At 42.7% G+C, this 144,179-nt stretch overlaps 1 protein-coding gene across 1 annotated transcript; it reads right to left on the reverse strand.

Moving 5' to 3' along the window:
• Window positions 1–17,227: 17,227 nt before the first annotated feature.
• Window positions 17,228–95,863, reverse strand: FBLN2 (fibulin 2). The gene is made up of 17 exons (XM_059823038.1): window positions 94,525–95,863; window positions 52,912–53,023; window positions 48,495–48,624; window positions 44,185–44,371; window positions 42,505–42,711; window positions 39,881–39,997; window positions 39,327–39,428; window positions 37,773–37,913; window positions 32,066–32,200; window positions 29,784–29,921; window positions 29,317–29,460; window positions 25,582–25,710; window positions 24,934–25,059; window positions 24,166–24,282; window positions 23,504–23,632; window positions 19,264–19,387; window positions 17,228–18,238 (listed from the first exon to the last, which is right to left on the reverse strand). Exons 1-17 carry the CDS (start codon window positions 95,861–95,863, stop codon window positions 17,881–17,883), a joined length of 3,735 nt encoding a protein of 1,244 aa, XP_059679021.1. The 3' UTR covers window positions 17,228–17,880.
• Window positions 95,864–144,179: the final 48,316 nt, after the last annotated feature.

Consider the following 144,179-nt stretch of genomic DNA (forward strand, 5'->3'; position numbering starts at 1 on the left):
TGCAGAGTCTGATTTAGCACCAATTTATGCAACGCAGTGAGATAATTAAGCAAGGTCATTGTGGGTATAACTCTGTAAAGACAGTGGATTACATCAGGAATGACTTGGGCCCAGTGTAAGTGGTGTTGGCACTCTCCAAGCCTGGCTGACTAAGTGACTGGGGCTGCAGCCAAAAAAGGTGAAGAGATGCAGGTGTGCGATGCAGTTCCTGTGAAAGTGCTGCAGTAAGAGAACTGCTAATTAATTCAATACCAAAATACTTGCTTAGGTAGAAGGCCACTTCTGTAATCCATGCAGATTGAAATGGCCAAATTGCAGCTTTGACATCGCTCTGAGGTTTGCAGTACTTTGCTGAAAGACTCCAAGATTTTAATCTTCGCAAAGGAGTGAGATAACTGCAAATCAGCTCTCCTCTCAGCCATATGTGGTGGTACCCCCATTTGGCCCACGCAGCAGAGCTCCTGCTCCTGTCCTCATAGCTTACGTATCTTTAGAAACTGTCCTGCTACCCATCTCCCCGCTCTGCCTCATTCATGAGCGCTCCTCCTGATTCCCACTCTGAAGGGAGCAGAAAACATTAGTTTCCCTTCACGTATCATTGACACTGGTTGATGCTAAGCCCCTAAGAAAGTAAAATGATTTGAGGAGCACTGGCATACATCGGCATGCTCAAAGTCTTGGAGAATTTGCATTTATTTTATATAACGGGTCTTAGTTGTCTCTGACATCTCAAGGGCAGAGTCCTCTTTTCCCCGAAGGTTTGTTTCCTTAGGCAGGTCAGTCCCCTCTCCTGCTACGCTGGTCCGTCCTTCCTTCCCACCCAGCCTGCTGTCTCTCCTCTGCTGGCAGAGCAGTCCCATCTCCCTCCCAGCTATGACTATCATTTCTTTCCTTCCAGTTACCATAATCCAGTTTTGTCCTGGAAAACACTGGGTAGCCATAGCTGCACCCATCACCCCTTCAAGAGCTTAAACAAAACAAAAAAAAGGGATTTCTTCCCAAGTCAACCTTCTTTCCCCATATTCCTGCAGAAGTACAGGCAATGTTTTAAAAGGGTTCAACTCGGGCATAATTATTATTCCTTCCATTTCAAATAGAAAGAGAGGAAAACCCAATGCAGCAATGGTGCACCGGGGTCCCTGCGCTCCAGGAAAGTGGAGTTGCAGCCTGGGGCTAGTCAGGAGCTCCTGACTGAAGCTCACCACCGGTGCTTTACAGTGCCAGAGAGCTGGGCTCAGAGTTACTACAGAATAAACTGAAAGTGCTGAAACCCAGAAAACTCAGAAGACTTTTGTCAGTTTCCCCCTTTACTACCTATTAATGCTTCACACAAAGATGGACTTTTGAGAAGTTAATGCAAAACATCTAGCTAGCACCAAATTGTCCCTATGAGTTTTTGAAACAGATCTGACATAGAGAATCCCTAAGGCTGCTATTTCAATGAGTTTGGGTATACGTTTTTATTCCTCATTACCATTAATTCCACTGCTGTTCTATAGAAGATGGATAACGTAAGTTTCCACTCTATTATGATTATATAATTCTCTAGCTTAACATACAGCCTGAATGTATTTTCACAGCACTTGTACGAGACAGAAGAACATTATTCTATTTCACTGTATGCCTGAAATAGCGAGGCTGATGGACCTGACACATGATGAACACTTTTCAGTCTGAATATTTTATCTAATTTGAGGGTGGGGGGAGGAGAGAAAGAAAGAATCTATCTTGAAAATATTCTACAACCATAAGCTAGTTATCTAAGGTTACATAGGATGTCTTCTGCAAGAAGGAATTAAACCCAGGTCTCCCAAACCTTGTGAGCATTTTGTAACCTATCTAGCCTGATAATCCTCTACATAAAGAGCAAATAAACACAGTTACTGCCTTAACAGTAACCATACAGCTAAGGGACAACATGTAAATGAGAGAAAGGAAAAGAAAAAAATAAAAGAGGCAACTGTGTTCTTTCCTTACATATTCCTTGAAAGAAAAAAGCAGCATCTCTTTCACTGTCTTTTTGCCCATATGTTTTGAAATCCCCCATGAAAGTTGCTGATTGTCCTTGGTAGCATGTGAGTTTATTTTTGGTTTCAGCTTACACTACTCCATAGCTTACACAGCGAGATCAGGGACTGCTCTAACTTTGTTAGTCTGGATGTCGCACCTAACCGGGAGAGGCAAACTTCACAGCAATGGCAGTGGTCTGCGTAAACATATAAAGACAGAAGTGTTTACTCTTTGTTTTTGTGATTTTACTTTATAAAAATTTCTATCTAGAGATTCGGTATGTTTGTCACAGGGAAGACAAGTTATGCCAAAACTGGAGGCAGCCAACATTGTCTCCAAGAAAATACGTACACTTTCTGCATTCCTCAGTGCTAGTGCCTGGGGAGGCCATCGGGATAAAGCCCAGGATTCAGGAGAAACTGGAGCGAGGTGAGGGGCAACGATCCTAGAGCACCAGAAAAGGTTAGCCTGACCCATTCCTCTGCTAATGAGACTCATGTCTTCCCTCAAGAAACCGATGAAGCAAAAACCTGAGCATTCTTGTTCTTCAAATACATTACGTTACTCTGCATGATGATAAAGATGTGACAATAATGCCAGTTTGTCCATTTGCAACTTGACATTACCCAGTGCAGCCCTAACCCTGTTCTACCGACAGCTTTGGTAGGATGTAAAGTCAAAAACAAAGCAGTAGGAGAAAGGTTGAACAGAGAGCTCCTGCAAGGGTCCCAGTTGCTGCAGCAAGCCTAACCGTACTGTTAATACTCCATTTTTGCACAATATTATTTAGTAACATCCCAACATACAGCTTACATTAAATGTATCTATTTAAATTACAACTTGAATATTTTTCAGCTCTTCTGCAAATAAATCATTAGATCAGTATCCATCATTTACCATCCTACCTCTGCCTGTCCTAATAAGCAACACATTGCATTTATCACCACCTTCTGTCATCGTTTATCATGGTGTAGTCCATTATCATCCTTGGACAAACGTCTCCTCAGCACTGAGGAGCTGCAGGATTTGGCCAACTTTAATAATAGAAACAAATTCTTTCCGAAGTCTTTCCGATGGTTTTCTTTTTTAAAATTTGGTTTCATTGTCTTTTATTTAAGGCTTAGGTAATTAAATAGATTTATTTTTATATTGTCTTACTTATTTACTCATGCTTCTTACTTAAAACCTAATAACAAACAATGACATTATTACTCAAGTACTTAGGATATCCATAATCTAAATTAAGATCCAGTACAAATAACTGCTTATTCCAACGTGATGGATAAATAAACATTCAGCAGTAAAACCAATGAGGACAGCAAAATAAACCCTTACTCTCCCATCCTCTGCCATATGTCCAGGACATGCAGCATGCCTTAAAGGTAGGTAAATGCAGACATCGATATCAAGTATGGGAAAGCAAGTCAAATCCTACTAGTATAATTTTGGACATGAAGGTCTTTGGGTACAAGCAAGACAAGGTTTGAGGGAGGATGTAACATCTTTATTGCACATAAGGATAAACTGGTAAAAAGAAATAAGCATTCAGGCTCCAAATGCTTTTTTCAGCTTGCGTGCTCTAAAGCTTGTCTGTTTTTTCCAAGTATATCATTATATCTCAGAAACGATGTTACCTCTCCCTGCAGACTTTATAGTGCTTAAAATGTCAACTGTTCTTGAAGATGTCTGCTTTGCACCTTCCATCTGTTCCCAGAGATGAAGCTGCTGCCCATCGCTGCTTCTCACCCCTCCCACAGCAACGTGAGAAAAGGTACGCTTTTGTAGATAAGAGCTTCCAAATAAGTTATGGCTTTTAGATGAACATTAACCTCATTTCCATACCTAAAACTAGTGGCAGAGACCACAGAGCATGGCTATTATTTACTTGCCATATGAAATTCTATTTATAGAACCCAGCTCTCAGAGTAGGCACAAGAAAAAGTTACTAGTTGTTTCAGTGCAATGTGTACAGTAAAATCAGGCTAAAATCCTTAAGAAAAATCTTTTACTAGAAAAAAAAAAAGAAGAGTTAAGAGGTAAGAGTTGATGGAAGTAGCAAAAGTACTTTCAGTTCTTCCCAGAAGAAACAAGAAAAACTAAAGTACACAGGAAATACCCTAAACTCATATTTTAGATGCTTAGGTAGCATTTATTTTTATTGGAACTGAAAAAAAAAAAAATCACCCTTTTGTGTACGTGCAATGTGGGTTAAGGGATGGTATATTTCCCGTTTTGCAGAGGAAAGCAAGGTAGAGGGAGTTTAGCTGATTTGCCCAGTCACATCAAGCCTATAGCAGCACAGGGAATTAAACCTTGGTCTCTTCCCAAGGAGATACCCATACCTTTGGACAGAGCATCCCCATGAAGGGCCAAAGCCAAAACAGCTCTATTGGGTAAAGTCCCACCATGTTTTCACAGAGGTCAGAAAGGCCTTTTGGCCAACAAGGCATCTTTTACACTCAGATCATTTTGCATCATTCCGCCAGGGTAAGGTGGCCTTACGATGAAGATAGGTACAATTTATATCCACTGAAATTCGTTTATGCACTGCTAAGGTGGTGCATGGTGGCCTCAGCATCAATGAAAATGGGGCCCAAGAACTCAGTTGCCATGTTCCGGGCTGGCCTCCATCTCAGCAGCATACAGGCAGTGCCGCCATCCAAACATAAGGGGACGAGGTCACAGACAAATGCAGCGACGCCCGCATTCCCATGAAAGATCATAATCTTTCTGCCAGGCACAGATGGAAAAGACACAGTCTCCTGGCCACGGCTGCTACCTGGGGCAGCCCAGTCTTTAGCAGCCCACTCACACTGTGCACTCATACTACAAATGCCAGCCACAGTTGCGTACTCAGGAGCGCCAGCAAGAAATCCACCCACTCTTCTGGCTCCTTTCTTCAACATTATGTCAGTCTGTTATAAACCAGTGAAGCCAGTTAGCTCCTCCATCAAAGCCCTGCACTCATATAGTCAAAAATATTCCTCCCTTCTGTTCCTGCCAGCTTTCAGCAAGGGGGAGTTTTGCTTTGCTCCATTTTTTAATCCAGCCACATGCCATACTGCGATGACTTCATGCAAGTCTATAGACTAATCTTGCCAAGAACCCAGAACTAAACTGCATCCAGTGAACCATGGTAAACCTCAGCACTTATGGTTTGAGGGATGTAATTCCTGGCAGTGATGTCCTAAAATGGTGCTTTCCAACTCTTCACAGTGGAAAGCCTCCAGAAGCACGTCTGTTCCAACATTCAGTCTCCAATGTGTATGTACACCACCGCGCAAGAGGCTGGTGCTCACTGCGCGGTGAACAGCTCATCCCTTCTGTCCGTGGCTTTATCGATGTGCATTTCTCCTCTCCGTCTCTGAGAAAACGTGGGCACAGCAGAATGAATGGAAATGCCTGGAGGTGTGCTACTTCCCCGACTGGTACTAATTAAAAGTAGGTTATGAACCATCCAGTTTATTGTTTTAGGGTCCTTAAAATTTTACACTGTTAGGCCTAGTTTTAAACATTTATTATGCCTGCTAGCTGATCATCAGCTGACAGCATGGCTGGGGTAACTGCAACTAGTTCAGTCATTGCTTTTACCAATTGCACTTAAAAGAAAGTCTTAATTTTGTGGAACTGGCATTTTTTCCATGGGTGACACCCCCTATTTGTTTTCCTTTTTATGTGGGTCTTCCATTTACTCCTTTATGACGGTCCTCCCTGGCAAACTGATAATGTTCAGATCAACCATCCCAGGGAGCAACTTTTCTTCCTCTGCCATTCTTCCATGCTCCAAGGAAAATCAGGATCAAGAGCACTCAGAGAACCCACGTATTCCCAGGTGTTTCTGCTTTTCCTTTTTTTAAAGTAGAAATACTGCATTGATGCTATCCCTGTCATGAGTTTGCTGACTTCAGCAGTATTCTGTCAGAAATTAGTCTGGCCCTGTGCTTTCCCAGGATACCCACAGAGGAATATTCTTGTTCATATATGCAAATGCAGATCACAGGCATGTACGCAGGGATGACTGTCAGCCTCTGAACCGCCGCTGCTGCTTGCAGGGGAAGGTACAACTGCTGTTCAGGCCACAGCAAAACTGTACCGCAACACCCCAAAGAACACAGGAGCCAACCATAAGCGTGGGACAGGGCAGATATAGAGAGTTATAGTAATCCCAACTGAAACTCAGCCAGGTCATCAAAACTAACTTCCCCCATACTCAAAGAAAAACATTGTGCCATCTTGAACCATTAAGACTATTTTAATGCCTTCCTCTCTTCCAATAAGTATATATTAATACTTTCAGATGCTTTTCCTCTTTTCTTCCAAGTCAAGTAGTTGCTCATTGTTTCTAAGATGGCCTTTCAGTACAAGAATGAAGGACAGTAGTAATTTCCCCAGGAAGCTCATAAAAATCCTCTTTTAGTCTATTCCAGAACAGTATTCCAAGAAATAAAGAGCAAATCAGAGCATCTCCCACATTTCTGGGAGTCTTTACATGTATTACGGATCTTGAGATGATTAAATGCCACTCAAGTAAACAGGGAGGCTTCTACCAAAAAAGCCAAGCTGCATTTGAGATAAAAAGTTCTCTTTCATCTCAGCATCAAATTAAAATGTGAGGATTATCAAAGATGCCAGCATTTCTGTGAAAATGGTGTTTATGGAATGACAAGGAAAAAGGCTGCCCTGCACAGACGCTATCCAACACCTTCAGTCAGGGGCTGTACTGCTGTACTAATCACCCCAGCCCAAACTTTCTCTGGGAACTTCAGCCCTCCAAGTGATTACGGTGAGCTCCTGGCCCTTTGCCACTCAGCGGAGGATATTCTTGGCAACAGTGATAAGGGCACTTGTTCCAAATAAGGAGAAATCTAGAAACTGGTTTGTCTCGGCACTCTTTGGAGCCAAGCAAATCCGCCAAAACTCATGGAGCCGGACACAGGAGGGGTGAAAAACCCCACAAAAAAACCCAAATGAAGCAACAGAGTGACCTTATGACTGTCTGTCTAGCCCGTACCAGCAAAATCTCATTATAGAGCATCGATGATGAAATACAGTGACAGTAAGTGTAACAGATCTGATGAAAGACCTTGAAATGTTTATGCTAATACAAAGTTTCAGTTTCACGTTCCATACAAGCTTTTCAAACAAGAACAGTGCCAAAAAACACGGAATAATGATCTTAAGTTTTACTGTTTAAAAAAAAAAAAAACAAAAAACACAACAAAACCACACGCACCAAAAACCCCACTCCCCAATTTTTCATTACAGCCTGTGTAGTTTGCAGGACAGGTAAAAAAAAGGCTTTCATAGCTGGAAAAAAAAATGCTTCAGCTTGCTTGTGAGACAAACCTGCGTTAGAGCTAGGCGCCCCTTCAGATCGCAGCGTGGCCAAAACCTCAATTTAGATTTTGGAGAAACAACGTGGTCCCAAGGGAGCAGCTGGCAGACGGCAGCACAGCTGCACAGGCCTTGTTTTACACCATGGAGAAACTACCCTACTACCTTCACAGTTACTACACATGTATTCACCAGCAAGACGCCCGTACGAAGAGAATGAATAATTTAGCACTTTGAAAACAAAACAAAAACCCCAAGAAAGCTCTAGTTCTGGCTCTACTCTAAACATTTATTATTTAGTCTGACTGCCCCCATTCTATTTCCTCCACTTTGATCAACTAATGGCCAAGAAAAGCAATTACCAGCATAAGAAAAATATATCCTTGGTATCTTTGAACTGCCGTGGCAAGTGTAAATGCATTGCTTTCTATGAGAACAGAGGAAATATTTCTTCAGTGGCTAAGATGAAAAATGAGTGGAAAAAAGGTAGGAGGAGGTAGGGGAGAAGCAATTATTTTATTAACTAATTACATCAGTGTTAAAACAAAATGAGCCTGCCTGCAAATCTCTACATTATTGATTCTGAAGAGGAAGCTGTAGTATACAATGGAGATAATGAAGCACCTCGATTTGCATTTGAAAATGGCTAGTCCTGCCTGGACAGGGGAATATAGGGATCGGCAAAATAATCTAGTTATTGTAGTGACGGAGGAAAAACAAAATAAAAAAACCCACTGTCAACTGGCAGGTTTGGGAAAATAGTGACTGCAGGTAACAACTGGTCTCGGACTCTGTTCTTCCAAGTCTTCCAGTGCCAGCACATGAAAGAAAAAAAAGAAATCCCCCCGCCATTCCTTTAGTTTTTGTGACCAACTATTACTATACTACTGCTTCCCATGAATGTCCCCACTTCCATTTCTAGACAATCAGCTATACCACCACTAAAAATCCAGAATAAAGCCAAGCAGGTCTGCAGTCACAACAGGCCCAAAACCAACTCGACTGCTTGAACACCAACTGTGGGTTGGGCCGGACGCTGCCACAGCGGTGCCCACTGCTCTGCCCCAAGCTGTTTCTTACGTTGGCCCATAGCGGAGATGATGCTTAAGGACATAAACTGAACACTCCAATACCCTCTCAAAAAAATTTACATGAAGAACATGTAGGAACAAATATTTACCATTAAACTCTACATTTGGTTTCTTCTACAAAAGCACTCCAAGAAAGGCCAAAACATAATGCCTTAAAAAAAAAAAAAAACAAAAAAAACCACCAGTGGAATTTGCGAAAATATAAATCATCTTTTATTAGTGATTTCCCAGGGCGCCCATTAAACAACACACTCTGAAGCCCCAGAAGTGCGCAAAACAGCTGCCTTCCAAATCTGCAACACTGCGCAGTTTAAAGCCATAGTGTAATTTAGAATAATATTATTCTTCAGATTCTGGACTGGCAGCGCAGTGGTACTGCCAGCGGATTAGTGAGCTGCTAACACTGGTGCAATCTCTAAGGCATTGATGGAAAAGGGTTGATGGAGTTTTGGATGTTTCTCTTTTTGACTTGTGTCCTTTTAAAAGGGAGACAAGTGATGAAACAAAAACCTCCTGGCAACGGGGTAAAAGCAAAACAACCTACAGGAGGCAACTACAGAAGAGGAGAGGCTACAAGTGGAATTCATAAAAAGAAGAGATGAAGATTGTTGCTGGGTTAAAGGTACCAAAGTTACCAAATACCTTCTGACGTCCAGGGATTTCTAGGGACGGGGAAGTTGTGAAGCGGGGCTGATGGGGGCTTTTGCAGTCCTGATCAGGTAAATACCACATGTAAAAAGCAACTCTGCACCACATGCCAAAGGACTTAGACTCTACCCAAGTGACGCGCAGATTACCTGCACAACGTACCCACGGCAGAGATGTGAACATCCACTACCTCCTCCTCTGGATGCTCACCAATCCAAATCACTAAACACGCAAACAAACCCCCCAAAGTCCAACTGCCATCAGCCAAACGCCCCACGCACCGCCTTCATACAGGCTGCAAGACTGACGGAAGGACGTGGGGGGTCGCACAGTGCACAGTCTGGCAGCTGTAATACTGTCTGTTAGCTTTGGAGTGTCCTTCCAAACCGGAGGCCTGGCCTTCACCCTCTTCTGATCACTTGATTTACAAGCTGAAAGATATGTTTTTGAACAATAGTATAGGTACCTATATGGAGTAATCATATTCTTAAATGGCCTTCATCATTATATATGTCAGAGTCTTCCAGATGTGATTCAGACAACATTAGAAGCATCTGTCATACCTGTCTTTGATGCTCTCCCCAGAGGAAAATTAAGTTATGGTTAAAGCTGTGTCTTCACTTCACCTAGCCCATTCACTTCAATGGAGCTCTGCATCAACAGCTGTTGGGAACTGTAGAAAACTCTTTCTTAAGAAAATTAAGTATTTTTCGTAGGAAATCATTATTTTCAAGGTTATTGAGGTTGGGTTTTTTTGTTGGTTGATTGTTTTGAGGGTTTTTTTGGTGCTCCCTGAGATAGCAGAAGATGCCTAGCGGTACATGGCACAGCCCACACCAGCTGCATGTTTGTAACACCCGAGAACACACTCGGCCTCAGCCTCACACCCTCCAGCCACCAGCACCATCTCTGGCGTTTGGTATGGGAGATCCTCGGGTGACAGGGAACAAACAGTCAGTAGGATTTATTCCAGCCTCTAACGTGGTAACAAGAGATATATGACCACAAATACTCTTACAGGGTGAAGTAGAGGGTTTATTTTAGAACTCTCATACTGGATGCAAAGACACATAGAGGTTGTAACTATGTGCATCACAATCGCTTTGCGACCAGTTATCCGTTTGGACAGAGCCCAGAACAGGCTCCAGCTCTTCCAAATCCCAGTCGAGTACTGAAGCCTTTCCGGTTAATGGGAATGCTTGCATCAATAGCTGCTACTTTTGTATAAATGGAGAGTGCAGACTCTTGCCTACGTGAATCGTAGTTCAGAGCAGCATTGTCCAATATAAGGGAAAATACAGGAGAGACTGTCTGCTCTGGAAAAGTTCACGAATATCTGCCTCTCCTGTTACTGACTCCCCCAGCCTGCAAACATAACAAGCGTTACGCTGACTTTGGGAATCCCTAAACTCCACACTTGTGCCCTGCCAGCTCCAGTGATAATCAAGCATGAGTCATTACAGGACCACCTTTTGCTCTCGTCAAGACCACAGCACCTTCATGTCCATTGGCATTGGGTTAAGCATTACAATACATCGATATAGTATTACATACTTGCCCTAAATCTAAATTAGACACATACCCACAATGTAGAGTTCAGTTATTATGACATGTAGCTGGTGACTACACTAATGGCTAAACACAGTCCTTCTACTACTACTCATAGTAGCAATTCTACACTATATTGTATCATTACTCCAGAATTACACTTTTACATTAGTCAACCTGAAACTCTTCTCTGAAGTATTCCGGGTCAATGTGAAAGCTATTTCTCCAAGGTGCAACTAAAAAAATAACAGGATTAACTGTAACAGACCTCTGCAACAGCTAAGATTAACTGGGATTACTCTTATATGAAGAACATCCACAAGAGAAGAAAATGATAATTCTACATTTCAATGGCTGCAGTACCAGCATGGTACAAGCTGCTCCATCTTAGCTACAGGACACTCTCAAAATTTGCAGTGCCAGCAGAGGAAGGCATATTCTCATCTGTCCTGAAATGAGCTTGGGAGCTGGGCTTTACCATCCCAACACTAAAAGCTCAGTGGGCACCTACTCCCTTTTCAAGGGTGCGTGAGCTGTGTCCATTCGATATTCCAGCCACAGTTAGATATGGGAAATGGCCTGTTCAGCCTCCCAGCCACAACAAGGTCTTCTCACTACTACAATCCTTATCCATTGGTCAGAGCATTTGTTTTGTCATCACCAACAAACCCCAAGCTTTTCATCATGGTGTGTTACCCTCAAAAGATCACTTTGTGTTTCAGTCCTGTATCGCTAATTTACATAGTTTATTCAAATGCCAAAAATGGCAATGCTCTGTTTCAGATGTCCTTCATTGAAGATTATCAGTCTTTTTCCTGTACTGAAAGTATTCCACATACATTTTTCTCCTGGCTGTCAATGCTGGGGAGGATCTGTCCTCTTCTATAGTGCATCTGGCTGCAACTAGTAATTCTGTAATCACAGTGAGCCAAAAACCCTCTCTGGGGTGTAGCCCAGGGGAGTCTGTGTTGCCATAAGGCACCCTCATCGACGCAGGGAAAGGCATCTCCACCCTCCTGTTCTCTCAAGGCATTTATGCCTCTATTTTGGATGTATTTTCCTTAAATTGGATCAACTGGTGTTACTAACGTGTTTCATAATTACTTTCTAGAAATGGTGGCACAGAGGAGAGTTTAGTATTCTGCATGTTTGGCTATTATTCCAAAATAAAATTGGATTTGATATCTTTTTTTTTCCCCTCCCCCATTTTTCCCCCCTAAAGAGAGCATTCATCACTTGTTCTGTTGGCAACAATTTGTTAAACTCCGACTCCTTCAGATGACCCTTTCCATAATCAGCGTTTCTCTTCAGGAACTTGGTATCTGAGATCTCTCTGAGATTTGATTTAATGCTTCAGTTATAGACTATTGCCAGTGAAACAGCTCTCCATCAACCCTGGACAGAACTAATTTCCATCTGCCTTCTCATAGGTTTTATGTTGACTAACCTAGCCCTGAATGACTTGTAAGTGCAAGGTATCTCACCTGAGACCAATTCTTCACCTGGAGTGAACCCAGGGTTGCTTTCCCATCGGGCTGGTCTCTGTGCATTAGATCAGACTGCCCTTTTTGCCACAGCAGCTCCCCCAAGCCCTGCATCACCAGTTCAGTTCTTCCAGCCCACCATTACTCCACCCCAAGCTCCAAGCAATTAAAACATCCTGCTGTGAATTTATGCAGTTAGCACAATTCTTGGCTGCCATGCAGAAGACTCACTAATGTACAAAGGATCTCCTCCTATCCCTCCCTTCACAGTGTGTAGTGCACCACAATGGCATCCTCTTCCTCTCCAATCCCAGCTAAAAAAAGAAAATCTACAGCAGATGTTGTAGTTTTTAACCCCACCGTAACAGGAGCCTCAGCTCACGGGAAGCCAATGTCACCATCTTCCCTGAAACCCCCCGGGCTGAGCAAGCCTCTGCATTGGGGTGCAGCTGGAAGAAGCCGTGCTTTGGGAGTTGGACTCGATGACCCTTACGGGTCCCTTCCAACTCAAAATATTCTATGATTCCCACACTGCCAGCAGCAATGAGAAGAGCCCACAGGGCAGCCTCAGGACAAGGAGCAACACCAAGCTGGCCTGCTGCTGCCAGCCAGCTCCTCCAGCAGCACATACCAGGGGACACCGGGCAGGAGCCCTTAAAGGGTGACGCGTATCTAAAGGCCTCCAAAGCTCTGGAATAGTCCTACACATTGACTGCTATTTACAGAGAACATGCAAGAGAAAGAATTGTGTTTTAGAAGACAAAAAGCTCAAGTTTGTGACTTCAGTTTCACATCACTGAAACAAGATATAATTAAATCCTGGTTTTCAATAGCCACTTCAGAATGAATGTCTCTGTGATGCAAAGAACACTGGAAGTGGGAAGATACTTTTTATTTAACCTCAAAAATCTATTTTTACTCCAGAATCCTAGTTCTCCCTGGCTGAAACTTTCTCTTCCCCCTGGCATGGGTGGGAGCAATAGAAAGGTGAAGGGGGAAAAAAAAAAAAGAAAAATGAATGGGGAAGAACAGCCAGGGCCTCTCACAGGAGCTATAGAGAATAGAGAGGGAGTCAAAGAATATGCAACAGATTCCCTGTATCCTGCAAACCAGATGAAAGCAAGTCCTCACCCTGCAAAGGTCTGAGGGGAAGTACTAAACTTACGCACCACAAAGGACACCAATTTTAATCACATACTGAAGACTTTACCCCAGGACCACACAAAAACCCCAATTCAGCACCATAACAGCCTATCACAGTACCAGAGAACTGCAAAATCTTACTTTGTTTATGTTGGTTTATTTTATCATTCTTGTCCTTTGCTTTCCATCTTGTGCACGCAGTCTTCAGCACACTTGCTTCTGGTTGGACTGTGAAGAGCAGTATTTTTCAGAGTGCTACAGCCCCCAAGGCCAGGGGAATAAGCAAAGGTGCAAGAACACAAGTGCTGAAACAGAAAGTGCAGAGGGGAAATGGCCTCTCACCAGGGGCCCAGCTCCACCCAAAAGCTGAGTGCTACCAGGTGTGGAGCATCTGCAAAGCCCTACCAGCTGGGAGACGTGGAGGCAGCCTGTTAGCTTCATAATGCCCCTCTGCCCCCCAGGGCAGCGCACTGTGTGCTCCTGTCCCAGGGAGGCAGGTGGACTTCTGGCTGGCTTTCTCTGGTGAAGCCTGTCTGCAAGGGAGCAGCCTCCTCGAGCAAACCCTCTTAAGGGAAGAGGGGGCTCAGCTTTTCCCCTACTCTCTGAAATACCAATACCTGTACTGATAGAGGTATTTTGAATGCGACTTTTGCAGAAGAGGCTATCTTATGCTCTGATGTTCAAGCTGTTATTGAAATATGTCCCTTTAGTGAGCACGGTGGTGTTGGGTCGATGGTTGGACTTGATGATCTTACAGGTCTTTTCCAACCTTAGTGATTCTGTGTGGATGATCCAAACCATAAAATCCATAAGTTTGAAATCTGCTTCTGTCCTAAGTCACTAGACTGAGGAATAACTGACATATTGGGTAAGAAAAATAAAAGTGAATGAAGCTCTGTTTGTGGGATCTTGGAGCTAATGTCAGAATTCTGGCCCATTACAGTTAACAGCTTACTCTTCTGTGATGGGTGAGCTGTGATGCAGTCCTCCAGTGTGAGGAGATGGAGCAAGGCCCAAGCTGAGCACGCTGATGCCTTTTCTCTACATCAGGCTCGCAGCGGAATGCTAGCACAGAATAGTCAGCACCTGCAGTAACCCACATACATGTATATTTTTTATGTACAAAGAGATTGTAAAATATTTCCTCCCTGTTGCAGAAAGGAAACAATTAAAAATATTGGGTAAAAACATCTTTCTCACCCATCTAACTGCTACTTCAACTATATGTTATGTAAATTCCACTCAAAAGAAAACCTGATGTTTCATTCTGTAATAAACCCATTCAAATTTTCAGCAAACACGCAGATTTTTATTTCTTCTTCCCTCCAATGACACATTTGATCTTCCTCAGTCTCTGGGATGACTGGATCTCCCAAGGAATACAACAGCCAACTACAGAGAGGTCAGATTTCATAGAGGCAGGAGTGAGTAACCTGCAAAGCTAAGCAGAATGTGCATTGTTCAGACAGGTCACATAAAGGCCATTTACCAACTTTGGGAACATACAAATAATCTTTAGTTTTTACACATATGTACTCATATGCCCCAAGTCTGCTGTAATTCTTTATTAGGTTTGCAGCTGTTGTCTTCCTCATGAATTTATCAGCTCGCACAGTTCTTGAGTAGCTGTTCTTAATTCACCTCAACCAGGCAAGTGACTGGGGGGGGGGGGGGGGGGGGGGGGCCCACGAAGAAGTTAAGGGAATAAATAAAAGCTACCTAAGTCACTTGTTAGAATTGGAGAAAGAAAAAATAACAGAAAGAAAAATACGGCTGCTTAAGAAGAGAATGCTGTTTTAAGAAAGTATAAGAGGCCATAAAGGTACAGTCTAGGCCTGAAGTCCTTTCACTGAGACCTCTTTTGTGTATGTGGATACCCACTCTCATTCTCTGTCTTGGCTACCCCGCCAAACAGAGCGGAAGGAGCATTACCAAAGATGGCAACTGGGCCTTCTAGGAGCTAGAGCAGTTGAAAGAGACTAAAATTCCAGTCCAAAGGCATTACAGCCCAGCAAAAGCTCATCCTCGCCAGTCAGTGGGTCTTTGGTGGACGTGTCTGTTCAAGTTCAGTCATGAGCACTGTCCTAAGAAAAAGCAAAGGATGCAGTGCTAACTGTCCGTGTGTTGCAGCTCCTACTAAAACCACCAGGGCAGACACTTTGGGTTGGTAAGAGGTAAAAGATTCCTCTGGTTATTTTGGGAAGAGAAGAATGTGAAATTATCTACTGTAAGCCTTTCCTTTGCTTTGACCTGTTGCACCGAGCAACTATTTCTAACCTTTTTGAAGGCCTACTGGACACAGCGCTGATGAAAACCTTTTTTTATAACATAGCATTTTTCTTATAATAGTATGCAAAGCCTTTCCTAAAACTTTCTTCATCAATTACCTGTCTAGAAAATGAAAAGTCGGTGTTGCAAACTGCCAGATCCTTAATATGATTGACTATGGCTGGTTTTAGTCAGCAAAAGGTCTCCAGGTAACAAATGGCTTGTCCATTTGTTCTCTGACAAGAAAGACTGTCGAGGGTTGAATATCATTTACGCTCAATCAAATACTAATGCTGATGGAAAACTCTGGGTTTCGGTGACTCTTGATGTGCCCCACTGGGGCATGGAGAAATGTATCGCCACTTAACATGCATCCTGCATAATGGATCTGAAAGGCTCGCCTACTCGTTGCTGCGGCTGCCTCTTCATCTTGCCAGGCCTGTAGCTGTAAGATATGCATTAATTGAAATGACAAATTGCATAAACATGTGTTTCACAGTTGGCATTTCCCTGCTAAATGCTTATGAAACTGTTAACTATGCAAAACAAAAGATGGATGGAAGAGCACTTTTACAAAATGATTTTTTATACAAAAAACAAAGAAAAGCTTGATGTGTGCAAACTCACATATATCCCATATTTTACAGCTGGGGAATAGCAATAATTTTTCCCTGGTAATGGGTCTTTATGATTTCAGATACAGAAAGATCTGCACTTTATTATCGATAAGAGAGTTCAAATTAAAGAATTGAACCTGAAGTGGTAGAAATTGGCCTTGGGATATAGCGAATACAGAACATCTCCCCTCTCACCATAGAGATGGTATTTACAAGATTTTAAGATGCAGTTCAAACAATACAATATAATAAAATTGTTGATTATGGCATAAAAAGCCATAAGATTTGATTTCTCCTTTTTTCTTTTGGTGTGCACACACTGGTCAAAATAAGATCAACTGTAGAAAAGAACAGATCATTATTTTGCTAAGAACGTTTGGACTAGATGATCCTTGAGGTCCCTTCAACCTGATATTCTGTGATTCTGTGATTATTGAACTGCAGTGTAGTAAACATCACTATATTATAGCTATGTTTTTCCTTTAAAACATTTTGCAGAATAATTATAGCTGGAACAAAGGAAGCTCAGAAAGTTTCAACACTGGAGCTTTTTTGGGAGGAAAAAAAAAAGAACCCAGCCATAGAGAAGTTCTGATACTCATTTCTAAATTCTAACAAATACTTCGATTATACTATGCTTTGCCACATCTGGCCTTCAACTTTGGACCTCATCCAGTTTCCTGTAGAACTAGAGGAAATCTAGCTCAAAACTTTGGTTGTGCTATTTTCTAAATGGCATAATACAAACCACCAATTTAACTAGCATTTTCCGCTGTGTCATTTAGTAGCACAACTGAAGTAATTTTCCTGAAGAAGAGAAGCAACTCCTCTTTTGCTTTATTTAAAATTGAAAATGATTCCTCAGTGGCACACCCAAGCTTTACAATAAGAAGCAGTCATTGATTATTTCATTATTTCCATGTTTCCTCTTGGACATTCCTTTAAGAAGTATAAAGCATCTAACCTGCACGTATAGTTACCTAAATAGAATGAGTCTGTATAGAGAGGAATCCCAGCACCTATGAAGACAATTACTAAAAATGGCAATGTGAGCTTTTGCCCTAAAGCATGACATTCTCTTAAGGCCTTGGTCTTGCAAATATTTCACATACGAGTCGTCCTACTAAAGCAAGACTCATTCATAGGCTTTTTCACTGGTGGAGTTTTCTTTTATTAATATATATTTTTAGGCAACATATTATGAAAGTTGGAAGGAGGAAAATAAACCGGTAATATGAGGTGAGCTAACCATCAGTGTACACGTACGGCCTTTGACACAGCATCTCAACACAAAGAAACCTCAGTGAAGTCAGTGGCTAAGCCAAACCATAAGTTTGTGTAATAAAGAGAAATTGCTCAAGGTTTTTTCCCTTAGTGGCAAAAACCAATGCTCCCAAGTGAACATCTTTCCTCTCTAGTGCAATACCCTGCAGATGTGACTAAACCTAAAAATAATTTCTAAGAAAAGGTTCCAGCATCTAACACAATGTATGTACTGCCTTTTTTACCCTTCCTTCGTTCATTGTCAAACGATGATGTAAAGAATTGCATAAGAAAACAACAAAAAAAAAAAGATAAAAATTAACTTAATTTACACAACCAATAAAAAAAAGTTTAAAGCAATGATAGAAAAATAATATCAAGGCTAGATACATTAAATGCCAGTTCAACAGTATTAAGCTTTGGTAGAACAGTTAAAGAGCATAGCACCAATAAAATCCAATGTCAATACATGCTTCAGTACGCATGAGCTGTGATGAAAATGTAAATTTTGGCAAGAAAAGTAGTGTATGTTCCCTGACGCCACAGTTTCATTTCAACATCTAACAAAAAGTCTTTAGGCTCTTTCACTTGTCGCTGAAGATAGACAATGCCTGTGTATGAGTTCAGCCTTCGAGTGCTGAAGTAGTTTTCTTCATTTCCCTTGTTGATAGTAAGGATTATGTTGTCTCCAGCATAGGCAGGCGATGGTCCAATACGGAAAATATGAGCTGGGACCACGATATTGGTTTGGAAGTTCAGCTGGTAATAGGTAATACGCACTGGGGTATTTTGGCAGTCCAGGTAATTAAAACAACTGATCCGTTCACACCTCCTAAGAAATGAGAAATAAAGCACGTTCAGTGTCCATGTAATAGCAGGTAAAAATATATATATTTCAGAGTATTGCAGAAGTATTAGACAAACTTCAGCTGTGTAATTACCAGCTGATGTTCTGCTTTTACAGTGCCCATAAAGCATTTGTAAATGATATAATTGTCAGTGTACAACAGTGTAAGAAAAAGATCATGGACATGGGGAGCTGTGTTGGGAAGCTCCACAATGAGGAAAGAGCCAGAGTCATGTTGCAAGCAGCACAGAGCTTGGAAGAGGAGCCTGTGATTCGCCACTGATGGCACAAGCCTGGGACAGTGCTCCAAGAAAACAAGAACAAAACCACTTAAAAAGGTAGCTAAAACAGGGGAATGGGAAACAAGCTCCCCAACTTGCAAAGCTGCTCAATTCTGTAAGGCAGGAAAAGTATTTTTTAAGTCATAAGCAACTAAAGATGGCTTCCCAAAGCACTGGCAGCCACTGAGGCAGGGTAGGGAGATTTTGGGGGTCCCGAGCCTCAGCTGCTGAGGAGCTGGGAGCTGTGGGGGTATGCCATTCCCAGAACCCTGCAGCCTGGCAAGCTTATTATCCTGCTCCCCTTCAATGTTTCAACACTCTCGGAGGAACTGCAACCTGAATATTAAACAGGGAGCCCCAAAACCACTGTAAAAGTGGTGCACTGACCAGCCCGGCAGCTACTGCAATGATATAAGCAGCACAGAAGACCTTACTCTTTTAAAACTTAGTTATAAACAGAGCCCTTTTAGAGCTGCAGCAAGTAGAGCTACAAGCTCTGATGACTGCTGTTACAGCAGCAGCTGGAGGGCAAATGGGGGGTTTAGGGCTTGGAAGCAGGAAGAGGCAAAAAAGGACAGAAACTCTATATGGGGAAAATCTATGTGCTCCAGGTACCGAAGCATCTTCTTAGAGCTCTGAGCGCTTACACCCACCCACAAACTAGAGCACTACGTAACGCCTGCAGCCACTGGACTGGGCTGCTCACTTTGTTGCAGTGGCGGTACTTACATGTCAGATACTTTTCTGTAGTTGGAAGGGCACTCGAAGGACAGGCAGCGGAAGCCGCCCTGGATGTTATAGCAAGTCTCTGCAGCTGAACAGTTATGGGTTCCTATTGAACATTCATCAATATCTAACGAGAAGAAACACAAGGAAAAAGACATGCTAAGTTCAAAAATAACAAGTAACCACGATTTATGGGCTATAATATGCTTATGAGACTGTGTGCATGAGAAACAAGAGGAGTCTGTGGGTTTGGCTCTGCAAGCTGAGGGCTCTTGTCTTCACCGCTCAGTTGCCATGTGTTACCTCTTCAGTACCCGTGCCTGCAGACCAGGACTGCAAGAACACCGGAGGAAACACCTGGGGTGTGAAATGCACATTCAGGTGAGGTGGGTCAGGTTCATCTCTGTGCACACACACTTGCTGGCATTTGGAGTGACAGGGTAAATCATGTTGATTCCAATTCTGCTAAAATTCATTACTTCGGTGGAAAAAAATTTCTTTCCTTGACATTATCACTTAGTAAGAGATGACAGTACCACTCAGCAGTGTGTGCAATAAACAAGGGAGCCCACTCTTCCCTACAAGCAGCTTATGATCCTTTTCACGCTGTTTGATAGTCCCTCCCCTCCTTGGCAGAGACTGTGGCCAGTCGCAGCCACCCAGTGCCCGGCCAGGGCTGGCCTTCTACCGCAGGGGAAGTTTGTTTCTTTCTTTCTGTACTTTGCAAACATTTGCACACTCCTGTGAACCTAGCTATTCTCTTTCCAAACACATCTGATGCAACCCAGGGTTTCACTTCCAGTGGAGAATAAACACGAGAAGGAAAAAAAGTTGCCAAAACTCAAGATCCTCCTGCCTTGCCACTTTCCACTGCAATGAAACCAAACATTTGAGGTTCAAAACAAACATGAACATCTAGATAGAATCGCCTGTGTTGTCATATTCTCCCTCGCTCCTGTGTCAGAGGTGTGTTGTAAGTAATATTATAAACTAGGCTGAAAGGAAACAGTATAAAGTAACCAGATAGAGGTAGTTTAAGGCAGTGGAACCCTAAACTTCTCAAGACCAGCCAACCTGTCCATCCCCAGACCCGTTGTGTAAGCTTTCCACAGCTGTTCTGACTGAAGATAGTTTTTAAAATAGTTTCCTGAAAGTGATGGGCCAATTTTGACAGCTTTCCAGATCACTGATACTCCCTGAACCACAGTTTCGTGCCTAGAGCTAGCCTGTGTCACGTGCAGTGGGGAAGCATCTAACTGGTTTCAAAGAGCAGAGCATGTGCACGGACTTGTGTGTGGTGTAGACTCTGCATGCAAGCATTGGAGGTACAAGGGACAGTCCTTGATGAAAGGTGGCTGCTGCTATAAATCCCTCATACACTGCACAAGACGCGTGTGATCGCAACGGCTCCTTCTTCATGGACAAGGCTGTAAAATGTCCGCATATCCCAAGCAAACGAACATTCCCCCATTACCTAGCCTGCAGAGAGGCCTTCCCCTCCCCAGAGCGAACACACATAATGCAGGGAGGGACACCCTATGTCTGCCTACACATTAGCCATTCACAGTGACAAAAGCTGTCCCTCGGGAATAAACAAATCCCATCAGAATATAACCAACCTGTGTTAAAAGCCAACAAGACCTTCTCACTGATTTTTTGAGAAATAAGAAAGCTGAGCTATTCCAGGAGAAGAATTTATCTATGAATGAAAGTTTGTCTGGATTAAAGCAGGGGGCAAATACAAAGCAAAGTATCCACTGCTGTACAGCTGCGTGATCCAGGAGATGTAAGCTTCACCAGACTGACTATTATGAAATATGGGACCTGAAGAACGACACTTTAGAACAAGACACGCATTTTTGAAAATAGAAGTTAAATAAAAGTATCTCCCTGTAATGAGAAGTAACGTTGCAGAAGACAAAAAAAGAACATTTAAAGCTCAGAGACACTTTATGGCCTAGAGCATAAACATGGTTACCTAAATAATACATATGCACAAGCCCAAGCCATGGACCTTAAAATGCTGAAAACCAGATGCAATAACAAGGATCCAGCTTGAGCAGAAAATATTGGCAAAGATCTCACAGTCACATTGTGTACTCCCAAATGTCTAGACAACGCACGGAGGCTTTAAAATGAAATAAATGCTAACAGACAAACCACGTGGACTGTGTAGGGCTCTGCAGTTCTGCCAATTGTCACAGAGGAGAGACTCTTAGAGGAAAACTATAACCTCCCACTCCCTCCATTCCCCTGGGATGAGAACTGATCTCATACACTGAACTGACTGGTTTAAAAGTCTTGCAAAGAAAAGTATACAATAGGAAGTAGGAGAGAATCAAAGTAAATTAAATCCCTTGCTGATTCTCAGAAGTGCCCCTAGGTGAAAAGAAAATTTCTTCCATATTGCAATCATTGTCGGGAAAGCACTCACTTCACCAGTTTGGCTGTGCTGCAAAATACCACAGGCAGTTTCTCCAAAAAGATCCATATGTTGAGATGCTATTACCTGAGATACAACTCATCTGTTTGAAGTAAAGGGTACACAGAACTTACCACCAGTAACTCTTAAGAACCTGTCAGATGATAAGCAACTGGGGCCTGATATTCAGGTGGCGGAAACCAATATAATCTTGAGTTTAGTCCAGCTGACATCAATTCAGACTGTTTCTCCAACCATGTTTTCAGAGAGACCTCAATATATAAGCCTGCCCAAACTTGTAACTACACACTTGCAGAGCTCAAAAAAACCAGGCATGTACTCAGGGGTTACTTCCAGCGCCTGACTAAATGCCAGCTTACCCAGCCGCGCACAGAGCTGCCGCACATGCAGGAGGTTTTGCAAGTAGACCAATTTCACCCTCTAAGGAGGGTGCATGTACCAGGTGGCATAGGTACTTCGAAAAGTTTTTCCAGGTGTTACTGTATAGCTCACTTAGCAGGGCTAGGCTATATAATAGGAACCCTCTCCACACAGAGTGAGCGTGTGGGGAGGATTTCACACCACATAAACAATGCAAGTGTGATCTCTAGGTCCGTGTGGCAAACCTTTTTCCTCCACCTCCAGCGCCTGGAGCACGCTGGGTGCCTCCGGCTCAGGCGAGCTGTGCTGGCCAATTAACGCAGTGACTCACACTATTAACTCTGGAAGACGTCCTCAGCTCAAATCTCACTGCTGGCAGCAGTGGCAACTAGCACGCCAGCACTCGAAGTTAGCAGGAAAAATAACACAAACAAAGCCTGAGGAGAGTTATAGCTGTAGTTTTCCAAAGGTGACTTCTATGTAAGAATTTAAATGCACATGGATATAACTGCATTCATACTTAAAAACACATTAAAACAAAAAAAGTCTTTAAAAAAATTTTAATTGTCGTTTAGTCTGTTTCTCTGCTCCAAAGTCAGGATCGAGTATGCCCATGCCGTTCATGATTTACATAGTGTAAATTCACTGCCTTACCACTGAGAAGAGAATTTAAGCATAGGAGAAAGATAACCAAAAGTTATGTGAAAGGTTCCTGAAAAACCAAGAGCAGGAAATGCCTGGTAGTTAGTGTAAGTGACTGCAGGAATGCATGAAGAGTACGTAAAGGTAATCAGATCTTCAATCATCATTACACAGTCAGTGCATCCTTTGGAAAAGGGGGATTTTTACTTCAAAAACAGACAGCTGCGTACCAGATGAAAAACACCAGGCACCTAGAAGACATTTCTATGATTCTGGAGAAAAGGGGTGTGTGTGGGGACGATACATGCCATTTACACTAACATTTACTAACACCAACATACTTAAGCTTAGGTGGCAGACTTCTGGGTGTCTGAGTCCCCATTACAGCTCCTACATTCACTCTCCCAGTTTTCTGGGGCAGGAAACTGCAACTCATAATGAAGCCATGAATTTCTACATCTGGCACCTCTAAAAAACCAGATCACTTACTGCTGTGCCAAGGTGCACATACAGTTCATACAAGTAATCAAGTGCCCCAATTTGAAGGATGAAGTGGGCTCCCTTAGGAATTAATTTGAACAGCTCACATTGACAGCTGAGTTGCCACAGTACTTTTTTCTAACCAGGAGAAAGCTGACGTTGCAGATACCAATATTTGGCAACTTTGCCAAATACTTCCTTTTTAACACTGACTAATACAAAACATGGAGACTTGATTGAATAGCCATATCAGCTTTGATCATTCCAAGGATTAAAGCTTCATGATATAACCCTTTCAGTTCCTAAACTCCTCATTACCTCGACAAGTTCTTCCATTTGCTGCCATGGTATATCCCTGCTCAGGACAAGCACACTGATAACTACCAGGAACATTCACGCAGCGGAAAGTACAAAGAATGCCTGCACTCTGTGTGCACTCATCGATATCTGGGGAAAAAAACACAATTACAAACATATGAAAAAAAGAAAAACAGAAATTTGAAAGGGGAGGCTGTAGAACACAAGGAAATTCTTATCTGACACATTTATAACATATCCTTAAACATGAATGCAACCATGAAAGTTTGACATTGCTCTAGGACTTTTGAAGTTGAGCAGAAGTAAGAGCAAGCCTTCACTCGACTGTGGCTGAGTGGAGGCTTTAACTGATGCAATATAGGTAAACATATCTTCCCTTCTCATTTTTTCAATCAGAAGCTCTAGCCCCATGAAACAATAACCTCACCGGTTCTACGGTCACACAAGTGTATTCCAGCTCCGGGTAGGAGGCATGAAAATGAACTGCATTTTCTAATAGCTGGAGTTACCTTTTGCAGCTTCTGCAGCAGGGTGTAACTCACCTGCAGCATTTGGTGCTGCTGAGAGTTAGACAGCACTTACTGTTAAAGAGTTAGACAGCCCTGACTGTTAAAGAGTATACACATACTTAACTTGACCTGACAAAGCAGCAGCAGCCTTACCTTTACAAGAATGCCCGTCTTCTGCTAGCTGGAAACCTTGCCTGCAGTAACACTGATAGGACCCATAAACATTGGCACACTCCTGGCTGCAGGGACTAGTATCGCATTCGTTCACATCTGTATCCAAAAACAAACCCACAGACATTGCCACAATGGTTCAGAACAGGATCTTCCACCATTTTTTGCCTCTGAGAACAGCTGCCAGATCCTTCTGGTCAGAGTGAATAAGGACGGACTAATTTGTCCCAAGAAGATGATTCTGCTCCCTAGGCAGAATGCCAAGAAGCATGAGGATGTCTGTTGCACCTGAATTTCATTTCTGTGTATGCCAATGAAAACACATACACATGCAAACACGTGTTTCAGACCTTACATGTTACGGTTGATTAAAAATATGTAATCATTGCCTTAAAAAAAAATCATGGAGACCTTAAAAAATTTCCATTCAATTCAAAATCCATTTTTTCAAGTTTTGTCACTACCAAGTTTCATCTTTATTAAAAATTGAATGAAAAGTCTCCTGTTCTAACTTTATTATGTCCTCCTTTTCTCTCATCTGGAAGGAAAGGAAAAAGTATGTGAGGAAAAGGAAGAAAGAGGAGAAACTTGTCAGCTTTCATCTGACAGTTTGAGTGTTCAACTGAATATCTGCAAATCTGAGTGCACATAAATCATTGGTTTACTGTATTTATATTTCACCTCAACTCCTTCTCTAAAGTCCCTTAATTCACACTGCAATTTCTTCTTCATGGAAAAAACGTCTGGTACCTTCACAATGCTTCCCATCATAAGACAAGCGGAAACCAGAAGAACAAGTGCAATGGTAGGACCCAGGGGTGTTCTCACACGTGTGCTGACACAGGCGTCCAGGGTAATTCCAGCACTCATTTATATCTGCCAGCATAACAAGCAAATATACAATCAGCTTAGAAACAAAAGCATCAAATAAGATGCAGGAGGATATTTGAAAAAGTGTCAGAGATTAATTTGCAGAGCATGAAATGCTGCAACTTCAGGTTTTATGCTGTCTGATTTTGTGCTCTAGTTGGTGTACAGTAGTGATAAAATACAAAATGCCGTATCATAGTCTCTTATGAGGAAAGTTGTGAAGTCTTCAGAAAGATAAATTTCTACAGCAGCAAAAGCGTAACCTGTAGGAAAGTACTTTGCAGATGACTTTAATTGATAACCTGCAGCTAAACCAAACCAAGGGCACCTGGTCCAAAATCACAGCACGGAGTGGCAGAGCTCTAAATGGCCAGTCACACTGAATGCCGTCTGCTTTGGAGGTGATTCCATTATCTTTTGAGGTACTGCATTGCAGAACTATTAACTGCACACAATGGTGCTAAATACTGCCTTGAGGTCCAAGGCTCAATCAATCAGTCGTTTCATCTCATCTTGCGTCTTACATACCAATGCAGCTTCTGCTGAATGCATCATACTGATATCCCATCTTGCAGTCACAGCGATAAGTCCCAGGAAGATTATGGCAAACCTGCCCTTCGCCACAACGGTGTACACCAGTTTGACATTCATCCACATCTGCAGAACCAGAGAAAGCAATTAGTTTAAATATAGTTTGCTCAGAGTCAATGTTTACGAAGAGAAAAAAAGAAATTCATTGAAAAACAGAAATAGAAACTGTTAGGGTTGTCCCCTGGACAGCACAAAGACTATCAGCTCTTCCCCAGCTCTTCTCAGAGTCAGCTTTATATAGCTCTAAGTCAAACTTCTGATAAGCAATACATTATCTTAGAAGTGAAAATGGTAACTGCAACTGCAGTGGAGCTTTCCCAGCATCTTCTGCATCTCAATGTAAACACATTTTGATTCTGATCAAACCATGACATTTAAACACCCTATTCTGATGTTCTGCCATTACGTGAGTCACAGCAAGCCATTTAAAGCAAAACAAGAACTAGCCAGAAATTCTGCTTATCCCTTCAATTAAAGCAATTGCTATTTTCATCTCCAGTTGCCCTTTCAAACTTGCTTCTGCTGTCTCCCTTTTGCTCTTTCCCAATCTTGATCTTTTTGCTTTTCTCAATCAACTCACATTTTGATATTTCTCGTGGCCTATCATCTAAAATCCAATACCAACAAATTAGTTGTTTCTCCACTCACATGCTTCACTTCCAATCTCATTTTAAAAATCCTGAGATGAAGATGAGAGTTTTCAATACACGCTGATTTACAAGACTTGCAACATGACTAAATAGCTCATCAGTGTCTAACAAGTCCCTGTTATCATCTGTGACAAGAAGCATCAAAAAGTCTGATTAACCCTCAGAAACTTGTATTTCTTCGAGTATTCTAGGTTCTGCCATTTCCTAAGCCATCAGATCCTGCTTCCTTCCTATTACTCACATCTTCAGCTACTTTTACAACCCAAATCCCTGTTCATGTAATATTTATTAGGATGGTACTTCTAAGGCTGGAGGCTCTCCATACTGGCCTATTTGAGGTCATAAATTTGAGCACTATAGTATTTCAAAGGGTTCCCGGGCAGTTCTCTATCAAACAACAGCCTCTGGAAAGCAGTCGCTTGCTGAGAAAATGATAGGGAAGTGAGAGCAAGTTACTTATCACAGAAACTTGGATTTGGAAAAATAGAGATTATGTCAACCCTGATGAGATGCGATAACAAATACTTTGTTTGGTATTTCAGCACAGATTCCCATCTGCACGGTCCCTGCTGGCACTGGGGTTAGGGATGGCAGGGAATGCCACTCGCCAAGCAAGGAATTGCTGACAGGCTCATAGATTTCTGCCGAAACACTGTCTCCTCATTTTCTTGTAAGATCAGAGGTAGCATCAAAACAAGGAAGTTTCTAATGCAGGTACAAAATTCGTAAAGTAGCAGTTTTATTTGTAGTGAATTCATGTGTGCAACCATTTCAGTAGTTTGTCCAAAATTATATATTCCATTGCGTTCAGACTTTAATTAGTTCTAGGGCATTACACCATCAGAAGTGTGCTATATTTCACAATAGTTACAGTAGTTTTCAGTTAAAGGTAAGAGGTAGTTTTTAGTAACTCATTTACTAAATCAGAAAATAGGAACATTTTAAAGAGAGATGAATCCTCTAAACAGAGAAGATGACCATACAAGTGTAGTTCTGCTGCAGAAACGTGCAGATGATGTATTTACTACTGTGAATAAATCTGAATCAGGAATCTAATTAGCTATTGCAATGCCTTAAAGAAACTAATCTTTATCATAGAGGGGGGAAATTAGGATCATATGCTTTTCTTTTTTCTTCTCCACTCTCTCTGCCTACTTAAAGAAAGCCATACCAAAAGATATAGACTGCAGAGACAGAGCGCACACAGCAAAGACAGAGAAATCACCAATTAACATTTTCCCAAAATCAAACTGGAGAAGCTTCCTTATACCTGCTCCTTAAAAGCACTGTCAGTCATGTAAAGTAGAGATGAAGTATTATCAGTAACTACAATGCATTGGTGTTAGCTCATCATTCTTTAAAGATATAAATGCTGTATGAATAATGGCAATTTCCTCCTCTGCCACATATTTACACACAGTCACTCTCTTTTAGGAACAACTGGGGAAAAAAGGCTGGATTCTTCCTATAAATCATCAGTTTGAAATTTAGGAACATAATTTGCCCTAGCCATTAGCAGGGCTTGAAGATGAAAGCTGTTAGCACTACAGCCAGGACTTCTGAGCTGCTCAGTGATGACTGCTGACTTGTGAAAAAAATGGCATTCATGGAGACGTTGGCATGGTGGTAACCCTAAAAAACAAATTTCAGCATCACCACACTTCAGGTGGTGTAAACGTACCTAGCCCAGTTGACTTTGCTGAAACAGGACTGATTGAAACCAGCTGAAGAACTGTGTCTTTACAGCAACTGAGAGAGACAGGACTTTTGAACCTTCCCTTTGTAACAACTGAAATATTTCAGGCTGCTATATGATAGGACACCCAATGAGACTGTGCTACTTTGCCCCGCATTTATGAAACACAACCCCCTAGAGCTGTATTAGGAAGCGGTCTCAATTTCCTCAGTTACACACATAAACTGTCCCCGTCTTCTGCTACTTCCAAATCTTCCCCACCTTCTCATTGGCCAGGCTTGGTCTGGATAGTCCTGGGGGTAAAATCATGAAGGGAGATAGAACATAATGAAGAGCAAAAAGGAGAATGCAGAATTTTATGCGGAAATAGGGTCTATCTATACCACTGTTTTTTACAAGTTGCTACTCATGACCAAATTAATAGCTGCCAACACGGCTTCCACCCACCTGTACCATCACAAAGCATATTTTGTTTGTTTTTCATCTTTCCTTTTATTCAAAGGGAACGTAAGTAGAAATCATTAGGATATCATCACTAACCAAAATGCTGATTTATCTTTTTTTTTTTTTTCCCCTGCTGTCCTTTTATGATTTCCTACTTTGTGTAACACAGAACATAGGGAAGTAAAGAATACATTGCCAGCCTTGCCTTGGGCACCAAGGACCAAGCTTTCAATTCCTTTGTGCCTAGTGTGCTCATTTACAGAACAAATGCTAATAAGAGATGAAATCTGCTATTCTGAGTCAGTAACTCCATAAACATATTGGAACAAATACAAATCAGTATCAAGCTGCATGCCAGCCTATATGAATATTTCAACATTCTTTTCACAAAGAAAGTAAGAACTTATCCTAAACACACACAAAACTGGATGTAAATGGGGAACACCATTCATAGCGCTACAAAGAACATCCACTTAGTACTACTCTTCTGAGTCCACAAACTCAGTGTTTCTCATTTACTGCATCCCATGGCTTCAGATCATATCACTTACAGAGAAAAACTGTAAAAATAGTAAAGGACCATGGTTTTGACTGACAGCATGAGTTTGAAAAGTAACTAAATCACATTCACTCCAGAATAGATGCCAGTAAATCCCATATGCAGTCAAAAACAATGTCACCTGGCATACCAAGAGGAACTCCATGTAGCATCCTGTAGTGCAAACAAATCACTGAGCTGCTGGGACAGCAAAGGCATACAGCGAATTCCCATTCCTTAAAGACATTTAGGAATCTGGAGGTAACTCAAAACTTCTTTTTAGAACTGAAATGTCCTTTTTCCTCTGAGAGGGCACCTGACCAGACACTGGAGTCTGACCTTACCGATGCATCGGGTTCCCTCCTCATTGGAGTGGTAGCCTCTGCTGCATGTCAGCATGTTCCTTTGGCAGGTATAAGACCCAACGGTATTGATGCAGTTGAATCCTGGTTTACATGGCTCAGGAAGAGATGTGCATTCATTAATATCTGGTGAAGAAAATTAATTAGAATAGTGAGAGAAGCTATTTAACCTTTCTGGTCTGTTTTCTTCCAGCTGTCACTTCTTTTCCTTCGTTTCAATTTATTGTGCTACAAAGATAAGGCTGATGAAGGTGTGCTGTGGTAACATTTTCAAATTCAATATGCAAGTATGCATATCTTTAAAAGGACAGCAATGTTTAAATTAAATTCATAGCAGGATTTGAGGAAAAATACGTGTGGTCAATATACACCCCTTGGACAGGCTAAAAGGAAGAGGAGTTGGCCAGTGCCGCTGCACATATTACAAACATATTGCTGGTCACACTTACCAACGCAGTTTCCCTCAGGGTCCTGTAAAAATCCATCCATGCAGCGTTGCTTTGATTCACAGTAGAATGATCCTTCTGTATTCTGACAAACGAAGTTTACTTTACAACTATGAGTTCCTCTCTCGCATTCATCAATATCTGTTAATCAGATCAAAACACCAAATTGTGACTAGTTAAGCTGTAATTTTCAGTAGTCTTCATGACTAGTTAACTTCTCAGGAAGGAAGTTAGGAAGCATTATTTAAACCAGACACCCAACATTGCCTATAGGAAATCTGAGGTGTAGGCGTGTTTGCTCTCGGACATCCACTTCAGCATAGGCTTCAGAATTTGTCAGGTCTTGACAAACTTGCAGCAAACTTGATTCAGGTCCCTACTGCCTTGTTCACAGCACCTCTTGTAAACCACAAATACTGAAACATCTGCAGTTTTAAAATCCTAAAGACCCAAATTAAAACTAGGAATAAGGTACACATAATAAAACGTGTACCACACTCTTTCAAAAGTAAAATGGTCTCTTGTTCCTTGTATGCTTCAGGAATTCTAGGTAGAAACCTACTTCCACTAAATTTGATACTGATAGGACACCTCATTTGAACAGGGATAGGATTTCACTGTGTACACAGGCAGGTGCATGTGTATTTATATATGTACTTATGTACACAGAACAAACACTTATCAACTCTGAAAACTACTCTGAAAAAAATCTGAATGAGAGGTAGGAATTTCAGAAACAAATTTTGCTTTTTTTTTTTTCTTATTCTGCAGCCAGAGCTCAACAGAGCTTTCTCATTTTTTATTATGTATATGAAATTATTTCTCAAGTTATGTTCACCAACTTAATGCTTGCTTTCTAGGCACATTGAAAAGACTTCCTGCAAGTTTCAAACTTAAAAATTTCCTTGAGTAACTGCAAGGATCAGCTGGTATAGTGGCATTGCTTCCATTTTCCAGTTGAAGAAACCCCACCTAAGAACAGACTTCAGCTATAAATATGTTCAAAATTCAGTTCCTGTGAATATTTTCAAATGCTGCTTTAACATACGCTGGTTCCTGAGAACACTCTCTATGATGAACATCTTTACTAAAAGATAAAGACAAACAGAGGAAATTTCACACTGAGGAGTCCCCACTCCTCCAGGCAGCCAAAGGAAGAACTACTGGCACTTCTCTTTCTATTCTAATTCCTCAGTTAAATGTTAAGGTCATGAGGGAACATCACCAGCCTCCCAGAAGGTACTATATTAATAAGTCTTCCTACCATATTTATAGACTGAGACAAAGAAAAATATGGAATTGAGTATTTCATAAACGTCTGCAAATTCAATAGTTATCTGTAGGCAATTTTACAGAGTAGTTCTGAAATTTTAGTCTTTCTTATAAATCATTAATTTAAAGATTTCATTAAAACAATTTGTAAATTTATAATCTGTTATAGTCTAAGACTAGAAAGCAATTTAGACTAGCAATAAATATTAGAAATGCTACAGAATCAGACAACAGAACAAGACATTCACAAACAGCCTCTTCAAGTAAACCAAGGTTTACTTACAACAGCTGTATATAAAGTGAGATTTCTGATAATTTCTATTTTATAACCTTATGTTATATGTCAAGAGCTAAGTTCTTTCCTTAGGCATCTCTTACTCCAGCTGTCAGGAAACTCTTTGTGTAAAAAATTTAGGAGTAAATAACACTGACTTTTGCCCTGGAAGGCAAGGCAAGGCACACGTCTCTTGCATACTCCTGTGCTGCAGAGCGACTTCTGCTATACTAGGACTACCGAACCTCTATATAGACCAAGAAGGGGGAGATGAAGAATAACTTCTTAACCCCATGACCATTCCAAATGTAAATAAATGCAGACAGACCTCCTAAACACAGGAAGGACCAGGCTGAGTCAGCCCCATGATCCATTCAGGCTGTGATTCAGTGTTCAACAGCAAACAGCACCAGCCCCTTCAGAGAAAAGCAGAGCTAGGCAGAGGAGCGTAATAGGAATTCCTCCATCAGTGATAGCTCTCTCTAACGCCTTAAAAACAGGGTAAATCCTAGTTCATAAGGTTTTGTCCATTTTCCAAACAGTTTATAGTTATCACTGGAAACTATGGCAAATAAGTGAATGTACAGAAGGGGCCTACAAAGCCAAACATTTCTGTGATGATCCGTCTTTTTAGTTACAACCCTGATATCACAGACCAGCAACAATAAAATGCTTTGCAATCCCTTTCCTTTCTTTTTTGGCAACAGCAATTGCATCAGCTGAAAAACACTTGTCTTACCAACACATTCTCCATCCTTAAGTTCATAACCTGGCTGACAGCTCAATTCCTGGAGACATTTGAATGATCCCATCGTGTTGACACAGTGCTCTCTCCGCTGGCAGGTGTGTGTATCTGTTACGCATTCATTGATGTCTACAAGGAATAGTTAAACAATTCAGTGCCTCATATTTATCAACAGATCTGCCTCTTCCTGCTCTTTTGGAAGGAGTCAAAAGCTCTTGTGAAACCATTTCTGCCAAAAGATAGCCAATATACACTTTGCTACAGTGTTCGGATAGAAGATGTTTTATTACAGGATCTTTTGTTAACACAGAGTACCTCAAGAGATGCAAATCACAGGGAGATTTCCTTCTCCTCCTCTCTTCCCAAATATGCAGTGGATAGTACTGGCATTGAGGAGGAGGGATGGACAGAACTGATTAAATGCAGAGTGGGCAGAGGATTGATAATCAACTTCTGGTTTACTGGATAGAAACCTCCTGGACAACTGAATGAGAAAGTGATTAATGCTTATTGCCCATTACTAGGTTTTCATAGCTCAGGCTATGCATCAGTCCTGCTGCTTCATGCCAGATAGAGAGGAGCTGCTGGTGCGGAACTGCTGCAAGAGATAGGTGCTGAAACTGCCTGCCTCACTGCAGGTGGAGTCATGTAACAGACTTAGTTCCTAAGGAATGCGTCATTAGAGCTGGATACACAAGAAATATGGAAAGAGGAATCCTGAAGGCTCAATCAAGGTTGTAAATTTGTATTTAAATCTTCAAGGAGATACGATTTCAGCAGGTGGAGTAGTAGAAAAGTTCATTAAAAAAAAAAAAAATCACTTAAATACAAGATTGTGGAATGTAGGACAATTTGGAAAGGAATATGCCACACCTTTAAAATGATATGTATTGATAGGCTTGGATGAAATAATCTCAAATTCAAGTTTTGCTTATTTTAATAATGAAAGCTAGGAATAGCACAATGAGCAAATACTCAGAAGCAAAAAAAAAAAAAAAGGAATAGAGACTGGGAAGAGAAACTTTCTTGCCATTCTCCACAAAATCTTACACGTTCACAGTTCTATATAAAGCTAAGAAGTATTTCTAGAACTAACAAAAGCCAAATGTGACCATAACTATTACCAATCATCCGGTTTCTCTGCGCATGAAGCTGTTTTCATACTACACAATAAAGCAAGTATTGTTTAAATCAGATTTTCATTTTGGCTGTAGAACCTCATTCCCAGATAAGTCCAACATCAGATATATTACTTCCCCTTGTGGAGCATGAAAACAGAAAAAGCCATTTTAAAAGCTTTTTGTTTTAGAAAATGTGTCAGCTTGTTTTCTACCAAACAGATGAAGAGAAGCACCAAGAAATTTCAGTTCCTGCTGAAGACAGCTAACTGGTGACGCGCACTGAGTTTTGCAAGGCCAGTACATTAGCTTGGTGCCATTTCACTTCTCATGTATTTGTATTTTCTTTTTGTTTGCCATTGCTATTCTTCACATGCTGTGTACTCGCTTTCCAAAGCCAGCTGAGTAATCCACAGCAAGGTCACTACTGTCAGCTGGCTATCTTTCTGCCTGTTCCACTCGATGTTTGTGTACTTCCACTCAGTGGCGGGTACCTGCCCACCCCAAAGTTTTTACAGGGTTATGTCCTCCTAATACTTGTACAGTTTCCCAGTTTCTACACGTTAGAATGAAGAGTAAGCAGCAATATTCTCATAAGTGGTCTTGGGGGGGAAAAAAAAAACCACACCCAAAACTAAAAAAAAACCCCTCACATGCCTGGAGAAGAATATGAGCTGCTGTGGTAGACCTCTCCCACCTAATCAGATTTAGTTCTTAAATAAATTTGAGATTTATCTTTTTTTTTTAATTTTAGAGAAAATTGGCTATGGATAGCCACTTAACAGCATCCAAACCAGTGCAAAACTTACAACAGATCTGAGATTATCTTTTCTTGCAAACCACAAAAAGCCTTCTCATATAAACAAATTGTCAGCACTACGCAACATCATACGAACTTAAGTCAGTTCAGCACGATGTCAAAAGAGCCACTCGGAGGAAAGCATGTTTGTCTGAAAATACTACCCAAAGAAGGTAGGAAGTATTCCACCTGATTACAGGTGTAAACAGGTAAAAAGAAGGTTAAGATTTCACAGAGAAAAAAAAGATCTAATATAATTTCATGTTTTGTTTGTATTTGATTCAATTTTCAAATTTCTGAGTACTTGAGAAAATACGTAGAACTGGCCAGAACGCATTTGAGGAAATTAAAATTCTGGAAACTCGAAGACTACATGCAGAATTTTTGCTTTCAATAAAGTTTTGTGCACAAGTGATACACTGACAATCTCTAAAGGCTAATGATTGTGACCTGGGCTGAGATGCAAGGCTTAAACTATGAGCCACACGGTACGCAAGGCTCTGCTCTGTCCTATCCAACGTTAGGGCATGAATCTCCATCTCCGCTATCAGGCCAGTTGCCAGCCCACCAAAGTTCCCTTTTCATTGTTATTTAACAGACAAGTCATTTTTTGTTCATTTTTCTAAACAAATTCCTAAATGGTCATGCCACAAAATAAGATCTTGGAAGACTTGCAGCATCTCTCTCATGAGTTCCCATCTGTCCCTGTTGTTGCTCTCAACTATCAATGCCAGTCACAAAACAGCATCCCTTGGCATGAGTGTGAGGGTGGGAAAAGGCATCCTTGGGAATAGGTCCCGGTTTGTGCTGGGGCAGCACACAAGTACCTGTGGTAGCTCTGTAGTATTATTTTGCTCTACTGTTATGGCACAAGGTAGAGGGGAGTGCAGACTGAATACATTCTTATAATGATACTAGGTCTATGCGTGTGACAACAACATTCCTCACTTTATGTCAGTAAAAACCAGAATGAAACGTAATCACGTAATATCTCATTTTTTCCCTGGAATTTTTGTTGAAAACAGTGACATGTACATGATCCCTGAGCATATCTGTTGCATCTAAGCAGCTGACATTTTTGCAAAGGAATATCAACATTTACCTAGTACTATTTTTTTCAATACGTACTTCGACATTACAAATTTTTTTTTTTTGCACGTTTTATAAAAATGTGAAATGCAGACTGTTTTTGTCCAGCATCTGTAGTTTCTCGTGATTTTTTTTCTCTTCAAATTACTTCAGCTCCATTTGTTTTATGGAATACATCTGTTTTATTTAGACCCATTGTTATTTTGCAACCACCCATCCTGTGCTCACGCACAGTCCCTGTGGCTCGGCAATAAAATGACCACTTACTGCTCACTCTGGCAGGAGGGAAAATTTAGATGGGAGTAGCAAAGAAAGTAGCAAAGTAGTCTCCCATCAGTGTGAATGTGGGTGGTGGTAATGACTTTGCCTGAAAGTCACCAGGAAAAGCAATCCACGTTAAACACATCCAACCTGACTCTTATCTTGGGAGAACATGGAGCTTTCAAGCCTAAAGACATTTTAATATCTATTCACAAAGTTACACAAAGCTGGTGTGTGCAAGCTATTTAAACAGCTGGTGACTCTTCATTGTGCATGGTTGGCTTTCAGGAATTCTGGATATCTGCTCTTGAATGCACCTGGAATTATAATCTTCCACAGTTTGACTAAAGGAAATTCAACAGATAAAAGGTTATCAGCTGTTTTGTTGCTGTGCAAAGATTGTTCCTCCCGTCCCTAAAATATGCAAAGAGTAACATCATTAGAACAACAATCATTTGCAAACAAATTACCAAAGCTTTCCTCATGGTGTTTGAGATAGCTCAAGATGGAGCACAAAAGCATTTAAGCTGGAAAAGGATACCGTAGGTGAATATGGCTGAATGAGGCAGTTGAACAAAACAGAAACCACAGTATGCTTGTGGCTTTCCCCTTTGACTAGAAAAGTAGGAAAAATGTTAAATATAGCAAATGTTCTCCAGGCACCACACACAGAGCAGAGCTGTATACGAGTAGGGAGAACACAGCATATATCTACCCAAAAGAAAGAGAAACTTCAAAGTTTTTGAGTTTATTTACAAGGATACCTGTAAAAACCTGACTTGCATTAGAGAAACACACAGGTATGTTATTTAGTGAGGGAGAAAAGGATCTTTTAGCTTTACAAATGAGAGCTGTATCTTTCATTTTACTAGTCATGCCTGAGGTTTATCTTGTATCAGTCACAATAAAACTCTATTATAATGTCATGGGGTAGAGGACAGGAGAGGAAGAAAGTGAATAAAAGGAAGCACTTGGCATCTTCTACAGCACCTTCTGCCAAAGTTGCTGACAAACATGCATTAATTTAGTTTCAAAACGCTCCTGGGAGATGTAGAAAAGGACAGCTATGTCCCTACTGCATAGTCCAGGAAAAACATCAGGGATGTTTTTGGCAAGATTTTCAGAAGCAGAAAGCAAGGTGGGGCAGTTCCTTCAGCTGCTCACTTACCAGACCTTATATTCAGAAGTGTGGTACATGCAGCAGGCTCTGTGAAAGCCATGAAACACACCATGCAAACTGTGGCCAACTACAAATACCACCTTCCATCTCACAATCTGATATTTTCTCTGTAAAGGCATCCTTCCTTCCAGTGGTGTTCTCTCAGCCATTTAATTTAAAACTAAATAATTATTTCCTTCATTTTCCATGCTTACTAGTATCTCTGATTTCAAAACAAATAGTAATAATAAAAAAAATAAACCCAGTTTTGACAATTTAAGGAAAACCCAGAAGATAGTAAATCACATTTCTGCTCTAAACTGTGACACTGTATAAGCTTTCCTGCTCATGCCCGCATGCCATATGATGCTTATTAATAAGACGAGATCATAGAGCTTTGAAAGATAGGAACAAAACCAAAGTGGTGATGGTCAGAAAAATGACATTATAAATGTAGGGAGAAGGACAGGGGTGGAAGAAGGCGAATGCATTCAGACATGACATTATAGTCACAGGCACTGCTGCCTTCATTAATGACTAGAGGTCTCCAGGTGCTCTGTTTTTCCAGGCGTTACCACACAACACTGCTGCAGCTCAGGTGCCTCCTAGACCAGCCTCTAGAAAAGTACCGCAGACAGAAGCTATTTCATAAGCTCAGGCCTTGGCTTTTTGAAGCAAATTAAATCGTCATAAATAAATACACTTGTAAAAATAGATTGGTTCCTCATATGATCTTAAATAGCAGGGATGATACAGCAGAATTATGATGCACCTTTGACTTTTCTACAAAGAAATTTGTGCCAGAATCAACAAAGGACTAATCTGATTTTTAAAATTCCATCACTTTGGAATGGATCTTTTCCACTGCCCGGACTTCTGCAGATTTCTTGAGCTACATTTACGAAGTTTCGCTGTTTCATGACGTCTGGGGATTTGGCAGTATCGACACTGTCCAGAGAGATCAACTGCTATGTTTTCTTAGTCCAGTTTAATAGCCATCAGTACTGCTGTGGTCATCATACCTATGAACTTTTATGACTTTTGAGCAAAGTTATATGTATCCTGAGAACGTATTGCTAGGGAAAAAGCCAAATAGCATACAACTCATGATGTTAAGTGGCTGAGCAAATGGTGCACATGTGTTTTTACTAACTCATATTGAAATGTCATATGCAAAGATGGCCAGAGAGCCTTTTAGCACAAATGGTTTAAAATGCATTGCAGAGCATGAAGAATTATGATGCTGTGGTGAACGGCTTATACCTATCATCTTACCAACACATTTTCTATGCCTGTTGAGTATAAAGCCCTCTGCACAGATCACTCTGTGGTTGATACAGTAGAATGATCCCAATGTGTTCACACATAATTGTCCTCTGGAACAAGCGTGAGCACCTGTGAGGCACTCATCCAAATCTATATCAACATGTTGCAACCAAAAGGGAAAAACAGAATTCTATTAGAACAATTTCTGAAATGAAACAACACTTCTTTCACACTGGAGAGCTCTAAATGAAGTGAGTTGGAGCTACCACATCAGGGCCATGCTGTAATATATACAGTGTTACACTGAAAATACGGCTGGAATAAACCCTTGGAGATCATCTAGTCCTTGCTCGCACCCCTACACTTTTGTCATTCCAGAAAGAGCCATTCTTAAAAACAGGCAGTCGCACAGATGTAACGCACGCTCTTTGCGAGAAACCTGTTCCAGTGCACCACCACCCTTACCATCAAATACTTACTTTAATACAGATTATAAATGTCCCTTGCTGCAATTTAAACTCACTACTTCCACTGACATTTCTGCATGTTTTCACCTCCTGTAGGAAAACGATTGCCTTGAAATGCCCCTTTTGATTCTGACATTAATTAATCAAATTAGCTTCCACCACACTCGAGTAAGCAATGCACAGTGAATGTTTTATCTGGTGACATTAAATTCCCATTTTCTTCACAGACTATCTGGAATTTCATGAAAATGATTTGTTATTCAATAAGATCTGAGATTAAGAGGGATGTGGATCACTTGTGAGCAATTCTGAGCATCAGAAGCTTCTACCTGCATTTTGCTGCTGGCTGTTACTGCTCCCATACTTACAGATTTATAATTAAGGTATGTCACAGGGCATTGCTTCCGACCCTGAAATCTTTCGTGGGCAAACATATCCTTTGTCACTACCCAAACGTGTCCATTTAAAATTTATATAATGTGAATGATCATGATGCAGCTTTGGAATTCACTGTTCATCCTTGTGCAGGCCTGAGCTTCCGTGTCAAGTGAAACACATGGAAATGTACCAGCTCACAATGGTGCATTCTTCCTAGCAGTGAAACCTCATTGAATTCAGGTTTTCAAGGCAAGCACAGAAATAAACCCAAACAAAACAGGTGACAGGGCAGAGCTGTAGCTCTGCGGGGGTTCTTCAGGACAACAAATATGCCCATGTCCTGCCAGCTGCTCCCATTCTCAGGAAGAAAAGCTGTGTGTCCGTAGCTGAGTGGACAGACCCTGGGGAGGAACTGTAGTGGGAAGAGAAATGAAGAGGGCTGAAAAAAACCCCTGGAATGTCAGAGGAAAAGAGCACAAATCCAGGTTTGCCTTCACCTGAAGTCCACAGGTAATAGGCACACTGGACAGACGTGCTTCAGGAGCTATCTGTAAAGCAGATCTGATATTCCTTCTGGCAAACGGTCTCTGTACTGCCACTTGCAATTCACAATACTGAAAATAAGGAACCCTTAGAGAAACACCTGGGGGTATGAGATCAATGAGATCTATATAAAAGTGTTTTAACCATGGCTCTGTGGTGAACCCGAACCACTTACCTTCACAAGAAATCCCATCAGCCATGATAGTATATCCAGACAAACAAGAGCATACAACATTTCCTTCCACAATATTGCAGATGTGCTTGCAGGGGCCATTATCTATACAAAGCAAAATTGCAAAATACATTAACATTCACAACACAGATCAGCTGAAGTTACAAACATCCAGGTCGTCCAAATACAATCCCAGTTTAGGCAACGGGGAATGCAGCTTGTAAATAATCTGTCCAAACAGCCCTAATCACTACTTACAACCCTCCTATTACACAGAAACACACCTGTGCCACTCCTACCTGTATTGTTCACATTATGCTGCACAGCTGCACTGCTTACCTTAAACTAAATAGCAGGTGTGTAATAACCCTGAAATCAGAGCATAGCCTCAAATTACTTCCTCAGGTTTCCCCTGACAATTCCTCAGCCTTATGCCAGAGGTAACAAATTAAGGATGTGCGCTGAAATCAGATTGGTGAAGGGACGTGTGGAATTTTATTCAGGCTCTCTAAACATTCCTCACTCATCTGCATCTGCAGCTTACATCTCCAACATACCTTTACACTTATCCTGCTCTTCTTGTAAGGACATGATGAGACGAGGCTGAGAAGGAGAGGCTACTGGAGGCATGGTGGCTTCTGCTTCCAGTCTTGTCACCTGCCCTCTGTCAGGATCTGTAAGGCAAGGGACGCAGAGGTGGATCAGGGACAGCATCACCTCCATCAGGTACCCCATGGCAAGGGTCTCGGTCCCATTCATCCCACTCCATCATGGTTTGTAGGAGGAAACATTTTTGTGACCTGGACAGCTGTCTATGCACGGAGGTGAATAGTCAGTTTTGGAAGCTGCCATCTCTGTGATATGAACAACTGTCTGACAGCACGCACACACAGAGTGCTGCAAGCTCATGGAGACACTCACAAACATCATGGATGCAGATCAGGGAGCTTGGCTGAAAATAACTTCTGTAGAGTAAAATATTGCAACACCTAATGAATCAAACAGAAAGTGTTAATGTTATTTTTTAAAATGCTGCTCTATTGTAACGACAGTGGCTGTCTTTCATTTGGTGTATGGTGAAAAAAAAGCAGAACCCAAACCAAGTCTTTAAACTTACTCTGTACATCCTATTTCAACATAAGTGAAAAGCAGATGCTCACCTTTACAAGCGCAGGATACTCTGGAATGACTTTTACACAGCCAAGTGGAAAACATGACAGCTGCTATCGGTCATTAAGATTTTCAACAAACAGTAATGTTAAAGGTATCAGAATAGTTAAAAAAAAAAAGCTCTGTTACATCAATAAGAGTAATCCAGTTTATCAACATCACCAAAATAGAAGCCTAAATCCACAAGGCTAAATTCTTCCTTAAGAGGGATGTACCCTATTCCTATTGATTTGAGTTCAAGTGTCACCTCAAGCAAAGTGTGAGCCACCAAACAATGACAACATTAAATGACAAAGTATCATTGCAATACAGGTTTGGGGTAAAGGAAGAGTGATTTCATTAAAAAAAAGTAAATAAAAATATGAAATCACAGACACACTGTGACACAGAAGCAAATACAAGACACCTGCTTGTGTCATACCCTGAATGACTTCCCCAGAAAGAGAGCAGAGAAGCGAGAAGCAGCTTTTGAAGTTTCATCAGTGTATGCTTTCTCCTTGCCTCACAGAGCCACTGCAAGAACATCACTTCTTCCAAACCTCATGAGAAAGTGTGACACGTTTTAAAAAACAAAAGTTAAATACAAAAACATTCACAGTCCAGCAAAGAGCAGGAAATGTACAGGGACAGGTACAATACAAAAGCATTATATCTAAACACAGGAGTAAAAATTACCAACAGTATGAGATTTAAAACTGTCTGGTGTGGGTCTCCATGCACCGACCACATGACAGAGATGTGCACATACACAGGAAAAATGAGAAATAAAAGGCCACTGTACCATGTTGCCAGGTAAAGCACAAACAGTTTAGCCAAGCGTAGCGAGTGAGGTGCCCTGCCCTGCCATCTCCCTCACCCAGCCTTTAATTTGACCCAGGACTCCACAATGACAGCAGCAGCCCTTCCTCGCCTCACTCTTCCTATGTGTCTCGATGTCTCACTCGCAGTCCCCTACCCTTGTTGCAATCCTCTACCTCAGCTAAGATCTGTAAATCGCTCTACACCTCTTGGCACAGCCATAAGCACCGCAGTCTTGCAGATCTGCCAAGAATACTGACTACCCAGATACAAGATGAATTAACCCAAATCTGCACTTCAACCAAGTTAGAAATGGGAGAAGCAAAGCAAAACAAAACAAAAACACACATATGCTCCAGGTGAGCGATCAAGCCAGATTTTGCAGCACTAAAGTAAGAACCATTTTCTTTACCTCTTTTGGATTAGGCTCCTTTCCCAGAATTTTTATATAAACAACAGAGCAGACAGCTGCCGCAGAAACACTGTCAAACACGTTATTGATATAAGTGCTGTAACATCACGTTGAGAAGAATGACATAATGAATGCTCATTGTTTGGCTTGGGCAGAAAGTATTTGAAGTCTAAGGAATTTTGTCATTGGATGGCAAAACTTATTTTGCTTGTTAAATAACTGAAAGCACTTGTAACTAATGTAAGGCTTCAACTTTTCGGGTTATCTGATTTGAAAGCTTGCCATTGGAGAACTCCAGACATCAAAACAATTACAACACAATAGACCTTCTTTTCAAGACTTCCACCACACTAGATATATTTAGATTTTGTATCACTGAAAGATGTTAATGATTTTAGATAAAAATCAAAGTTCAGGAAGCAATGCTAACTGAACTGAGTAAAGTTTATCTAAAGGAAAGCTAACTGTGAAATACAAAATGACTCTAAGAAGAAAAGGTATCTCATTGACAATCTTTACAAATCCTCTCCTGAAAAGTGAAAACGGACTTGATTTGAACATATTAAATTCCACCCTGATCTCATGCCACTGATACACAAAAATGAAGCATAATTAAGTTTCCTAAATGGTTGTTTTTCTTTACGTTATTAACCTGTCCAATTTCCCCAGAAAATATCCATGCATCAGTACCCATAAAAAACCTCACAGAAACTACAGAGAAACTAAAAGAAAAGCTTGGCAGATCAATGCAGGCGGCACAAAGACACCATCATTCATGGTGTTTCCTGCCCATTTTCTCACCTGGAGAGCAGCTGGTCCCATCATCTTGCAAAGTGAATTCTGGAAAACACGAACACTTGTAGGACCCCACGGTGTTTATACACAAATGCTGACAGAGTTCCCCACCATAGATAAGACATTCATCCAGGTCATCTCCAGGCAGGTTATTTGACAGTTCAGCTTCGTTACTGATGGACAAAGCTTCATTGTGATCTTCTGTCTCTGAAACTACAACAGAACAACACGTGCTGGCTCTCTAATGTATGTTTTGGCATTAGGACTGTACAGTACAGAGCATTTGGTCACACAAACTCCAGATACAGTCCAATTTACCCAAAACAGTTACTCCAAGGACAAGAGAAAATGAACCCATCCTGAAGATAAGACCATCGTGCTGAAGGTCCACTACCTCCTTCTGTAAGGCTGGAGGGACAGACATTTTAGAGGAGCCACCAAGAAAAAGGGTGACCCTGGGAGGTCACAAGCTCACCTTTCACGCTGACTACTAACGCCATTGCTGTTGTTATTTGAACTGAGGTATCACATTGAAGCCCCATCTGAAATTGGCCCCACTGAAGAACCACGCTGGATTTCTAATTTCAGGAGAAAAAGTTATCCAGCTGGTTTAGAAACTCTTTTCAACACCACTATTAATTTATTAGCTACTTCTGTAGCTAGCATTACAAACATCCTGGGACCCACTTAATGGTGACATGGCTATCCTACTCACTGCTTTTGAACACTGGCAAAAGCACTATCTTTTTCATTTCCTGAGCAAGTTTGACAAGACTTTCTGGAATACTGAAATGAATTGCTCAGTGAGTTTCTCAGTCAGCTTTTCTTAAACACGCACGTGCAAATTTCCTCGCTCAGTGAGGTCTCAGTTAGGTCGAAATAAACCCTTACATTTGTTGGCAAGAAAAAATACACATTTAATTTATTAGAAAAGAATGGACAAAAATGGAACCCTGGCATATACAGGAGGTTATCGTGGAACTCATGCATGACAGGTGGGTACAGAGTGATGCTGGAAGGAGTGTGACCTCTGGCTGAGGGAGGAAGCATAACTGTCCAAGGTCCGGATTTGTCATGCTCCCTTTGTCATGCCTCTTTGGCTGCTGGGATTTGACTTAGCTCTTCAGCATCGCTATGTTCACACATTGAAAGAGTAAAATCAAACTTGCGGTGCTCTGGGGCTTCTCCAGAGTGTGCCGTCAGAAAGCTGCTGTGATGTTCAGTAGTACAACAGGAAATCTATTCCCAGGATGTTTTCTTGGTATCATAATCCATGGGACTACTTTGGCTGGAAAATACTCACTTCTGCTTTATGCAGAACCTTTCAGGATTGCTTCTGCTAAAAGACAATGACCAGCTTCATTTTTGCTTCTTACCAAGGGCTAGTGGCAGGTCTCTGTACTATGTGACTGGGGGGGGGGGGGGGGAGGGGAGGGGGGGGGCGGGGGGACGGACACACCGATGACAAAACCCCAAACTACTAAAGAAGGTATGTTTTGAGGATCAGAAACACCTACGTATTTTTCTCTTTTTCAAAACTCTTTTAATAACAAGAGAGTCTATACGTGATCTGAGAGGGAAGGCAACTGCACTCCTGTAGCATTAATCCTTCCAGCACCTCCCCGTAAGACCGTATGAGGCAGCGACCTTATCTGCAATGTCTTCAAATCATAAATGGACACTTACCCTTCTCAGGTGTCACTGTTGGCAAAGGTTCAGGATGCCTTTTTATTTCTGGATGGATAAAGTGATCTCCCCCTTCACAGCAGGATAGCATCACATGACTGCAGGGGTAGCCCAGATTTATGTTGGACTCACAGGTTTTCCCCTCGCTCCTTAATCGCAGGCCCAGATTACAGCAATCACAGCATTGCTACAAAAGGAGGAGACTATCAGTAACAAGGATTTAATACAGTCCACTTCAGGGATGAGCCCACACACACACACCTGGAACTGATCTGTGCTTTCTTTAACAGTGGAGCACCTGGAAAAGCACTTTGGGTTTAGACAGTTGCAAACATCAAAGCTTTACTTGTGCTTGGTTTTGCCATCCCTGCACAAATGGGTCAACTGCAACCAGGCTAAACACAAACTCTCGCTGTGACAATGATTTCAGCAGCTTCGCATGCAAGGAAGTAGTTGTGCCGCAGATCACCTCTTCCTAGCTCTTGCACACAGCCATTGCTTTGTATATAGTCTATAATAAACAAAATAATACAGACCTATACCTCTTCGCATTAGATCTCAAAAAATGGTTAGTTGTTTGAAGCAGTGTGAAAGGAATTGTAAATATCCTGCATGGACATGAGGATCAGCAGCAGCATCTGAGCTACGTCAGTAAAGACTCTTTCCTCTATGCACCACTGCCCTGCAAACCTACTGTGACCTTTAATTACCTGACTGTCCTGGACAGCATCCTGCTGAGACAGTGGCTAGAGAAAGGCCAGGGCATATTTAACGAGCTATTTGCCTTCCTTTTCTTTCCTGAGTGCATCTAAGCAGCAGCTTCACTGACATGTTGATGCAATAGGGCATCTCTGAAATGTAGTCTCTCTTGCGGTCTCCTCTGCTGCAGGTGGCAGACAAAAACTGTGCTGTGCTTGAATCAGTCACATATAAATCTATTGCACAGTCAGGCCACAAAAATACATCAGATAAATGATATCAAATTCAGAACGTCCACACCGCATATGCATAGTGGATACCTAATCAAGGAAGGAAGCTGAGAAGCTGTTAGTCTCTGCTACAGAGACATACAGGGATCATATGTGAATTGAAGGTGCCTGTCTGGATTTAAATGTAAGTGACTGTAAGTCCTGACATCCCTAATATCTATATATATTCAGAAGCTTTCACTGACAGAATAGTTATAAAATGCAGAGTCTCTTTCCCTCTGCAACTCCTTTAATAGTCAAGACATCCAGCCCAGCAGCGCTCATTTGTGGTTTGCAGCTACGCTGAAACAGCCTCTCTGAACCAAGAGAAATTATTTCAGTCTATTCAAATATGCAGTCTACGAAAAGGCGTCAGACACATAAAATGAAGGTCATAATTCAAACTGGCACCAGTTAGCTATGTCAACAGAAAGTCCAAGAACAGAACAGAAGAAAACTGAACTAAGCTCCCACTTCCCAGGAGAGAGATCTCTGACCTGAGGAGAGCAAATAAGAGAAGCAGTGTTGTAAGGGTTGGATGCAGTATGGAAATGGAAAGGAATCACGTTTCATGATTAGCAATCCTAGGCTGGCATTCACATTAAACCAGAGTCTGTCTCCACTAGGGAGACAGGGAAACTTGTCCACTAATGGCTCAATCTGCAGAAACTCTTCTGCTGAGTCACTTTTTTCAAGATTCAAACACTGTAGCTTTAGAGTTCCTTGGGCATCTCACATGCAATACGAGCCCCTTGCATGTTCAGCCCAGTACCTATGACTACAGGTCATGTTTTATGTCCCTGCTTTCTAGTTTGAAAAGTCCCCATCATAAATAGTAGATGTTATTCACATTTGCAAATATGCACAGCCATAAAGAGTTGCCTTTATGTGCCCAAATACATGTTTGTGAAAAGTTCACAGTACAGGTCCTGAAGATGAATTATTTTTGATACTAAATGGGCTAAATCATCTTTTCAAAAGATGTACTAAAAAAAAATAATCTAACTATAATTGATTGTGGTCATGCTAGAAAAGAGAAAAATCCTGTTTTCATCTTCCCCAAATCCAGAATCCCCAAGTTCAAAATTTTATGAATTGAAAATTCTACTTCCTGTAAATATTTTTAGTCTTGGTACAATCTTTTCAGCTTCAATATGCAAAATGAAGTTAAGGATAATACATGTTTTTACTGAAGTGCTGTAAAATATTGGAATATTTGCCTTGAATAATATGGCTTCTTTCAGTCATAGTTTTGATTCACAATTTATCCCATGTGCAGGCATCACAGAGAGTATTAAATCAGTCACACACTTTTGGGTTCACATATTTTCCAGGTGAACACAAGTGTCTCAGTTTCCAGTGGAAAAACTTGTTTGTCAAACAGTTCCTTCTAAAGCGTTAAAACTTGAACGTCTTGATCTTCTATTAGCTACGTTTTGAACTTCACCAGAATTCCACAACCAATTTAATAACAAATATGACTATTTTTACATTGACATTGAGGAACATGCCTTGAGAACCGCTGTTTGATTCACAACTTCCTATGTTCCTCTCAAAAATATCGTTCCTGGAATCCAGCATAATTTGATTTACCATGGTGGCTTCTCCATCCACTAGCAAAAAGCCCCTAGGCATATGGGTTTTGTCTTAGAGTAAATAATAACAGGTAAAATCAGTCTAAGATTAAGTCATATTGAACATAAGTTGCACACCTTGATCTAAAGAACTGGCACTGCTGCATTCATCTTGAAGCAAAAGTAAGGGCCCCGCATCTAAAATGCCTGAAGAAGACCTACACATGTTTGTTACCTGGAAGTAAAACCCCTAGTTTTTGGCAGGACAGTGTAAATGTCTTGCAAAGCCTTTGGGGCAGCAAACATATTTTTCCACATTCCAGACAAACTTCTGTGATTTATGACACCCAGACACAGCAGTCACTAATAGCGGAGCAGATTAGGGGAAACACTGCTATACACTGTCAGCATTTTCTGCAAGGTCACCTCTGAAAGACTGTTTAACTATAATAAAATTAGAAAGCCTTTCTTAAAGTCTCAACAGTCTTCATATTTATTCATTTTTATTATGTTTTTCAAGCAGTAGCTGCAATGACTTAGGAGCTAAAGAGGAGAGCAAAGCTGCTCCTCCGATAATTTTACTATTCCAGATGGTTTCTCTTGAAGGAAAACATGACGTTGGAACTGGCACAAGGTGCTATTCCACGAGAGTATTGTGTAACTTGTTACAGTTCAGACAGGAATGATGAAGTTTTCCCTCTCCACTTCCTCTGGAGGAATGGCATGTGTGATAAGACTTACTCTATGGCTTGTGCTCTGTCTGGCATGCAAAAGACCCAAGGTGAGAACTTAAGAATAATAATTCTGTCACACTTGAGAAATATTAATGTCTTCTCCCAAACGCACAAATTCTCTTTTGATTCTAATAGTAGACTCCAGACTCAAGTAAATAATAGTTCTGAAAATGACAAATTGGCATAGCTAATTAAACTTTAAACTCCGCGGTAGACATCCATGTATTTTGCTTTTCCAGTGAACAATTATCCGCAAGAATCACCAATGTATAAGAACAGACAGAACTAATCAGTTTCCTGCTGAGACAACGGAAACTGCACTTAAGCTTAGGTATAGCTATGTAAATTATTATCTGAGTGAAATGAATTCTGAAATGCACCCTTCTGGTAAAAACAAGACAAGCGAGCAAGCAAGACGCTGAATCTTCAAACTGGTTTGAATTGGTTTGGCTCCACTGATTCTCGTAATGCAAATCTCATTTATACAAGCTGAGGCTGTGGCTCGTGATTTGTGATTTGAACCATTCGTTAATGGTCTGCCTTTACTTATCAACAAAAGCTTCAATCATCATCTAAAATGCTTGCTCCTCTAGTCCATCGTTTTGTTTAACTGAGAAATGAGGCTGCAGTTCAACACTGTAGACAAGCAAACTGTTCAGTAATGGGTTGAGCATTATACCTTCGATTAAGTTCTGCCCTATCATTTCCTATATTCTTCTACAACATAGATAGGAAAACTAAAATGGTCTTTTCAGCTACTTCCAAAGTGAGGAAGCAAAAGTAATACAGCAAGTTAAATCTTAAAAATGGAGATGGAAATAATTCAAAATAACATTACTGTGAAGCTTTAAAAGGGACTGCGTCACCAGGCAATTGAAACCTAAACACAAACAGTGTAATTACCCTGCCACTTTCCTGCAACTTTATAATTTACTGCGCTCCATAATATGGTATGAATAAATTACTGCTAAATGCAAGAAATGAGGACACCTCATATTTGAAGCAAAACCTATAAAAGCATCACAACAACTTACCTTATATGATGATCCTCCACAGGGATCACTTTCCTCGGGTCCGCACACATCTCCTTCCTTTGCAGCAATCATGCCAGCCAGGCAGCTGTTCTCCTTTACGGTGGAGACGCAACACTGCTTCTGCGCAATTCTGCAAAGGATCACAGAGGTCAAGCGTTCACTGACATTGAGAAGACATCATGATGGGATGCAAAAAAACCCAGACAATTGGATTCACAATACATTCCACAGATTTGGTCTCTCTTTGACATGTGTGTCTATACTAGTATAATACAGATGGTACCAGTGACCTTTGCAGGATGTATTTTTTTCTCATTTGTAATAAAAAGATGTACTGATAAACGCTCAAGAATTCTTGTGTTTAGGTTACTGCCTCTCAAAGGCTGGTCACCAATATCCCTTGCAGCTCATCTATATTTGTGCAACAGTTCCTCTTCCCCATGTTTTGCCTCTCAGAAGTCTTCAGAAGGTTTCAGAAACAGAAAACAGAGAGAAACCTTCTTCCCTGGGAAGTGGGGAAAGGGAAACGCACCTCTATGTACTTCTTCATGAACCAGAGGACTGAAGCTCTGGACAGGACTTAAGGAAAGTGTCATCTCAAAACCCCTACAAACTCTCCTTTATAGCCCCACAGATTGTAACCCAGAATTTAAGCTTTTCTCTAACTTCAGTTATCAAAGAGAAGGTTATGGGTGATTTGATCACTCTATATGAAGTACTTTGGGAATGTACATTTCCTATATATGACTCTTCAGATCAAACATTTTAACAAGATTCACTGAAGGTTGAAATGAAACAGATTAAAAATCGAAATGGCAAATTCCTAAATGAAATGTGATAGATGTTCACTGAAATAATAAAAAGTCTATAGCGGATTTCTCCCCCACCGCTTTAAAGACGTATCTGCTTCTTTCATTCATATACAAAAGGGCAGACAAAATCACATAGTCCCTTTGGCTTCTCTCAATCCATCAGCATGGAGACTAGCAGCACCCCAGGAGGGGTGCGTGTCTGGTCCCGGGATAGGGAAGGGCCCCTATGGTGGGCAAGGGCGAGGACTGAGAGCTGCAGGCTACAAGAATTCTCCTGAGGGGGTTATGTTGAGTACATGACCTGTACACTGGGCACATGTGACACAGATGAACATGTTAAAACTCAAATGAAATAATTATGTTATTTGGGATGATGGTTGGACTTGATGATCTTAAAGGTCTTTTCCATCCTCAATGATTCTGTGAGTAAGGGTAAATTCCTGTTCTGGACAGATTTGGTGGCATGAAGGAATTAAGTTTTTTTTTTTCCAAGAATACCTTGATGTTTTAACTATCTTTTGCTGATGCATTGTCACAGGGCACATTGCCTTATGGGATGCCCTGGTAACGATGAATGGGAGGTTGATGCATTTTAACAGTCAGTGCCTCACAGCAAAGCAATTCTCCTGCAACAGAAATATTTGCAAGCAAACAACTTTTGTCCGCCAAATACCATTATTACTGTAATAAAATATAGTTGTCCTAGGAAACTAAACCTTTTCTTTCCTGAGAAGAATGTATTTCCAATTCACAGCTTTCATTCTAATGCTTCAATTAAAAAAAAAAAATAAAGGAAGGGGGAGGGGGGGGGGAAAGGAAAGGGATGTCTCTTATTCCGGTAGAAACCAGCTAGTGACAGCCACTTGGCCACTCTCCCCACACCAATGGCCTGTTGTGTCAGCTTTACGTTAATATTTTTATGCTGGATAGCATAACAGGGGTGTAACCAGAAAGCAGTGGTTTGGGTTTGATTACAGGCAGGGGGTTACCACCTCCATGTGCTTTGTTTCCAAGGAAGTTAGTTTTCTAATCCAGTATTAATTGCCAGCTGGAGAAATACAATTCTTTGTGCAACAAATCGTTATTGCCCAAATATATTTAAGTATCAGTAATTTAACTATTATTGCTTACACAAGACATTCAAACTTCCATTAATTTTTTTTTTAAAAAACCCAACTAACCAAAAGTTGTTATCATTTGTAGAAATGACAAAATGCTACCAGAAGCATTTTTATATGTGCAAACTATTTACTGTATTAAAACCCTGACATCTCTATGGATTCATGTTCTTCTGAAATGTGACATTTAGCCATGAGAAATTCCTTTCATGTACAAAATACATAGTAGAAACAGTATTGTCTGGAGCATTGGAGTATCACTGGCCATTTCTTATTTTAGCATTTATTTAACTATCAGCACAGCTCAGTTTCAGTTACTGTATTACGAGAAAATGAATTGGGAACAAACAGCGTTAACCACATTCTCTTCTTACTTCTTCACAAACCTACTCTTCGCAGACCAGATAAACGAATTGTTGGTTCAAAGAAGATTCAGAACATTTCTGCTTTAGGGAAAGAGTTAATGAGTTAAGATCAGAGAAATGACGTCAATTTATTAAACTGATGTGAATCTCTACTTGGGACACAGAGTGTCAGCAAAAAGCAGGATTCATACTTGTACAGCTCATGTAAATGCCACCCAGATAAACATTGCTCTGTTATGATAAAACACATATCAATTATGAGATAAAAACTACTACGCTGGGTCAGATGAGATTTCATCTAGCCTAACATCCTATTTCTGATATAGCCACTGGTACAAGCTCTGGGAGTATTTTTACATCCAAATATTAATTTACTGTCTGAAGATTTCCTGTAACTTGCTTTATTTTAAGTTCATTCATCTAGTTACTACACATGATCTCTTGTAGATAGTCCCAGTTCCCATCCTGCAGTTAGTGGTGTTGGTGACTACACAGAGATAGGCCAAGTTAGTACATGAACGTCCAGAGACATCAAAATACCTCAACAAGTAGCTTTAACTTTTGAGTTTTTGCCACTTGAAAACCCCAAAATGGCATTTGGAAACAACAGACACCTCAATCTGCAACCTCTATATAAACAATCGACAGCCTCAGCAGACACAGGGGAGGCTTCACTCATTTGCCTCAGCTGAAAAAAAATCAATCCTTCAGTGCAGTGGCGGTCACTTGTAAAACCCAAGTATTTATAGACAACTATCCTGGCAGAACAGTAACTAATTTTTACAATTAGTATCTATCATCTACTTTTTTAAACCTCTAGATTCCGAGTCGAATTAGTGGCAGACTCTTGAGAGCTTGCTTTACTTGCAGGCATTCTGGCACACAAAATGGTGCACTTGAGGTTTGGATATGCGCACGGTGACCAGCTCTGCACACTGGCACGTCTCCCTGTGGGAGCAGTAAGTTTTTGTCTATGCTTTCAAGGTTCTGAGGCCACGGATTTGAATTCTTTTTTACATGAAATGTTTTCATTACACAGAATATTTACAGGTGGTTTTAAATCTTTAAAACGGGGACACAACTGAAATTTGGAAGTAAAACAACTGCAATTTGGAAGTAAAACAACTGAACTCCTGATCTCTTATTCTTTCAAATCCCAATAGATTCACAGGGACTGAAACATTTAGGATCTGGCTTTTTCATCTAAACCCAGCCTCAGATGTGCAGGTGCAACTCATTAATGTACTGGATTTGCACCTACTTAGGCCAAGGCTGGAATTTTTTAATCTGTCTTTACTTCCTAGACAGTTGGTATGTGTCAGTTATGCCATGCCAGATCCCAGTGGGGGGGATTTTAATCTCCCAGTAACTTCAGAAAGGTGCAATGATGCTAACTCTGATAAAACCAATTATGCCAAACTTTTTTAAGGTTGGAAATGTTGGGATCATTCTTAGAGAAATCCATCCGGCTTATGCTGCACCGTGTGAGTCTCAGATAACTTTGCCTTCATCCCTCCCTAAGGCCTGTTTCAGACTAGGGGGGAGGAGAGAGAGACGGGATGGATTGCAGCTAGCATAATATGTTGCCCATGTTACTCTGCACCCATTCTTCTTTCCTTGCTGTGCAGTTTGAATCTGGCACCCTCACTCAGACCAGATGCTAGTGATACCAGCAGCGTTATCAAGGCGTATGGTCCCCCCTCCAGCTGAACAGAGACATCGGAACCAGCAGCCATTCATATTGGACAATAAACACATCATTTAATGATACAGATAATCACTGCATTTAGCACTTGCCAAATGGAAGACAAACTCTGCCCTTCTATTTATCTGCAACTCCACAGATGTGCATAAAACTGGGAACGACGAATTTGTGCTCTGCTCATGTGAGAGAGGAAAAGAAACCTTAAAAGGCTTTTGTTTAGATTAGATTTTTGGGAAGGGGAGGGGGAAAGCCTTCTTTTTAATTTGCCATGACATATTTCCAGTCTACCAATAATTTATATAACGAATTAAACAGTTCCCAGTCTCCTGACCATCCCACGAATTGTACAACCATTTGATTTCTTCTAAAGGGCTGCTCTCTATGTTAATTTAAAATGCTTGGTTTTGCCTTACGTACCTGCAAATATCACCATCCATTCCACTTACAGGGATTTCTGTGCACTCCCCGTTGTCTATAGCCCACTGTTGTCCAGCTCCACAGCAGCTCTCAATCAATTCCTTTGTGGAACCTGTATAAAACATATACCCAGAATTTTTTGTATGGAATGGACTGGGTTTAGCTCTGTTTTCTTAATTAAGAAGATCTTTAAATTAACAATAGTTGACCTTTTTCTTCTTCTTTTCTTTCTTTCCACATTTCGTTTGGTTATAGGCAAAAAAAGAAAGAGGCAACTGATACCTGCAGTATCTTGACATAATTGATTGCCTGGTAATATCTTTCAGGCAGGAACAGCAGAAGCAAATCATAGTTTTAAACACAATGAAAGACATAACTGGTTTGAAGACAACTCCACCTGTGACATCTCCGAACAAAAAAAAATGTGACAAATCATGCTTGGCCACTTAACACAAGTCGATTTAATAAGTCATTATGCTGTTGTAACAGTGTCTTCACTACCACTAGCTGGGCTAGCGCAAAGGCGTCCAAGTAAAGTTCACAACAACCAAAATACAGCACACAGAGTGTACACAAGCTTGGCATATGGCACACACAAGCCTCAATAGTTCTCTTATACCAAATTGTAAATACGAAGTTTCACTGATGAGTAACAACAAACTGAAACACATTCTTTGTCATGGTCCCTTAAAGTTCTTGGTCGCTAACAAAGATGCTTTTAGTGGGTTTGACATATGTAGCATTAAGAAATTGCTTCCATGAGATAAAGTAAAAAATTTTACTCCTCAGAATTACCTAGAGTACATACACCTAGAGTGCCCTGTGGCTGAATTTGAGGATTCAGCTGGTTTAAAACCAAAATGAAAAGGGTTTCAGAGACATAACTCTGACTCTGCTAATGAGCTCATGTAAAACACTGGCACTAAGATGCAGTAAGAGAGATGGACATGTAGACTGCTGCACTAGTTTTTACATTTTTCCTTGTGGATTTCCACTTAAGATGTAAATTTTCAGGTTACAGTGAAATACGACTTAAACTAGTGGATTTGCAATGTACTACATATATACCTACTGTATAGAACAGACTCAGGTCACATCAGACTGAGCAGAAACAGTATTTTTTTGGAGTCTGTACAGAAGTTTACTTCATGATGGGACATTTGCCATGCTACTGGTGTGCAAACACCAAAGAAACAATAACATAAGCCAACCAAACTGATGCTGGAGTGCAAGGAGCCTGCTCCGTGGCAGCAGCTGCAAGCGCTGTGCTGTATCATTAGGCAGGTTTCTCCTGCAACTGCTCAGGCAGTGGATGGGCTCCATCGCACAAAGCACGTGGTCTCCCCCTTCCCAACTAATGGGTCTGCAGCAGGAGCTGTCTGCTTTGGGAACAGTTACACGGATAAAAAGTAAGAAAATTAAGAGATGCCTTTTAGAGAGACATGAGGTGCATTACAAGTGCTCGGGGGCCGTGATTTCACAGTATTGACATACATGTCAATACACATAATAAACATGGTCTATCAGACCACAGGGCTCTGCTTTCTCCACAAAGAATCAATGGCCCTGTGCTGATGAGTTGGAGCAGCTCCATTGGCTCATCAGAAGTGCCCCAGTTCCTTTTAAAGACATTTATATGGATATAAGGAACTTTTTGTGCATTTTTATTCATCCTTTCAGTCTAGTCTCTGGCATGGTTTGGTGTTACCATTACGAGAAAACAAGGCAAAACCACCTCGAAGTTGAGCTGTAGGAGATGTGTGGGTGCAATGGACCTTGGGAAACTCCACGTCTGAGCACTCCCTGACCAACACCCAGCAACCCGCACTGCAGAACAATGTATTTTCAAGATCCCTCAGCCAGTTTTTAGATAAATCGCTCCTGAATCAGTTCTGCTGACAGTAGGAGTGGGGAACATCTTTCTCTACAAGGGTTTTGTGAAAAATGCCATTGCTGCAGAATGGCACTGCCGAAGGTGCAGCGCTCTCCTGTCAAGACTCGGCAAAAAACCTAAACATTTGGAAGCCGGCCTCTACTAGACTGGCCTTGCACAATTTTGATCTGTCAGGGAATTGTATTCCGATTGATAGGAGGGACTCTGCAATCATCCCACCTGAACTGAGAACCCTCTCCTCCTGCATGTTGACAGCAGTGTTAGATGGCAGCTTCTCCAATAGGGCAGATTTGATGAAAAAGTTAACAGGATCCTTTCTGTTGTCTGCATTTGGTATATGGTATCAAGCCAAATAATTTTTCTTTGCAAAATTGTAACACTTAACTGTAAGTGAGACATTTTTAGAAATGGCTACAATTCAAAACATCTGGGTACCCATGCTGCACAATTCAGAAGAAACAGAGACAGTCTACGTTACCAGCATATTTCTGCTGTCATGTATTTACAGCACTTATTCTATGTTTCAAACAATAGTAGAAGAACTTTACACAGTGTCTTGTAGAGCTAAGTAGTCATTAGATATCAAGGGTAAGAAGTTTAATTGAAATATAGTGCTATCTTTAATGTTAAAAAATATTGGCACTTAGACAAATAATAGAAACCTCCTCAGTAGAAGACTATTCCTTTGTACTTGTTACAGTTAATTTAGGGGATAATATTACCTTTTGGAAACTGGAAAGTTCTCATCACCAGCATGGCTTGCTTTATAAAAGGCAACTAGAAAAATTAAACATACACAAAATATAGTGCTTGCAATCATGAAATGTCTGCTCACGAGAAAACAACTTTAAGAAACTGTATTTAACAGGAGGGAAAAGGAGGGGGAGAAAGAAAGAATACATGTTCCATGACTGACCAAGACCTCACGGGAGAAAAATTACCAAATTCCATTTCCTTCTCTGTTTTTCGATCCCCAATAGAGTTCATTTCACATACTCTATAGCAGTGCCTTAACAGACCTGAATTTGATTTGGCTGAGCAGTGCTGACCACTCCCGTAGCCAGATGAAACACAGTTTGCGGGACAGTCTTGCAATATGATTAAGCCATGGTACCAAGGATAGGTAGGATTGCCCCCGCTCCTCCCGTGGGTGAGCTCAGGGCCAAGACTGAGCCACTTGAGGAGGTGAGTGGGGCTCTGCGGGGGCTGCTGCCTCTTGCTCTACTCCCGGCTGCGCAGCAGTACTGCGGCAGCTTCATTTCCAACATGGACCCCATCCTTGTGGGCGGACAGGAACATGAAGCATTTCCAAACCACGCTTCTTAGTTAATATATTTCAACTTTTTAACTACGTTTTTCACTGAAAAGGGAAAATGATCTGCGGAAAAATACCTTCGTCATCACTAACTCAGATGAATGGGTGAGGAGAGGAGATTACGGCAAGGGACAAGACTCGGCTCCTTGCAGCTGCAGCCTCGTGTGTCCAAACCAGCAGCAACCTGGAGCATCAAACCCGGCACCACCTGCCACCCGACTGCCATTCTGTGCCAGCCCTTCCCGTTTTTTGATTTTTTCATCAGTCAACAGTAACTCCAAAAAAGTAGTAACAGTTGTGACAGCTGACGCTAAGAGGGACAGTTGAGCTTCCAGGCCAAACCCCATCCTTTTTGTGCCCACAAACTCCAGCTGTGCGACTCCATGAGGTTACAAAGAGAAGGGGAGAAGCATTACGGCAAGCAAATGCTGCAGAAAAAAAATCACGTGCACGGTAAGGACTGCAGATGAGATCGTGGCATAGAGAGCTTCATCTCTATCCTAAGTCCAAATTTATGTGTTGAAAAAAAAAAAGAGCAAGGGGGAAAAGAGGGTGCACTTCACACTTTTGTAGGTTTTACTTTGTTGTCTTAAGGCTTTGGGGAGAGACAACCCAAAACAGACTTGAAGTCACTGCACCCTCACCCTGTGTAGCCCAGCTGCAGAGGGTTTTGATGACCATTTCTATCCTCCCACATTGCAACATTCATGGTCACACACAAAGGCACATAGCACCATAACAAACTGCAACTGGACTTCAGTCTATGCGGCAGATTAACAATGTTAAAAATATACTTGAGTCTTGAAAGCTGTATTATGTGTAAGAGTCACTATATGACATGAGAGGGATGATACATGCAGTTAAACTAGGCAAGAAATACAGATAATTATGAAACATTGCTATAAAAGTTTTTCAACATAGTTTTAATTCAGCCCCTTGGTGGAAACTCCATTCATTTTACCAAGTGCTGAAACACATTTGTTGCTACAAGTATTGCTAGGTTTAAAACACAAGAATACAGCAGAATTTACTAATCTATATTGCAGTAATCTACATGATTTATGATTCAAATAAAAATGAATTACTCATTCCTCACTAAAGATTCAATATCAGATTGCTGTACTGAAGTGCCATACTATTAAGCAGTCATATTTACAAAATATATTGCCTTTTGTTATGATCTTATGAATAATTAAATCTAGAATGCAGTTATAATAAAATGAACAAACTATTGCATTTTATCTCAATCAGGAATGAGAAAAACTGAATAATTCGTAATAGCACTCAGTCATTAGCATGGATTTATGATATTTTGATTCTACATTAGCAAGAACAAATATATACAACTAGATACATGCACAAGACTGAAGATCACATAGCTTCTATGCTGGATGGAGACTTTAAGCTATATGTATATCAGACTTTGAAATACTTAAACATTCAAACAGAGCTTTGTTTATTTGGGGTTTTCAAGATATTAGCAGATTCAGAAGTAGATTTGCATCTAATCATGGAAAACAAAGTAATTTTATTTGAGAACACCATAATCCTGAATATTTGTTATACTGTGTGCATCTTTGATACTTCATAGAGTCATTTAACAAGACACCTGTTAACAGATAATTTGCTATTTACAGATTTCTTTACTAGGAAAAAAAAAAGTAATTTATTTCAGGCTGTATGATAAAACAGCATCATGTCTCCTCACTTGTTTTCAATTTAGTAACTTACCTCCTATAATTATCACTCTACATCACTCTGAAGAGATGAACTAAAGTACATTTTGGCCTAATCTCCAAAGTTTGTGTATTGTCTTTTAGAGACTTTTAGAATTTAATTCAAATATTTAGAGAAACATTTCCTGCCCCCAGAGAATTTTAACTCATCCTTGACTGTGCCTTAAAACATGATGTTGTCTCAGTGCCTGGTCCAAACCTGACTAGCAGTGGGATGGCCTCCCACTGACTCAAGATCACATCAAGGTTTTCCATAGCCACATGATATCCACGCAGCTTTTAGATGCTGCTACCCAGGAATTTCATCTTTCAGCTAGAAAAATCATGTGTGTGTATGTATTTTAAAAAGTTTAGCTGAAGCTCAAACATTCTACTGAGGAAAACACACAGTTAAAGCCTTCTAAATTATTTCGCCCCACTCACACAGTGAACTGTAAGTTTGTTAGAATAGCAAAGGAGACAAAAGGGATTTTCAAAAACCCTCCTCCCCTTTTTTCCCCACAGTGTTCACAAATGATGTTTCAAGAGTGATAAAACATCGGCCAGATCTATGACTGGTCATGAAGAGAGAGAATATTTCAGTTTCTTGCCAGAGCTTTTTTGCACTAAAGTTTCACTGATTTCAGCTTCACCTGAATTTCCACTCAGAACGTTTAAGCGGTTTAACACCTCTGATTTCATTGCTTACTTCCATTCTCACTTTAGTTTTGCAGCTCTGTAGAACGTTTGCATCGATTGAGTCACTCCTATTGTGCAAATACCCATTCTTTGAGCAAATGCCTTGACTCACTGACCGAGCTATTAGGCATGTTTTATCCACCATTCTCCTGTTCTAAATGTTTCTTTTGTCTAAGCAGAACGCAGACAGACAAACCTTAAGACTTCAGCACTTCCTCATGTGATGTGAGCAGCGAGCACTGACCCATCACATTAACTAATCCATCCAGGCCTTCCACCCACGAGTGGCAAGTGATGGGTTAAACCTTGGCCATTAGCTTTAACAGTACCGAGATTTCATTCGGTTAAAACAAACAATTATTTTCCTTTCTACTAAAATTATTATAGGAGCCACAATGCATTAAAGAGTCTTAGATAGTAACTTTTATCTCCAGAGAGACCCATGTAGGCAAACATAGTGCAGGGGCTGGGGTATCACCATTTGATCCAAGATATAGGCAAAGTTCAAAACAGATATTATTCCCAAATAAGATTACCTATTAGCCAGGGAAAGTCAGCGCACCATGTTCCGCATGAAGCATGAATCACCGGGAAGATTGGTATTTCAGGGGCAGCGTGGTGTTGTCAGCCCCGGGCAGCCACATCTCTTCACTGCTGAATGTAATTTAAGCTGTTAATTGCTGGATCAGTGCTCACATGAGAAAGGCAATGTTCATACCTCCATAACTGAGCTGAGCTCTCATTGTTATGGTGAAGCATGCTATTCAGTTCCTATACCTGAGAAAAACAATTTATCTTCCCCAAAACTATAGTACTTACTCTTTGGTGTGTATGTGTGGGAACTAAAAACCAACAAACAACACGGGATCTTGCAAGGAAATGAGTTTGTGCACTAAGATTAATTTTGATGTGGAACCTTCTAGAAATGAGGCACTCCATTAAGACACATCTTCATTTTGAGGATCTCATTGCTCATCTACACAGGAAGCTGACAGCCATGACTCTCAAGCTATAACATAATTTTGAAAAAAGCAACTGCACAAACTACCCAAGTCTTAAGTCAGCCACCCCACAGAACTCGGTGGAGCAGCCTCACAGCCCAGCATCACCTCCACAAAGGCAGCAGCACCCTGCAACACATCAGGTTAACGAACCAGCCTCTGAGAGCCATTAATGAGTCTCCCCAGCAACACCTGTGGTGGATTATGACTTCCCAAGCAGCTGACTCCTGAGGTACTGGAGTACACTAGCACCTTTTCACATCTTAAAAGAAAGCTGTTATTTGGTATACAAGCTGATCCAGTGGGATAGGTTGTCCTCACCTGCTGCAACCATCCTCACCTCCCCAGAAATGAGCAGAGAAAGAACACAAACAGTACTAGAGGAGAACAGGAGCAGAGTCCGTCACCTTTCCATGAGCATACATGGTCAAGGTGTGCAGAGTGCTGCTTTTCCTATCTAGTCAGTGCTCATGACTTGCTTCCCGCTCCCTTATAAAAAAAAAAAAACACCAATACAAAAGCCACCTTGAAAATATGTTTATAGTTTTATATATGTCTACCTTTCCTTTTAAAGGAAGGGTTATCGAGACCTGCAATGCCCTCAGCACATATATTTCACAAGAATTGTTTGCTCACACTGGAGAAGAAGGTATTGTATTTCCTTATCAAATACCTGCCTGAGAACACAAAACCATGTATTATAGCAAGTAATGAAGAAGAACTTCACAGAACAACGATTAACTCGATGGAGTTCTACAAATACTGAAAAATACCTGTTTCCACAGTGTCTTTTTTCTGCTCCAATCTCTTCATCATTTAAAGCTTTAATAAATAAAAAAAAAAGTACTGTAGCAGTACTTAATAGGTTGTCATTCCTTATCTTATCAACAGTCTGAGAGGCTTTATTAAATTCCCTCATTGAATTTCACCATTTGGTTGTGGAGTGTAACATGTTCTTAACTTGATTTATCTGAGATGGCTAGGAAGACATTTTAATGAGTAAAGGTGAATAGGAGAACAACATTTATCTTGGCAAAGATAGGGGAGGGGAGAGTGACAACACAGCCCCAAAGCCAGCTGCTTTCACTTGAAACTGAACTATCACTTACGTCATTAGGACTGGTTAAGCTTTCTTCAGGACCTTTTCCCAGATAAATTAGCGTAGGGTTTATTCTGTGCAGGTTACTGCAGGCTCCTCAAAGTGCCTCAGTGTTCAGGAGCATATTTGACTCTAAATCTCACTGAAATGAGAGTAGTGCTTGAGTGTTTCCATGATCAAATCCTCAGTTAGCTCATTGCTGGGGAAGGGGCTTTAACCCACATGCACTCATTAGACTTTTAGGCTCCTCTCATTGGAAATAATGAAAAAGCAGATTGCAGGAGAAATGTAGGCTGAGCTGAGAGTTCAACACACATCTCATGGCTTCAGTCCAGTACCTAATCCTTTTCTCCTCTTTTCCATCATCCTCTTCCATTCCTACTGGACTCAATTTGCCATGCCATCACCACAGTAATGTAAGTGAGGTCCATCACACTTGCAGCAACCTGCCTTCATTTTAAACTTCATACAGCAAAGTGTTTTTCTATGCTCTCCTACTTCCTCTGAAGTCACCTGCGTCTCTTTAGAAATCCATCCCACCATTCATCCAGGACAAGTTCCTGTTCTATTGCCTTCACTCCTTGGGAGGCATCTGCTTTCCATTTCAACCTGAAAACACTCTGTTTCCTACATTATTCTTTTTTCATAAATTCCTTATGCTGGCTTGCTTGGCAAAATATAAAGAGTTGTGTCTGCCCAAAGGCACAATGAAAAACTGGATAAAACAAACTGAATGTTCTCATTTTACTATGCACTGTACAATAGAGACATACATCAACATAACCTCAGCCAGGATTGTTTGGCAGATTTTGTTCAAAGTGTGAATGAATAGCAACCTTATATTCCCTCTGGCTTTAGTTCTGGATAATCCTTGTAAGTCAAAACTTGTACTACCTGTGCCAGAGGTCAGATAATTTAGACTATATTTGGTCTTTAACGTTTCCATGACAGCACCCCTTATTAGCTCCAGGCTGATGGGGGGGGGGGGGGAATTCTTTAACCTTTTTCACCAACTAAAAGTCTAAGCAATTTCTCTTCCTGCCTTTTAAAAATTTGGCTCATTTGGATCTATCCTTCTGTCACTGAGTTTAAAGTGAAACAGTTCATACACAATCATCCTTCTATTAGCTACAATAATAACTCAGAGAGGCATAATGTTTCTTGCCCTTCAGCATAGTCTTGGCTGTATTTTCCTCCTCAACTTTCCTTCCCCAGATATTGCACAGAGTTTTTGCTGTCTATTAACTTTCAGAAGAGCTGAGGCTTTGGAAAGCCTGGTTCCGATTACCCTTGCAATTCGTCTCTAAAGAATTTTATCTTGGGGGAGAGAATGCTCTTTGTATGCTCCTTTTTGTGGCTAAGGTAGGCTCCTTTCTTCAAAGCCAGCATTTCCACCAGCCTTGTTTAATTTTAAAGTTAAAATTAAGAGGCATAGTGTTTATCAGGGGATGTAGTCAGGGACTGTCTGTCAGAGCACGTGGGAAATTTAGGCAGGGTCACTGAATCTGCTGCAATTCAAGCATTTAGTAACACAAGCACTTTCAGTATGTTCTTAGCCAGTCACAAATTGAGCTGAGGTTGTAATGGTAACTACATTACAGAATTAATATTCTTTTTTTAAAAAAAGCAAACAAACATGAAGAGGCAAATGGATGTGTGTATAAGGCCTTAATTTAGCTTATGTGCTCCCCCTACTTGTGTGTGTTATCTACAGAAAAAAATCCATTAGTTTCACCATGTAACTATTCAGACCCACACTAGGGACAGCCATCCATCAAGACATGTTGCTGCTTTAAATTTTAAGAGCATAGCAGTGAAAAAGGTCTTTGTTTTAGACTGGGAACGCTGATCAAGGACAAGCCAAGCTATTGTGCCATTTTGGAGTTCAATTGCTTAACAATGCTAGACACGCCTTTATCATGCAACCCGTATAAATACATAATTCGATCTCATACCAATCACAGTAGAAATTGTACTTTTGTTTAAAGTCATAAATGAGGATTGTACATTTGTATCTGAATCGTATCTTCTTCACTGGGGCACAGACTACAGGTTTAGACACTGCCCACACACCGGCTGAGCTAACATGTGAGAGGGAACTGGTTATGGAAAGTCAGATGAAGCCAACCCCAAAGGTTACTTGTCTTTCAGGTTGCAGTTGTGAGCTTTTAGGTATTATTTGAGTTTTGCAACTTTGGTAACTGAAAAAAAATCCCAAGCAGATGACCAATGCTTGATCTGCTTTGATCAGTACAACTGCATACAGCACAGACTAAAAATACACACCCTTAGCTGCACTCCAGGAGACCCCATCCAGAAATTGTTCACAGAAGAACTCCTGAATCATTTTGGGGAAAGTAAAAGGTCAAGATTTTCTTTCTGTTCATGACCAATTCATGCAAAGTGGAAAAACAGTAAAATTCATCAGAGAAGTTATTCACTGTGAATTGAATGCTCATCTCTATTCAGCACATTACTGAAACAAACTGGGAAAATTTCCTCACTGACTCATCCCCAGCTGCTGGTGTCAGCTCGTTTTCTCTGCTACATTTCTCAACACAACTTTCAAAGTAACTTAATACACTATGTTAACAACAGAAGGAGCAGCCCCAGCCAAACAGTCTTGCACACCTTGAAAAGGTAAGAAAAGATGAGATTACAAGACAGCATCAGTCAGCGACCCGCAGCATGCCCCAGGAGCCTGATGTGTTCCTGATGACATATCTGCCCCCCAGCTCTGTTTGGACAGGGCTGAGGATTGTTGACCAAAAAATTCTGAACATCAGAGGAAGAAAACCTCTGAGTTTCATTGAGTTTCTAATTAGTGCATAGGGATCCTTAAAATGAACAGAAAAGTTGTTGTAGGGCTCCAGCTCTCCTCACTGGGGAATCCTACTGTACTCCTTGCTAGTCCTTGTCAGGTTTATAATCATAAATTACATTGTTTATTTATTTTATGATGTTCTGAAGAGCTCTCTCATTTCCTTTGGCTTTTCTGTATGAAGTTCTGCAATCAGTGTTTGTGCAAGAATTTCAGCAGTAATGACTGCGGCCCAGGGCATTTCCTGGATTAATGGCAGGCTGGAAGAGTTGATGGCCCACAGTTCTTCCTTGATCCATTAACCCCAAGGAGGTTTCAATTCTCCAGGAAGCACCCAGTGCTAGAGCAGTTATTGTAAAGGAAATTCAGTGGGATACTTTAGTCTATGGCAACAAAACAAACTTCCTTTTATCCCGTACAAACGTAGGAGGAAATATCAATTTGAATGGGCTGATAATGATGTTTGGAGTGTTTCAGGGGAATTAAGCAGCCGCTAGCAGGAAGCACAGTAGGAAATTTCTCTTTTGCCATGCTCTATGCATCAGAACCAGAGCTGTTTGGAAACAAGGTTTTTCAATTCCCTAAGAAATTAATGATTTGGGGTAGAAATTAGGAAAATGGAGTTTTTAACTTGTAAATGAAGCACCTTGTTTGATACTGTTACTGTGGTTTCACAGAGGAGGTACTGGGTGACTCATTCTGCTCGTTTCCACTTCAGACTTTACCTCCAGCTCAAACTGTCTAGTGTCCCACGGCGCAGCTCAGTGTAACCCCACTGGAGCTTTTGGCCATGATATACCAAGAGAAATACAATGACATGAAGTATTTAATTCCCTAATTCCTCCCTGTCAAAAATCTACACCACTCAGAACACATGCAAAACTCCTATGTTTTGTTTCAACTCCATGTTCCTAATTAAAAGGAGCAAGTCATGCTCATATGTGTTCATCAAGATTGATGATCCTATGTAAACTTGCAAGCACTGTTACTGAAGTCACCTTCAAATAAGCCAACCATTTGGAAATTCTTGTAAACTATGACAGAAGTGGATGTTTTCACCTAAAGCTAGGATTTGAACCAGTGCCCATGGAAGCCTACAGGCCCTGTCTGCCCCTTTACTAAAAATTAAAGCACAAAGCCCTTGAATATGTAGAATATCTATGAACATGTTTATATTTAAGCAAGTCCTTAGTTCAGCAGCATTGATGAAACTTAGACACGTGCTGAAGTCCTTTGCTGACTCAAGTCCTGTATGAGGCACAGTGGGATCGAGTATGACCGTGCTTCCTACACGGAACATTCAACAAGTAACATCTGTCTCCTACAAAGTGTGAAATAATCATAAGGATGTTGTGACTAGATTAGCATTTCATTAGCTGACAGCTTGTATCTGTCTCTACAGAAACTATTTCTTCAGCGATCTCAGCATTTTATGCTTTTTGTAAGCTGCAGAGATAGTGGCAATACTTTTCTTTCTCAAGCTTTTACATATACACCACTGGAAACAAGCACAAACACGGCTGGAAAGACAGAGCCATGGTCCATCTTAGCCATGCACTCCACACACAGCTAGGAAGGAGACATCTCTTTGTGATCCTGACCAGCCGGAGGAGGAGGACTGTGTGCCACAGCAGCACTGGGGCACCACCCCGCATGCAGCACCTGAAACAGGCACAAGTTAAATTTCATCTGGAATTTGATCTCCTGCAATGGACTCTGGCTACACTTCCTACTTGGAAACTACAGACTGCAGCCAATTTTAAAGGAATTTACATTCCTGAACATATTTTACTTTGGAACCAGAGACGAAGAGAGAGAAAAGGGAATGACTTCTGAAAAGCTCCAACTCTGTGATTTAAATGTGTTTTGGAGCATTTGGGATAAGGCAGCAAATTCTAATGAAGGGTGGAGGAGTCTCTTCATGTCTCCCACAAAGGCTCATTAGTTACTTACTGCAGGAGACATCTGAAATAGAGTAAAAAAAAAAAAATTAACATAGGCAGAACTTTACATACCACTTCATCAATACATTTCCAAAAGCCAGGTTTTATTATTTGTATGTAAATAAGAGTCCACTGCTCATTTTCTTTCTTTTTTAATATGCAACCATGAGCTGGGAAATCAATGCCCATTTACACACAGCAGCTGTTCAGGCTGAGGAAACAGAAGCTAGATAAGGGAGGAGATGATGGAGAGCAGAATTAACTGAAAAAGTGAGCAGCGAAGTGGTTTTAGTGCTTCTTGTTTAAAGATCAAATTATAACTGAATGATCAAAGTATCAGGGTGATTCAGTTTTGGAATTTGTTATCCAGGTTTCTAGTTCAAGTCAGCCTACTAATAGCTAGTAATTGGCATACAGTCTTAGTTCTGTACTGGAGGCTGTTGGTAATAAAATTCATACAAAGCACTTTGTGGTGATAGAAACCTCTTGGGGGAGCACAGAAGAAAGGAATTAAGTGTCTATCTACTTAAAGCCAGAAAAGTCTGGACATAGCTGCAAAAAGAAAATAACTTGCAGAGTCATCATGCGAGAAGTAGGGATCCAAGTGCTTGAAACACCAGGCTCTTGGTGGCTGAGAGGTTTTGGGGCACCACCAAATTGTACAGGCCCACATAGACAAGCACAATACTTAGGAAGGCCAAGGTCCTTTACATTCTCTGAATTTTAGTTGTTAGCTTAACAACTGTGCTCCATTAGCTGAGTTAGCCAAGAGCTTCAAATGGGACAGTGTTTGTTTATAGTTTCAGGCTACAAAATGTTGATGCAGAGTCAAGCTTTTAAATGTTCGCGTGTATTTAAAATAAAAGTTTTTCTCTCACCCCTCTTGAGTTCTTAGTGGCCTATTAATTTCTAAGGAAAATGAGTGCAATCCTTGCATCTTCATTTAGAAGGGATCTGCCCATTTTTTCTGGAAAAAGGAAAATACATTCACAGCCCAATAAAGCATACATTTTGTCTTCACATATGAGGTAATTACTTCACACGGAGCTGCTTGCATGCTGAAGAGCTACAAACACAAGCACAATTCTGGTAACTACTGACACATCGTTAAAAGCATGGTTTACATAGCCTGCATTCAGTCTAGAGGTGGCTTCACAGCCTGAACTCAGTCTGAAGTGTGTGGTTACCACCTTAACCATGTTTCAATAATCCAGCTGCATTTCCACCCTTGAAATCAAAGGGATATATTTATGTCCTGCACAGAGACCAAAATCACTAGGCCGATATTTTTTTCAGTGCTTTCTTCTTCCTGCGTCAATACAGCTCATGAAAAACAGATTCTTTAAATAAGGTCAGACAGCATTAAGAAGACAAGTGAAAGACAAACTCACCCCCTCTTGGTTTTTCAATAGATCCAGGCCAAGAGGAGAAATACCTTAGTGCTGAGTTGTCATATGTTACCTATGCACATCAGCTCTACTACTTATAAACACTGACATCATTCTGGAAAAGGGACTGTAATGTAGATTTTTAATCATGTAGCTGATTTAATTGATTTATTTTGTTATTTATGTGCACAAAGGTAAATCAGCACAAAACAGGTCTTTTATAAACTACTCGCTAGAAGCAGGACTCTCCAGCACTTTTTGGTCTCCCCAGCACTTTTAAAATCATGACTTCTCACTGAAATCTAATTTGTTTTTATTTGGATTTGCCAATTACACCTTTCTATGCTGTATCTGCAATCTCAAATGGATGTGAAATGGATCTTTAAAAGCAAAATACAACACTAGGGAGCATCCAGAGGCAACCCATAGATCTCAATAAAGTGCCAGTGGCATCCCCTCATCTTCTTCCCCTCAGTTTCCTCATCAGATGCAACTTCTTCCTATTAACCTCCAAAAAAGCTTCTCTTTGTGAGAAAAGCCTCTGATGAACCAAGTAGCACATCCCGCACATCCCAAATGGGATCTTGGAGGCAGGAAAGGAGGCAAGTTCCTGTGGGAAGGATGCTCTTTACCTCCACCAGGCTCTGGGTCACATTTAAAACCACCAACTCATAACCTCAATACCTGACTAACTCATGAGAGGGGAAATCCTCTCTCTTACAGTGCTAAAACTCAAATGTTTTAAGATTTCAGAGATGAAACCTGATGTAATGCAGACATGAACTTCAGAGTAACATGCTTTCTGATGACACCTATGAGATGAGAGCTTCTGTGCTTAGGACTAGCTGCATTTCTACAAGGTCCAGAAGCTGCTACTCCGCTTTCCACCCTCCATGGCCCCCATCACCGATAAACTGATCTAGACCTTAGTGGGAAGGGGAAAGGACACGTGCAGGACAACGGAGAACGGTACAGCACGTTCTTGGCAGTGGCCGGGCACCAGCCAGATCCCTCCCCCAGGAAGGAATGCATCTTTCTTAATCAAGGGAGAGGTTCAACTTTGAACTTGCTGCTTCTCCCAGTCAACAAACACTCTTTGTAAACTGCCAGCTGTTTCCTAATCACTGTGAGACATCAGCTTTCACATAGGACAAGGGCCACACAGCAGTGAGAGGTGAAGAATTGTTCCCCTCTACCATACAGTTGGAAATACGGGGTCAAAATCTGACTTCTGGCGTGGCTTTGCCACTCCGCAATGAAAAGGAAGAGGGGTGGAGGGAAGATGGGGTATATATGACTATAGCACAGTATTGGCACATATCTTCGCAGTGTCTGCAAACCAAAATGAAAGACAGAAATTCTTATCACATCAGATAGGTGAGTCCTTATAAAGATTTGAAGAAAAATGTACCTGTTTCCAAGACAGGAGTGCTCTGGAAGGCCACTGACCCAACTAGCCCAAGTTGCAGGTACCCAAGATGCATTTTGCTTTGAAGGTTTTTCCAGTCCTTTCCACAGAGGAGACAGAAAGCTTTCTGAGGCCTAACGCTGTCCCTATGCCTTTGACGTTCAGTACAAGGGCATGGGAGAAGGCTTTTCTGTAACAGTAGCACAACTAAAGGTTAAAGCTGCCATGCCAGGGGGAGCTCCAAAGCTTCTGGGAGAAGCACCCACTCTGAGCCGTGCTCCCTTTGGCAAGGGTTAGGACCACCAACAGAGTTTATTGGCAAGGCTGCTTTTAGGGAGGAGTTGTTTGTTTTTAAATTCAAGTTAAATGCATTGCAACCACATTATCATGAAAGATTGGCTATCTGGCAAAAGACAATGTAAACCCTCTCGGGACCACAAGCTTTCTAGGTAGTTTGTTACAAAAACTTTCATATAAAATATGAATATTCAGCTTTCAACAACAAAAGGGCCATTCACATGTTTCAGGTCAGGACCACTCTCTTTAATCTTCTTGTCTTACCCAAATTACACTGGGCAAAGGCGGTGCTGTGCACACAGCTGCGACTCTGAGCCAGGTCTGCTGCTCGCATGGCACTGTACCATATTGATAAAAGCAGCAGTAACCCAGCTGCCGCGGCAGACAAGAAGTAACTATAGCAGCGACAGCCCCCTACAACACTAAGCAATATCATCTGTGTCCAGCTGGCTTCCTGTAGCTCTTAGCCTGGAAGGTTTCTCTGTTTCACTACTGGTTTTGTCTCATGAGTCCCTTAGTCTTCTCCCTTTGCTACCTGCACACATTACTCCTATTTTTCTCGGCCCTTCTTCCTTATCTCCCCCCAAATGTTATCGCTTTTCCTGCATCTTTCTGGAAACTCCCTCTATGTCAGGACACAAAACAACCATCCAGCGTGCCCACAACTACTGATGCTACAGTTACTGGCCATGACACTGCTCCTATGGTCTACATGCTTCCCCAAGCCCTTTATCAATCTTAAAGCTTTTTGCACGTTCACTCGCTGACTCAGCAAAGCTGCTGACTTCCATCAGGACTCCCAGTGCTCTGCATATTCAAAGTGCTCTTAAAAGTGCTACTAGCCCTGAGCTTTCTATTCAGCAGGTATTAAAGGTCTAAGGAGATCCATTATACTGGCGGCAGCACCAGCACATACTGTGTCTGCGTTGCACTGCCCCACCGCACAATTCCTGTTTGCAACCACCTCAAGCCAACGGATGAAATCAAAATATGATACTTGCATTGAATTCATACAATCGGAAAATATTTTACTCCTGTACAGCGGTTCATTGACTTTTATATGACTTTTAATCTCCAGTGTCTGCACATGAACTGACTAGCACTGTATGCGAATGAATAATATTTCAAGAACTTGAGAGAACATGGAAACCTGAGTTAACAGTTTCATGAATTCATAATGATATTAAGCCAACTTACGTTTACAGCATATGAAGTATAAAGCAAAATTGACTGGCGTAGCGTAATAATTTGTTATTTAAGGCTAATTACTTTTCCACACCATCATCTGTTAAAGTAATGATTAGTGCAACTCCATGCACCTGATTTGTGGATTAAAGTTATTTAGTGAGGAAGTAATACTGAATACTGAAAGAAGTGAAAAGAAGCCTTCTAAATACAATTTTGCTTTCCACATTCTCTTCCTCTCTACAAATTTTCCCATATTATAGTTGCTTAATTGCCTAGGAGCAGGGAAACTCTTTCGCCACTTCCAGCTTTCCAAGGCTTTGTATCAATTTACATCTGTGACACAAAAGTTTGACATCAATTGTCACTGAGAATCAGTGATAAAAAAAGTTATTTTACAAACATCTGTACAGTGGGGTTGGCACATACAAAACAAGAGCAAATGAGGAAAATACATTGGCATTTAAACACAGAAGGTTACATTAATTCCCAAGAGTCAACATCTGGCTTCAAACAAAATCAGCCCAAGACCAGCAAGAGCCCAAATTGCCCAGTTCTCTGCCAGCAACATATAGTTCCATCTTGAACAGAAACAGTACCAACAGGTAAGACTTTCTAAATGCTGTTTCCATGGAATAGTTCCAAAACACTTCATATGTTTAAGTCAATTAAATTTGATATGTTTGCTTGACATCCAGTGATATTTGCGAAAAAGAAAGACTCAACATTTTTAACTCTTGATGTGATATTTTCACAATCCAGTCCAGTATAAGAAAACAAGTTACAAGTAGAACTTACGAACTACGCACCCAGCACCATCCATTACCAACTCTGTTGGAGGAATGCAAGTGATCTGAAGTTTTACAAAGATATACCTACAATCAGCAATATTAAAAAATTATTATTGATTGTAACTACAGTCACAGCTCCACAAATGCTCAGCCTCTCAGGATTTTTCCCTGTTGCAATGCGTCCACTTTCTTAGCAACCATTTTTATTAATTTAAATTCTGAGGACAGACTGACCTGACGCTAATTAGAATGACTTCAAGCTGAGGATCCTTTCCCTTCAATATGGCCATAAATTTAAATCCCAGCAGTCTAACTCACAATAACCTCTCCTTATGCATATCTTGAAAATCTTCTCAATGCCTTAAGAATTGTTTTGGCTGCTAGAATGAGGCATTGTTCCCATCTATAAAGTTATGTACAGTATGGCTGAGGTCATCTTCATTTCACACAGATCTCTTGCTCAGATGACTTTTTCCTTCCTTTGTCATCTTAGATAAACAAATGGGTTCATCCCACATCACCTTTACAGAATGATTTTTTTTAAAAAGTAGGATCCAAGCTAGCATGCAATTTTTACATATATATTTTTAAATCACCTTATCAAGGTACTTTTTCCCTTACTAGCAGTAATCTTCACTTGCCAGAGCTGGTGCAATAAAAATCCCCCTCCCAATCCTTCTTCCCCCATAAAGAAGAGATTATGTAATTTGTCATGTTTTATGAAAAAACATATTAATTTTCTTTTTGTAACTGGCAGGATTTGAAGAAATGACGGTACAGGGATAATGACAAAAGATAAAAATGCAGTGGGGCTAACGTCCCCTGGGCTCCTGACAACAGCAGGGAGGGACAGACTCCTCCAGACAACAAGGCAAAACATTTAAATTGAATTCCTGCTCCACGTCACTCTCTCAAGTGAAGGTTGCCAATTCTTGTGCCAAAAGCCTTCGTAGGTGCCAAGTCACATCAGCTGCCGAGCCAAAGGGAGGCGAGGCTGCAGGCATGGCTCCTGCACAAGTGATGCCAGCAAATTCCCTTGAGCTGGATGGATGGACCAGGCACACCCGGGTCCTGGGATGACCCTCCAGCACTGAATGGGAGCCCTGTGTGCTGTTCCCGTGGGCCAGGACCCCCACTGCTGGTGCCTGGTTGCAGTCCCAGTGGCAGAGCCCTACACCAGCGCAGGGCTGCGGGGGACTCCAGGGCCACTGGCTGGCTCTGCTCTAGAGCAGCCCACGTTCCTCCTTCATCCGCGGAAGGAGCCAACAGATCAGCCTCTCTAGGCTGAAGTTATCCTTTGTGAGCAATCCCCAGCTCTGCTGACACTGAGGAGTTCATGCAAACCGTGTGCATTGTTCACTTGATTTACTACAACTGCGTAACGCATTCCTGCCTCCCCCCAGGAGACTTGGCTCAACTAGCTCCAGCTCACAGGTATGAGCATTATGTTAGTTATGATTTAGTTCCACATAGTTACAAGTTTATTTCAGCAGACCAAAAAAAGAAAAAAGAAAAAAAAAAAGAGGCCAGCCATATGTCCCATTAGATCCAGCGGACTGCACTTTCTACAGCTTAATCTGACATTGTGAAAAATGAAGACCTGCCTTGTCTTATAGTACATGGCTTTTGAATGACATTCCCAAGAATTACATTTGTAAATAAGTGATAATTGAAGTAAACTGAAGGACATAGGGGAAAAAAAAGCAATGCCCTGGCAAGAAGCTAACAGAAAATAAGGACTACATGTACTACTAAGTCTCTTTCTGACTTCCTTAAAAATGGATAAGGATATTCACCAAAAATCCCCCACGCTTTACTTACTATTCTGTGTTTCTTTAAAAATATCTGAGAATTTGCAGTGCCCAATATGCCCATGTCTGTAAACCAGAGATGAAGCAGCAGTTACTTACCTATTTCTACTACCCTGACACAATACTCCTTTGTTTTCTTTTTCTTTTTTTTCATAGGATTTCACAAACTGCAAACGACAGAAGTGGACTTTTTACCTGTAGGGATTGATGCTGCTTATCACAACACAGTACCCAAAGATAAGTCGTTTTGTGTACATTAATTGTTCATAGGAAGACCAGCCTTAAAACTGTGAGGACAGCTGAAGTAGGGATGCTGAGTACATCTTCAATCACCCCAATCTCTATTCTGTAAACCTCCTGGCAGCTTTAAGCCCTGTGTGATACAAAGCTGTTTGCTTTGCCAGACTGTAAGAAGACAGAGTTAGCTTTTTCTTTTTCCTTCCTGACCGAGGAGCCTAGGAGAATGACCCTACATTTGACTGTGCTAAAGTGCAAGCAATCCACATAGCCTTGTGCAAGCCTCCTTGTTAACACATCGCTGCCTCAGTCTACATGTCACCTACAGGCCTCATCAGCAGTGACTTTTAGTTCTACATTTCTGATTAGAAAAAGCAAAAGAAAAACCCTAAATGCTGTTATGGGACGCCACTGGAAGAGCATACAGATTCTTCTCTGCTCTTCTGCCTTCTTCACTTTCATATCTCATGTCAAAAAGAAATGCCCCACAGAACTGCACACTACATATCCCTATAACAATTTCCATTCTCATACATTTTTTAAGTTGTTCATCAGACTTCCAGTTGAAGTTGCCAGAAAGATAGCGATGTCAAAGATGTCAGGCTCCTGGAAATGCTGTGAGGCTGGCTGGCCCAGGCGGAGAGAGGCACCCGACTGCGGTGCCCCAAGGAGGACCAGCTTAATGCCAGGCAGGACCTCACTGCAGACACCCGAAAATGCTCTCTGAAGGATTTTTTGAAATATCCGCCCTCCCGAGACTCAGCTTGCAACACCGTATTTAAGTGCAAAATAGGCTTTGATCTTTTCAAAATCGGTAGATCCACACCTTCTCTCACACACAAACATTTTTCTCATTTTAGAGACCGGAAGGGGAAAACCAGCTTTGCTAGACTTTGAAATCCACCCTCCCAGAGCAGTTTCCAAGCTCTGACAAAAGGAACGATTGAACTGAACTGGTTCGGCCAGAACGGAGATGATACTCTCTGGATCTGCAGCAGAACCTCCAAGTACCCGACACTGATTTACTTCTTAGCAGGCTCAGGCACGGAGCGCCCAGGCGCTGAATTCACCCCTTGCAATTCAGTTTGGTTCCCTTCCTTCCTTTCAGAAAACTTCAGCAGCATTAAGTTAAATTGCAGCTAATTCATTAGTTAACTAAAACTATTTTTGTTTTCCACACAGACACACCGCCTCTGTTTCAGTCACAGAAATCGTTATCACATAGGAAATATCTCTGTCTGCCTGGGCCCTTCCAAAGACAGGTTTTACAATGTCACAAGCCATCCTCTCCTCTCAGTAGCAGGATTCTGTACTAAACCTCTCAGCCTGGAAGAAACCCAGGGCAGAGCCACCCTTGCACATCAGTGGAGCCAACCCTACGTAAAACCCTTGTTTACTTGGGCACAGATGCAGCACGGCCACGAAACTTCCTGTCACTTAGCAAAGCAGCGCTGTCTTTACTTATTTCATATTTCTCTCAACAGACCTTCAAGTGCTCTTTTTGACCGTGGCATGGTGACATTTCACTGGTAACGCTGCAGGACCAGGCGGATTCGCACAGTGCTGGAGCTCTGCTGTGCAAGAGGCTTTCTTGGATCACAAACTCTCCTACTCAAGTCGTAAGTACAGGTCCAGTGATGAACAAGTTCAAAACCATTATGATAAATGTAACTCCTTCAAAAATGAAGATATTCTTAAATTTTCTTACATGACTGTTTCTGCAAATAGCAAAAACAATGACAAAAATAACATGAAGATATTCATAGAGTTGGGAATAGTTTAGGGGTTCATTCTGGCTGTACCAATTGCATCAAGTATCAAATAGACAGTAAAAGAAGTATCTCTAAAGTAAAAGTGAAAGTTTCTTATTTTTCTTTTAGCTAATAGGGTTATTTAAAATCAAGCTCCATTAAAACCAACAGAAACTGCCACAACAGCCTGCCTCCTATCCAAGAGATAACCATTTCCATTTGTAAAAACGCAGCCCTGAAGTGACAACCCAAAGTTTTAGAGTGATAGAGAAACCTGCTTATCTGCACATTAAAAGACAATTCAAAAATAAATTTTTCATTCTGTTGATCCAAATTACTAGCAAGCAGATAGCTATTAAATGCTACTAAATAAATCTTTGCAAGCCTCAGACTCTTAATTTCTTGATTGCATGCATAATAAATACCAACAGCTTGAGGTAATACAATATGCAAGAGGGCTGAATCATTTTTTGGCCATACAAAGATGAGATAATTTAAAAACTTTACGTAATCTTAACAGACTGACAGCTGAGGTAACCACCTCATATGACAGATATATCTAAAGAACTACATGAAGCATGGCACTGTCCCAAAACTCCTCTCTCTGTCATCAGTCATTGAGTGAAAGCTATTGTCAGTGTGCAACTTTTAATACTAGAACCTGTTTTCAGTATGGAAAGAAAACCTTTACCCAAATACGACCTAAGAAACTTAATAATTGCCAATAGCACAAATAGTGGAAAAGTCAATTAAAAGCAAAGATGATCTGCTATTATGAATCGCATGTACATCTTGCGGTACAAGAGGATAACTCCAAGTAGTACAATGGCAGTGCCAATTTAGAGTGCGTAACTAGAGTACTAAAAGCCCTAGAAAAGCAAAACAAATTATTTATTCACTGAAATGCACTGTGTACTAAATATCAGATTCCATTTCGCTCATAGGAGGATGAGCGTGACTTAAAAAGGAAAAGAAAGCTTACTTGTACGACTCAATGCTACTAATGAGTTGGACAATGAACCTCCTGACCAGTAACCCGGACCAACATGCAGAGGAAATACTGAGAGAAGAAGGAAAGACTCATCAGTGCAAGAGCCCTTCACTTCCTCCTTGCATACATCCTCATCGCCCACAGGACTCCTGGCAGAAACTTTTGGTGTTGCTTCAGGATCAAAAGTTTATTGTAGCCTTAAAGTAACAGCAGAGGTAAGTCTGAAATGCATATTTACAGCCAGGTAATTCTAACAGGAGTTATACCCTTATGACACCCGCACCTTCCACTCCTTTAGTCCAAATTGCAAAATGAGAGTCATAAAAGGTTCTGCTGTATACCCCAAAGCTGAGAAATGTGTCGCACTAGCAATACAAACATACAAACATCACGCGAGACTGGCCCGCAGCTCTGAGGGCTCTGAATTTAAATGCGCTAGAACATACTGCATAGAGGCACACAACACTTCAGAATACTGCAGCCCTCGAAGCTGTATATTGAACAAGGATTTCTTTGAATCCTGTGGTTTTGTTGCTTAGTACACCATCCACCCATTACCTTTCTTAAAACTTTATATTTACCTAGAAACGTCAGTAACAGAATCTGAAACCTTGTTACAAAGGTGACAGCTGACATGCACCGAACTCCATACAGACCCATGCACCACCCATCCGTGGTACAACCCCTTGAAGTAAAGTTTAATTGAAGTTATAGGATGCACAGATCACATTGGGAATTTATTACACTGGCAAACCAGTCGCAGAAAATCTGAAAGGAAGAAAGATTTGTTTCCATTATAGGTAGAGGCTGAGAGTGGCATACATTTTTGCAACCTGGGCTTCTCAGCTGCAGATTCAAGACTTGACACAACCTGAAAACATCAAATGTGAATTTTTAACCTACAACTTTCGTAAAACTTGGGTAAATTTAAAAGCGTAGTCAGAAGTGCCAGTCATTTTTAAGCTGGAAGGAGAATGAAGTCCTTAGCGAGGCATATGTTTTCACTGCACAATAGCAACGAGAGATGCTGATGGTAAAGAAGCTGAGTCAGATCGGGAATAGACAGCTTGAGAGCATCTGCAAAGCAGAATGGATGAGATCGCTGCTGTGATGAGTCACCAGAGATATGCAGGAAATGAGGATTACTCAAAACAGGAACAATTATCAGACCAACATAATGTTTTTTAATGGGAAATTAATGTTTTATTCAAGTGATGTTTGCTAGATCTAATTCCTTGTATCCAAGCAAGTCTAGAACTCCAGCTCCACCTTTAAGACTTGGATCTGATTCTCTGCTCAGTTATGAACTCCCACAATTGCACAAGCCTCTTGAACAACAGACTGTGCCTTTTCACAAGCTGGGAAGCTGAATGGTATAAATCGGATTTCTCATACATAATGTGACATAGACGTGGATGAATGGGAGTTTTTTTAATAGATAAAAGCTCTTTGGGAACAAACATTTATCCCAGTATACGGTATAAAAGATAAACAAGCACTATAAAGCCTTCCATAGATTTTGAGAAAGACTGAACCACAAAAAACATTCAGCTCCAGCCTTACCCAGAAATGTAAACAGTTTAAGGGGGCTGGTTGTTGTCCACAGCCTGCAAGTAATTAAGCACTAATTCTCTACCACCTACTGAGCAAGAAATTGGAGAGGAAATACAACACAATGTTAAGTATGCACTTTTCAGGACAGACTTAACTGATGTATTCTGTGCATCTCCATCATCTTCACTGGACCAGTACTGATTTGCCCTCCCCACCTAAAAAATGGACAGATGAAACTAGAAATCTCCAAAGGCAGAATGACAGATTTTTTTATCTCAAAGTGAGGGATTTCCAGTGTCAGCTGGAATTGTCCCAATACATCCAATGCCACCCACAAAGCAGAACGATAGGGCAAAACATTTCCAATTCCCTTAAGTGGGGCTCATTTGTGATAACCAAATCCTTGAAGAGACCTTCATACACTTCACCAAAACATTTTCCACTTTATTTGCAGATTCTTCTTCACTGAAAGAAGATGAAAGGCTTAGTTGCCTTATCTGTAATTAGACACACATGTGCCACACATTCCTGGGACAAATAAACTGAATTTACCTTAATAGGATGCTTTTATCCAGCTGAACTACTTTAAATTTGCTGCTGCTTTGTTGCACAGTAACATTTAAAAAATAAAAATCAAACCCAGTCCCAGGAAAGCAGCATTCCATGGCATTTTTCCGAGCTCTACAGACCTCCTGGGGCAAAAAAAAAGGAGGAAAACGTTTGAAGCATGAAGGATTTTTCCCTTCCCAGAATCTCCAGGCCTATGTGAACCCTTGCTGGAGCTGCTCAGTGATGTCAAACACATCCACATCCTCTGCGGCGTGGCTGAATCACCGACTGTGGCAACGCAAGCTTCGGCGTGACTCCTCAAACCCACTCAGGTTTCATCACTCAGGTCCAAGTTCTGCTTTGGCGGACAGACTAAAAGCTTGGTCCAGAGCTCTATTTTCAATTTAGACAAGTATCTATGGCAACTACAATACTATTTTAAACCATTCCTATTTAGCCGCCTCCAGGGTGAAAGTAAAGCAGAAAAAAATACCAAGCCCACCCCATCACCCACTCCTCTAACAGCTCATAGTGTGCAACAAAGTGGGACATACCTGTCAGTTAATCTCCCTTCCCTTGCTGAAAATTTCAGCAAGGCTCCATTTTTCCCTTTTTAGTGATTTCTGTGGGTCTCAGCAAGAGAAATGCCTTAATTTGGCTCTCAGACTCTGAATTTGCCCGGCTCCTCTTCGGTTCCTCCTTGCTGCAGTGACCTTCCCATGAACGTGCTCTGGGTGCACACAAGGAGAGGTGCTCGGAAAGCCGGCTCCCCCCAGGCTCACGGCCACCCCACCGTGGCCCCTGCCACCACACCCCACACTGCCCACAGAGCAGGGGCTGCACAGTAACATGGACATGTTTGAATTCTTTTAATTTGCTATCTATTTACAAGCTGGGGCTGGGTTTTGTTTGTTGTTTGTTTTTAAACACTTGAGATTTAGTTTTTCTCTTTAAGGAAGACCTTGTGGCTCTCCTACTTTTTAAAAAAAAAAAAAAAAAAATTTAAATGAAAAGTGATGTTTTTGGACAGCCACATGACTCCAGGAGATGCAACCTTACAAATAACCTCAAATATCAGATTATTTGAAACATGTTGTAGGATTTAGCACTCCTTCATTAATTTTGTAGGTGATGTCCAAAGCAGGCATTTCCATGCTGTAAAGTGTTTATTAGCCTCCTTTACAAGCATGTGTGGCACAACGCTTGACGAGCAACTTTACTGCATACTAGAATTTCACTCTTCCTTGCTCTGAACATGACTTGCTACAAAAGGCAGAAATTTGTCAAATTAATCAATTTGCATAACTGGCAATTACGGAAGAAAAAGCCAGACAAGTCGGAGCTGCGAGAAATGTTACAGTTAAATGTGAAACCACGTGAAGTCTGTTTACATATTCTTGTTATCAACCTACAGTTAGAAATGCATTTTCTGTGTTGTGTTGGTTTTGCAAACCAGGACATACTTTGCATTACTTTGAGGGTTTTCTGAGCCTTGGGGCTCAACTCAGTTACCCAAGCAAAGGCTCCCTGATTCACCAGGGATACCTTGCAGTATGGCTTGACCTGCAACTACCAAACCCATGGGGCTCTCTGCAGCACTACACTTTTAAGGGACATGAATAAACTTTCTATCTGTCTATATGCTAAGTCTTTACATTGAGCTAGCAAGCATTCCTACAGCACCATGCAAACCTGTGGAGTAATTTTGCCACTTATAAACTCCTGCTTACAAAATGTCTATTTTCAATTACATAAACTGTGGCAATGGCCATCACTACTGCAGAACTGAATTCTCCCCTGCTTGACAGACTGATTCAGAGAACATGTTAGGAACTATTTTAGTGTCAGATTGAGGTGGTTTTTTTAAGTATACACAAGTAGTTAAAAGGTGCTCAGCAGTTTGAAAGTTAGTAACCAAGCCTTACTACCAGGGAATAAGAAAAAAAGAGGGCAAACAAGATAAAGGCATTTTCCAGACTTATCACACAGCTGGAAGTCATTTTGCACCTTTTCTAAGGCATTTGATACCCAACAGTCACACACAATCTGTACATCAGTGTTGGCTGTATTTACGCATTCATCCTGCATGCTGCTCTCTGTGTGTAACTTCTGTAATGAACATCAACTTTAAATTCTATACTGTAGCTCAGCCTGCACATCTATGCATGCAGGTACAGCCGCCTCCTTACTCTCCACGAGCTGCATGCACAGACAAGCCCTGAAACTGGTCCGCAGGAGCCCGCACATAGCGTCTTCTCCTAATTAGATCAAGATAGGGCATAGATAAAGCCTGAACTTTACCTTTTCAGTCCCATGAGAGGCACTGCTGAACAAACCTGCATTGTACCACTAGCACTGCCAGAGCAACAGAGAAAAGGAGACAGGTTATGAAAGCAGATAATCTGCTTTCCATTCTTGGGAGAATGCACAGATAGGGCAGCACATACCCACAGTACTGAGTGTGCCACGGGCTACGACGCCAGAAATATCAGTCCTCTTAACACCCGTTGCTAACTTGCGTTCTCCTTGCACTGCACCAACATTTGCTCCTTCTTATTTGTCATCAGCTTTGGCAATTTTCAAGTTCTGAAGAGTCTGGAGCAGATTCAAGCAGTAAAAGAAAAATCTCAGCAAGGTGGCAGCAAACAGCCAGCCAAAACAAACAAGTCAGGTTTAGAAAACCTCTCTAGTTCATCTCTGAGAATAGAATCAATCACTGTTTCAGCAGTGTGGTCCTCTGGCTTTCCAGGAAATGAACTAATTCCTTAATCTTGAAGCATATATATATTTTTGTTTCTTGCCATTAAAGAATATAAAATATGAAAGTGCTGTGAAGATTTCTTCGCTAGTACCAGGGCCTACCTTTGTTGCAATTGCACCAAAGTAAGCCAAGATTTGCTCCAAGAACAGCAGTATTCTGACCTAGTATAAAGGCAGTACACAACAGCAATTCTCATACTAACATATTTAGGAGATAGTGCAACTACTCTGGGTTTATAGAGTAGCAAAATAACTAGTTGGTCTCTCTCTAATATCTGAAAGACAGAGCTATACTCATCTACAAAACTGACCATAATCCAGATACTTAAGATCAGGTGCATGATTAACTCCCTGGGGGAGTCTGGACTTTCCTGGGTCACATCACACAGCAGTCTAAATCTCAGTTCTATTACGCAGGCATGGATGGGGGAAGCATATTCATCGATCAGCACCAGCTCTTTTTTTCTAAAGGAATGTGGTTTGTGATGCCGGATCAGTAGGCATCGAGCCCTTTCCTGCCTGCCATGGGAAGAGGGGCTCATTTGTGACCCTCAGCACCGTGTCATGCCGTGGACTCAGTCAGTGCTATCGACTGCATCTCCATAAACATCCATTACTCAGACATTCAATTTGTGGAATTTACAAACAAAAAGACAAACGGCTATAATAATGTATTTGTATAATGATCGTACGTTTTATGAGGTATTTGTTTACTATAAATTAACTGTAAGATCTGGGAGAGGAATTTGACCAAAAAATACAACAGACAAAAAAATAAGGTTTTTGTGACTGCAAAAGAAAGCCTTGTTGTATGTTCATGTGAGATGTAAGGAGTTCTTTCTTAAAGATAGCATTTAATTTTTAGAATTTCTAATGCTTAACAGTTGCTTTTTACCATTTTAAAGTAATATAGGAGGAAGCAATACAGCTAAAATGAGTGTGTATACCTTACTGAAACTAATGGGGTTAATATGGCATTGACAGGACAGGATTTGACCTTCAAAGTCTTTTTTCAAGAAATGTTACTGAGTCCATTTGAAAGCTGAATAACAGCGAGCAATCCCTCTGAAATATCAGGGTCAGATTTCAAGACTGTGTAAAGCTGTTCACCATACCAAAATGGGACTTTAATATTACCTAATAAAGGTCAGATCCCATAGTTCAAAGGAGTGCAAACAAACAGCAGTGCTGAGGAAGCGTTCCACCTTCGAAGTCACTGATGTTACCTTACACATGAGCTGTTTGTTCTGCCAGACTGAGCTGGCATTCTGCAAGGTCGGCGCTCATCAAAGTGAGAATGGGGACTAAGGACTGAAGGTTAAAGGATGCTTGGTTTCAGCCCCAAAGTGTTAAATGCATTTAACCTTAGTACAGGAGTGCGAGCATAAATAGTAAACCTAAGCTGGCCTCTCTGCCACATGCCAGAATTTTTCAGTATACCAAATTTTTCACACTGAAAAGCAGATGTAACTAGTTGACTACAAAAGCTCCTATTCATTTTAATTGGTTGGTTAAATTCATCAAGAATAAGAAAACCAGTAGTAGAACTCTTTTTTTTCATCTCAATTGGTTAGTTTCACCTAGTACCAAGGCAGTGAGAGTCCCTGCCTGTCCCACAATGGATTCTCAGTCATGCCACAGTACAAACCTGCTCCTCTTGTCCCCGGGGCCAAGTACAAAGGAGAAAGAGTGCAGACGCTACCAGGAAAATTGCTTCCCAGGGCCATAGGTCAAGCAAGTCAAAAGTCTGTATTTCAATAATATATGTAAAGAACATTCATTAGTTTAATGCAACAACCGAAGCTTCTGAGACCAGTGCACAAGATTTTGGAAAGTCTCCATATATATCTTCCACCTCACTTAAAGATACAGGCAAAACCACAATTTGCATGTGACCGCAGTCAATTCAAGCTGATTGAATTTAAACATTTATGTAACCTTCTAATGTAAAACCTAGTCATTGCTGAAGTTTACTATACTTTTCTTATTATTTCAAAGCCATGAGTTGAAACAATGCTTATCAACTTTGATCCAGAACCAGTAAAAGTACAAATTTTATCATTATTACATGAGACATTACTTAAGTGTATGTTATCTTCAATGAAAACAGTTCCCAGAGTAAATGTCTTACAAAATCACTTGGCTAGAATACTGTAGAGTTTTGAATCTGGAAATGAAAACTACTAGCAGTTTCATGCAAGGCGATTCCAACACAAGGAAAATTAATGCACATTGCAGAGGAAGAATTCTTGGATAAGAGGCAGAACTGTACTAATCTTCAGCTCCTTATAGGCTATAAACAAGATGTTTTATAGAGGTAGCTGAAGAATTACAGTTGGGTCTACTTGAGCTTTAGAGAGAAATAGCCATCAACTGAAAGCCTGATAGCCAAATACTGACAGCATTTGGCAGAGTTGTTGGGTGGGCGTAAGGCTTTCCATGCCACCAAGCAGATAATGGATTGACTTAATATTCTTATCTAAAAGACCTCCTCCTGGTGATTTCTCAGAATCATTATTAAAAAAAAAAAAAGATTCCTTAAACAACATTAAAATAGCTGAAAGTTCCCCATTCTGCTTGTTCAATGCAAAGAGCTTTTTAACCTTATGGGAAGAGTCATAAGAAATGACCATTATATATACTAAGCTCCATTTTCATTAAAAAGGTTATGTTTTGAGTAATGAACTTTACTTTTTTAATAACAAACTGGACAAGTTTGAACATGAGTCTTCTACAAAACCCGTCCTCCCAAAACACGCCTGTATCAGGCAGACAAGGCTATCCGCAATTGCCTCTAAGCTAACTGGAGAAGATGACGTGCTTTTCATTTCAGTGTTTGCTTTTCAGGAAATTCTGTTCCCCACTGAAGCAAGGTTTGTGTTTCTGGAATTTCTTTTGCGTGTGCTATGTGCTATCAGCACACAGTAGGTTTGGTATTAAGCATAATAAATTCTACGTTACAAACCACTGACAGCAAAATATAATTGTTTCCTAAGTCCCTGTAGGATGTCTCAAACAGAATACGAATACAAGAAGCACTTTTGACGCTTCACTTCATACAAGATGTATAACTCTATAATATTAATCAATTTAACTTGTGCTCAGAAAATGATTCCAGTAAGTAGCACATACAATGTCTTTCAAAACTCAGACAGAAACTAACATATAAATAGTGAGAGGTGAGAAGAAAAGGAAACTGAAGTATAGCCAGATGTTCTTGTTGCAAGAGCTCATTCATTTTCTTCTCAATTCTGTTCCCTGCATATGAGCCAGCTCCAGTCAAATTCCAGCTCCCCTGCTCCAAACAGAGCTGATGCTGTTGCTCACAATGAATACAAGGAGGAGGTGAGTGCTATTATAGCTCAATGCCAGACAGTAGCCCTCACACAGTGCTATTGAGCTTATTACTCAAAAAAATACACCAGAAGCATCTCAGTGACATACTAGACCAGAATATATTGCATAAAATTGGCTTAAAATTTCTTGGGCTATGTATGATATCCATGGCAAATGCCATTTTTTCCCATCTGGTACTCTTCTGTCCCTTTTCGACAGTGCTCACTGATGATCCTGTACTGAGCACTTACTGCCTTTTCAGTTTATTTGGGTTTTGGTACCCTGTTGACTTCCCTAACACCACTGGAGGCATGTCTTCCTCCATTTCTTTCCTGCAGCTCTCCCAGAAGAGTTCCTCTACTGGTCCTCAATGTCTGGTGGCTGACACCATGCTGCAAAGTCACTGTGCTGGGCCACAAAGACCCTGTGCTGGGCTGCAAAGTCCCCATGCTGGGCTGCAGCCACCCACAGCCATTGCAGCAGTCAGGGGCTGCCACTCCACCTCCAACCTGCAGCTATCAGCATGCCCCAGAGCGCAAAGCCACTAAAGTTGGCTCCTCGAGGGCTATGGAAAGGGAAGGAGGAGACATGCAGAAAACGAGGCAGGGGGGAAAAATCCACAAAGAGGTCCAGTGACAGCCAAAAAAAGCAGGGAAGGTAAAGGTGCAGCACAGATGGCTAATGCAGGAGAGAAGATGCAATTTCTTCTTCTTGAAATAAAATTTCTACATAGTGACCTCATACAAAATAAAGCTTATCATAAGCACTTACTTACCTTACTTATCCTCGAGACATACTCATGTGCCCAATTCAAATAACGTTAGTGGAAAGGTGTACAGTACTGTATACAAACCTATTACTTGTGCAGTACCGGTCACTGGAGGTGCAAGTAAGAACTTGCCCTATGAATGGTAACAGTAAGGCTACAAGGTTTCATTTGATGATTTTCATTATTTTTAAGATGTATATTATACACAGAGCAACAGTTCACAAAAGCATAAAATTTCACAACATCTTTTAAAAGTTACTGATGCAAATCCTCCCCTTTCAAGCAAGTGTTTATACTGTTAAAAGGTTTTAAACCTCGAGTTGTTGGAGCCATAAACATTTGTTTTAGTACTTGGTAATTCAGAACTACAGTCAAACAACTCTGAGCCCTTCTGAACGCAATCAGCATCCCTTACGGTTCCCAACAGCAACACAAAAGCAACAGGCACTCATAGACATGAGGGAGAAGGAATTATTGTTCCGTGTCTTTTTCTAAGTTGCTCCTTTTTTGGTGCATGAAGGGGTTGAATAAATTGCAGCCAGAACAGCACACAGCATGACCAGGCTGTAGAGGGGCAGGCAAGGCAGCTGTGCACACATAGCCTCAGCATGCTGCCCACGTACCCCCCATTAGCCGGAGACCCCTGTGCTCCCCAGGCTGCCTCCCTGAAACATCCCAGAGCAACCGCATTAGCAACTGCTACCACCTAATTAGGTACTCCATCACCACCAGTGCGGCCCAGTGATGGAGTGAAACCCAGTAATTCCACCAGGCAGTGAACAATTGCAGACCCAGAGGCTGTGTAATGCTGCTGCTTACAAATTCATTCACTGCAATGTGCTTGGTGAGTCACTGCCACTCCACGTGTAATGTCGGAGCAAAGACAAAGTGGCTCCAGGGGGGCACTGCAGCTCCCTGGCCCCCCAGGCAAAAGCAGGAAAGGGGAAAACCCGCAGAGGGGGTTTGCTGGTCCTAAAGATAGCACAGTTACTTTTTTCCTCTATCCCGCTCTCAGACTTTGGCTTAGCGCCAACACCACCAGTGCTTTGGGATGGCGGTTTAGGACTTTTTGGTGGCTTTGGAAGAGAATTGGTCATCTCAGGCACAGCACAGACAGACTGGGAATAGTCAATAAAACATAAAACCTGCTCACACATAAGGGGATCTTTATAAAACTCCAATTACTGCTGGCTTGTTACCTAAGAATCCCTAAGAGGTAAGAGATATTGCTCGCTGTGAGGCCCGGGGTAATGAAATTACAAATCCTTTCATGAGTAAGCATATGCTAGAAAGCTACGTTTATTTGGCCTACATATTTGAAACTGTTCAAAAGGTTATTGTCTCACAAAATTTGGATCAGAAATTACTACTCATATTTGCCTTTCTCTAACAAGGAGCTATATTCAGGGTCGTTTTTAATTCCTCAGTGATCGATTAGAATACTACAAACACTACTGCAAAGAAGCCTCATTTAAATTCTGTTTTCTGAAGAAGTATCAAACATGCACACACACACGAAAAAATACTCTCAGATCCACACCATAAATAGCAGCAAATGCAGTCCCCTTGAGAAACCTGGTGAGCCCAACAGCCTTGTCTTTTCAAGTGGTTAATTAACTTGTACAAGAAAACTCCCATCTTATTTCCATAGTTTGTCTCCAGCACGTTTTAATTTCAGAATTGAGATCAAATGTTCTTGTTGCAAACCATGGATGGAACTAGCTTTTCACAAAATTACGATGTTTACCTCTACAAAATAGATACACAGGATGGGTTTCCAAAAATATTTTGATGCCATCATAAGTTAGGTGCTCAACTCCAGTTGAATTTATTATTTCAATATATAATATTTAAACTGTCTTGGTAACTAAATCCCATGAAGTTAAGGATACTTGAAAACCCTAGTCTGCGTTCAGTGTCACTGTGGAAAACCTGTCCCAGGAAGACACTGCCTTTTGGGCTTGTGCCAGCGCCAGCAGTGCCGCATTCCTCCAGGACAGGATGGGACACGGATACTGCCAATATACATTCCCCAGCCAGGTGTGAATGTTTCATCCGCTTTCACTTTTTTCTTCAAACATTCTCTGCACCTCTCCTTAGTGCCAACACTTAACACAATGAATTTCCTTATAAAATACAGCTCCAGCCAACTGCATGAGTAACAGTCCATGTGCTGCAGCAAAAAGAACTCAATGTATGAAACGCACTATCAGCAGATGGGAAATCTGACTACACCACATCACTGCACCAGATGCTGGGAAAAAGACCTTGCTCTTCAGAGTGTATTTAATGAAGGCAAGACTAGCAAGATCTGAAGAAACATACGTGTTTGTCCCACCTTGTACCACACATTGTATCTGCTTGCCATGGTCCCTAGCGAGTCATAGCCTTATCCGTAAGATCACACTGAAGTGTGCTTCATTATAAGAGCTATTATCTGCATTTTAGGGGTAAGTCAGGAAGACAGAAATCCACATTCTCAAACATCTCTAGTTACTAGATGGGCAGGTACTGGGGTTTAAAAAGAAAACACCTCGAGACCTGAACATTTCTGTAAGATGTTTAGGCTCTTAAAAATCTGCATACATCTGACTATGATAGGTTATGCATACCAGGCTTGTGCTTGCACCACTTCACAGATCTTCACATCTTTAAGACAAGATCCTCTAAACTATTTGCTCTAACTAAATATCGTGAGCTCCTGGTTCAATATACAGCTACCACTTACAAAGCTCTATAAGAGTACAGAAGCCTGACACAAAAGTATTAACCAAGAGCTCATGACCTTTGGTTAGTATCTCCATTTTAGCAAGGAGATGCACATGATGAATGGAAGAAGGTCTGCAGTGACGAGGGCTTGGGCTCACCAGGGGAATTCTTGCAAAGAAAGAATAATGCTCCAAATTCAGAGCTCGCAGCTTTAAGAGGCACGCTGAAGCCCAGCCTGCTGGAAAACCAGCGGCAGCAGTCTGACCTGTAGCAGTTCCCAAAACACAAACAGGCAAGCAGCAGTCATGCAGCAACATGTCCAGAGAGATCATCTAGACACAAACACCAAATCATCAACACTGACCCCAAAAGTATGCTCCTGGGTAGGGCAAGCCTGGATACTCAAAATTCAGCTGCAGCCTACATGCCCAGTCTGGCAGGTTAGATCAGCCCTCCTGATCCGTGCTCAAATTCCTCAAGTGGGGCTATGATACAGCACTTGATACAGGCCTAATGCTGCATCCACTGAAAGCAAGAGCTTTGGAAACAGAACGCCAGGCCACATCTGGCAGTCCAGTGCCTGGAGATTTGATAACTTTGGCTACTGTTTATTCCAGAGTCTGCAGACAATTAGTCTGTCCATATGGTTGGGGCAGGCTTTTGCTTCCCTTGCACCCTTTGCTCACAAATTCACATCACAAGCAGTGTTCAGCGCACACACATTTGAAATCACTGGTCTTGTTAAAACGGAAAGTACCAAGAGGGCCCATCCCAGCACAAGTGGTTCCCTTCATCTTCCTGTCCAACCTCAGCCCCTACTTACACTTTTAGATATTGGAAGGAAGACAAATACAAAAGACAGGGAAACACAACTGCGGTGACTACCGCACCTCAGGCAGGTTTCCTTCCAAACCTTGCGTGCAGAGGGGCAGACCTAGCCGTGCTTCATCCCGCAATGCTCTGCTCCAGCACAAACTTGAAATGACAGGTCCACTGTCAGCGGGGCCAGTTGGCAGCAGCCCAGCAGCCCAAATCTGCCAGCTGGTCTGAGAGAGGTCTCTGCACGAGGTGCTCACGGCTTCACCACCAGATGGGCCAGTGGAGCTGCACAAGGAGGCGGTGGCAGTCCCTGGCCATGGGCCTTGGGGACACAGCATTGAGGCGAGCAAGGGAATGGGTCTAGGAAGAGGTTGTGCACTAGAAGCCATAAGAGGATCAGCCCATGCATACCATACATGGCATTTTTTAATTAGGAAACAGCTGCATTTTTTCTTTTTCCTCCTAAACTAGCATCCGGCTACCTAATAAGGTATGAATGCTATTTTTGTCAGAACAGCTGGATCTATTTTGCAGTTCTCTCTTAAAATACGTCTTAATTTTATAGTATAGTCTTCCTCTTTCTGTAACTGTCTCAGCCTGCCTTACACCCATTCACGCTATCTTCCTCTGTAATCTTACTATCTCAGAACTTTAACTACCAAAGAGACAATTGAACACTGTCACCTGGGGCTGTAATTCATGCTGATTCACACTTGCTGGTCCAGAGGCTTTTTCTCCCCACCCCCCACTCTCCTGAGGTTTATTTTTATTCCTCAGTTATCACAGAATCACAGAATCAGTACGGTTGGAAAAGACCTGTAAGATCATCGAGTCCAACCTGGGGGGGGGGAAAAAAAAAAAAAAAAAAAAAAAAAAAACCAAAAAAAAAAACCACACAACACAACCACAAAACCCACGCCACACAACAACAATAACAAGCCACAACCCACCCAACACCACACAGCACCATGTCCATCAAGCTACATCCCACAATGCCACATCCACACGCTCCTTGAATACCTCCAGGGAGGGTGACTCTACCACCTCCCTGGGCAGCCTATTCCAGTGTTTCACCACTCTCTCAGTGAAGAACTTTTTCCTAATGTCTAGCCTGAACCTCCCCTGTCGCAACTTGAGGCCATTTCCTCTAGTCCTGTCACTAGTCACTTGGGAGAAGAGACCAACACCCACCTCTCTGCAACCCCCTTTCAGGTAGTTGTAGAGAGCGATAAGGTCTCCCCTCAGCCTCCTCTTCTCCAGGCTAAACAACCCCAGCTCGCTCAGCCGCTCCTCATAAGACTTGTGTTCCAGACCCCTCACCAGCTTCGTCGCCCTTCTCTGGACACGCTCCAGCACCTCCATGTCCTTCTTGTAGTGAGGGGCCCAAAACTGAACACAGTATTCGAGGTGCGGCCTCACCAGAGCCGAGTACAGAGGCATGATCACCTCCCTGCTCCTGCTGGCCACACCATTTCTGATGCAAGCCAGGATGCCGTTGGCCTTCTTGGCCACCTGGGCACACTGCTGGCTCATATTCAGCCGGGTGTCGATCAACACCCCCAGGTCCTTTTCTGCAGGGGAACTTTCCAGCCACTCATCCCCAAGCCTGTAGCGTTGCCTGGGGTTGTTGTGGCCGAAGTGTAGAACCCGGCACTTGGCCTTATTGAACTTCATCCGGTTGGCCTCAGCCCATCGATCCAGCCTGTCCAGATCCCTCTGCAGAGCCTTCCTACCCTCAAGCAGATCAACACTCCCTCCCAACTTGGTGTCATCTGCAAACTTGCTGAGGGAGCACTCTATCCCCTCATCCAGATCATCAATGAAGATATTAAACAAGACCGGTCCCAAAACCGAGCCCTGGGGGACTCCGCTTGTGACCGGCTGCCAGCTGGATTTCACCCCATTCACCACAACCCTCTGGGCTCGGCCATCCAGCCAGTTTTTTACCCAGCGAAGAGTGTACCTATCTAAACCACAGGCCGCCAGCTTCTCTAGGAGAATACTGTGGGGAACAGTGTCAAAGGCTTTGCTGAAGTCCAGGTAGACAACATCAACAGCCTTCCCCTCATCCACTAGGCGGGTCACCTGGTCATAGAAGGAGATCAGGTTGGTCAAGCAGGACCTGCCTTTCATGAACCCGTGCTGGCTGGGCCTGATCCCTTGGGTAACCTGCACGTGTCCCGTGAGCGCCCTCAAGATGAGCCTCTCCATAACCTTCCCCGGCACCGAGGTCAGGCTGACAGGCCTGTAGTTCCCCGGATCCTCCTTCCGACCCTTCTTGTAGATGGGCGTCACGTTGGCAAGCCAACTGGCCCCGCTGACAGTGGACCTGTCATTTCCTAGTTTGAGGGCTCAAAGCTGATTTCTTCCTGTTGCAAAGAGAACTGTGAAGTAGACAACATAGGATTAAGCCTGAGGTAATTCAAGTAACTGTGAAAGAACTCTTCACCTGATACCAAAAAATACAAAGTAATTGCAAATAGTTTGTGCTTCTGAAGCACCATCCATAGCATTCTCCCACCTCCAGTGCATTTTATGGTGGCAGTAGGAGGGACAAAGGCTCGGTGTGCTCAGGGAACGCCTCGGAAACCCTCACTGCAGGTCTGCTTTTGTCCTGTTTGTCCTCAGTTCAGAAATTCAAGGTCATCTTTCTTCATGAGTGTCAGTATCAGCAAATGTGCAGTAGATGGGCTGGTTGAAATCTCAACTACATCCTTAGAAACTACAAATGAGCCTCCTAGTACCTCCTACCTGATCAGGATTCACATGCAATAAATGCCATTCTCACATCCATTGATCTCGACTCGCAAATATTTACTTGGTGCAGTTTACTTCAGTCGGAGAGCAATTATCCTTATCCCCAAAAATGACCATGATTAAAAAAAAATTAAAAAAAAAAATCACAAGCTGTGGATGAGTTTAAGTTGAAAAATACCTCCATTCTGAAACACAATGGGTCCAGCTAGACACAAACTGCTATTCAGCCTGCCAAAACCAGAACTCAAATCATAAACCATTCACGAGGCTGTTTGCTACCTGAGTTACATTTATCCAAGAAACAGCACTCTACTGGCAGAGCATAGCAAAACGGAAAAAAAGTGGGAAAATCATAACAAAAGTTGACAGTAAGATCTTTAAAAATGTTTTATTCAACCCTCCCCTGTTCAGGGCATTTTTAGGATGAGGAAATAGGAAATATAGAAATTAAAACTCCCTCTGCTTGCTGCTGTTGCAGTAAGTGACAGGGTAAGATCAATGTTTGGAAAGAGACTGTATAAAGAGAATAGTCTTCATCAATCTCATCCCTTCCCTTGGTGCAAGTACTTAATGTACACTTTCTCAGCTGAGTAATTACCTCTACTTTACACTTACAGTTCCTTTAGGAATGGAATAATTAGCATTTGCCACAGAAACTTCAATAGGTCTGTATGTTGCTGAAGAAAGTTGCTCTTTGGTCTATATTCAGGATCTACAACAAGCGCACTCACACATGGAGTGAAAGACAAGGGTTTCTGCAGCAGGGAGTGCTACGGGCTAGCACAGAGCACATGGTGGCCGCAAGCATCCCCTGGGCTCACGCAGACCTGCAGAGCTGGTGCTGCGCTTCCCACCTTGCAAATGGAGAAACCAGCTCCCCAAAGTCACCATTTTAGCAGTGGGTTTGCAACAGGGCCCATTTCTGCAATGGCAGCAGCACCCACATCCTGGGGGCTGTGAGTGCTGCTGCTGCCCCCGAGAGCCAGCAGTGAGGGCCTGGCCTCACACAACACCCAGGTATCAAAACGGCTGGTCCAGAAAAGCTCAGAGCAGCCAAAAAAAGGAGAGGGGAAAGAATTCCCAAAACAAATGGCAATTCACTGGAGTCCACGACTGAAGACGCTAAGTAGATCGTCTTAGCTGGCTGATGCAAAATACAGTGCAATATGACATCTTGTTGTATATGCTTGTGTATAACAACAGCAGCTTTTTAGATGCAGAGTTATTTCCATCCCCGGGCCGGGTCGGGGAAGAGCTCAGCACATACCCCAAGGCAGCCTCGCTGGGGACCAACCTGCTGGTCAGTGAGAAGGGAAGCAGTGTGTGCCAGCCCCACAGAGTCGTACTGAAACACAGATGAAAAAGGAAGCGCAAAAGGAGAAAGAGAATCAAAATACAAAATCAACCTTTCCCGAGCACCAAAGTAGTCCACGTTGTTTTCACCATTAGATTACATATGAGCCATCAGAGATTTGGGAGATGAAACTCAGCTACATATAAAACCAAAGTGAGATACATAAAATATAAGTAATGAAGCCAAGTTTTTAACCAAAGGCATCAGGGATCCAACCACAGCTGAGTTGTGGTGCCAGGATACAGCTAATAGGAAAAACAAATGCAATAGCCATCTAACTTGGGCTGAATTTTTAGTGGCAGCAAATGTTTCTGTGAAGCCTTCTACACTTTTCTAAACTGCGGAGAAAAAGAAAGACTAAAAATATAAATAAAATATCTAGAATGTCCCTACAGTCACAAGAATGTATCTCTCAGTGGCTCGGGAACTTAAATAAATATATGTTTCCAGAAAAAAAGCAATTAAGATGAAATGTTAATAACCATATTGATGATTTCAAGGAAGGCAAAACCCAAAATAACAAAAATCCATCCCTATATTGACGAGAAAACCAGGAAAATTCAATTAAGTGCAAAAACCCCAAACAATCCCCTAACCCAGCCCTCCTCTCTGAGGCAGCTTAGCCACTTCCAGCTCCTTGGGCTGCATGCATCTTCCCTGCCCACTGCAACCCTCTGCAATCACACAGCATTCACAGTGGCCAAAGCACCCTCCTGAGCTGTGAGCAGTGGCCTCTGCACCTCACAGCACCCTGCTGAGGGCTGGTTGAGCCGAACCTGCGCTTGCTGCTTCGGGGAGCCCACGGGCAGGTCAGGGTGTGACCAGTGGCCTGGGAGCACCTACTTGGTTTGGGACACGAGTGACTGCGCCTGCGTGAGGGCTGGCTCTCATCGCACCCCAAAGAGCTGGACAGGACCTGAACACCACCTTGGGGCCGCCCATGTGCAGGCTCTGAGGAAAAGCCCAGCTGCACCCAGAGGTGCGGCACCACCCCGCTGCAGGAGTGGCAGCCTCATTTGGAAACGGCGAAACGGCCTCACAGGTTTTTAAAAATTAGGGGATTTGTGCAGTTTATATCATGCTGCTGGTTCTTTAGGGGAGAAAAGAAGTTATTTGGCAATTCTGGTAGATTATGCCATTTTATAGTTAGAAATACATGTACAAAGTTTATGTTTTCATTCTATATCTGAAGGCAAAACTAATTTTTCTTTCAAGTCTGACTAATATCTTCACTCACCCTCTATCACTGGCTCAGGAGTCACCAGAGAGACAGAAGATGTATGTGTTTTATTACTTGAAACATATGGATCTACTCACATGACTCACAACCCCATCAATTAAAACAACAGAACAAGTGAAAATACAGCAGTCCCTAGGCATGAGCACTGGCAGTAACCATGTCAAGAGAAATTCCTGATTTTTGGAGAAGGTTCTGTAGTTCCTTTACAGCCTGTACAGATCTGCTTTTTTGGTGAAATCAAGTAGTCAAGGTCTGACTCAGATTATAGCTGCTATCACTAATTGTTAAGTCAACACTTACAATGAAAACATTCAGTGGAAGTGGAAGAAAAAGAAAAAAGGCTACCAGCGCCATCCATGGACCTCATACATCTTGTTTGGTAAACAGTCATGAGGTGCTGTTTGTGTTGGGACCTAGAGTCTCAGCTCCAAATCTGCTCTCCTCCTCTCTCCCTTAAACTTCTTGAGTAGATGGACTAGGCAGCTCAAGATGTTTAAGGGCTACCTAGATAACCCAGGAAGAAATATCACTGTCTAGAGAGTAATCAGTATTCTCTACTCAGACTGCAAGTATTATACGTCTGAGTCTCATGAGAACATTTCTGCCATATCTTGAAAAAGGAGATATTACTCTTGATTTGATGAAAAATGAATTGGAAATATGAGCTGTATATGTGCTAATTTATAGCGATGAAGTTTGCATTCATTACAGTAATGAGCATTGCATAAAGCATATAATCAACATTCACTGCAGATGTCAAGAGGAATCCAGAGGCACTTGCCACAGTTGATCATAAACATCATAAACCTCCATCCCCCAAAAAACACAAAGCAAGAGGCAGTCCTTTTTCTCCCTACTAGTCCTCAGGGGTGTTTGAGTGTATCTATCAAGTTCTTGTACTAAGGAGCTTAGACAGCCTTTCAACCATAGGATAAATATTACAACAAGTGCTGTAAATATTTTCGTAGTAGAAGCACAACTGTTTCACTTCCTCCCCAGCAAAAGACAAAAGCTACAAATGTGATTACATTCAGTTGGTAACTGGAGGACCCAAGCAGCTAGCTAATTAAATCCTTTTGTGTAGAGTAAGATGTTTCTCTAACATCACATTAGAAATTAAAAGCAAGTAGTGGAAGGGAAAGTTCGGAGTTTAACAAATCGTTATCTGAAATAAAGTTAAAATACCAGAAAACACCATCCACAGTCTGCAGAATCAAAGCAAGGTAGGCAATAGTGAAATGGTATCTATTACGTCAAATGAAACACAAATCATCTTCTGAAAGAGGATGAAAGAAGGTAACTGGAGTTTTGCTTTATTTCATGCCCATGTGGAGCAGTAAGAAGAAAAGAACAGTGGACATGCACCAACATCATTATGAGTAAATGCTCTCTAGACGTCAACACTGGAAGTAGTTCTTACCTTCTGGTAACCTGGGGTTAGCGTGAATAGAGTTGGGGTCCCCATCTTCCTCAGGATGGTAACGATAAAGCGTCTGTGACTGCTTTTGGGATGACTGACTACGGTCTTCCTTTAGAGCAACAGGAGGAGAGGTTGTTGCACTGAACTTTACCTTCGGGAAAGCATTTCCCTCATGCGTTTCATGGGAAGATTTTGACAAACTCGGCTCAGTTAAATTCACCTCTTTCAAGCCTAGATACATGCTGTTCCCTGGGTCTTCTTTTCTGGCATGCTTTTTCATTTTAGAGTGGGGGCCTCTTTCTTGCTCATGCCTCTCTTTGTCCCCTTGCGTCCCCTTTGGTCTCCTCTCCAATTCCTCCAGGTGCTTGGGTGTCTCAGTGGTGGCCGTTGTGTGCTCCGGAGGAGCACTGGTGGTTACCGGTGCTTCCTTATGCGTCGCTTGCTGGAGGGATGCCGCAGTGGTGCGGGGCACCCTCTTTCGCTCACTTCTTTCTGTGGCACTACGAACTTCAGAGGGGGCCTTAGGCACTGGTGTAGAGAGTGGTGCAGCCGTTTCCTCGGTGGATGAGTCGGCCAGAGCCAAAGCTGAAGGAGCAATGCTGGCTGGTAAGTAGTCATAATCCTCGCTTTGCTCTTGGCTGATGCTCTCTCGCTCTAGGTGGGACGAATAACTCCTGTATTTTTTTGGAGACTCCACCTGGGTGTTGTCTCCTTCTGGTGCCTCCTGGTCGTAGCTGTACGGATCATCGTAGTGCCTCTCTGGTTCACTATCTTCAGCATCTATTGGACTTGCAGTGTTTAAGGCGAACGTGTTACAGTCTGGAAGCTGGTAGCACATCAGCTCACCACCAGCGTTTGGGCAATGGCAAACCTTGCAGGGGGGCATGTGGAAGGTGTGCCCTGCTACATACTTCTGGCCCTCGTGGAGGCAACCTATTCTCCCACACTGAGGACACCCGTCAGCTGGCACCACCGCATCAATGCAGTTTGGGGGCAGCTCTGGGCACAGCATGAACTGGCAGCTGATCTTGCCTCCTCCCTTGGGGCATGAGCACTCAGTGCTTCCAAAGTCCACAAAGTAAGACTGCCCTTCAGGTACTTTGCCGTTGATAAAGCCCACGTTGACGCAGTCGTAGTACTGGTAGCCTTCGCACGTGCAGCCGTGCTGCAGACATGTGGCACAGCACTCGCCAGGCTCCAGCACGTCCTCGATGCAGTTGTCCAGGGGCTGGCACTCCGCACCCGTGCAGTCCCTTTGTGCACGGGAAATGCCGGTCCACAGCAGCACAAGGAGGATGGCATTCAAACAGCTCTGCTGCCAGCTCTGGTACCTATCCATAGTCTTCCCAAACAAATACAGCTCCAGTCCAAACTTGCACATTTACTGGGTTTTTTTCCTAGAAGGCTGTAGATTCAGCTCCGAATCTGCAGTTTTTTCCCCGAGTTACCTTTTCTCATAGATCCTAGAGTTATGAAAGAAAACTCTGTTAAAGACTATACTCCGCACATATCCTGTTAAACATTAGAGGTCTTTAAAAGTTGGGACAAAATCCAACATCTGGAAACCTAAGTACAAAATTAATCATAATGTCTTCCAAGCATTGTAGCCACTAAGTTTGGAGTTGCATGCTTCCCCCCCACCCCCATTCTGAAAAAGAAAGAAAGAAAAAAGAAAGAAAAAAAGGTTGTGACTGCTCTCTTTTGAATCTGTTCACAAAATGTATATATATTTCAATAAAAAGAAGGCCTTTATACTTCAATGCCTTTTTGCTAATCTTTCCAGATAAAAGGAGAAAGATTTTTTGGCAGATAATAAGTAAATACACAGTTCTGCCTCTGCAGATGTAAGTTTAAGATAATTATTCTTTCTGTTTTAGTTACAAAGACCCAAATCTTAAAGATCTTTCTTAGACAAAACTTAGCCTTGAGACGTGAGAATTTATCTGTATGCACGTTAACTCAAAATAAGAGGAGGTTTTTTCTGCCTCCTTCCCCTGCTTAGCAATCTTTTGCACTTCAGTCTTCGGCACTGACAGGGGTTTTTTTGCCCCAGCAGTGCTAAAATAGAACTTCTTTGTATATTGCGGTTACTGTGTGGTTAAACATCATATTAGCTACCCTGTAATACATATTAGAGGCCGGATCCTCAGCTCAAAAAAGTTGGCACAGCTCCACAGCATGCCTGTAGCCCACAGAGGGATCGACTCTGACTTCACTACAGTTACAACTGTATATGCAGTGGACGTTTACACCAGCTGAGGATATGCCACCATCGGCAGCCACTTCTTTTATTTTTGACAACACCAGTAATACTTTATAGTGAATTACTACACTATGAACAGAATACACATATATATATATAAATGAATTGGCATAATAAAACTTTGTTAAAATGCATTGAGGAAAAGAAAATTGTTTGCTTTTTAATTACTAAACCCTTTGACCATACAAAAGCTTAAGAGTTAAAGTAAATCAGCTGTTGTCCTTTATATCAAAAGCATGCTCAAAAAGCTACACAATTAACATGGAAAAGTAGTTAAAACAGAAAAAAGTTTGCCTATAGAATTTTATAGAATTAGAGATCTGATTATTTTTCCAGAACCCCTCCCATCATCAAAAAAATAAAGACCCTAAAACACTTATCCAGGGGGTAAAATGTAGTCACATCACCAAGAACAATAAACCACACATGCAACAGGAATTCTGCCAGAAAGTCCATTCAGAAAGATTACTTCTCCCATTCAAACTGGGCTTCCAAGAAGTCTGCTTCGGCACTGCTGGAAAGCAGCCAGGCCGTGGGAAAAGCGTGCCTGTTCTGATAAGATATGGACAAACTGTGCTAAGAATTTCCACAGTTATGCCCTGGAATTGGAATTACTTCAGTACGTTGTACAGAGATATAATTCTTACAAATGCAGATTTTCTACTACTAATTCGAGTATATTAGTCAAGTGTGCTAAAGGATACTGATTGAAGGAAAAATAAAATTGTCAGAAAGTATAATCATGGCTTGGAAGAATCTCACTTTTTCAGAACTGCTCTCAAAACTAGGATATTTCATATGAAGGAGAATTTTCAATATGTGGTGCTGAAATTAATTCTTCAGAATCCAGCCTGGGAATTAATAATTTATCCTACTTTCAGCAGCTTTTCCAGGTAATCCAAATTTGTAATTATCACATAGCTTCAGCTGGGAAATAATGAATGGAAGGACAATTAAAGATAAGCTGCTTCTGTAAGGGTCCCACTGCAGGATTTTGTCACCATCCTCTCCCATTGGTACCTCCTAGCTTTAATGCTTCAGCGCGTGCAAGTCCCTTGCTCAAACTCTGTGCTTGCCAGAGCACTGCTGGTGGCAGCTGAGCACAGCTCTGCCCTCTCCCACATCAGTGCTTCCCAGGCTCAGAAAGCCCCGGGACCCCGATGTGGGCCTTTTGGGTGTCATGGCCCCAGGTTTGGCCAGCCTCTGCGTGCACGGAGGTAGGGCACAGCATTGCCTTGGTCATCAGCACCTGTGGGACACGTGAGGGGTGGGCTTGTGTGCATCACCCGCTTTATATCCAAACAGCAACTACTCACAGTCAACTACTGCTGTCCTGGTGTGGCACAGCCCATCAGGTAAATGCAACAATGGGAGCAGGACACCCCCCGTGAACAGCGTTTGCCTGCCCTGCTTGTATGTCCAGATTTCCCCAAAACAAGCACTCACTTCTCAGGCATAAACTTGAGCTCCCGACAAGAACCCCCCAAATTACCTTGTATCCTGAAGCAAGAAGCAGAAAGCCAGTCGTAATTTCTATCTAGCATGCCTAGAAGTTCAAGCACAGCTGAGGGTCTATCATGGGACAGTCCTGTTTTCATGAAAGGAGCTGCTTGACTGCCCTCCCCTGTACAGTTACCTCCTCCCCTCCTCATCTGCACCCCCTTTCTGTTCAAGGGTTTGTTTGCTTGTTCAGGTCACCTCCAGTTTTACCTCTGTTCCTCTCCTTGCTCCCTTGCCTCTCGCCCACGGAGAGGTCCGGAGAGCTCGCGGCCCCTCTCCCACAGCAAGCCCTGTCCCTGCTCCCCGCCTCTCACACTTCCTGCTCAATGCCTTATTCAGTCCCTCTGTACCCTTTCTCTTTTGATCATTTCCACGTCCCTCAACATTTGGTTTCTCAAACTAACAACCTCAAACTGATAAGGCTGAAATCCTTATAAACCCTTTTTCTGTTGATAACACCACAATCTTCCCTATCCTCAGGGTCACTTTCCTTCATCAGAGGCTCCTTGTTTCTGGTGTAATGATTCCAACAGAATTATCTCTTTTTATTCCTTTAAACCATTGCATTTTCCCTGTGCTTTCTCCATCTGTTCCCCACACCCATCGCTCCCCCCACCCCCCCCCCCCACCCCATAAACTTGCATATCAAAGAAACAGTCTTTACTTCAGGCACAGAGAAAAACAGCTTCGAGTGAAGCGCACAGACATGACTACTGAGCCCCACTGAGAAAACGCATCCCTCCAAACAGAGCGTGTGTGCTCTTGCCAGCCCACGCAGCTGATGTGCAACTGCCTCTGGATCTATGCCCTTCCCCAATGCTGAAATGATGCTCTGGAGACAGCAGCTAATTACTTGGTAATGGCATCAAAAGCTGGAGCTGCAAAATAAAGGTGTCTATACCGAGAGGGTAAAAAATGCACTATCTCTGGAGAATAGGGAAGTTTAATACCAGTAGATATTATTGCAATAATTTGTTTCCATTAACTATTTTAATGCTTTCTTTAATGTCCTTTTACACAACTGGGACAATATGCAAGGGCTTCACCTAAATGAGAATCAGGTTTTTTTACTCTCAACTCTGTCCTTCACCCAACTCTTATCAATGTCATTGCCTTTCGCTGCTCAGTTGGGTGGGATGTCACAACAAATTAAGCCCTGCACATCTAAAATAAAGGTCTTTCAAAGTCTCTGTTGAAAGCGTTACAGAGCTCTAAAGCAAGACAACCCAAGCGTCACCCCAGTCCCCATGCATTGCTTCATGACCCAGAAGGCTTCAATTTCTGTCATTTGGGAAGTTTCCTAACCTGCTGTGCTGCATATCCTGCTGTCCTGCATATCCTGCTGTCCTTTGGTTCAAGTGCTAACCCTGTTGGCTTTAGTGGGCTCATACTGGGCCACTATTAAAGTAGCTGTTGCCAGTCCTGTGCACACAGTGTGTCCTGGGAAAGCATGAGTGCCCATGCAAGGGAGGGCCAATGCTCTGGATTGGGACTAAGTAAGTCCCTCAAAGCCAACAGAAGTAAACCTGTGAGGTCAATCAGCAGTAAACAGAGGATGGTCAGACCACAAAGGAGATCCTTATTCCTCAATTCCTTCTTTAAAAACGATTCCTAGGAAAGGCAAAGCAAAGACACCTTATGGAAAACCAGCTTAAAAAAAAGTAAGAGTCCAAATGAACATGAACTACAGGCACACACCTTCATGGAAAAGGAAAGGAGAATGCTTCACATTGCACATGAAACCAGTATCTGTGTGACAGGACATCCAAGGCTGACAGCAGCAACCATCAAAACTGTAACTAGCACTGGCTGAAAAACATCATACTCCTGTCTCTTGGCAGGGGAAGTGGGTAGAACAAAACAAGATTTCAAAATGCTTACTTCAATTCAATTTGGGGCCAAAAAGTTATAAATTCTGACATTTTGCAAAACAATATACTCAGAGTGATTTACTTCAATCAAAGCCATAACGTAAAGTCGAAAGGAAGAATGCTGACTTGATTAAAACAGTTCAGCTGTATTACTTGAAAACGTTGATGAAACCAGTGTGTTCCCACAGAAGATCTAGACATTTTAAATGTGCAACTTCTTTAAATTAAGAGGAGTATTTTATTGGGAGATTCTTCTTCCAGATGGTTTCATTTCAGTGCTGAACCAGAAAGCTTATTCTAGGTAAGCGGAGGTGACAGGAGGCACTTTCCTTCAAAGACTTCACTCAAACACCATCTTTCTGTGTGAAAGTTGCCCCAGAGATGGCAGAACAACTGCAGAAGGTGTGCATGTGTGGAAGAGATACTGGAGGATCAAGAGCATTCTTTCAAATGTTCACTGAGTAAAAAGAGGCAGCCATTTATGAACAAAAAGCAGTAAATAGAATAAATTCAGCCCACTGCAGAGGACAACACCTGCATGAGAACCCACTGACTTCCAGCTTTGAAGATGTACCCGCTATTTAACCAGCTGCAGATCCCTGCAAACAGGTTTAACTAGAAGAATTCTTTTCTCTATCCTACCTCTCAATTCCTCACTATATTGCCCTTTTTTGATGATGGTAAAAATAGAAATGCTGTTTCGATATACATCTTCTCCTTTTGAACAGTGTGCAGGGCCAGATGCAAGCCTCATCTGAAAGCAGAAGGTGGCAGACATCTGGGCAATCCCTCCTCTGCCATGTACTGGGAGCACACACCCTGCTGGGTGCAACTGTGGGGGTTAGCCACTTAGTTTGTCCGTTAATTTACACCCAGGTTTCATGCATGCAAAGCAAGAAGTCTGTCTATGCACTAAGCTGTGGGAAAGCAAATGCTGTAGTGGCACTCACCACCTGTGCACAAAGCAAGTCATCAACCCCCAGAGATGCTATGAACAGTTCTCCTGGTCTCCCGGTGCTACCCAGTCCAAACTGGCTCTCCAGGCTCAGGCAGTACATGACCAGGGACCAAACACAGCCCTGGTCTGTGATGTTGAATCTCTATCACATTGGTGAAAGCATTGCAAAAAGCACAGTAGTAGGCTGAAGCGCATGTGCACACCCACACTGAACAACAAGGCTAACGTATTTCACCAGTCTGTGTATTTTAGCACCTCTCCCCAGCCAGAACTCTCTGGTCTGCTGCAGCTGCCAGCAGCTCTTAAATGGCTGCGGTCATAGTTTAGACTAAGGGAGGAAAAAGGGAGGGGACGGAAGGAAATATCAATTTAAAAACAATCCCTTTTACATGCAAGAGAAAAATGGAAATTTGTAAGAGACCTTTCTTGTATGAAAAAGAGAAAAAAACCCTAAGCCCGGTAACTCCTGACTCGGCTGTGCCAGCCAGTGGATTAGCTCTTCCTTTCACACCCTCTCAATCCGGAAACTTGTGATCTCATCAAGTGCTGGAAGGGATTGCTGCTGGCTGCTCCCAGCCCATCTCGCTAGCAGAGGTAACTACAGTGCTATTCACTAGACAGATGAATGAAAAGTGGAGAAGGATTTCATTTACCACTCTTATGCAATATAGAGTGCACAAAGCCCATCATTTCTGCCTGCTAATTAATGAGATTTGAGATGAGCTGAAGCCAGCCTTCTTATTCAGGGCACCTGGGTCAAGGACAAAGAGAAGAGGGGTAGGATAAACTCCAGTGTAAATCCAAATTCAATGAGCTGCTTTTTCTTATTGAAAGTAAAGCACGAGATGCTTAGTCACTTCAGTGTTGTCAACACTCCAGTTCTTGGCAAAAATCAGCCTGTTTTCAGAAGTCATAGCTTTTGCAGGCGGTTTTTCCTCAGCTTTGTTTTCAATAAGAAATCAGTTACTGTTAACCCCCTTCTCATGGAGAAGCTTAAAAAATGGACATTTGGGAGTCTGGAGGATCATTATTTAATTCAACAGAGAACTCAAGAGTGGGACAAACAAGGAGCAAGCAGCACGGGATCAAAACTCACGCAGTTTCCCAAAAGCGGCTCCGATAAGACCTCCCTTCCCAGCAGAAGCGCCCCCAGGCAGAGATGCTCCCAACGCTCTCCAGGACATTCCCCACGCTCAAATCCAAACAGGAACCTGACACGCTGCAGTAATGGAAAAGCATCACCCAAGGTATTTCAGCTGAAGTAGCCAAGCATTAGCAATAGCGACCAGGCAGCTCTGGGACATATTCTTCCAGAATGTGCAGCATTTGAAGCCATTTTTGAAGTCCTGGAGAGTGAAGGCAGCCTTTTTCCGAGTGAAGGCAGCCTTTTTCCAAGCGAATGACAGGGCAGAGCCGAGGAGGGGAGAATCATGTCTTGGATCTATCGTGTCAGTGCTCCCCCTCACCCCAGACCTGCCCAAAATAACAGGGCAGGTACTTGGCTCACTGCAGAGTGAAATTCTGTGTCATTGGGAGTCGCCACTGCAGCAGATCCAAAGTGACTCAGTGGAGGATGGCAGCTGCAGAGGAGCAAGAGAGAAACGACTCACATGGGGGAGAGGAGGCGAACAGAAACGCTGACCCGCCCAGTGCACGTGGCTGGTCCTCGTCCCAGCTCTGACACGTTGGCAATGGAGAGCTCAGCAAAGGGGCTGTGCGTGGACAGGCGGCCTAGAGCAGCTGAGACATGCCAAGCGCACTGCCACGGAGGCTCTGTCAAACCAACTAAGATTCAGTTTCCCTCAGGATGATGCATGTGCAGTGTCCATGCACAGGAGGCTCAGCATGTACTTGCAGCTGGGCCAGGATCACGCAGCTCTGCTGCAGAAGGAGCCTAACTGTTTGTTTTTAGTGAAAATAAATGTGTTTGTTATTGATACACCTTTTTTTTTTTTTACATCATCAAGTTTCAGGTGACTATATATGTACCTCAAGAACACAATTAAATAATCCAGCTATTTCCACAACAGCCAAAAAAATCTGGGAAAAGATTAAAGCAAACTCAGCAACAGCCATTCAAAAACGTTTCCCAAGACACAGCCAACAAAAACTTGTCAAAGCTCATAAGTTATGAACTAATTTGCACAGAGAAAGCTCTTTTGGCAGCAGGCAGGCAGAGCGTGTCCCTCAGCTCCACAGCACCTCGAGCAGCCACACGCATGTGGAGACAGCCTCAGGAGATGCAGCAACACAGCTCCAGTGATGACCCTGCCCCAGGTGCCATCACCGGCACCAGTTCAACGCTCTGGCTCAGGTGAATACTGTAAATACTGGTAGCTGCTCTGATGAGTGAAGGAAAGAATTTTTTCTTATTTACTTGAGAAGAGAGCTGCACTCCTCCCTTCGGTCTCCAGAAGAAACAAATCCCTGGTTTCCACAGTGCTCCCCATGATTGAGACACTTTTTTGTGAGAAACCGTACCTAACTCAAGCAGAACATAGCCCTATACGGTCTCATAGCCGTGCTCCTCAAAAAGCATTCTTTCAAGGTCCTGGATTACATTTCTCTCTCTCCTTTCTTTCCCTGATCTTCCTCTAGGATACTCAAGTCCTCTGCCCCTTCCGAGTGTTTCACAAAGCTCACATATTTGCAGGACTGCTGCTGACTCTCACCAAGGAAAAAACCAGCTGCAACCTCAAGGACAGCGGCATTGCAAAATCTGAGCACCTCATTTCCACTCCCTCTGCGATCCCCTCTCCCTGTTTCTTCTTTCCTCAATGAAAATACTATGACGCTACTTAGAACTTTCTGTAAGCAACAGATTCAAGCTTTGGGTTTGTTTGTTTTCTTCATCCAGTCTTCCATTATGCATGAGTCATGCCAGCACTTTGAACCCCATTGCCCTAAGCAGTGACAGTCAGTCAGACAGTCATGCAGATCTTCTTTTGTTGGGAAACATGTTGGTTGGAGCATGCGGGCATTACAGAGAAGCATACCCAGGCACTATTTACCTATTTCAGGCAGCCCTTTTGGAACAGTTGAAAACGAAAATTCCCCCATCCCACCCCTAAAATACAAATTAGGCAAAAGAAAGCCTACTGTTTAACTGACGGCTTAGCAAGTGGCCTTTCCTGCCCTATGCCAATTTGGAAATAATTAACAACTGTTTTCACTGAGGGAAGACTGAAGGGAACTGCAACAGTTTTCCACAGTCTACCTGTGAGGCCAAACTGCTCACCAGCCAGAGGAGCGGCGGTTCGTTCATCACAGAATCACTAAGGTTGGAAAAGACCTGTAAGATCATCAAGTCCAACCATCAACCCAACACCACCATGCCCACTAAACCACGTCATCGCCTGACCTTCAGCCTCAGAATTGAAGAATTTGATCTGAGACTCTGAAAAGTAACTCAGAGGGGTTTGCTTCAGTCTACCAATTAATTCCAAATGAATGTCAAAACAAAATATCAATCCAGTAAGTTTGTAGTAAGTAATTTTTCAGTAAATGTGTTCTGGCCTTGTCATTGTCATGATTAATAGTGAAATTCTATCTGCTGATGAGGTGAAAATGACACGTATTGTACAGTGAACATTTTATAGTCTCTTAATAATTTGGTTCACTGTTTTTTCCACAACTTTTATACAGAGCTCTGTCAACATACCTCTTTTGATCCACAACACACACAGTTCCTGTCTGCAATCCGGATTTCCCTAGGAGTAGGCTGTGAATCTTGACATGTTCCCCTCAAAAGGCGCAATGATTTTTCACAATGTAGCGAAATCCCCAGAAGCACACAAGATCAAACTCTTTTCCTTTATGACTCAACAGGATCCAAATCTGTCCCTCAAGAGAGTAAACGTGCTCTCAGTAACCAACTGTAGCAACAAACCAACTCCTTTCATTAGCTGTATTCTGCTCCGCAGCTGAGAAAATACATCTTCCGCTCTCCCAGCTGCAGAACGTACCTAGCTGAGACTCATGACAGTAGGTGAACTTCTGCACACCCACTGTCCTGCCTGTGCTCTGGCTCTTAAATAAATAACACTTAGAGACAGCACACAAGGCCATCACTGTCATTGTTCCATACAGAGAGGGCATTCTCTACCCTATTCCTCTGAGTAAAGTCTGGGGGGGAAAACTAGGGAAGGAAGACTCCATAGCTTATTGTATCTAATGGATAAAATGCTAGCTCAAATTTACCCATCATAAGCACACCATAGCTCCACCTCATACTTCAAGGAAATATCTCTGTCTTGAGTCACTGGGATTGCATTTTCTTTGTTACAGTAAGTATTCTCAGAATTTTTCATTTACAAAATTTTCAGCCCTCTGTGTAGCCCTGAGCATGTTATTACTGCTGGAATCATCCCAGATTTGCTAGTTCTGTCCTTGACAGTGATCCTGAAAGTTTGCGGTGCTCTAACGTGAACAGAGTTTTCCTGTTAGAAGGAAGGGATAAAAATAAGCAGCGCAAGAAGAAACAACTGGCCTGACCACTATTTCTAGCTATAAAGCTTACCTGGAGTAAGCCTGGCATGAACCAAAACCTTCGAACTTCACTGCAGGACAGGTTGCGTAGGATCTCGACTGCCAGAGGCCAGTCTGTGTCTGAACCCGCACAAAAGCGCCACGGATACAGGATGAAATGGAGGTTTAAAAGAATGCAAAGGTGGATGCACCTCCCAACAGAAACTGGTACCAGTATCAATAAATAGTTATCTCCTTTGCTCTGCCACCGCTCAGCCCCATTTCTTGATTTCCCAACCCTATGGTTTTCTACAAGTCATGATGGGAGGAGACAGGAGTTAGAAATCAACTCCACAAAGACAGGCTGGGTTAAGGATCCAGACTTGTAATTTTGCATTGAAAAATGTTCAGCCAATTAATCTGGTTGAGTATCTGCCCAGATATTCTTTGGTATGAAGAAAAGGAACTCTGATTTATTTCAGCACTCACATACATGCCCTATCTCCACCCACGCCATGAGACAATGGACTGCAGACAGAGCATATCTGTAGTAAGTGGACTGGATGTACCATGAGGCATATTGCCAATTATAAATTAATGAAGTCCAGAAAAAGCAACAACCATCATTCCTCAGGAACAGTTTCCTCTCATACGGTGACAAAAGAAATCCCCTATCAGGGTTATTATATATACCAATTAAATTCTTCAGCTAAAGCAAAAAAATTATTATTTTAATGGAGGGAAAAACTAGAACATTTGGTTAAAATGTTCTCACAGAAATGTTAATTACCACAGGCATTAAACAAATGGAAATCAAAGCCTACCATTTGTTGAGCACTTTGAAAAGTTTTAATGCAAAAAATGTGCTGGAAAGAAACCTTCAATTTTTTCTCATGAATGAAAGCAAAACCCTGTAAATGAAGCTCCATCTATCATGCTGCTAATCAGTCAACAGCCGCAGATGTAATCCATCAATCAAAACTCTTCCTGCACAAACTTCCCATAAAAGATAACGGAATGAATTTGGTTTGTTGGATACCAAAATGTGAAAAGATGCCTGCTCTGCTATTTCATCTCAGAGCCTATCATTCAGAGATGACAATAGTGCCAGATGTAACTAATAGAAGTTACCCATGCAATACCTCCCCCATCTTCCACCCTGTGTTTATTCTTCACTGATCCTCAAAGACTCTGAAGAGTTGCGTAAGGGAAGTTGAGAGTTGCTGTATGACTCCCATTTTTGGAAAGCAAACTATCCTGCGCTTCACTGGCTGGGCATGAGGCTGAGGAAAGTTTTGCTCCTCCGTGGCCAGCGAGTCCTTGAGGTGATGGGACAAGCAGGTTGGGGTCCCATGCACCCAGCACACACACACTGCCTGGGACCTTTTATTGTATCTGCTGTAGCACACAATTATATAAACTAAACTTGATGCTGACCAGGAAGATGTCTAGCTCCTGCAGACAGACTCAGTACTCTGCCAGAGAGGATCTGGATCGATAGTGCTTTGAGCCCTATTTATCCTTCAAGAGGTGCCAAGGCCAGTAATGCTACCTCATTTACTGAAGATTAAAATCTAGAGAAGTGTTTCAGAGGAAGCATCGTACTACATGTTGAAGAAAGTCTGGTTTGTTTCTTCAGTGATGAGACCTGTTCTCTTCTGGGCAGCAAATTTATTTATAACCAAGCTGAAATAGATTTAAAGCTATTTAGAGGCCGTCATAAAATGAAAGCACTGCCTGGTACTTTGAAACTCATAAAAGAAAAATATCTATTATTAATTATTGCTGAGAGGTTTCAACATAAACCGATACAGAAACCTATAAATACACGTATTTCTTGTACTACCCTGGCATGTTTTTGCTCTCTAACGAAGGTGAAAACAACACACAACTCTTCTGTCTGCTGCAGACGTGGAACCCCGGATCCTGAACTCCTTCCATTGATTTCAGTAGCTTTGGACCAGATTCAAATTGTCCAAGGTGTAACCTTAATTTGGAGAATAATTGCCTGAAGATAGGAGCACTCTTTTCTTCTGTATACTGTACAGAATTTCAAACTGACATACTCAGTGATTACAAACAGATAGTTTGCTATATGTCTAAATCCATTTAGACAATTTCTGCCCTCAGATGCACGTATGTAGTTCTTGTGCTCATAATGATTTGTGGTTCTGTACCATATTTACCCTACAAATCAGAATGGTATTAGAAGACCAAGTCTTGTTTACTTTGTAAGTTATACGTTACATTTTCTTTTACCACAGGAAGCTAGTATGGTCTGCTATGTAAATATGCAACCCATACTCCTGAATATTTTAAGTTATGGATCATCGACAAATACAAGTAAACCCATGATAACTTGCAACTAAAGGCAAAACATTCAAAATTAGAAATCTGAGCAATCCAGAAACACTGATACTACAAAATTTGGCTTTGTTCTAATGGGGACCATACTATGTTTTTTAAGATATCTAACAAAATGGAACTTTTACCTTAACTGCTGCCTGGAAGAGAACAGGTCTCATCACTGAAGAAACCAACCAGACTTCTCCAACATTTATAAGAAAAAGGCAGCTGCTTTCAAGAATACTGAAAAGTAAGCTAGCCCCATATTCTTGTATAAAATTTTGGGGAAATGAAAACATGGATGTAAACTTTGCTTTTCATGTCAGGACACACCCAGGTATCTCTTCGATACTGGAGAGAAAATACAGAGCAATCAACTGATGAGAGTGTTATTTTTGCATTAAATTATGTACACGCAGGTACTCCCACTAACATAAAAGGCTGATTGAATATATTTTATATGTTACCTTATAGAAATGCATGTAATTTAAACAACAAGAATACTTCTTTTCCTTTCACAACATCTTGTTTTTGCTGAACACACTAATGAAACATTGAGTCTGATTTTCATTACAATGAACAATACACCAAGAAGGTGGTATTGACTAGTGAGTACAATTTGTTTGGTCTTGGTACATTAAAATACATATATATGTTTTGGTCAATTTTCTCCTGGAAGGGAAGGAAGCTATTTTATTTTCCAGCTGAAGAAATCCTACAACTGTAAAGATGATTTATGCAACGGGAAAGAAATCATTAATACAACGGAAGAAGAATGAGCTGATACTCCCTCCCTCCACGCTCATTATGCACAGTCCAGCACATGACTGGCAAGAAAAATTAAGATGACAAAGTCACTAATATACAGAAGATAAAGTAAAATCTCCCAAAATCATAGGACATTTGGTATTAAAAAGAAAACCAACAAACAAACCACCAAGGAAAGTAAACCCAAACGACTAGAACCACAACCTATCCTTCACAGTGAAAGGAGAGGTATTCCTGCTTTCCAGTCTACTCTCAAATTCCTCCATTAGTGCTTCCACAAATGCAGCCCCCGAGGCCCGGCTAACATGCAGCAGTCCAGCAGAAAGAGGCACCTACAGAGAGCCTTCCTATGGCACAACCTTGCCTCACCCCAGGATGACTTTAAACATTTTGGCAGCCCAGTCAGACGTCCACACCCAGCTGACTGATTTTGGAGGCTGGGAGAGGGAAGATTTTCACCAGATTTCCAATAACATAAAGGTACTACAACTTTGCAGAGTCACTTCTAAAAGCAAGTTGCTGATACAGTGATCTTGGCTGTTCAAAGCACAAAGAACAAGAACACAACAAAGGGAACCATGAATATAAATTCTCTAAAGATCCCAGGTTCAGTTTAACTTCAGTTTTCTAGAAGCTACCTCACTGATGAAGTCAGTAGAGAGGTGGGTAAAACTTCAGAGGGCAATTAATATCACTGAGAATCTGTTTTAGGATGGATGGATTGCCCCCTAGATGTGAGCTTGTCTTTCTTTATGCACCATACGGGAACCTTACATGATTAATTACCTTATTTTCAGGTAGATAAAGCTGAAGAGTCTGTGATTTTTAAATTTGTAAAGGAGAACTCTACGGGGAATATGAATAAAATTTATAGAATCGTAAGAAAGATAGATAAACTGAAGGGGATATTCATTCACCAAACGTGGACCAGAAGTGAAGGGGATATTCATTCACCAAACGTGGACCAGAAGTGCAGAGGCCAATGAGGAGAAAGCAATCATTCCCCAGGAGGCCAACTGGAAGAATTGCAGCAGAGCTCTGAAAAATGATGGATTCCATCATCCTAGCAGTTCCTGGTTATTTAGAAGAATGGAGAAGAAACGTGGTGCAACTTCTCACAATTCTGCCAATCCCCTGTTTGACTTGCAAGACTAACTTTTATGGAGGGTGCAAGATGTGCATCACGATGGAGATGTTCCGCTCAGTTCTGTAGGGTTAGCTACATTATACATTGACATGATAAAGACTGTCAGGAGTAGGGTCTTCATTGCTTCCACACTATTCTCAGAGAGCCAAAGCTCTATAAATCACATAAGACAGAACTTTATTGCATGGAGACAAGATGAAGAGATAGCCAATCTACCTAATTAGAAATGTAACATACTCTTGTTACACACAGACTGCTGTCAGTATATATTGACCATGTTATATACTGACCACTGCCTTCCATGTCCTGACACATAAGATTTCCCATTTGGGATGCTTAACCGGAATAAGTGTTCACCGTTAAAACAATGTTAAGCGGTAGCTTTCTGTGTCACCTTCCAATGCATACTACCACCTCAGCCTAGAGGCACTGTTTTTCCTTCAGCAGAGGCTTTCAAGTTGTTTGACTCTACCCTGTTTATCTTACACAAATGCTATTCCTTTCTTACAGATGGATATGATCTGTTGAAGACCTGGAACATTTTATCCCATAGCAAAACTCATTCAAAAGTACCATCTGTTCTTCCTGCAGGGGCACAGTAGTGCCAAAAACTGTTTAACATTCCATAAATTAAGACCACATAATGGATAGCTCATTGTTAAAGTGAAGCAAGGAATAGTTTGGAACCTGATGACAGACATTTTGCTGGGATTTTGCCTTAAAAATAGTATCCAATGTATTATTTTTGTTTGCTTCTTTAAAAAACTTCACATACAACATTAAACAGCGAAGGCGTGTCACAATCTAGACCATCTTAACGCCTGGCTTTATCCCCACTTCCATCAGTGTCAGCAGGGTCCTTTCTAATAACTTCAGGGAGAGGCATGGACTGGGCCCATGGGTTAGAACAGATTCACTGAAAAAACAAACTCTCTTCTCATTTATCTGGGTACGCGCCTATTGTACCTGCATGATATACTTCCTAAAAGAACAGAATTCAATCTTCAAGTTTAAGAGCTATTAAAACAGGTCTTATTTTAGAGATGTTATGCTAATATATTACACTCACACACACATACACACACAGCTCCCCGCTTTCACTTATTGGTAAGAAACCCTAGCCAGAAATGAACTGCCCTTTGCTATTCCTTTCTACATCCAAATGCTAAGACATGCAAATGTTTAATCAATAAAGAGGCTGGACATAAAAATCCTGCTATGAGTATGTATCATTTGAGTCAACATTAAAACAGCCTTCATTTGCCATTCATACAGAGAAACCACAGATTTTAAAAAAAAAGTCTACAGCAAAAAAATAAAACACACACAAAAGAAATCAATAGTTCTTAATTGGAAAAAAATGGCACTATAAAATCCTCCACCCAAGAGTGGGACTCAAGTGGCACTCTGCCCGGTTCTCTGGGCTTCCTGGGGACAAGCAGTCCTCCCTAACATGCAAGTCTTGTCACACGCACCGGGAGCTGCGTGTGAGCTGTGCTCCAGCAGCTCAATGTAAAAGTTACACTTCTTAAGTCAGAAAACTACTATATACCGGTGCGTTGAAAAACCTGTTAGTGAAACAGATAAGTAGACGACACTTACATGCTCTAAGTGGTAAGAATTATCATCTAAAAACTGAGCTATTCAAGCTCATAAAGTCGTTACTTAAGACTATGTATGTAAGCGGACACAATTCTTATGATCTCTTTGTGAAGCTCTCGCATTGCTATAATAAAATCCACAGAGGCAAAGCACTTTTAGCCCAACCATTACTATTCCCAGAGACAATGCATATATTTTTTCCATCACATCAGCTCCTGGATGGTGGGGGAAGGGCAGGAGCGGCAAGGAGGGGGAAATGCAACTTGAGAAGTGGTAAGTGTGTCAAAATCTAAATTACTTGGAGATATTTTGCAGCACAATCATCCTTTATGCTTGCGCAGCTCTGCTCATATGGCTCACATTCAGCCTGTCACACTGAATCATTGCTACTTCTTGACTTACATTAACAAAAACAAACCTAACTTTCGCTTCAGTATGTGAGGTAAAACGCTCTCTGAATTCCCAGTCAAAAGGCCAGAAGCAGCATTAAAAATAATTGTTTTTGTAAGAAGCTCACTTCTGAGGAGAAGATAAAAAAAAAGTTCGCGAAGATCTGACTAATAGCACACACGCATGTGTTTCTTATGGAGTATTTCCCCAAAAAATCCGTACTGCAAAAAGCTTTGTCCACGAGCAGAGTAGACACAGCTTTAACAGTCTTAGCTAACAAAGCAAATCCCCCCCATCTACTTAAGTCTTTAAACTGTATCAAACAGAAGATATTTAACAAGCGCTTTAGAGCCTGATGAACAGTTAGAAAGTAAATCTGGAAAACAAAGTACAAAATCAAAGAGAAACACAGCCAGATACAATCTTTGCAACCAGCAGAACACAAGGCACAAAGCAAAGCCAGCACTCAGACAAAGTTATTTTCCACTTCTCCCAGTAAATTTGCAACAAACGTCCAGTTAGGAAGGATTTCTGCTGACCTGTGGATGTGCAGTAATGCAGATGTAGTGAGTTTTCCTATCACCTTTTGTTCCCAGCCATGTCAGCTGTGCTCTGCTCCAAGTGCTGCTCACACTCCCAAATCCCCTTTTCCAGCTCTATCTTAGGAACTGCCCAGATTTTGTAGTGTAATCTGAGCAGGGAAGTACCATGTGCCTATGATATGGTTAATTCACTTTTTACCCCCTGCAATGCCTAAGGAAGCTGCTTCGCATTTCAAAGCCGTGCCTCCAGCCGCCTGACCCAGGTGCAGCCAGGGCAGCACTGGGGCTGCTTCTTCCACCCAAATGGGGTCTTAAACAGCTCGTTCCCACCTACCAAACCCTGGGATGGGGGATTCACTGGGCCCCTGAGGCCCTTGTCTCCCTCTCCCCGGGGGTGCCCAGCCCAGAGGGCACCACAGCCCCCCCCCACCCCCCACCCCAAAGGGAGCCAGCTCTCCTTGCTCAGGGCAACCACCACAGTGGCGGGGCTGTTGCCATCCCCACGGCCAATACTGAGGCCCTCCACAGAGATAGCTCTGGTAAGGCCCAGTGAGGCCCCTTGAGACCCAGCAAAGCCTGGGCATCTACTCCAGGATCTTTGGCAACAAAGGTGTTGGGCTGCAAGGCTCCCATCCATTCCTCTCCAGTGCTGCCACCAGCTAAGTGAGAAACAATTTCAATTTCTTCTGTTAACAGAAGAAAGCTTTCTACTACCAAAAAACCGTGCACCTCTAAACTTTCTTCTATTAATTCTTCTGTTAATATTATTCTATTGTTGTAAACCTATTTCTGTTTTGTATTTGCAATCATCATCATGCTTAATGATGAGAAGACTACACTTCGGAGAAGGAGGAAATGCCTCTTCTTCCCAAATTCTGCACAGGAAAGAGTTAAACCAGCTGTGAAGCTGCCAAACAGGCACATACCAGCCAAGGCACAGAGAAGAAGGGGTAGAGTACTCCTGTTCATCCAGCCCCAACCACACCATCAGGTCCTAAGCACCGCACACCAAAACCTGGGTAGTTAACAACCAGCACTGATCTGGTGTAGGCTCTTCTTGAATGTTTAGGTCTTGAAAATGGTGAAGTGCAAACCGTCAATGGTTGTGCTATTCCCCAACTTTCTTGAAAGCAAATTCCATGTAATCCCAATGTCAACATTGTCAATGTCTCAAACACTGCTAAATCAAATTACACAGAGAGGCTGAAGGAGCCCCACTTGGCAAAGAAATGGGAGGTTTTTATTACTCTCTCTGCCAACCCTAGGCAGATGGGGGGAGCAGCTATAGCTGCTTTTAAACAGCTGAGAAAGGGCTCCTAAAAGAGATTAAAGGGGAGCAACAGTCAGGGATCTTGGAAAAGGAAGGATCTGAGACACAAAGATGGAAGAACATAGAAGAGCTTTGGGGGGACTTTAACTCTTGGCCAGAAGAAGGCAAAGCAATGTCATGTAAGGAACCTGCTTTTTAAATTGCTGGCGTTGTGAGTAACACCTGCAAATAACTTTTGTGGGATTTCTGATGCTTGCATTATGCATCTGCAGAGTTGCCCTTTCTTCAAACCCTAGACCTTTGGATAAACCAGTTTATTCTAAAGCAAAGGTACTAGTTGTATCTTCCCTGTTGCATAATTAACTAAAACCAGTTATGTTTGAAATCAGTATGTGTGTAAGGTAAAACTTGAAATAATGTATTACATAGGGCTGTTTCAGAGAAAAATATACATTCTTCAATGATGAATTCAAGATCTCAGCTCAGAAATTTGATCTTGATCACTTATAATGATGATTGCTTAGAAAAAAGTAACAAAAAGGAAGTGAAGTGATCTCAAAGGTTAGGAATTGCAGCCAACAGATGTCTCTCTTGCTGGCTGTCTGCATTCACATCCACAACTTGTACTTCTGCCAGGCACAGGCATCATCTCCACTGTGCCCTGGGCAGTGCTCCATGGTCCTCACCCTATTAACGTGGGACTCTACGCTGCCCCATCCCTGATTCATGCAGGTGACCCCTCTGATTTCCACACACCTCAAACCCTCCAGGTCAGGGCCAGGCGGTGAGGGCTGCACTGCTCGGGCAGGTCACGGCTAACTGCAGGAAGCCAGCTCTTCCCTGCTTAATTTCATTAGCCTGTAGAACAGGCTATAATTTGCTGAAATGATGATTAATCAAATCTTATTTTTCTCTAAGGCAGTTAATGAACAGCCAATTAAGTGTCTCAGTCATTCTGAAATAACAAAGGAATACTCTCCAAGTGACAACTAGCAGCTACTTAACAGCGCAAGCTAGCATCCCAGTAAAAGCCAGTCTGGCTGAAAGGGCAGAAGATACGTGACTAGAAGGTCCTTTCACCCACACCATCCCAAAGCCACCATTTTTTTTATGCCTCAGACAGTCCCTCAGAGCTCAGAGGCCACTGTGCAGGCGCTGAGTGTGCCACGCGTGGGTGCACCACCACCTCCCCCCTCACCGCTTGCTCCCACGGCTTTGCTCTTTTTTGTTGTACCCCGAGCTGCAGACACCCCCCCTTCAGCTGCAGCTCTGCAGAGGGAATCGACCATTGCCTCCAGCCCACTCCCTGTGCCCATTGCTGCTCCTCAGGCCTGTAAAGGGTGATGAGGGCCAGGGAGCACTCGCGGTGCCGCACGGCCAGGGGACAGGTAACTCTGGCTGGGATGCCCAGGAGGGAGGGCAGCACACCACTATGGCGGGCCAACCTCCAGCTGGAAGAGCCTGTTCAGTAGGGCAGCGACTGTCTATCTTGCGGTTCAGTTCATATCTTCTCCAGACTCCAAACAAATCCATGAAAGCTTGATTTTGATCATATAAATCCGGATAAGATTAAGATATACAAACACAACTTAGTACAGTACCCAAAAAGCAAGGAATGACATTTTTAAAAGAATCCATAATCTTGTTTTTTGAAGTATTTCTTCAGTGGGAATTGTGCTGGAGCAAGAATGCAAAACTTAGAAGCTTCCAAGAGGGGGTCATGTGAAATTACTCTATTTCGAGATTTTTCCAAATCACTAACATTTTGATTCTGAATGCATTTGTAACAATCTGCCAACAAACAATTTTTCACCATCAAAAGAGGCAATTTTTTGCAGTCTGTAACTGTCCTTTTTTCAGGTCAAAAAAAAAAAAAAAGATTTTTTCGAGAACTTAGGCCATTTCTGTAGAAACTTCTGCAATCCACAGTGACATTGCAGATTTTTTCAAAAAACCAAACCCCCCAAAAAAGAACAAAGAACATCCTTTGTTTCAGACAAAGAATTTCAGGAGAAACCACAAAATGTTCAAGCAAAACATTAAACATTTGATTTTTCCACACATTTTGCCAGCAGTCTAAGTTTTCCCATAGTTCTAATATCAGTGTCAATAAGAAGGGGAGGTAGGTCAGATGGACTACACTCATGCTGCAACTTAAAAGCTATGCTAATTGAATGAGGAGGAAAAATAGGATGTCATTTGCAGAAAGCATTTCCCTTCTTTAACTTAGCTTTTCTTTTAATGAGGAAACAAGACCTACTTAATTTACCCATCAGGAAAAAATGCCATTGAAAAATAACTAGAGGTTGTTCCTAGCATTATTACACAGATCCTGGGCTCTGCTCCTGCCCAAGTGCTTGCCTGCGAACACCTAGCTCTGCGCCCCATCCTAGTGACTAACACGAACGTCACGTGCTCTGCACTCTCAGGACTAGGGCCCAAACATAAGGATGGTGCTGACGGCAGATGTTATTTAGTCTCTTTAAATGAGGTTTAGAAAAGCAGGCTTAAAAAGAAATGGAAACATTTCATTTTAAACCCAGTGGAGACTATTTTATTTAAAATACACACATATTCTTGCCTGACACAATTCACTGCCTATTTTAGTGCTTTTTTTACAGTGCAAAGATATATCACAATCGTGGCAGCACCTGGAACCTTAGTTGCATGTTAGAGTACCACAGTGCCCAGCACTGTGCTATTTCCAGCCTCAGAGACAAGCAACCACAAACTACAGAAATGTAACCAAGAATTAAATATGTGAAACCCTCTAGTCTAGAGGTATGCTTCATCTTCATGAGAAAGATCATAAAGTGCTAATTTATTTTTTCACTCTTTACAGAAGAAGAGATTTTAGTAAACGTAAGTATATACCAGTGAGTTTCTGTTTTTATTACTAGCATCTTAGTTCATTTTATTTAAATGTAGGAATAAAAGTGATGCACTCAAGTTAAGCTGTTTGCCCAGACTGGAGAGACATTATTACATGTTCACATTCTTTTACACATCCTAAACACTCAGACACTTGCAGCACCCCTGGGTATAGTGTACTATGTCAACTCTTTGAGAAGAATGCAAAAATCTTAATAAAAATGAAGAGAGCTTTGCTTATCATGCGCTCTTGCTATTAATGTCTGCATTTTAGAAAAGCCCACGAATTTTTACAAACACTTTCCACAGGACATATCCTTCTAGATATGCAAGTAGCCATGCCAGGAACCAAACAGCATGTCAGAAAGCAGATTGCATTTTTGGTTTTGCTCTGAAGGCACACTAATGTTTCAGAGCATATTGCAGTTCCTCTTACTGAGCGGATCCATTTACACTATTTACCAATTTGGAATTGAGGGGTAATCCCCCAAATCACTCTGCTCTGTACAGTATCAGATTATATCCTTTCCAAGTGGCCATCTGAGTTCTATACATTAATCATACGCAGTCTTTCAAGATCATCAGACGGTATGTTATACTGATTATATGGCAGAGCTCCATGTGTGAGGCAGATTAGAATAGGAAAACATGACATGCTACCAAATGTAAGTGTTCTGGTTCTGAACATTGAATAAGTAAAAAATAAGCCTCAACAGACCTGGTAGAGCCACTGGGCAAGCTTCAGCAGCTCAGTAAGAAAGATGTTCTCCTTCAATAACGACTTCATTAGGCTGTTAGTGAGTCCACGGTGACTATCCCCCCGCTTGGCTGGAGCTGTGCTGGTGAGGAGACCTCCAGCTGCCTGTCCTTACACCCAGCAACAGCCCAGCTCCCTTCAGATATGGCTGGTGGAGCAGCCTCTCAGTCCTCCCTAATTCACTTTAGGAAGGAAAGAGGCAATCCCAAAAGCCAGCAGGATTATCTTCAATAGTCTAATTAGTGGCTTGAGATAATCCACTTGATTTTGCCTAAAGCAAATTAGGAAGTGCTCATGCGAACTATGCAGCCAGCAGATAGGAGGACTGCTGCCTCCGGCTAGGAGGCAGTGACCAGGCACAGCCGATACCAGGGGAAGAAGTCTGGTTGTGTTCAGAGAGGTCAGATATCTGCCCAGATGCCCACCCTTGACCCCAGCCTCAAGGGGTTTCAGAAGGTGCAAGCCAGGTCCAATAATTCTGCCCAATAGAGCCGCTAGCATCTTCTCTGCCAACTCCATTAAAAGCTAGTAATATATTCTGCAAAGCAAAACTATATTAAAAATAAAACAAAATTGGGCTTTGGTATCAAAACTAAAATCTGGCAGCCTGTTCCCATGCAAAATCCATCACGAGTGATACATTTGTGGAGGACAGCTGGAACAAATCCATGACATTTAATGACATGGTAAAAGCAAACCTTGAGCAAACAACTTTAAATCATTTGAAATACTACTGTGAATAGATGAAACTTTACAGCACTCACATGTTACGATAATTAATCATTTCTAAACAGTTGTTTTTAATTCTTAAAAAAATCATCATTTGCAGAAGGGATTATTTTTTTTTCCATTCCAGCCATATATTTAAAGTAGCATTCTCCTGTGAAAAGGTTTCAGGCTACACAACACTTCAGAGTTTTAAATGTATTCTGTCTCTCTCCTATCTAAAGATTCATGACACCAGCAAAACAGTACTTTTCCAGCTTCCATCTTCTCTTTCTTTTTTTATAAGAAACCTGGCCTCCAAAGCCCAATGCACAGTACAGAAAAGCAGAAGTCCTAGAAGTTGTTTCTATAAAACACTTCAAACGGGATTGTCACAGAATCACAGACAACAAATTGCCTTTTCATTTCACTGGGAATTCAAATCTCATTGGCATCCTCTAAATCTCTGTCCATGCATGCATATCCAGTATCATCCTAAATGGTTCACAAACCCTCAGGTAAAAGAACAGGTCTGTCCTTCCATGGCTAAAATAGCTGTTCAATCTGAACCACACAGACACCCTGAAGGGGTTCAGCTGGTCCCACTCCTGATGGCTGCCGCAGAGCACCAGTGACCTGTGAAATTTCCCAGAAAGAACTGTTAATGGGACCTGAGCTAAGAACTGGGGGATAGGTGCCAAGCTGAAATGATTTAGGACAGCATGAACGTGAGTGTAAGGGGCACATCTTAAGCTGATTCCGTCTGACAAACGTGATTAAGTTGATACTGGACAAACGGCTCAGCTCTCATTTAAGTGAAGCCCAGGGGACACACAGACAGTCTCTCCTGGACGTGGCTATAGCAGGAGTTGGCCGAGGACCAGCAGCTGGCTGGTAGTCCCCCACCGCATGTCTGGCAGGAGGGACAGAGAGAACATTCACTGCACTAGTGCAGACTCAGCTAATTTAAGTCAAAAACAAAGGTGGTTTGAGCTAACCTGGCTGACTTTGCAGTGAGGTGGATTAAGAACACCCATAAGACCCCTTCCGCCAGCTCTGTTGGGGATATAATCTTTGCGGGTTATATTTTTTACTTTCCGAAAGTCATGTATCCATGCCCCAGGAATTGCTTTCTCTCTCTCCCTCCATCACAAGTCTAGACAAAACCACGTTAAGATCCTTCTTTGACTATACACGTACAGGTGTAAGGGGTTAGCACTTACTAAAAGGTTTTGTGGATACAGGAAAAAATGTGCTCCTTGTCTCCAAGGTGCATTCACTGAATAAAGTCAAGAGTAAAAACCAGAACTGAACTAAAAGAAGTTTCATGCTGAGGAATAAAAAAAAAAAAAAAATTCCTACCAAAATAGGCTGGCAAGAGTTGTTCAGTTGAGAAGGGACACTTTTTAAGCCCTCCCTTCACAAAAAGGAGTCTGTGACGTACTTCATGACTTTTTCTCTCCAGGGTCCCCTGAGCCCAGACCACCTCCAGACCGCAGGAGCAGCGTGGCTGTCCATGGCACCTGGGGCTGGACATGCAGCTGTACCACAGTGGGACCGCCAGCGCAGAAGCACTTCTCATGCTCCCGTCTCCACCCACGTCTCTACAATACCGGATTCCTGGCACCGGTTTGGACAGCTCGGCAGTCATTGCCTGCCTTCATTCATAAAAATGAGACCACACTGATGAAAGCCACAGGCTCTAGTGCACCCAGCAATAAATGTCAGTGACATCTCCCGGTCAAACATTTACTTCCACAGCCGCCCCTACGCAGGAAGCCTGGAGATCACATCTGGACAATGAAGTCAGGGAGAGTTGCATGCGTGGATCAGTGACAGTGCTTAAACTTCTCCCGGATTTTGGATTTGGTCCACAGAGTTCATTAGCAAACAAGTCAGACGGGAATGTATGTCTCTCTTACAGCAGACCAAGAGATGCAATTAACACAATTTAATTTTCATGAATAATATACTAGGCTTGTAACACACAAGAATGAAAAGGTAACTCAAAGGTTTTGGTCTTGCTCTAATCATGTTCAGCAGAAGAAGGAGTGGATCCAGGCCACAAGTGAGCTGCAATTTCTTTATATCTAAGCAGGATGTATGTTTGTTTCAACAGTTTGATTTCTTACAAAAAGACCACAATAACGTAAGCAGGAGAAAACAAACCACTTTTTGGAAAGCCCCTTTCAGAAGTCTCTCTCTTTTGGCTCCTAATCTATATGAACACAGAATCGGAAAAGGACCTCTTGGGATATTAAATCCAGGCCCCTGTTATTAAAGGCAACATGTCACTTCCAGCAAAAAGAAAGGTTAATATTATGCCAATGAGCTGGAAGGAAATCCAAATTTCTAATGCAAGAGAATGAGGGGAAAAGCTAAACAAAAGTGAATGCATGAGACCGTATCACTATATCAGAGCCTTATTCTAAACACATGGGCCGTTGGTACATCTAGGAGGAGACAAGAGGGAGAATAATTAAGAGTCAAGGTTCTTTCTACCATTAGAGATCTGCACACAACTTAGAAAAGAAACACCTCAGTACAGTTCAGCCCCGGGACGGAAGAGGAAGGGGAGCTCCTGGCAGGTGCAGCCCACTCCTGGGGCAGTGTGAGGGCCACCTGAGATCATGGTTGCCACAAGGTCGAAGGCTCATGGAAAAGGCAAGCAGCCCCCGGAGGTGGTGGGCCAGCGAGCAGCACTCTGGTTTCTTCAGGGTATGATGCTGAAAAGCCAGAAGGCAGCTGTAGGAAAGCATGTGCCCACTGTAAGTCTTTCAGCAACCACAAAAATCTCTGGATAATTTAAGGGACACTTCTAGTTTTGCCAGAAGCAGTTAAATCCTACCTCTTACCCACAGACTAGGGGAAGAAACTCCCAGGCATGGAAAAATTCCCAAAGAACAGTTTGAAAGAGAAGACCGGCATTGTAAACATTTGTCATCTCCCAGAATAAAGGAAAGAAGGCAGCTGTGAAAGGCGTGGTTGGCAGTAGGCTTGGTTTGGTTTACATGGGATGCAAAATCTAAGGGCACAAGGATGACAAGGAAGGACAGCCAAGGTACCCTCCAAACCAAACAGTCTCCATGCAGGCTTTGTGAACTGAGAGCAGATACCAGACACTGCAGCAATGAGAGCCATAGGAGTCCTTAGAGGTTCCAACACACACAAAAAAGGCACAAAAAGCATAATTTTTAACATGGAGTGAAAGCAGGTCACAGCCTGGAGAGGGGATGTAACTACGCTCTGCTCCTGCAAATCCAGAGGAATGGACATCCACAGGGCTGGAACGGTTCTGGCAGTGTGGAAATGCCCCAGCACTGTCCCTCCTGTTGTTGAGGAACTGTCCAGCAAAACAAAATATTTCCAAAAAGTGTAATAACAGGGCTGAATACCAACGAGAGAGACAGCAGTTGAGAAGATGCCATCTCCTCACTGCGCTGCTGCTCTATAGCAATCTACCACCAGCGCCAAAAGCCAGGCTGGGATGTCTGGTGGGCTTCATCTTGCGCGTACACGGGAGTAAAGCTACACGCATGAGCACTCCTGTGTGCTCACAGGCCTTTTCCAGTGGGTCGACGGATCCTCAGCTATGCCCACCCAACCAGCCCTCAGGTATGTGGGCTGTCGCTTGCCTGAGTGGGACAGAGGGTGCCGATGGCACTGGAATGTCACCTTTAATGCCACCAAGCACCATGGACTTGCTGCCCATCATCACTCCTGAGAGGCTACCTACCACTCAGTGCACAAAATTGAACAAAGACGGCCTCTTCCAGTAGATCAGATAAATTTAGAAGACTATAATGCCACATGACCACCTAATGCAACTGAAAAGGTGTTAAAGTGGATGGACGGATGGAAGGAAAGGAGTGATGGATCTCCCCAATCACAGAAACTGATTTGAATTAAAAGAAAAAGATTTTTCCTACTATTACTGCAAGGCTAGCGTTTACCTATTATTTATCCCAGTATAGCTTGCAAAGCAGCTTACTGCAGTTTGCCCAAACCAGCAGTCCCACAAGAGTGGAATCACAGAGGTGTTACCAGGACTGAAGGTCTCAGCTGCATTGCCATGGGTTTCTTGTCTTTACTGGAGAAGGTAAAGCTCCAGTCACCACACAGAATTCAACAAATTCTGCTCAGAGCCTTTCCCGTGGGAGAGAATACATGGATACAATTAAAATAATATGGCTGTTGAAGGATAAGGCAGCACTGGAAAAGGTTTGCCAACACAGTAATGCCAATTAAGGGTGTGATTTTTGGATTATATTTTTATGCCAAAACCAGCCCTATTAATGCTGGTGTAACTGTTTTCAAAGTGATTTTGAAGGTCCAGCTGACTCCATTTGGGAAAAGAAGCAGTTAAAAGACCCCTTTTTGGCCTCTATAGGCCCCATTCTGCCATTAGGGGAAAATCTTTCACATTTGTTTCATTCATTCCACTAATAAGGGTGCTTTATGCCTAGAAAGCTTTATCTTTCTCAGGTAATTTCACACCCATTAACCGTATACCATCAGCTGTAGTTTTTGTTGTTAAATCACAGTCTCACCAAGTTATAAGTAAAGCCATATTTAGGGGATGTGCCCACAGCCTCCCTCTGCAACTGAAAGGACAAGGATGCCTAAAACAAAGTTGTCCCATGAGAAGGAGGGGGAAAGGAGAGGATTCAGGTGCTGACGGTGTGTTAGAAAACCACAGGGAGAGCTACATCCTCAAGCACCCCCTCTCTACTCATCACCTATGGGTGCAAAGAAACAAAACTCAGCACTGATACAACTCAGCAATAATATCTTTTCCTTCAGTTCCGAAGGCTTAGAGAAAAATCTCAATGCCAGTGTGGTGCCAATAAGCTCAAAGGACCTTCCTGCAGGTGGTACAGACCATGCGCCCAACCCTACCTCCTCTGGCCTCGCTCCCCGCGGGTGGCTCAGCTCTGGGCGGACGGACAGGCTCCAGCACAAGGCTCTGAGCGACAAGAGGGAGAGATAAGGTGAGGGGAGGCGTGGGGGCAGAGGACAGGCTGGCTCTTGCTCAAGCCCTGAACATGCCGTCAGCGATTCTGCTGCCGGGAGCTGGATTTCTCCACCGATCCTGCAAGTCTGATCCCCCAAAATCTCGCCGACACAACCCCCTGCTCCACTCTGCCAGGGAGGCAGCTGGCGAGTGTTCGCACCCAGCACCACTCACTCCAAGAATCCAAGCGCATCAGCAAAAGCAGGCAGAAAGCACTTCTCCCATGTATTTTCTCCTCTTCCTTTCAAACTTCCCGTTGGTTTTCGTTAAGCTCACACGAGGCGAGCAAGCCTGCACAACTTGGAGAATGCGTTTATGGAACAATTTTGCCAGATTTCCCCCCACCTCCAAATGACATTTGATTTGCAAACACTCCCACCGAACCGCAGGCTGCTCTCGCCTCCACCCAGGGAGTTGTTTTCAATAAAGCAACAGCTCTGAAAAGTCTACAGCAACTTTTTGTCTCTGACAATTTGCCACTTTCAGAACAACAAAACAATAAAAAAGGAGAAAAAGGAGAGAAGCAGCGTAAGGAAAACAGCTGTATATTTCTCCCAGTAGCCGGGAAAAGGCTTTGGATCGTGTCCCCTGCACCCGGGGGTGCAGCCGGCTCCGCTCCGCCCGGCACCGGGAGCGGGACCGGCGGGCGTCCCGGGACCTACCGCTGGGCTCCGCGGGGGCGGCTCAGCGCTGCACCTCCGCGGAGCGGGGCGCCGGGGGCTGATCCACGCCCGGGGCTCCGCGCCCGCCTTCCCTCGCCGCTCCGCCGCCGCACTTACCGCCCCGCTCCGCGCCTCGCTGCTGCGCTCCGCTCCGCGGGGGAAGGGGCAAGGGGACCCCGGGAGCCAGAGGGAGGGGCCGGAAAGCTGCGGCGGGGCTGACCCACGGCGCGGGGTGTTTGTCTAACCTGACACCGCGGACTGCTGTTGCCGCCGCACCGCGCTGCGCTCCGCACCGCGTTGCGCTCCGCTCCGCACCGCGGCCGGCGGCAGCGCGGACCGGGCGGGAGGCGAGTGCCCGCCGCCCCCGGGAGCCCGCGGAGCGGGGCTGGACATACTGGAACAATGAGATCGGCTGTTTTATAACGCTCACGTGGAGGAGAAAAGTCTGCATCCTATTTCCTGGGGTTTCCAATTAAAAAAAAAAAAAAAGGAAAAAAAAAAGAAAAGTGGGGGGTGAAAGCCGAGCCCCGCACCCGCCGTGGGGCAGAGGTGCCTCACCTCCTGGGTTTGCCCAGGTTAAGCCCACTCAGTCAATCAAAGGTGGCTTCGAAATTGTGCTAAGAAGTGCTTTTAATTTTCTTTTCATCCCACTGCTGCTTACTGAGATCTAAGTGGCCCCAAACTTACCTTGCCATAACCTGCCACGGAAGCATTTGGTGATTTTGATCCTAATCTTTACATTGAGAGTGTCCAGTTGTCATATTTATATGACAATCAAGACTGTTTATAGAAACTCATCCTGGTATAAATTAGAGACGAGTCCTTGGGAAGAACAAATTCATTGCAGCACTATGTCATCGAGAAAACATCCCTCAGAGGGTCTCAAGAATAACCCTGGGTGCCTTCTCTCTGCCAGGCAGCAGGGACGTGCTTGCGGGCGCAGGGGGGCTCGCTCCAGCACCCTGGCTCGGTCAGAGGGAGCCTGTCTCACCCTGGATGGGGAGCTCTAGGACCTCCCGTCGGGGAACCAGGCTCAACTCCCCCCTGCATTTCTGCCCCTTCAGCACAAGCCGTTTCCAGCCCTTAGCCCAACTGTAGGGCCAGCCCCGAACCCCCGCAACAAGCCCGTGGGGCAGGCAGCACAGTGAGACCCAGCTGGGCTGTTTTCACACTGCAGAGCTGCTCCATCTCCTCGGGCATTTAGTTATGGGAGGAAGGGACCGACCGAACACCCCCGCGCATGTTCAGGCCCCACTACTCGTCCTGTTCGATGCCCACCAACGCTGTCGGCAGAGGACAGCTCTGCCCAAGCTGCATGGGAAGGGCCATAGAAGCATGGCACTCGGTGCCCCGCCAAGGCTGCCGGTTCAGCTCTCAGCAAAACGGCTGTGCACCACCAGCCTGGCCCTAGCACAGGCAACGCAGACAGCTGCCTGGAGCAACCAGCTGATGGATGTAGCAGAGCATCCATGGTCTGGCCACCAGCTTTGCCTTTCCCAGCAACCAGGGGATGGAGCAGCATCTACTGCTGCAGCCAGAGGTGGTGGCTCCCCAGCAGCGTTTGGTCACCTTCTCCTGTCACTGCCACCCTGGGCGACAGGTTCCTCATTGTGCCCTCCTCCTCCTGCGCTCTCCTCTCCTCCTTGTAGCAAACACAGCTCAGCCCAGTCTGAAAATGCAACATTATCAAAGAAACTTTTGGGCTGCCTCTGGCTCTCAGCAGCTCCCATTCACAGGCAAGTTTGAAATCCACACAGACAAAATGTGCGTACAATTAGGGAAAAAGTAGCACTGTAAGAATTTCCACTTCTGAATAATGTGGTATCCTGCCTCTGATACAGCCAAAGCTTGGGAAAGTGGGACTGTCTTATTGTGCGATGTTGCAGTGTGTGTGGGGAGGGGGTTTGCTGCCGATCGCTGCTGGACACCCTCGGGGCTAGACCAGCTATACAAAATTATTGTGTAACTTTAGCCAGAGAGAAAAATGCTGTTTACTTTGTGAGGAAACAATCAGCCCTCCAAAAATGATCCTACACAGTCTTGAATTTCATCCGAAGGGAAAAAGGAAGCATAGAAAGAGCAGAGGACTGATTTCTCTACCTCTGTGAAGATGCAGTGTGAGCACTGCTGCTCTGAAGGTAGTTTACAGTGTCCTTAAATCATCTGGTGACAGCCCATGAGTGCCACTTGCTGTCACCCAGCTGCGCCATGAGCAGATGGGAAGCAGCAGAGCCAGCGGTAACGCTTCATCTGGGCTTTGCACATTAGGTTTGTGGCTGAGCTGGGAGTGAGCCCATGTCTGCCAGCTCCACACCCTGAGACCCTGAGTCTGAGTCACGTGTTTGAGGAGGACCAGGAAAGAGCAATGGAGTCAACCCCAGGACTGTGATAAAACTGAAACGGGAATTACAGGAGACTCCTGAAGTCACTCCAGCAGTTTTTGCTGTTAAAGCCATGATGGGCTCAGCAAGGCAAAGTCTGTAGGTAGGGGCAAAATCTCTCATCAGACCAATCGATGCACATGGGAAATACCTAAGAAGCTTTCAGGCACACAAATCCTTCCTCAGATCTAAGAGGGGGATGCAAGCTGCATCCCTGGCTCTGTTAGATCTTCAGCATGAGGTTTCCTCTCCCTGGAACACCCATTGACTGTTATCACCATTTTTGCTCTGCTAGCACAACCAACACAGGCAGAGGCAGCAGGAGATCCCGACAACCGACCCCATTAAGACAGGAGTTAAAAATCCTTCTCACCACTCGTACAATAGCATTTCTGATGCCCGTCCTATGCTCAGAGCTGAATGTGTAGCAATGGGGGGACTTCAGGAGGAAACATAACCAGGGACTCTGTGTTTGTCGGTGCACCCTTAGGAGGGGAGCAGTGTGGGGAAGCCATGCGCAGGGTCTCAGCCTTGTGTCCAGCAGCTGAGGATTGAGCTGAAGGAGAGCAATGGCACTGTCAGGGTGGATAACTGTCACACAGGGAGCAGTTTCTACCCTGCTCTGCCAATGATTTCCTGACATCCCTGATAGGACAAATCAACTTATCCCTCTACATATCAGTGTCAAACAGCAATAACAGATGCAGCATAGCCCCAGAGGACCTTACTGTAGAGGATAGGAATTCCTCAGCACAGCAGAGCTAAATGGCTCTTAAGAACCTGCCAGCTCAGCTCTGCTGCACCTCACCACACCACCACTCACCTGGATAAATCCAGAAAGTCCTAAACCTAAATCAAAAGTCCTTTGCTGGTGGGCTTTCCTCAGGCAGTGCTTTCACTCAATTTGCCTGAGTAAAAATAAGGCTCAGAAACAGATTAATTTTTTTAACATCATAAGATCACTTAGAATATTTTGCTTTGACTTCCAGTGACATTGAAGAACTAATACATCCAGGATTTCATGAAGTGAGGCTAAATGGAAATATCCATCATTTCTCAGTGAAAGAAAACTGACAAAAAAACCGTTATTTGGGGACTGAGAGGGTAAGGCAGGTCGTGTGAATTCACACAAGATACAGAGCAGCCATCATCATTGCTGGGATTAGCACATACCCACTCAGGGACTAGCTTTGGAAAGCAAAACTAACTCTTAGGAAGTCTGACTTAAGGAGGAAAAATGTTCTTTTGGACTTTCATTCAGCCATTTTTTGCATTTCCAACAATCTGGAAACGGAGCTCTGCATTGGGCACCAGAGGGGAGAGGGGTAGCGCTGCGTGCTTCAAGAGACAGGCAGGAAACCTGGACACAGAGAGAAGCCTCTGTATGTGCTGTAGTTAATCCTGGAGAACTTGACTCACTTAGAAGCTACTGGAGCTTTTCCAAATAAAAGCCCCAAAGAAGAGGAACCAAATCAGGGGAGAGAAAAATGTGACATTTCAGAATTCCAGAGCTAACAAAAAAAAGTCTTTCGTGTTTCCTAAGCAACAATTTCCTAATTGCAGACCAGCGGGAACCACACCACAAGCGTCCTCTACCCCTTTTTTTTCTGCCACTGTAAATCGTAGGAACTCTTTTGCCACATCTCTTCCGTGACTCTCTCTTCCACATAGCTATAGCATTCCCACTTTAAAGCAGTGCTACTCTGGTTGAATAACCACAGAGCAGAGCTGAGCGATTGTCAAGTGCGGGCAGACTCAGACTGAAATATTTCCTCACATGTCCTCATCCAACCACAGTTTTTCAGAATTTGTGGAAATGTCGCAAAGCAACAGAAAACAATGCCTACTTGGCCAAAGTCAGGCCATTCCACAGCATGCCTTTTATTGCAGTGTACAGTTGAGAAACATAAGAAATGTACAGCTCACATAGGAAAAGCTTTTGGCAGATGTTGCTGCTTTGAAATACCAGAAAGTCAATATTCTAACACATTTCAAATGAGAGAAAAATTGCACAATTTATAGACTAGCCCAAGCCAAACAAATCAACTCTGAACCCAGTGGAGAAAAGCTCGTATTGTTCTGAAGATTTCTGAGCACCAGGGCTCGCAAAGATTTGCTGTGACCTGCATGGTTGAACTCTTAACAGTGGAAAGTTAAAAGGAGCAGCTTACAAGAGAAGATTCCTGCAGTGCTGGATACATGCGGTGTGAGAATTACCTACTTGGACAGTTTAGGAGGAAAACAGCATTGCCCTTTCTTTATCATCAGCCAGTTTTTCTGGAGGTATTTGGTCAAATTCAATACTCCGCTATACCCATTTCGTGCCCTTGGAGGAAATAAAGTTGTACATGTGAAACAGAGTAAAGCATAATTCTTCAAGCAAGGAACAAGTGTGCCCTGCAGTGTTAATTTAATGTACTGACAAACCAAGGGCACTTATAAGCAGCATTTGTTAAGGTATTCTTTCAGATTCTGACATTTTACTGCAAGTGTCTGAGAAATGTACCCACATCTAGGATCAAAGGGCTCTTCAAGACAAATGGCAGGAAAATGATCTTTATCTTGGAACCTGATTTGAAACCGTTCCTTGTTCTCAAACTTTTTCACCATCAATAAGTATGCATTGGAAAGCATGGCTCTCAGAAACCAGCAAATGTCACCTTGTTGATGAACTTTCAGACTGCAAATGCTACTGAGACAAATCCTCTGCCAAGGTGAGCTCTTCCTTTACCCCATAGCCATAGAAACAGGTACAAGAGGCCCTCTTCCAGGGCTTGTTACCTTCATTTTTGTCACACAAAGTTCCCAAGAAACCCTGGCTGAGCATGTCGGATGCACTTTAGCTTGGACTGATATTCTGATTATGCCATAGTGGCTCAAACCTGACATCCATACAAACGTGCGGCGAGCAGGCGGAGTTGCATTTTTTCCCCAGTCACCCCTGTTGGCATCTCCCATTTTCTCCAGGCCATCCCAGTTCCTCTCACAGGATCTTCTGTACCTGACCATTTTGAGAGTGAGGAAGTTGAGGATGCAATTGAAACAACGAGTTTCTTTTTATTGTTTTCTTTTTTGAAAGTGTTTGGTATTGACCTTGAAAGTTTTCAAAAAACAGATGAAGCTTTAGCTCTTTTCGTGGTGGATGAGCTGACTAATGCAGACTGTTAAAATCCACTTCAGATTCGCTGCAGCAAATTGCATGCAGGTTGTAAACAAAACAAATATCCAAGATAAGAATGACCACCAACATGCTGCATCATGTGAAGCTACCCTCCAAGTAATGCTTCGCATTACAATTCTGAAACATGCTCTTAATTTAGAAAGGATAACAGTATTGAAATGTCGTTTCAGCAGAACATTACAAATATTTAAGGTTGCCAACTAGGACCCAGAGCCCACGGGCTCTTTCTGTGTGGGCTCTTTTTATGTGGGTTTTTGCACCCACATAGAGCTCTGCTAACGTCAGCAGGGTTCTCTGTGGGTGCAGAGACCTGTCAGCACTGCACCCAGCCTTGCTGGATATAGAAGTAGGTAGGATGCAGGAGAGCAGCCAGTGTGAAAGTCAGGATGGCTACAGGTTGCAAGAAGAAAGTAAGCAAGGGGAAGTCTGGTAGCCGGACCGTAAGCAGAATTGAAATGCCCTGCAAAGCCATGCATGCTCTACATCGCTGTTCTTGTAAAGAGCCACTCCACTTTGCAAAGTCTGGAGTCCTTTTACAGTTTTGTCCCATATTGGTGCATGGAACAAATTAATGTCACAAGACAGTTGTTCGTCTGGAGAGCACTTACTGACAGGGCAAATAGGTGGCATTGCCCAGAGCTATTCAGAACAAAGGAGGAATTAAGGATTAGGGCCGCTCCCTAAGGACATTGACTGAGCAACTGCCAGGCAGTAAAACCAGCTGAGGGACTGACAGCAAAGGAAACAGAAGGCAACAAAGGGCCCCTTTTTGGTAAGACAGTTTTGGGCCCCTCACTACAAGAAGGACATTGAGGTGCGGGAGCGTGTCCAGAGAAGGATGACAAAGCTGGTGAGGGGTCTGGAGCACAAGTCTTATGAAGAGCGGCTGAGGGAGCTGGGGTTGTTCAGCCTGGAGAAGAGGAGGCTGAGGGGAGACCTTATCGCTCTCTACAACTACCTGAAAGGAGGTTGCAGAGAGGTGGGTGTTGGTCTCTTCTCCCAAGTGACTAGCGACAGGACAAGAGGAAATGGCCTCAAGTTGCACCAGGGGAGGTTTAGACTGGATATTAGGAAAAATGTCTTTCCTGAGAGAGTGGTGAGACACTGGAATAAGCTGCCCAGGGAAGTGGTGGAGTCACCATCACTGGAGGTGTCCAAGGAACATGTGGACGTGGCATTGTGGGACATGGTTTAGTGGGCATGGTGGTGTTAGTTGATGGTTGGACTTGACGATCTTACAGGTCTTTTGCAATCTTAGTGATTCTGTGACTGGACCATTGCTTCTCCAGGTCCAGTTAGGATCTGAGCACAGGGCAGGGGTGCAGAGTGCTCTCAGAGGAGCAGGGCTGCCATGGCTCTGTGCCCTGAGCAGCAGTCACTGACAGCTGCACAGCAAGAAGGAAAGGCCACAGCCACCTGCCAGGGAAGGAGAAGGGATGAAACTGGAGAGGCTGCAGGGGCACGCAGCTAGCCCCAGGCAGGGTGGCGGGGATAACTTTAAGCTCTCCCTTAAATTTGTGTGGGCTTTTGTTTTAATCCCTTGCCCTTTCAGTGCAAGCAAGGACTTGCCAGGCTTTTAACCTGAAGTAAATTGTATTTTTTGTCATTCCTTTACTTAGATATTTAGTTTACATACCTCCCAACTGCTGAATTTTACCTGCTCATCTTCAACTGCCAGGAGCTTTTCCCTTTGTGGAACTATTGCTGCTCCCAGCAGCGTGGTAGCTCATATTTGTACAGCCACCTTAAAATTAATAGCGCTTCCATTTCCTTCCAAGATGAGCACATTATCTATCTCCTGCTGGAGTATCTTGTAGCTATCAGAAGGAGCTGCTGCTGGAGTCAGCGTCTTTATCCATGTGCATACTGCCTGCACCACAGAACTCCCCCAAAATGGCCTATGTGTGTTCACCACGGCACAGACAGCCCTGCAGGCAGGTTCTTGTGCACTCGTATTTCTGCTCTTGTAAAATCTGGGGTTCGCTCCCATGGCCACAACATTAGTTCTCTGTATGCTTTTTACACGCACCAGCCTATGCGAGATCCCCTTCTTTCCTTTCCAAACTATAAATTAATTTTGTCAATGTTTAATTCCAGGCCTGAATATTCTCATCTAGATTCCAAGCTTGTCATCCCCATAACACACTCCATTACCAAGCCAAAATGGGAAGATTGTGTCTTCATCCCTGAAACGAGGTATGATTTCCATCTGATACTTCTGCATTTCACTGCATGGGAAGTACCATTTCCCAAGTTTCTGCTTTGCTATCTGGAGTTGCCCACTGCCTTTGCCCACTCCCCGAGTCATCAGAAAGTTGCCAGAAACACATGGTCCTTCAAAACCAGCTAGAATCATAAATAAAACTACTTCTATCTCATCTCTAGTGCTCACAAATACAGCAGGAAAGACTGTTTAAGCCATCCACAATTCTCCACTCCTCAGCACTATCTCAAATCCCAGCAGCTTTACATCGCCTTGTTAACTGAGGCTCACATATGACTCACGTGCCGGAGTCTGTTCTAACCAGCACCTGAATTTTTGTGAGGAACCTGGTGTAACCCCAGCCACAGTGACACACAAGACTAAGGCAGAGACCACCACTGCTGATGAGAGGTTTCCAGCTCAGCCAGCACAGGCAGAGACCTGCTGCCAGTGAGTGCAGGTCATTGGCAACAACCTGGGCATTTGGGCGGTACAGCATGGTCCCCTTTGACAAAGAAGTGCATAAACCCTTATAATCACTAGACACAGATCATTGTTTTCTCCTGCTGGATGGCTCAGATAAAAATATTTGTGTTGAGGCCAGGAATGCAGGGTCCGAGCCCTATTAACATCCTGCACTCATAATAAATACCTGCTATACAAATAAACCACCCAAATGGCTATTTCCCCAAATGTCACAAAGTTACCTTGCACACAAGTTGCTGTTTGACACTGCCTGCTATCCCAAAGGAGCACGACAGGCAATTCTTTGCCATAATACCTTTCAGTAGCTATTACAAGCCGTTATCACTAAAGCATCTGAGAAGCTGCCCTAGTCCGGGTGTGGATCCAGCCCGGAGGCTGGCAGAGCTGTGCCATGCTGCCTGGCTCTGCTCTTGGGTAACACACCAACACAGGGACAGACGTGGCACAGGCTGCTGGGTTTACTGCTAAATCTGTCTCTTGATCCCATCAGGCAGTGGCGGCCACCACTAGAATACTAATTTTAAATTTCTTTTCCCCAAAGCTATTCTCTAGTAAAAACATCAGCCTCAGGCTTTCAGCACCTTTTCCACAGAAAAGTACAATTATGTTAAAATAAACCAAGTGGGTTAGAAACTAGCCTACTGTTATTTAATATGCAATTGTCATTGCTGATTTCCTTGCTTGTTTTAAAATGCAAATGATCCAAAGAAACAAGTAAAATTGTGTTTTAACTGCTGTGGGAAAATGGGTGACTGTCACCAAGTGCTGGCAGACCATATCTCTCCTCCAGCCAGGAACAAGGCCTCATATTAGAGGCTTCCCAAATTGGATAAGGTGTGGAGCTAATAAAAACTTGAATCAGCCTAGAGACCTGATGATTAAATCTTGGAAAGCTGAAGGCCATGTGAGCCGGTTAGTACTGCCTTCTACTGTGATGGATCTCTAACAACATGCAAAAGTTATCATCTAGTGAGGCAAAACATCCCTGTTGTTGGGCAGCAGAGACGCACAGCTAGCCAAGTTCTTAGCAAAACCATCTCATGAGCCCCACAGGGACTATTTGGAGATGTCATCCTGCACAAATGTACCTAGTTCACACAAAATCATCTCAGTTCAAAGTTAAAAAGTAGTCCCAATGTTACCTGCTCTGGAAAATCCAACTGACATGTTTCCTTTTCTTTTTTTCCACCACAGCTGAAACTGCAGCTTTAGAGCTGGATCCAGGCGATAGGCATCCCTTCTACAGAACATACTTCTTTGCTGAATTTATAGATGCTGCTGTGTAGAAAGTAACAAGGCTGTAATACTATGTGGCCCTGGTTAGTTCATACTCAAAGGCTAACTCATGATTGTCTTGGACATGGTTCTCCTGTTACTACTGAAGGGAATAGATGACCCTATAAAACAGACAACAGCAACGCCCCGTTCACAGCTGTCTCCAGTTTCCTGAAATTTGGCTGGGTGTTTTCTTCAAGATTCAGAACACAGATGTAAACTGTTTAGGGATAGCCCTATATCCCTGTTTCTCCTTAACAATGCCAGAGAGAATGAAAAATGTGGCCCATTAGTTTTATAACCATCAGAAAGGAAAAATAAATAAATGGGGGAAAAAATGCTCTACAGTGAGGGTCTGACCTGCAGTGGCCTGGTCTGTTTTCTCAACATGTTACAGTTTCTGGGGAAGTGTTGTTCTGAAGAAGCTTTCAGGCAGCAATGGGCAGATCCCCAGCTGCCCACAGATCCCTCTCCAGTGGTCTCCAGTGTAAGCCATGAGCCTTTGCAGGGGAAAGAAAGGGTCACAGAGGAAAGGTTGTGGGTTTTTTGTTTTGTTAATATGAGATCTGTAAACTGGGATTGCCACAGCACTGTGGTAGCTGCTCATCAGAAAGGCCCCAGTTACCCATGTTACCTGCTCACCTTCTGGGCTTTTCTGAAATAGTTACAGCTGGCCCACACTTTGTCCTTGCGCAGGGGGGGGGAGAGGAAAAAATCTGGAGTCCACACCCGGGGCCTGTGCAAACCCCTGCCACCAAAGAAGGAAGGAGGATCCAATTTTTCCCCAGTTTTAACACAAGCCAGGCGTTAGGAAGAGGAGCAGTGACTCCTAACGCACAGCAAGCAGGTGAGCCCTTGGAGACACAGGGCTGCTCTTGCAGGAGGGCCTCACCTTCCCCAGCACCTCTGTGTGTGGCCAAATGGGGACCGGACTCCTTGTTGCAGTCCCACTTGCGCAGGTGGCAAACCTGCAGGAGCAGGGGTGCCCACTGAGCTGTGCCTTCGTTCAGGGTGAGAGAGCGGGGAGCTAATTAACGAAGGGAAAATGCAGGAGTACAGCTTATGGCCACTTGAGGAGAAGCGTCTGCCAGAAGCCGGTGAGCCTCGAACCACAGGGGAGACTTTCAGACCAGGGGAAAAGGGACAAGCTGGGGGACAGTCTCCCAAGATGAACGAGTTGCACTTACACCTCCTGCTGTATAAAATAACAGAAACAGAAGTGGGGAGAGCATACCTCTGCTGCAGGGTGAGGGGCCGTGGTAGCCGCAGCAGTCCTTCCCGACTCGGGCACTCACCATCCCTCTCTGCTTCTGAAACACCTTTGGAGCAGCGCGGTGGCCTTCGCCTCTTATGGTTTCCACACAAAAAACCTCTTTTCCTTGTTTCTCCTTGTGCTAGGTGTCTGTGGCAAGGCTGGGGGGCTGCAGGGGCCTCTGTGAGGAGGGCTGGGACTGCCCCGCGCCGGACAGGGCCGGTTCCGGCCGCCTCTGCAGCAGCCCCACCTCAGCCCCTCAGGGCGGCTGGCAGTGCCTCTGGGGAGAGGTAGTTAAGAAAGGTTAAAATGCCACATGGCCGTGAGGAAAAAAGCGTTAGAAACAGCCCTGTGACACCCAGGAGAGATGAGGAGGAGGAAGGTGGTTTAGTTTTTTGTTTCTGGCCATCTCTATTTTAATCAGCAATAAATTAAATCTATTCACCCCAAGACTGCAATGCTACTAGCTTCTGTAACACACAGGAGGCACCAGTCACCTAGAAACAGGAAAATACGATGAAGATTTCCCTCTTAAGCATTATCTACCTAAAGCAGCATAAACCAAGAGAGTTGGAAATCATTGCCCTAAAGAGAAAAACCTCATGACGTGCGTGACGAGAGTAGCTGCAGCTCCTCACGATTTCGGATGAAGCCAACCCGATGGCCAGTACCCCACCAGCCCGCACCTCCAGTCGTGGGCAGCTCTGGCTCACCTTTAGTCACACTGCTGTTGAATTTCCCCCCAAGGTGGTGCGTGTTTAGGTGCGGTTGATCCCTTATTTATCTTACAGGGGAGCTGTGATGTTTAATCAGTGCTTGGGAACAGCTCGGAGATCCTCCAGAGCCAAACCCTATGGAACAGAAAGTCACGTTTCCATCCCTGCACCCAGGCATTGCCTCACATTTAGAAGTTTTCCAGCAGAACTGTAACAGTCTTTGCATGCCGTTCAGAAGGGCTAAATTTAAGCTTGCTGTTATTTAAGATTTTTTTTTTTTTTTTAAATGAGACATATCTGTGCGCAAAGCACTTTGCGGAAAGTATGTGTGGGTTTGAGGAGTGGGAGAGAGCTGTGAATAGATTCGAGTTCTTCAGCAGTTACCAAAAGTCTGCTCAAGATGTAAATTCGTGCTTAGCCCTTAAAACTGAGATCTTAAAAACACGTGGAGACCTGAGCTGATACTGCCTTTTCTATTTTGTGTAGACCTTTATCTGCAAATAATAAACCGATGCTTTGGCTTATGCAAGGCACTGCTGAAGAGGGAGAGAAAATGTCTTTTATCTCCTACATAGTTGTTATGTGGCATCGACACAGCATTTAATAAAAAGCATCTTGATATAATAATAGTTTAAAGTTTGTTTTCCAAACAAAACTGTTGTTTGCCCATAGTAATGTAAATTTGCAGTTCTCCTTTACACTTCACAGATGACGAGAGAAAAAGATTTTAAGATCTCCCCAAAGGAGAGATTTAATTGTAAAACAAAGCACCAAGTATGACATTTATCTGAGATTGTAAAGGCTACAGTAATTAAAAAAGACTGAAACATATGGTGCTCCTCATGAGGGTGGTTAATATGATCTCCCAAACGGAACCTTTTTGGTTACTGTGAAGGAAGAGGAAAACACAGCTATTCTCCTCAATGTTGACTCATAAAATAAGCTTTCGCTTTAGTCCTAGTGAATCAGGAATGGCACTCCCATTTTAATTCAGTTAATCTGGAGGAGAATGATTTCCTTTCATCTGCTAAGCAAGATATGAGCTACAGTTGTGATCTATTAATGCATTTACAATATGATATGAGGGAAGGAAATTGTCATTAGTGGCTTGTAATAGTCTGGCAGCTGATGGCAGCACATGATAGGGCCACGCTAACAGCTGGAGGAGAAGTGTCAGATAATCAACACTTACGTTACATTTAGGGCACCCTCTCTAATTGCAAATGCTAGGTTATATTTCAGTGATGTTATAGATGCAATATGGACCACAAGAAAACCTTTGTCAGCAGCCTCTTTGACAGGCTTCTAGCTGGAGATGTTGCAATGCAGTCAAATCCCATAACAGCGGACCTGGAGATGAAAACAAAACAGAACAAAACCCACAACAACAACAACAAACTTGTGCAATCAGATAACACATAGAAGTGGAAAGCCAAATCCTTAGCTGGTGTTAAATAGCATAGCTCTAGTACGTCTACACTCACTTTCTCCATTCTGGGCTCAGTTCTTGTTATTTCATAGCTTTTAAGCTCTACCTTCCCACTTCAAGGGGCAGAGAAAGAGAGTATCAACTTTGAGCTACCCGTTTGAAACCTGTGTCTTGCGAAAATTGTATGCTTGGTTAAAACCCACGAGTGTCTTTTCCAAACATTTACATCTTTTGCTGCTGGGCATCAATTGGGTACACACAGCTTGGATTGGTAAAGTGCCCATTTCTGACAGTATGTTGGTACCTGCTGGCTATTTAAGCCTTCCATCTGAGAGGGCACTATAAATTAAACTAAATGTGATGAATATTCACAGCTTTTTGGCTTTCAGGAAGAGAGTCCAAAAGGAAGCCAAGGAAAAGGGTGTATTTCTTCTTACTGCTCCCTGAAAGGGAGGTCAGAAAAATAAGAATAGCGGCAAAAGGCAAAAATATATATATGAAAAGAAAAGCAGATAAGAAAACACATCTGACTGCCATTGAGCCAAACATTATTTAGTATCACACGCTTGCCCCTATGACGCAGGCATGTGATATATGCCTGGTGTATTACATATACATCATGATACATGAAGTGTATCACAAGGAGACTATCTGATGCTAGGCTCATGCTCGTTCCCAGTGCAATCCCTGGTATCACTGAGGAAGATGGCATCCATTACACAAGCATGCCAATATAGCATTGACCAAGAACCCTCTTCCTCAGCCCAAGCAGCCACCACCACATAGAGCTTCTTCCCTGATCTCCTTTTGAATTGGCCCCAAATTCACAATTCAGTCACTTTGCTCTTAATTGTAAACATCAGCACCCAGGAGCGTATGCTATAATAACCACACTCAGCATAACAGCAAGCTCCATCCTCGCCTCTCAGCAGGCCGGAGGGCTGGTCCAACCCACACAATTTAAGTTGGTAGCTCCATTGATTCACAGTGGCACCTTCAAAGGGAAGGAGAGGACTTCTGGCATGTTTTCCCTGGAGGGTAACCTGAAACTCATAGCCCTCTGCCAGCAGTATTTCTAAGACATAATTTGCCCAATTAAATGACATCACTGGTGGAGAAAGATGGGCTGATCTGTCAGACCTGCAAGGCAATAAATGTCGGTGACAGCAGCAGCTAGAAGAGCAAGTGCATAGCAACAAGCAGCCCAAACCTTTAGCAAAGGAAGGAAAATTCTTCCCTGAGATATACCTTTCCTGAAAAAGTAATATCAAGCTCATAAAAGCAGGTGGTTTGTTTCTTTTCTCTTTTTTTTCTTCTGCTGTATAAGTAACATGGAAACAAAACAGAAGAAAGAGGATAATATGTCTGGTATTAAAGTGCTTTCTGACTGCAATTATTTCTGAATTCCCCCTGACTGCCACTATTTCTGAATTCCCCAAACCCGACATTTGCAGTTTCATCCCAGGAGAAAATTGCCTGGCTTGCATTTTTAGGAAAAAAATTCTCAGATGAATTTGTGCAAATTTGGATATAAATTACTTTCAGGCTCAGCTTCCATCATGATGGCAAGTCTTGTTTGTGACTCCCCAACTGTCTGCAGTCTCCAGTAATTGTCACAGCCTGTAGGTATTCTCTGAAGTTGGGGTTGCTTCATTCATTTGAGTATGAGCTCAAAGGCAAAAATATGTTCTCTTCTACCAGATGCCTTATTGAGATGTGATTTACATAAGGGAAAAAAGTGTGAGAAATATCAATATTTGCATTTTAAACATGATTTCAGGATGTCTGTCGTGGTTCATTCATCTGCTTTTTGGCTCTTCAATACATTTCGCTCACTTTTATTTGACTGCACAAGCGTATGGGTCTCATTAGCTTAATGGCAAGCTTATTTATTCTTCATCCTTGCTGGCACTTTTTAACTGCAGTGAGGGCGGTTAGGTGAACTGTGTTGATATTCAAAATTGTCCATATCATAGCTAACCTGATTGGTAACTCATTGATCCTGGCTAAATACCCAAGGAAACTTTAGGTAATGAGCATCTTGGTTTTCCTCTTTTCAGGTAAGATGTGGTACCTTTCTGCTAAGCAGAGGCTTTGGAGAGGGAAGGCCATCAATGATGGCCGGAAGTGTTTCCTGAAGCTGACTGAGGACTCGTAGCCTCCAGGCATTCATGTTCTGAGCAGGCTGTCTTGGGTCCAGTGCTGCCACATAGACACCAAGTACAAATATTCTTCCTGCAACCAGACAGTGAGAGTACATGTCCTACTCAAGCAACCAGGCAAAATGCCGGAGAGGAGAAGCAACCTCCATAGGTACTGGATGTTCCCAGCTTAACACAGGCATTAGGTGGGCTGGTCACTGCCCCAGATGGCACTGGGGTGCCACAGATGCCCCCCTGGAGCCCAGGCCAACCTCCAGCACAGAGACAGGGCAGTTATTGTGTAGGTCTGATGGCCACCTCTAGCTTCGGTTTCAGCTCGATGACAGTTTTCCTTAGAAATCTCTTCAGGTCACCTAATCCCCTGGGTGAGTTCAACAGGAGCATGCCTTTAACTTGAAGAGTGTCAGAATAGCAGATCTTTTACCTTTTCTCTTCCCTGAAGGAAAAGAGATATAGATATAGATATAGATATATAACATCATTAAATGACTAAGCCAGCTCCCGGGACACAGAAAAAACTGTGTGCTTGGATATGTTCAACAGCCTCTGAGCCCCTCAGAGAGAAGGTGGGAAAGGAAGGAATGCTGTTTGGAAAAGCTACCGAGAAAAACAAAGTAGCTGTCTTTGCTAAGGAAATACTACAACAGCCATTTAACACTCCAAGCTGAGCTCACACGTCTAGGAAATACGTGGGTAATTTACCACTTACCAAGTATTAGTGTTGCACCGAGCCTAGCAGTTCATAACCACAGACCTGCTAGATATTTGCAAAAACACTCCGAGCAGATCTCATTCTTCACTCTAATCCAACTGATAAAAATAATAAAGCGATTTTGACCTCCCTTGTAAAATGTTTACATTACTGCTTCCATTGCTATTTGTATTTCTCTTTTTGCCTTTCTTCCACCACGGGTGATGACTGACTGTTGCAGGATCACAGGCTCCCTTCCAGCAGCAATCCTGCACTGCTTGGTGCCCGCTGTCCCTTGCAGCTGCTTGATGCCTGGCTGCGGTTGGTGTCATGCTTAGACTTTTCTGTTCTTCATTGCGAGTCCCTGTGGCAGTAACAACTTGAAAGCATTAACACCCACCTGACATGCCAGAGATGAGAAAATTGTTGAAAAATATAGCAATTGAATTTCCTAGCTTATCGAGTGGGGTTGAACAGCCTTCCCACCCTTCAAATTTCATACAGAAATCTCCCACTTTATTTTTCTGTTGTTCCATCGATGCTGACAAGTTTTAAACATGAAGTAGTTTGTAGGGATGAAGGGCTTGTTTCAAAGCTCCCGTAAACCCCCTGCCATTGGGGCTTTCTAGCAGGGGCACTGAAAAGACAGACAGTTTGGCTCACCTGCCCTCATTGTGCTTCCCAAAACAGTAACTCCCCAGAGCTCACCTTATCAAATTCCATCTTGTAGCCTGCCATTAATATCTTCTTATTTAAAGTCTACCTTTTACATTATCACAAGAGCATAATTTCTGTAAAGAACTACTTTGCATAATATAGAAAGATAAATAATGCATGAGAAAGATTAAATAGAAAAGTGGTTTTGTTTCAAGCAATCAGTCCCGTGACAAAGAACCATCAGCTTCCAAAAGCAGATATATTATTTCCTTTCAAATTTGTGCATATAGCCAGGAGGAATATCTAAAATAATTCCACTAAAATAGAAAAAAGAAAAAATATGCACTCTCCAAGATAAACTCTTCCGTATGCAAAAGCAAGTGAAGCTGATAAATTTTCACAGCAAAGTTCACTCTGCTGCAGAAGGAATGTCCCTGGGGCCCAGGGATTACATGGCTTATCCAACCTGTCCTACTCCTTGCTCCCTCCTGCTTCTGCATCTTCCAAACCAGAGGCCCCATCAGAGCTCGGGGAGTTTGATTTAGCAGGAGTTTGTGTCTGACCCCTGCTGAGCAGTCCCATGGAAACTAGGGGGATGCTCAGAGACCAATTTCTATTTAGCTCAGGAAGATAATGCAGAATTCTGAGCTTTTCTTTACAAGGATGTTTGGTTTTGCATAAATCAATGGTTACATCCTAAGCAGATGCCAAAGGCAGAAGTGCTCCACTCTTCGCATGGGCCCAGCGGTAAGACAGGCAGTGTCTGGCAAGCCATGCATACCGCAGACCTCCTGCTGGCATCCAGGGTGTTGCATTATTCATTTTTATGTGATTTTCCCTAATTGGATACATGGCCCTTGCCACTTTTATAGCTTTCCATGTCCAGCTTGGGCTGTAATTTAAAAGGTGTCTACCTACAAACCATCTAATGGTCATCAATGGAGAAGCCATGAAGTATTACAATATTCTCACATAGAAATCTTAGAGAATGTGCCAGCTGTGCTAAGCCAGCTTGTCACCAAAAATGTCACCCTGACAGCCAGATCACCCAGAGGAGGTTAAGAGCTCAGGAGCAACAGGACGGAGGGTTTGGAAAGTGATAAAAAGGCAGAAGCAGTCTCTGGTCAGCTATTCCCACCAGCTCGGACTGAATCAAAAGGGCCAACTGATGGAACTGTCAGGCATGGGGTGCCACCTCCTCCACTGCAAGCACAGATCTTCAGGGACTGTAGGAGGAGGCATGAGGCAGTGGGAACCCATGCTGAGCTCTGACCAGCTGCTGTCTGGGGTCCGTTTTTCTGCGATCTACCAATTCCATGCTCCATCTTAATAGACGACCTTAAAATCCAGGGGATAGCATCACCCGTCCAGAAAAATAACTTAATAAAGCAGTTGGTTGCTGACATGCTCCAAACTTTTTCCAGTTATGAAGCGTTATGCACAACTATCAGTTTCACAGGAGCTGGGACGCAAGCAATAAAACAGTAGGTAACATCATTATGTACCAACATAGAGAAGAGGGGAAATGAGTCTGGCTTGAAATTCTGTTTGCGCTTCTGGCGCGGCAGTAATGAATGCAGTGAAAATGCCAGGGCAGCTCTAAACCTGGAAAAGAGGAGCATCTCGCTGGAATGGCAGAAACTGAAAACCAGAGCTAATGAATGCTGCTGCGGTCCCAATACCATTAGTACTAAGGCTGGATTCTCTTCAAACTCAGGCTTGCAGGCAAAGTTAGTAGTGGTTTTAGTTATACAAGGAATGCTGAATAGAGCATTAAATTGGTCTGCTCTGACAAGAGAAAATCCTACATAGGAGTTAAGCAATGTGAGCATTAACAGTGAGATATTGCAGTTCTGGGCTAATAAAATGTATGCACCACAGTGCATGACAGAAAATCCGAAGCTCTCAGTCTAAGCCCAACAAGTCTCTTCTACAGCAACAGTCCCACTTTGGTTTTCTACCTGCCCTTACACAGGGGATCTGCCCAGCCAATGGCACATTTTGCATTACGGTTTAAACTAGACAAGCTGTTTTGTATCTCTTTAACGGAATAGGGCCCAATATTAAGAAATGTTCCCTTAATATTTGAGAATTAATGATGCATGAGTAATGCAGTAGTCTGATCCAAGAAATGTTCCAGTATACTTTCATATTATCAAGTTTTTCCAAACACCTAATTTCACTAACTACCCACAGAATATTGGAAGTGACTAGTCACCATCTGAGGAAGCAGTGACTGCGGTTTTAGAAGTCGAAGCAGCCGAGGCTGGTCCAGTCCCTGCCAGGCTCACCGAAGGTGCAGGGGAGGGGATCGTGAACAGGCATCTGTAACGTGCACTCACTCGCTTCTGTACGGCTTCTGAAACTCACTTGAACAAGTTATTTGCATTAATTTAGAATTTGCAAAGAAACTTTCCCGACGCGGTCAGACAGAAAGCTGTACGCAGGCATATTCACACCGTTTCTGCAGCATTATCCACAGGCACCAGCTGACTGTGCAGTACAGCTTTTCCTGCACTGCCTGAGAAGCTACAGTCCTGTTTTCTTCTGCCTGGTCAAACCACAGGATTTCTTTTAACTGAAAGCCTCCTCCTAATTGGCCTTTTTTGGAGTTGAAGACTTTCTGAGACTCAGAAGATCATATGGGGTTACTTAATGAATTGCATGTTTTGTCTTGCTTCTGCTAGTTGATTTTTTTTTAAGATAACATTCATTAGCCTGCCTCTCTCAGCAGTGTTTGTCAGCTGTGCAATACCGCTCACCAAGATGTTAATATCATTGTGTTACAATATATGCGACTTCCATAAAGCCTGAAGTTTCTTACCAGAAGAACGGCAGCAGGTACTTGACTTTAAGAGTCTGATGTGCTTGCTTTGTTGAAGTAACCAGAAAAAAGTAATTACTTAACGCGAGTTACCACACAGATGGTCAATAACTGAACACTCTCCGGCTTAGTTGCATTTCTCTTTCCCTTCACAACCATTACTGACAGTTGCTAAATTTTGTGCTGAGGACACCAGCAGCATCTGTATGAACTTGTATGTGTATTTTCAAAAGAATGGATAGATTTGGGCCTTTTCAAAAGTATTAGTAATTTTCTAAGAAGTTTTTCATGCAATACTTAAAACTGATCTACCTGGCACTGCCCAGTAGCGGAGCTGGTGGTGGCAGACACTTAAGATGGGATTGTTCAGCCCCCCGGGTTTCGCAGGACCAGTCGCACGCAGACCACCCCGCCGAGGCCCTTTGTGCTCCTCTTCGCTTCATCTCCGAACTCCTGTCAGTGACCTCTTTTTTCCAGTGCAATTCCTCTCTGCAGTTCGACATTGGGAAGCTGGCCTAGTAGGGTTTCATAACGATCTAGAAATCCGTGGGAAATGATAATGTGTGCACAGTTTACAGGCTGAATTTTTCTTTTTCTTTTTGTAATTTATTGCTAAGACTACAAACCCAAATCTGGGATCTGAAAGGCAAGCTGGATTCCTTCCTTGTCATACCCTAGCAATAAAGATCTGTAGAAAAAACGCGCTTAACCCTTCTGCCTAATGAAAACCATGCAGAGCTCTGACTCCTGAAGCTCTTCGTGCTCAGCAGTTGGGAGGGAGGAGAGGGCAGGGCAAGGGCAGGGCAACCAACGCTGACTGAGATTGTACCTTCATTGAATTTGCACCTTCAAAAACTAGGCAGTGCTTTAAATCATCCTAAATATTTTTTAATACACGTTTTCTTCATCAATGAAAACCAAATAATATTTCTAGTGAAAATTCAGATGATTATTAGATTTTCAGCATCACTGTTAGATTCTCCACAGTTATTTAAACTGACTGGACAAAAGGCAAAACTTTGACAGAGAAAAAACAGAGGTTTCATTCGGTTCTCTCATTTCTCTGCTTTGGTCCCAATCTCTCTTTCCAGTCTTTGCACCACTCCCCAAGGATTTTATCTGTCACTGGCTGACCTGAATTTTTTTATTTTTTTGCTTTCTCTATTTCTACCCAAGTTCCCATAGTAAGTCTCTTGGCCATTTATCACCCTGAGCCTCAGCCCTCTCTTCTCAATCCTCCAGTCTGTCTCCACCTGCTTGCAAGG

The sequence above is a fragment of the Gavia stellata genome, chromosome 12, assembly GCF_030936135.1.
Source record: "Gavia stellata isolate bGavSte3 chromosome 12, bGavSte3.hap2, whole genome shotgun sequence".
Classification (NCBI taxonomy): domain Eukaryota; kingdom Metazoa; phylum Chordata; class Aves; order Gaviiformes; family Gaviidae; genus Gavia; species Gavia stellata.

Bases quoted from the DNA above. Each gene is read 5' to 3' on its own strand.
- FBLN2 (XM_059823038.1), bottom strand. From the start codon at position 95,863: ATGGATAGGTACCAGAGCTGGCAGCAGAGCTGTTTGAATGCCATCCTC. The intron at 53,024-94,524 runs GTAAGAACTACT...TGTTTTATACAG, and splicing joins TAACCCCAGGTTACCAGAAG to GTTCCACAAAGGAATTGATT. The intron at 23,633-24,165 runs GTAAGGCTGCTG...TTTTTTCCCCAG, and splicing joins AGACGGGCATTCTTGTAAAG to ATATCGATGAGTGCACACAG.